The sequence below is a fragment of the Meriones unguiculatus genome, chromosome 11 (genome assembly GCF_030254825.1).
Source record: "Meriones unguiculatus strain TT.TT164.6M chromosome 11, Bangor_MerUng_6.1, whole genome shotgun sequence".
In the NCBI taxonomy this organism is placed as follows: domain Eukaryota; kingdom Metazoa; phylum Chordata; class Mammalia; order Rodentia; family Muridae; genus Meriones; species Meriones unguiculatus.
Genome location: NC_083359.1, coordinates 11179024 through 11321323, shown reverse-complemented (window position 1 = coordinate 11321323; position 142300 = coordinate 11179024). Strand labels below are relative to the sequence as shown.

Sequence of the window (142300 nt, the reverse complement as noted above, 5' to 3'; positions counted from 1 at the left end):
TTATCATTGCACAAACTGTTTTTCTTCTCAGAACATCCTTTCTCAAATTATTAGGACCTATGTCCCATTCTTCTCAATCTTCTTCACCCAACTTACTCAACTGAAAATAGTTTATTCTCCCCATATATCCCCAGCATCCATCCACTGGTCAGGGATGCTCTTGGCTATCGGTGATAGAACAATCTAAGCGTCCTTCTAACGTCTAGAGAGCTTTCCCACCTAGCACTGGGAGGCTGGCAGGCTGGTAAGTACAGGTGTTGGTTCAGCTCACCCAGAAGACAAATACCCAAGAATAGGAGGAGCACCCCACTTAAACTACCACAGCACCAGTAAAGACCAGGCGGTCTTCCAGCATTCTCAGCTTGCTCGTTGGTCTTTAAAATGGTTGCCTCCTAACTGCAAGAAGGTTGCTGTGGCTCTAGCCATTTGTATTTGTCACCTTTCTCGCTGCTATAACCAAATGCCTGACAAGAACTAACCCTGGGAAGGGTTTGTTTTGGTTCACAATTCAAAGGGATGCAGTCGGTCATGGCATCAAGAGGGTAAGATCGTCACGTGTACTCACGGTGAGAATGTTCAGAATGATGAATGCTGGCACTCAGGCTGTTTCTCCTTTTTATAAAGCCCTGGTCCCAGCCCACAGAACAGTGCTGCTTTCATCTGAGATGGGCTTTCCCACCTCATTTCACTTAGTCCAGAAATGTCCTTACAGATGTACCCAGAAGTTTTTTTTTCCTAGGTGATCCTAAAGCCTGCCAAGTTGACAGTCAATGTTAACATCACACTGCTATAGCGATGTGTCTTGTCTGGCAACAGAGATGCTCAATAGATGTTTGTTGAACTGTTCTGTGTAGTGGAGTAGTATGGCAGTTCCTCAAAATAAATTCAGCCTAGGGCTGGGAGGAGAGCTCAGTCAAGGGCCTGCTATGCAAGCATGAAGATCTGAGTTTAGTCCCTAGGACCTAAGTAAAAAATTAATTTCACACTGTCAGATATGGGTTCCATCTCATGAAGTGGTTTAACACCCGTAACAGCTGTGCCACCGTTGCTACAGTCTGGCTTGTAGGAAGTCCCTGTTTGAAGTCACAGGGTTTGTAGTGGAGAGATATTGATGATTACTTCTCTCCTGACTTGGTGTGCCACCACAGTGATGGGCAAGCAACAGTGGACAGAAACCTCTGACATCATGAGCTAAAATAGACTTTTCTTTCTTTCTTTCTTTCTTTCTTTCTTTCCCCTCCTCCTCTTCTTTTTCCTCCTCCTCCTCCTCTTCTTTGTTTTTAGAGACAGTGTCTCAGTATGTAGTCTCAGTTGTCCAGTTGTCCTGGAACTTGTTCTGCAGACTAGCCTTGAGCTCACAGAGATCCTCCTGCCTCTGCCTCTGAGTGCTGAGACTAAAAGCATACACCACCATACTCGGTTGACTTTTTTTTTTCTCTTAACTTGATTGTCTTCGTGGATTTTGTTTTTTGTCACAATGGCAACAGCTGATTGATACAGATATTTAAACAACGATGTTAATAGCAGTGTTATCCACACAAGTTAGAAGCTGGAAGCAAGCCTTGGATGAATGGATGTGCTCCATGCACACAGTGGGTGATCACCCCGACTTTAAAAATCAGGAGCTTCTGACATGAACTGCAACATGAACAAACCCTGAAGTCGCTGTGCTGAGCAGAATAAAACAGTCACAGGACACACACTGAGTGATGTCACTTCAGGGCAGTCCCATAAGGAGGAGTCAAATTCAGGGACAGTAATTACAGGTGGTGGTCAAGGGGTAAGGGTGGGGTGGTGATGAGGAGCTGGCGGCGAAGGGCACAGATCTTCCTTTGGAAAGCTCAGCAAGTTCTATAGATGGTGGAGACAGCTGTGAAGCATGTGACTGTTTTCAGTGTCAGAGGCCGTTGAGCATCAGAGAATTAAGATATGAATCTTACCACTATAGAGAAAAGAAATTAATTTAACAAACAAACAAACAAAAAAACTAGGTGAGTGGTACAAAGCATAGCAGAAGAATGGTCTTGCAGAAGTTTCCCTGGGCTGAGGGTGAGAGTCACTTTTTTTAACTTCATTGCAGGCCCTCGAGGGTTGCGAGCCTGTGGGATTCTGATCACAGACGGTGAGGATGCCGAGGCTTCATCAGGAAAACAGCTTTGATCCATGCAGGCAGATTCAGACAAACTTCTGTTTGAAAGCCGTGTGAGGAGTACAATGAAAAGGGGCTTTTAACAGAATTTTTGTTTCTTTGTCTTCTATACACGGTAACTTATAATTTCATTGGGTATTTTAAAACCCTAAGGTAGCATTCTAAAGGCGGCCTGGATATGGAGGAAGAGGGAGCTGTTTGGGGGATGTAGCAAGATTTCATGTAGGTTCTGGCAGAGACTAAACTACTTGGGTTTATTTCCTTATTTCTCCTTTAAGGTCTCTGGGAAGGCTTGCTAAAGGAGGAAGGGCTTGCAGGGGAGATGTGGAGAATTCAAGGATGAAGTTGAAGCTGCATAGCTATTTTCTGTTTCTCTTGCCCTTATCTCCCAGGGGCTCCCTGGGCGGTGCACAGCTGCTTCTCAGGAGCCCTGGGTACCAGCCTCAGCCTGCTGTCTCCTGAAGGCCAGTGTCCCTCCAGCCAGCAAGGCCAGGTGAAGGGCATCTTCACTTTGGTTGCACTCAGTCTCTTGCAGCAGGAATCAGATGAGCCAGGTTCACTCTGCTTCTGAAAAGACCAGAAACATCTGTTCTCTCCATCCCCTGGGAGCCACAGCTTCCTGGTGGCTTCTGTCTACAGAGACAAAGCAAACAGGAGCTGAGGGGAGGGACTGAAAAGGAGGCGGGGCTTCAGGGAGCCGGGTTCTCACCCGGCGGGAGCTCTGTTTGCACTTGCTTCACTCAACCCTAAAATCATACACAGACAGGCATTTGGCCCAGGTCCTAATGAGCCCTGGGGACTTCTGACCAGCACAGGCTGCCCTTCTGACACAGAAAACACAATTAGGCATACGCAAGTAGCCTGTGAAATGCCATGTGGTACCATCTCCTGCCCCAACCCCTCCTCCAGAGGCCATGAGTGAGTGGGCGGCCATGGGCGACAATGGTCAATCACTGCCCTTGGCTGGGCAGCAGAGAGGAAGAGAGAACGCAATTGGTGTGGTGACAGCGTGCCATCCGTCTTCATTTCTCCGCTGTAAAGAGCCTAAGTCCGCTGGAGTGCAGGCAATGTCACTGTGGGTGAAAAGACTGCGGTAAAGCCCAGAACTGTTAGATCAATGTCCCGTCGCAGCCAGTGACCTTGAGACAATTCCCGAGGCTCCTGAGGATAATAGACTGCCCTCGGTGGTGATCTAATGAGACATAGCCGCAGGCAAAGGCTTCTGGCCCATTTGCTGGAGAAGAGCAAAGATTCAACCTTCAATGCTGTTCAGAGAAAAACCTTTGTGCATTTCAATACATTTAGGGGCCATTTCCAAAGCCTGCACAGAAGCTGGCTGTGGAAACACTGCTGGGGGACAGCGGGGACAATGGGAACAATCTGTAGGTGAGGTCAGCTCTCTCTGCTCGTGGGAATGCTTGAATGGCAGCTGTGACTGCTGTGCGTTGCAGTCTGTTTGTTCTAGATTTTGTGGGTTCCTTTCCTGAGGTAGAGAAGGAGGGCTGTTTGGGAAGACCACAGGTGGCAGGGTCTGCAACATTGGCATCCCTGAAGTTTCAGCAAAAGAAGGAAATATTTTTGGATGTGACAGTGCTCACATCCAACATATTGGTGACGCCGACATTGGGAGGTCAAGATACAGAGGGTGGCTTGAGCCAGGATGTCCAGGATGTCATCGCTAGCCTGGGATGGGATCCCATCTCAAAAAAAATACAAGGGGGGTGGGAAGAAATGTAATCTTAAAGAGATAAAGGGCTAGCAAGGTGGTTCAGCCGCCACAAAGCTGATGATTAAACTTGAGCTTAATCCTGGGACCCACAAGGTGCTCACATTCACTCACACACATGCACACAGAATAAAGGCTAAAATTAGAAGATATAAATAAACAAATGACAAGAAACATGAAGTGTGCTCTTCATTTGCCTATTACTGTTCTTTCCCAAGGACAGATCACTAGAGAAGACAGTTTTTGGATGACAGAATTCCACCCAAGTTAACTTAAAAAAAATAAAAGCATAAAACCTCCCCAAACAGTATTTACTTTCTGGTTATTATTACTTGTTTTATTACTGTGACGAGAGATGTGATCAGTGTAACTTCCGGGAAGGAAGGGCTGATTTTGGCTCACAGTTCGGAGGGGTGTCATATATCATGACAGGCAAAGCCTGGCAGCAAGAGGCAGCTGGGCACGTTGTGGCCAGACTCAGCGAGCGGCCAGCAAGAGATGGGCACCCGTGCCCAGCAACCTTCCTCCTTTTGATTCAGTCTGGAACCCCCGTTCTCAGAATGGGATTGCCTGTATTTAAGGTGGTTCCTCCCACTCCAATTAATCCAGTCGATTTGTTTTCATCCCATCAAGGTTAACCTCAGACATTCTTTAGGATTGGAGACTGGGAGATGGGTGCTGTCCAGTTTCAGCCGGCTCTCAGCAGTCAAGTTCCCCTGCCTCATCTCCACGTCACGCTATTTCCAGCTCTGATTTCTTCAGCTTCGGGCTTATTATCAGCTGACCTTGACTGTCGCAGGCACAGTGGGCAGGGAGGGCCACGTGAGGCTTGGGAGAGAAAATTTCCAGAGGAAGCAGCACTGTTGGAGACTAACGTGGAAACCAGCGTCCGTCGCGTCTGTCAGACACGCCTGGTGGCGCTAACATGAAGACAGTCATCCATCACATCCGCCAGACACACCTGGTGGCACTCGCACTGTCGGGCTCCCTCCTCTCCACAGCGTACACAGACAGCTTCTGCCTGTAAGCGTCTGTGACTGGGTGTTTGTTATTTCGCAAACAATTCCTTTGGCACAACGGGCCTCTACCCCCCCCCCCCCATAGAGCCAACTCTGCTGGATGATAGAGGACACTGATTGCTGCTACCAGGTACCTACCTTCCATCCCTTTTCCCTCGTTTGCCTGGGAGCCATCAACAGATGGGCTGGCTAGATAGGCCAGTCTGTTCACTGTCTGAAGCAGCACCAACCAAGTGTGACGACAGCCTTATGGGAAATTCCTTCCACCCTTTCTGCCTTGCCTAAAATAGCCATTTCCTTCTAGGCTGTGTGAACAGGGGTGGGGTGGGGCAGGAAGAGAAGGGGCGCTATCGTCTGCGGGTGCCTGGTTTGGAAGCATTCTTGGAAAGGTCAGTGTGCGTATGGTGACCACTGAGCCTGGCACTTCCAGCTGGCTGCTCACCAGAGGACAGTCTGGAGCCCTTGAGCTTATAGCCATGAGTGAGCATGCGCTGCGTGCTGTCTTCCTTTTCAGGTTCCGTAGGACTCCGTGGCTGTTGACATGACATCCACGCCACAATCCCAAGGAGCTTCAATCTCAAGTCACAGCCACTAGGCTGCTGGGGTCACATCGAAAGGTGGGCCATGACTCCTAAGAAAATAACCGAGTCCTGGTTGTGAGTGCTCAAGACAGAAGTGCAAGGTACAATTCGGGGTGACAGCTAGACTTAGGAGTGTCTAAGCTAGCTTTCACTGGCCTGTCTCACTGGCTGTGATCGAGGAGAGGCTCTGACCAACGTGACAGTTGTACTCTGCAACATCTTTTTCCAACACACCTTTCTTGATCACCGCACAGAGCTGCTACAGCGGCAGAGGAGCCTTGTCTCTCCACGAGGTCTCTCTGTTGCTGTCTGCTGGGATGGACAGCTCCATTTGCCCTGCTGCTGGCTGTCACTCCTGAGGAAGTAGCCCGATGGTCTGGGAGTCACTTACTATAGCCCACAGGGTCTTCCCCATCCTCCATTGTCTCACTGTCTCGTGCTGGCTGTCCTGGAAGGAGGAGGGGTGTGGATGTTTAGCCGGTCTCCACCAAATGGTGAGGACAGCTGGGGACCATCCAGTGAGAGGCAGCTGGCATGCCCAGGGTGTGTCTGAGAGGTCAAGAGAGAGGGGGCTGGGGCAGGAGTGTAAGAAGGAAAATGGCAGAGAATACAGGTTTCCTAAAAGGTCCTTGACTCTCTAAATTCCTACTCCTTGGCTCCCAGGATGAAGAAGGAGCCATGGAACTGCCAGCATAGGTTTCAGAGTATCTCCAGAGGGCTTCCCATCTGCCTCGCCAGTCCAGAAAGGGGCTGCCCGCCTCCACTCTCCAGTCTACAGACGGGCTGCCCACCTCCACTCACCAGTCCAGAAGGCTGCCTTCTTCCATTTACCAGGCTAGACAGGGCTTCTGGACCCGGGTCCTGGATCCTGGGAGCCTGTCATTCACCTCATATACTGCTGTTTGTACTTTACATAGAGCTGGGTGGACAGGCAGAATTCCAAGCTCCACCTAGGCTGTTCGACCAGAATCTTCAGTCTTCGGAATCACTGAGAATGGAACACCTTAACTTCGGAGGGTCAGAGGCCCAGAGTCCAAGAACACCAATCCCGATGCAGTAGAGGGCAGCTCTGTAAAGGGCTGTTCACAAGGAGACATTTTTCCAAATCCGAAACTCAGAACTGGGCCAAAATGTACTGTTGGGTTGACAACCTTGAACCAGTCTGAGTTAAAAGCAATGAGTTGTATAGCTGGGTCTTGAGGTATGGCTATTCCCAGGTTTCTGAGAAAGATCCAGGTTGATTTCCAAAGTGGCTGTACAAGTTTGCACTTCCATCAGCAATGGAGGAGGGTTCCCATTTCTCCACATCCTCGCCAGCATGTGTTGGCACTTGAGTTTTTTATCTTAGCCGTTCTGACAGATGTGAGATGGAATCTCAGAGTCGATTTGATTTGCATTTCCCTGATGACTAAGGACTTTGAGCATCTCTTTAAGTGTTTTCCCCCCATTCGAGCTTCCTCTGTTAATTCTCTGTGCAGCTCTGTAGCCCATTTTTAATTGGATTAAAAATTAAGCATTGTTGGTGCTTAATTTCTTTAGTTATTTACATATTCTGGATATTATCCCTTTGTTAGATGTAGGATTGGTGAAGATCTTTTCCCAAGCTGTAGCCTGCCTTTTCATTCTATTGATAGTGTCCTTTGCTTTTCGGTTTCCATTTATTAACTGTTCATCTTAGAGCCTGAGCTGTTGGTGTTCTGTTCAGGAAGTTGTCTGCTGTGCCAATGAGTTCAAGTTTCCTACCCACTTTCTCCTCTAGCAGATTTAGTGTATCTGGTTTTATGTTGAGGCCTTTGATCTACTTGGATTTGAGTTTTGTGCAGGGCAATAAATATGGATCTGTTTGCATTTTCTATGTGTATACCACTCCTGGACATACACCCAAAAGATACTCCACCATACAACACAGACGTTCCTCCTGATGGACTTCCCTACCAGACCACAGGGGAGGAATAGATTGAATGAATGTGAATATGAAAAGGAATGTGAATAGAAGAGCTGGGGTGTCTGGGTAGGGGGGCTTACCTATTCTGAAGAATAGGGGAGAGGAGGGTGGGACTGGAAGGAGAAGAGGGAGGGGCCTATGAACGAGATGTAAATTAATTTTAAAAAGTCCCCAAGGAGGAGAGAGCAGCAAGTTGAGGCAGTGGCAGAATTGGCTAGCATGAGTACTTGTCTTCCCAGCCCTGGAATACAAACACCAGCAACAGGAACACTTTGGGCGAAGGGTGTGGGGAGCTGCACTGTGACAGTCGAAAAGATGTCCACATGTCAGAATGTGACGTTATTTGAAATGGGGTCGTTGCGGTTAAGGAACCTGAGATTGTGGATATCCTTGTGGGTCCTAAACCAAATGACAAGCATCCTTGTAGGAAATGGAAGCAGAAAGACAGACACGGAGGGAAGGTGCTGGGAAGGCAGAGGCAGAGGCTGATGGGAACACAGTCCTTAGGGATGAAGGGGTAGGAAGGTTCCTCCCAGAGGGCTTCCATAAGAGTGGCTCTGAAGACACCTGTCTCTGAACTTCTGGCTCCTAGAACTTGCTACAAGGTGCTTGGTGGTGATGAAGAGGTGGCCTTGCAGACTGCCAAGGAAGGAGCCGAGGAAAGCGGTGATCTGCCAGCCCCACTCATGGGTCTCAGTTCAGCTCCCAGAATAGCTGACTTTCTTTAGCCCATTTCCTTATTGCTTTTTATTTTTTTAATGTTCCATAAAAGTCAACGACAGTTGGGACCCAGGGCACCTGGTCTTGCATGATTACCAGACTGTCAAAGGCTCCTGAATGGTGCTTTCAAGTTCCCAGAAGTAATTTAGTTATTTATTTTAAACCAACCTTGTTTGGAAATTGTCTAAAGCTATTACAGTAAAGCAAAGCTAAATTGTATTTCAGCTGTGTAAGTGTCACTTAAAAACAGATGACAGAAAGACCTTTGGCAAATGACTTCTGAGCGGCCTTTTTTTATGAGTTTAGACAGCCACACAGTAGGTTAATTTGAAACTATTTTATTACATTTTATTTATTTTTGTGTGCAGTGTTTACATGTGGGCATGTGTGTGCCATAGCATTTGGGTGCCACAGTGGGCCCTGAGTTCAATACCCCAGACTTACATGATGGAAGGAGAGAACTTACTCTTGCAAGTTCTGTTTTCAACCTCCACGTGAACAGGATGGCACAGATGTGGTCACACACACACACACACACATACACGTAATAAAAATAAATTAGACACAGTAAGAGATTAACCGTAATAAGTAACCATAAGAGAGATCAATTACAACAATCTGCTGCCACACAGCAGCATTGCTCCTCTTGCACTGAGGAATCATTATTAAACAAACACCAGCCACTGCGGCAACAGTTTATTTAGTAACAGAGGTAGCGACTGCATGACTAAGAGTGGACAGGGATGGAGAAATGACTCACTTCCCAGGCAGTACAGAGGGATACAGGGACAGTCATGCTTCTCAGAATAGCATGCGGTCTGAACCTTATGGATTATTTATTTCTGCAATGTTCTATTTAAGACTTTCAGGGCTTCTTTGGGTTCAGGGAACATCTGATGACCAGGCTTCTAGCTTCCACAGAACCAGATAGCACTTTGTGACCAGGTCTCCAGACAAGTCGCCTCAGGGGTCATCAAGGGGCCAAGGTTTGGTTCCACTGTTCAGGGTCCCCTGAGAGTTGGGGCTTTGGTCCCATTGATCTCTGAGGTCAATATGGTGTGGCGTTATGATGTCTGAGATGCTAAAGAGCCCTGCAGGTCTCAGAGTCTATATTTCTGTAGTCTTGGGGGTTACTTTGGGCCTTTGGGTCTAAGCATAGCCCCTTGGTAGTAGACTGGGTTCACTGGGTCTGAAGTTTAGTATCCTGCCTTTGGCAGGTTCATAGAATCCAGGAGTGACCAAGGCTTAGACTTGCTTTCCTAAGTGCTTATGCAGCCCACTGTAGATATAATCTCTTGCATACTGAATGGATTCTTCACCTGTCAATAAACAATCTGAGGCAGAAAACAGGAGGGAGGAGTTCCAGTAGAGAGAATGAATGCTGGGATAGAGTGAAATATGTGGGGAATTTGCCCCAGGACACTGAGGAGGACAGACACATGAAACCTGGGCAGAGGTAACCAGCCACATGGAAGAAGTTAGAATAGAATAAATGGGATATTAGTTATAAGCAAGTCAGGAAACATGCCTAGCTATATTGACATTGGCTTTTGTAAATATATTTAAGTCTCACAGTCTTATTTCTGGGAACAAGAGTTGGAGGGAAAAGCAGAGGTTACATCAGACAGCCAAGACAGGATTGCTTCAGCAACTCATTCCATAATCAGTACTAAGTTCCTTAAGTTCTTGTAGATCAATTTCATGCAGACATTACTCTAAAAGACACAGAAACCAGAATATCCACATAGAAAGAGCAAGTCAAAACAATCCCACTCCAACAGATACTAAACTACAACAAAGTGATACAAGAAATATGGCACAACCATCCATGACCCACCACCAACTAACCAACTCCCCCATAACAGAACACCAAATTACACAGATGGCCAAATGCCTGAGACAGAAGTTCAGAGTCCATGATTGATCATCCCCCTGGGACTCTGCCTCTTGGTGCAGACCCAGCTTAGCTCTTTCCTGTGGCCCCTCCCTCTCACCTTTCCCTTCTAGCACATCTTCATTCCTTTGAGTCAGCTGCAAATAGCAGGAAACACTTTCTACCAGGGATCCCCAGTGGCCACACCAGGCTGGAACTCAGGTAGGCGACTTCCACTCTCCTTCCTGTCCTCCATCATGACCTCTCCTGTCTCACACTCAGCCATGTAGCATCACGCTTGAAGGTGACCCCTTTACCTACTCCAACTCCACTCACCACAGACTCCACCTCTTGGTACAGACCAGGGTTCCTTAGCCCTTTTGTCCCCGCCTCTCCAGACATACTCTTTGTCCTACTTCCGCTGACTCGAAGGTGTGACTCCCCACCCCCCACCTCCAGATCCCACGTCACCTCACCACTTCTCTGCAGGAGTAAGCAACCACTCTCTGACTGGATTTATGACCCACTCCAAGAGATGGAACCCATGCAGGACACTGCTCAGGTGGCCAAGAACCTGAGACTGGACAGGCCGCTGGCCTAGGGGAAAATAAAATACTGTTTTCTGCTGGGGGAACATAGCAACAAAATGACTCCTAATGGCATAGTGTTATTCCCATAGACTATTGCCTCACTACGTCTACATTAGAAAAGCTTCTCGAAGTTGATAGGAACCAACAGAGAGACCCACAGCTGCACAATGCGCAGGGAGTGAGATTTTGGAACACTCAGTCCTACATGGCGTGTCTTCATCCAACCCTCCCCTTCGGATCAGGGGCAGAAAGACTGAGAGAGCTACAGGTGGCAACTGATTCCAAGGCCACTGTCTTCCAGACACAACGTATTGATGCACGTGTGAATTCACAGAGACTGTGGCAGCACGCACAGAGCCTGCACAGGTTCAAGGCTGCTGGGGTCCCACGGATGAGATGGGGAAGTGGGCAGAAACTCTCATCTCTAAGAAGCTATCTGCAGCTGACACTGGCTTGCAAAGGGACCATTGACTTTCTCCAATGGCATTTCGCTGAGTACTAACCACACTTTAGGATGACTCCTATGTCCAGCCAAGACGGCCAACACATGATAAACTCAATAGTATTTTTGTGGACATTTTGTGTCTTATTGCTTTGTTTGGGCATCTTTTTTTTTTTTTTTTTTGTCTTATTGGTCTTTTGTTTATTTATGTGGTTTTCAATTTTGTGAATTGTTTTTTCTTTGTTTTGTGGTGTGTGTGTGTGTGTGTGTGTGTGTGTGTGTGTTGTGGAGTTTGAGACCACTGAGAAAGACCATCATACAAAACTTAAATTTAAAGGATAAAAAAATCCCACAAATTTATTTATAGCAATGATGTGACAACAGTCACTTTGACGATCTGATTGCTGTTGCAAAAAGGGAAGGCAGGAGCTGGAGTTTTTAAAGGTAAAAAGCACAATTGTCTCAACTCTTGGGATTTGTTGCTCTGTGGGGCATTATTATTGTTGTTTGTTTTCTGAGTGAGCAGTGGTTAAGTGAGATTGTAGAAGTAGAATGAGCATCTGGTTAATATTTTAGGATGAGAATTACACAACAATGAGAAGGGGAGACAATTTTTGGGGAATGAGCCTGGTAAATCTGAAATCAGTCTCCTCTTTAGATTGCTCTCAAGACTCAACTGCTGACAAAGCTTATGGTTCTCCTGTGAGGAACAATCCTCAGGCTGAGAACAAGGTCCTGCTGATGCTTAGGTTTTCCTTTTTTCTACACATAACTTAGTTTGAAACTCAGTTTTAAAGGGAACTAGAGTTTTTTTTGTTCTTGGTGGTGGTGGTGGGTTTTTTGTTTACTTGTTCGTTTGGTTGGTTTTTTTCAAGGCAGTATTTTGCTGTGTAGCCTTGGCTGTCCTAGAATTCACAGAGATGCCTCTGCCTCCCAAGTCCTGGGACTAAAGGTGTGCGCCACCACTGCCTGGCTGGAGCTAGTTTTAACCAATTTGTGTGTGTGTGTGTGTGTGTGTGTGTGTGTGTGTGTGTGTGTAAGAGAAAGATTGAGAGAGAGGCAAACAGACACAAAGACACAGAAACAAAGAGACAGAGAAAGGGCGAGACAGAGAGATTCTTGTGGGATTTCCCCTTTCTTTGGCTTTTTAAAGGTTTGTTTGTTTAAAGGTTTGTTGTTTGCCTGTTGTTTGTTTTATAATCAGCAACAGACAAAAAAGGTATGGAGTTGGGTGGGTGGAGAGGTGGGAAAGAGTTTTGAGAGGGAAAAACATAATCAGATCAGAATATAATCTATGAAAAAAATTTCAATAAAAAAGAATTGATGATCATATTTTTTAAAAAAATCAAACAAACAAGTGAACAAATTAAGGAAATCTATCTAAGACATCAACAGGGCAGTCTCCAAAGTGAACAAACATTTAATAAATTGTAGGCAAAATTTCAAAATTTATAGGAGTATTTAGCAAGCAGATTAAAACATTGAAAAACAACCAAACATAAATTCTTGAAATGAAGGAGGTATTCAATCAAATGAAAACAACAGCAGACATTATATTTGACAGAGAAGACTATGCACAGGAATGAATTTCAGAGAGAGAGGAACAAAGTTGTTATAATGCAAACATATATGTATATATGTAATATATACAAATATATATGGAAAAATTAACAGGCCAAACAATATCTCCAAGAAGCCCAGGACTCATCCAAGAGGCCAATCCTGAGAGTTCATGGTTTAGAAGAATGATTGAAAGTAAAATCAAATGGTGTTCCTTTCAGTTTTAGTGAAATGATAATAAAAAATGTCCCAAACTGACAGAAAGCAGTAGGCTCCCACACACATGATGTCAAAATAGACATGATCAGAGAAGCAATTTGACACAACATGTTACAATCAGGAGGTCAAAAGGACAAAGTAAAAAAAAATAATTGTAACACGAGAAAAACGACAGTTCACACACGAAGGCAGAAATACTGAATTAGCAAGACTGCTCATGAGCAACGAGAGAAGCCAGAAGAGTGGAACTCTCAAGCTCTGAGAGTGAACAACTGTGATCCAGGAATTTGATTTCCTGCAAAACTATCTTTCAAAATTGGTGCAGAAATAAAGGTATTCTAAGACAAACGCGAATTAAGGCAATTCATGGTGACAAACCAGCACTGCAGAAAGTCCTCCATGAGATACTTCACAGGAAGGAAGGTGAAAAGAAGCCTGACCACAGATAAACCAGACTCGGGAAATAAGCAACTATGTCTGACATGGCAGCTCAGTACAACCTCAGAACTGTTATGGGAGCAGGAAGAAATACCAATAACCCAGCCAAACAGAACATTCTATAACACATTTACAGAAACTAGCAAACCCCTTTCTACAATAATCTTAAATGCAAATGGCCTCTGCTCATCACTAAGAAGATACAGACTATTGGACTAGATTGAAAGACAAGAACTGACTATATGCTGTCCTCAAGAAACACACATTTATCCAGTAATGACACCCAAAAACTTAATGTCAAAGTATGGAAGATGGAAAATCTAAAACCAAAACTAATTTAGAAGGGATACAAAAAAGAGCAATACATTAGGAGTCTTTTGCTTTGTTTTGGTATGTTTTATTATGTTTCTTTAGCAGAATAATGGTTTTAGGCTTCCCCATAGGCTCATGGAATAGAACGGAGGATTTGGAAATAAAACAGCAAAGCTATGCCGCTCCAATTGGCAAAGGAGACAAAAACATACTTTAGAAAAAGAGCTAGCCTGGTCAACAAATCACGCTGCCAAGGCCAGATTCTACCTGTAAGGCAATTAAGTCAGATTTGTCTCTTTCACCTTGTACAAAACTCAATTCAAAATGCATCAAAAACCTCAATGTAAAATCTAAAATCCTGAACCTTTAGAAGAAAACACAGGGTATGTATACCCCTCAAGGTATTGGGGAAAGAAAGACTTTTAAACAAATAGGACACCAACAGCACAGGAACTCACTCCAGTATCAACAGATGGGCTACCGGAAATGAACCATTCTCTGTACAGTCAGCAGGGCTGACAGACAGTCCAGAGAAAGGGAGAAAATATGTGTGAGCTACACTGCCCGCAAGGGGCTGATGTACACAACTTATAACCAGAAATTAAATGCTAAGGGAATAAAACTGCCAATCAACAAATGGGCCAATGAGCCAAATAGACAGACAGACAGAGAGAGAGAGAGAGAGAGAGAGAGGCAGACAGACAAATAGCCAATTAACTTTTGTTTGTTTTTTGAGGCAGGGTTTGTAGAAGGAATATCTTGTGTATCATACAGATACAGGATCTGTCAATAATAAATCTGATGGCCTATAGCTTAGGCAGAAAATAGGACGTGGGACATCCAGTAGGCAGAGAGGATTCTGGGATGAAGCCATGCTTGGGAGAGTCAACTGGCAAGATATGAGAAGGACAGATGCATGGCACCTGAGCGGAGTTCACCAGCCACACGGAGAACTATAGATTAGTGAAATGTGTTCTTTTAAGTTGTGAGCTAGTCATGGAGGAGCCTAGCTATGACCTAGGTATTTGCTTTATCTAATGAGTCTCATAATCCATTATTCTGGAAGCTAGGGCTGGGAGGGAAAACCAGGCCGCAACAAAGATTTCTCTGTGTGACAAGCCCTGGCTGTCCTGGACTCAATTTAAAGACCAAACTCGCAGAGATCTGCCTCTCTCCACCTACCAAATGTTAGGATTAAAGGTGTGCACCACCACCGCCCGGGCTCAATTAACTGTTTTAAAAAGTATCCAGTGTCCAAGCCAGCAGGAAAATGCAAACTGAAACTACCGGGAGATGCCACCTCGTCCCAGTCAGAATGGCTACCATCCAATTTGACAACAAATGTTGGCAAGCGTGTGGAGGAGTGTCAACTTGGCATATATATATATATATATATATATATATATATATATTATATATACAAATATTATGTGTATCGCTCTGCGTACTTATACACATTACACAGTATACGGTGTGTGTGTGTGTGTGTGTGTAGTTTAAATAAACCTAAGCCACTTGGACGGACAGTACTTCCCCTTAGAGCCATGGACTGTCTGATGAGCACCCCAGTACCAGACATGAGAAGCCCCCTTTTCAAGCTGCTGTTTGGAGGCATCCAAGGGACTCCTAGAGCAATACAAACCCGAATGTGGTTGTCTCTCTGAGGTTAAAGGTAAAGTCCCTATTGCTGAAGACACGTTGTACCGAGGACGAGAGACTTGGAGGAGCTGAGCTGGATCTTATCTGTGAGACTTCTCCCAAAGGACCAGCTTCCACAGTCTTGGAAGGTCCTACGGAAGCTGCTGAGGAAATAGTCCTACCCGGCTGTAATGCCCATCAACCATCCAACGACTCCAGCCGGGACGAGGCCCCTGTCAGTTACCGCACACCAAGCGGCCAGCCCTGAAATCAAAGACACGTAAACAGCACTGCATGGACTCGGCAAGCCGAGTTTACATTTGTGCCTATGTCTGCAGCAATAAGAATTAAAGGAAAGGAGGCCAAGAATCTGAGGAGGACTGAGGTGGGGGATTTGGGAAGAGTTGGAGGAAGGAAAGGAGATGGAGAGAAACGATATAATTGTGTTTTAATTAATAAAAAAATATTGCTTAGAAAAAACCCTGAAGAAACCCCAGTTCTCACGCTGTCTCCTCCAGTCCTAGTAGCTTAGGGGTGCATTGACCCCTATAACTGATCCCTCCCCACATGCCGCATGGATGAACCCACTGGCTTAATCAATACTGACCTGATTAGAGAGGGAATTCTTTAATTAATATTGATTTGCACAGGGAAAAATTTGCTCACAAGGGTTAGCAATAAAGTAGAGAGAGTGACACTACAGCCAGGAAAACAAGCTTTAAGAACCAAGGAGTTAAATATTCTTGACTCTGGATGCTGAGCATGAAACTTGGATCTCAGCTTTCAGGTTCCTAATGCAAAAAAGAAAAAAAGAAATAATAAAAAATATCTGTAAATGTTAAAGACAAGATTAGGTACAGATGTGCAGAGCAGAACTTGCTCCCCCAAAGTACTAAGTAAAGTAGCTTATGTTTCCTCCATGGCCCAAAACAGCTGCTGGAGCTCCAGCCGACTCTGTATATTCTAAGCAGTGAAAAGGAAGAGAGGAAGAAGACACCTGCTCCTCTAAGGACACTTCCTAAAATTGTGTACATCTTAAGTTCAAGACTCACGAGCCACACTTTAGAGGGGGAGTGGCTAGGACGGTAGACTTTGTTCCGAGTAAACAAGTAAAATGGGGATTACTACTACATGGGAGAAGCTGGATGCCAGGGCACAGTGAGACAGTTCCAGGCTGCACCTGGAACTCAAACTTCCAGCCAGTAACTGAGCATCTGAAATCACTTCTTTCTTCACGTCCTTTCCTCCTCCTCCTAGGGGCCCCATCGAGATCATGTGTTTGTGGCTTTCCCTGCAGTGGGGTTTCGTCTGTCTGCAGCATGGCGGCTGCTGCTGATTTCCCACCGAAGCTCTGGCAGGCCAGCCACTCCTGCCTGCGGGACATCGGTGTTGTTTGGATTTGGATGATGTCCCAGCTTGGGCGCCTAGCGCAGAGCCCGATCTTGGGCTGCTGGGGAAGGGAGGCATCGCGGTGAGCGGTTGAGTTCCTCCTGCTTGTCGCTCTTGGTTCTGGTTCCCAGGGTTCCAGAGCAGAGGGGCCTGCTCTTAGTATCCACCGAGGCTCCTATTTTTTTCCCTCTCATTTGGCCTGGTTTTGCCAAACTGGGTCAGGCTGGATGGGGACAAGAGAGCCGCTCAAATTGGCTGCTTTGCTGGGCTAAGTGGTACACGCTGGCTTAGTCTCCAAAATACAATTTAACGTACATCTTGACATTTGGAGTAAGGTAAATGGGCTTTATTCAAAAGCAAACAGCCTGTGTGTGAAGCCCAGGAGCGGGTAGGGGCAGGCATTGTTCCAGAACAATTGTCCTAATTACAGAGAAACTCTAATTTTACAGTAGGGCAACGCAAACTTTCAGAAAGAATTGCCTCTGTCTTTTAAAAACGCAGAGGAGGTGGTGAGAGTTCATTTCATTTGCTGATAAAACAAACCAGATCAATTCCTGAATGTCATTAGTCTCACAGCTACAACGTCGCCACAACACCCCAGGAGCAAAAAAAAAAAAAGGGAAGAGTGGGGCTAGAGAGATGGTTGCGAGCCCTTACTCATCTCCCACAGTACCTGAGTTCAGTTCCTAACACCCACATGGGCGGCTCACAACTGCATATAATTACAGCTCCGGGGCCTCTCCACGGGCATCCGTGCCCACGTCTGCATAACCACGTGCACGCGCAAACACACATGCACATAATTTAAAATAATAAAAATAAATCCATAGAGGGGAGAAAGAAGAAGAAAATCAGGCGAGGTTTGGGGACGTCCTCAGAGGGGTGGCAAAATAATCCTTAAGAAAAAAACAAAAAACCTTCACAATAGAGAGGTGGTGGGGGGTGGGGCGGGGAGGGGAGTTTAGTATGTAAAGTACTTGCCCTATAAGCACCTGACTTTATTGCCCAAGACCCACATAAAACAGTTGTGCTGGTACCCACCTTCTTGGAATCCCAGCAGTGAGGAGGTGAAATGGGAGCCTCCCCGGGGCTCGGTGGCCAGCCAGGTGAGCTCAGTGAATTCTGGGTATCAGTGAGAGATCTAGTCTCCAAAAACATTGTGAAAGGCTCCTGCAGGATATCTGAGGTTGACTTCCACCTCCACAAACATGAACAAGCACACTTGTGCCTGCATGCAAAGCACAGGCGCGCGCGCACACACACACACACACACACACAGAGACACAATCACAAACTTAAAGTAGAACTCTGTGTTCCATATTCCATTCTCCCCAGCTTCCAGGTGGGGCATTATCCACTCCCCTGCTCTGCTTGCTGCTTGTCAATCAGGGCCTTCTCAACCTTCAGATGGAAGATGAAATGCCACTGTGTAGAGTGAAGACATGATCGCTCCAAGATACGGTTGAGAAAGTTTTTATTGTGGGTATGAGGGAGAGCACCGGAAGAGTCTAGAGAAGGGTGAGAAAGAAGTAGACTAAACATGACCAGCAAATTGAACTGGACCATGGGGGGAGGGGAGGAGAGGAGTCCCAAGAGGACCAAGAGAGCAAAGAAGTAGCTAAAATGGCAGGGTTATAGAGGAATGAAAAGCTGGGGGAAGGGAGGTCCATGAGCTGGAGAAGTTTAGGGGTGCTGTTGGTGAGAACCGCTGAGAGGAGCCACAGCTCCTGAGGGAGCCCGGAGGCCAGAATGCACTTTGGTATAGTAACAGGCACCATAGTTAGCCAAGTTTCTTTTGGACCTGACAGCCACGTCCTTCAGGAGGAGTGACAGTGCCCTCCCAGTGCTCCTTTAAGCTCCTGTCGGATCTGGCCCTGTGCGCCTCCCATCTAGTTCTTATTGCTGTTTGCAAGGTATGTCTGCACTGGGACCCTGCACTGTTTAGCGCTGCACGCTCGGGGAGGTGGGAACTGTCAAGAAGCGTGGTTGCTGAGTATAGCCGCAGAGAATCTGCATTCAAAGATGCTGGAGAGTGACTGGAAAAGGGACTGGCTAAAGCTTTCAGTATTACTGGAGCATGGAGAGCAGCGGCCAGAGTGCACTCCTAGATACGGGAGTATCTAGGTGTGTAGAGCAATGTTTGGGGTTCCTGATCCTTAAGGACCCAGATCAGGTGTGTGAACAGTGACTAGAGTCTCTGGTCCTTTGGTGTTGTTTGATACAGGGTCTCACTGTGTTGCCCTAGTTGGCTTGGGGCTTCCTGTGTAGACCAGGCTGGCCTTGAACTCAGTCTTTGCCTCTCCAGTACTGGGATTAAAGGCTCCATGATCTCTAGTCTTTAAGTGCTTAAAGCAGCTGTTTGGAGCTGTGCCTGGAGTCCTTGTGTCCCCAAGTACCTACAGCAGATATATGGGGCAGTGCCTGGAGTCCCTGGTCCCAAGGCACCGGTGCAAGAACGCATAGAGCCCCTGATCCCCAAGTACCTGGGTGGCTAAGGTCCTTAAGTGGCTTTACCTAGAGTCCAGGTTCTCTAATGCCTTGTAGCAGTTCTGTGCCACCTCCCTTTAAATAGCTGGGTTACTTTAGCTTTAAACTAAACTTTAGCTTTCATCATCACTGCTTCTAAAGCAGGTGTGATTAAAAGCTTTTTTTTTCTTTCTCTTAAAAAAGAGTTTTATTTGATGTGATTGATTTGCTTGTGTGAATGTAAGTATATTATGTGTAATCCTTCCCTAGATATTCCGGCCCCTGGGTCCTTCCCTGGACTTTGTTAGCCTCCACCCTCTGCCTGGGGAGATGGCCTAGTGTAGCTGTGGCTTGAGTGGAGGCAACTCTGTACTGCACAGACCCCACAGTGACCGGCGAGGCCCAGAGGAGAACCAGCACACTGTTCTCCACAAGGACCTTTCGGTGGGGCTGGCAGCACTGATGACAAGAGGGATGCAGAAATGGGGAGCCCCTCAGGATGCTGTCCTTTGTTGGGACTTTCCTCTCTCCTCAACAGCAGCCCCCCCCCCCCCGGGAATTGGTTCTACACACACCTGACCGGCTTATAGGCTCTGAATGTCCTCTTCCAGGGAACCTCGGTGATCATGTTTGAACAAGAACCCCAACCTTCTGCCCAGCTGAGCAGGTTATTAAAGTGTATTTGGATTGAGGCCTAGTGTTCATAGCTACGTTATAGAAAAAAGAGCCTGGTGTAGCTACTGTCTTGGAGTTCTTGCACTGGGATGGCTAATGGCTGTCTTGTTCTTTGGCCTTGCTCTGGCAGGCCACTTTTCTGCAAAAGGAGCTGTGTCAGTGTCTCTGGGTAGCCAAACAGGAAGGGAAGGGAAGGGTGCCAAAGGCAAGCAGATGTCTCTGTGCCATTAATCAGGCCTAGCCCATTCAGCACAAACGTCCCCCGTGCTCTCAGGGGAGGGCAAAGGGTGTGTTGCACAGTGTCTTCGCTAGTGAAGTGATGGCGTTGCTGACTTAAGACAGCACTGCCCTTAAGACCGGGGCCTCGCTGACATGCCGAAGGTCTCCGTCCTCAGCTCAGGGGCTCACCTGCTCCCAAGGCAGAATGTTCCTTTTCCTTCTCGAGAGGAGAGGCCAACTGAGAAGCCAGCAGTGGCTGCAGGGCCCCCGTTCCCAGCGGCATCCACAAGCAGGGCTCCATCTGGCTGTGCTGTCTCCTCCACCGGGAAAATCTGGAGTCATAGCTGCGGCTATGACACACAGAAATTGAGAGCTGGACATTTACATCATGGCAGGCATAAATGAACAGTTACATCCCTAGCACGTGCCCTGCCATTTATACGCTGTCCTGTGGACAACTCTGGGTCACTTTGTGTGTGTGTGTGTGTGTGTGTGTGTGTGTGTGTGATCCTCCAAATCCCAGGCTTCTACTGGAGAGCCAAGATCATCAGTCAAACATGTGTATGTATGTGTGCATACATGCAGACAGATAAGCACCCAGGCATACATGTGTGCACATGCATGCACACATACCTCAGCCCTGTAGCACTGGTGTGGGAATGGCGGGAGGATGTTCCTGTCTGGTGCAGAGGAGCAAGGACACTTGTAAAACTCGGTGATTGACACAGACAGGACCCTAGTCTTCTGAAGTCATCCTCCACAGCTGCCTGCCTCTCTCCCTGCCCGCCCCCGTATCAGCTCCCTCCATTGAGAAAATATGGCTGAGACCCTCACTTGTGGGGAAGTGGACTTAAACAAAAAGCCACCCCACTGTCTAATGCAGTGGGCGCCACGGCAAGGGAGGATGGATGCTAGTAACGGCCTTCCTCTCCAGGCAACTAGGAACGCCCTGGCGGAGGCGGGTCAGAAAAGAGCATTCTGAGAGGATGGACAGACGTGGCTGTGCCCTGTGGACAGCAGAGCTGCAGACACGACCCCATGTGTGACTGTCTGTAAAGCGGTACTTTCTGTTGCCTGCTCCAGAAGGCCCCAGACGGAATCAGCAAAGACTAGCTGTGTGCAGGACCGACCTCAACGCCTGTTCTACCTGCCTGGAGAGTTCCTTAGCTGCGTGCGCTGTGGCTCCCGCGTGCGGGCACTGAGACCGGCACAAAGGGGTTGGCTTGTCTCGCCCGCCACAAGCTGTGAGGCCTCACAGACCGCGGTGCTTGCTGCTACTCCTCCTCCAGGGCGTGTCTTCTAGGAGTCCTGGGAGCACTGCCCCTCGGAACCCTGACCCGGATGGTCGTGAGGTTCTCCGAGAGGTGACCCCTCATCCCCAGCTTCCAAGTTCTCGGAAGGAGGCTCCCAGAGAGCCAGGGAGAGGTTGCCTTGCTCTTTTTCATTCAGTTAGTCTGTGTCGCTCAGCGTTGTCATGATACAAATACCGGAGCCATCCGAGGGCTTACGATTCCAGAGGTTTCACCTGAGACCTACCGTGACCTACTGGTCCACTACTGTTAAGCCCGAGGCAAGGTAGCACATCCTAGCAGGCCAAAGCTGCTCAGCTCACGGCTGCGCTGCCACACGGAGGAAGAGGCCAGAGTCCCGCAGTCTGTGGGACTGGAGACGCGGCCTGCTAAACTTCCCACCGCCTCCTAGGAGGGCCGGATGGAGACTACACCTTCTGGGGTATAGGCTTTAGGTATAGGCTCCCAGAGTAGTCTGCCCACATCACCGTGAAATGCATCTTCAGGACTTCATCTTGCAGATCTGAACTCTGGACTCATTAGGCATTCCCCATCTCCCTTTGGGCCCTGGCAACCATTGCTCTGCTTTCTGACCCTATGAACTTTACTCCTTTAGATACCTCACAGGAGCAGATCGTTCATGTGTGTACTCCCTCAAGCACATGACAGGATTTCCTTCCTTTGTACAGCTAAACCCTCATACATACATACATACATACATACATACATACATATATTATTTATATATTTTGGGGGGTTCCCCCGCATCAATAGACATTCATTGGTGGACAACAGAGCACTCCAACCCTCATCTCTCTCCTTGGCTGGGAATTGAACCCATGCCAGAAGAGTACTCTGCTGCTGAGCTGTGTATCTTCCCCCATTTTTTTTTTTTTTTTTAAAGCTTTAAGACAAGGTCTCATGAACTTTTCTAGCCCTGCCACAGACAAGCCTTGAACTTCCAATCTTCCTGCCTAGGCCGCCCAAGTAGCTGGGTTTACAGACCCTTGCTTACCCTCCCCCTAGCTGACTGCTTTGAAGTTCCCTTTGAAGGCACGCTTCCCATCTCTGAGCATGCGCAGTCCTGCGTGCATAGAGGTCAGAGGACAACGTCTCTCCTTCCACCTTCTCCAGGGTTTGGAGATGGAGCACAAAGCATTTGAGCATTTGCAGTGAGTGCCCTACACACCGAGCCATCTCACAGCCCCGTTTACTGTTGTTGTCATTTTGTTTTTCAAGACAGGATTTCTCTGTGTAGCCCTGGCTGTCTTGGACCTTGCTGTGTAGACTCACAGAGATCCTGCTTCTGCCTCCTGAGTGCTGGGGTTAAAGGCGTGCGCCACCACCGCCCGGCCCACAACGGCTCCAATTTTTAACTCTGTGAAGGAGTCCCTCCTCACGGCGCAGAAGGTTCCTGATTTGCCACAGCTTCAGCAGTGTATGAGTACTGCGCTCTGGAGAGGCTGCAGCTTTGTTTGGGGTCTGCTTTGAAGTTAATGCGCTCCACCACCCGGGCTGTGTTGTTTTGTTTATTTACTTATTTATTTTAAACAGCAGCTGTGCTTCGGCTTGACCTGAGTGTCTCTGTAGCTGGTGACACTGAGCAGTATTCATTTGCAGGCCGTTTTTTTCGGAGCTCTCCAAGCCCTTTGCTGTTGTTTGTTTTTCTCTTCGTCACTGCTGGGGATGGAAAGCAGGGCCTCTCGTCCTGTCTGCGGGGTGAGCTCTCTGCTGCTGGGCTTTGTGCTTCCAGGCCCTGCCCGCTTTCACATCGGAATATTTGGTCTCTACTATCGTAGCTCTTTTGTCTATGGCTAATAGTCACTGTTCTCTGTTACACTTTTTACAAGTATTTCAACCATCCATAGACCGCCAGCAGGTGTATCTGACCACCGGTGAGCTCAGCACATGTCCTTGGTGCCAAGTGCTCTCTTCCCCACTCTCACTTTGGGATTGGCAAGCCAGCGCCCCACGGCAAACAGAACTGCCCTCTTCATCACCTCAGTGGTGGCTCTCTCTGCCAGATGGTTCCTTGCCATCAAAGCCAAAAAGCCAACGCTGGCAGCTGGATCTTCAAGCTGAGTGTAAGCCTCATGCCGTCTCCTTCCCACTTCTCTTCAGGAGCCAGAGCCTCTGCTTTAACAGGGCCACAGACCGTGGAGATGGAGTGCATGCACCTGTCCAGCCGGTCCACAGACACAGTGCTGAGAGGGGATGTTGCATTTCCATGTACTGGGTTTGGGGAGCTTGTGTTCCGACATTGGACAATAGGACTGTTAACCGTGGCCTCATATTATTATACCAGATGCCTCTGGGGAGTGAGAGAAAAATAGTGAGCTCTGGGGCCCTGGCTTGGCCTGTTTGCTGGATTTGCCTCTGAAATGTCCCCCAAAGGCTCACATGCTAAGGACTTAATCACCAGCCCGTGGCACTATTTGGGGGAAATGGAAGCTCCAGGAGGCATAACCCAGTGGGAGGAAGTTTGGTCTTTGGACATCTTCCCTTGTTGAACTTGACCCTCTGAGATTTGATGCAGAGATGAAACAGTTCCTCACAGTTTTGGCACAGCTGTGCACAGCCCTTCAAACAGCCCTGGCTGGGACACCACCAGAAGGGAAGCCATGACAAAGAACTTGTATGTTCCAAAGGGTGGTATCAGGGGCTGCAGAAATGGCTCAGTGATTAAGAGTGTACTGATTTGGTGTGGGCGAGAAAGAGAGACAGAAAGAGAAAGAGAGATCCCTTTCCCCCCTCACCATGTGTGGCAGGCAGGAGAGCTGGCCCCAGGGTCATGGGATCAGAAGAGCTGACCCTGCCCCTCACTAGCTGCAGCACTGGGGAGATTGGGCCCTACACCTTGCCTGGGCAGCACAATAAAGCTGCTGGTGTGGGCGTGGGTGAGCCAGCTCGAAGGCCATGAGAGTAGGAGAGCTGGCTCTGCCAGAATTGGATGAGCCAGCCAGCCAGTGCTGGAGAGCTCACCGTTGTCGTGTGGGTGCAGGAGAGATGACAGGCTGACCAGCTCACCTCCTGCCCAGGCCCAGATCCAGGGCTTTGAGGGGGCCCACCTCAACATCTATCTCCTCGATGAACTGCTGGAACTCAGGAGGGACCTGCAGATCCAGAGCTGCAGGATCTCCATGACACAGGGCAACAACAGGATATCCAAGAGGAGTCCCAGTGAGGATCCAGTACAGACAGATCCAGAGGCAGAAGCCAGAGGCCTCAAACCAGACCAGTTTCTCATTACAACGAACATTTGCAAGTAATGAAGTGTGGACAAGAGTGTGCACTGTGGGACACTCTGTGACACACTACAGCTTCCACAGTGAGATTTTTTTTCTTTTGAGGCAAGGGTGGGAAGGCGGGTATGCAGGAATGGGAAGATGAATGGGGTTGGGGTGCATGATGTGAAATTCACAAAGTATCAATAAAAAGTTAAAAAAAAATAAAAGAGTGTACTGCCCTTACAGAGGACCTGAGTTTGATTGCTAGTACTCACATCTGGTGGCTCACAACAGCCTATAGCTCCAGCCCAGGGGATCCAGGGCCCATCCTGACCTCCATGGACACTTGCACACATGTGACACACACTGACACACAAATAAAGACCCACAGAATGGCAGCATATTGGGCAACGGCATTAATACTGACACCGGCAAACTGGGAACTTGGCACTCTACCTGGACAGCCCCTTCACACCCATAACTCACCCAGGCATGGCCCGCTCAGCACAGCGCCATGTCTGTGTCCACAGATCTGTTGTTCTGTGGAGTTTAGGTGGGATTGGTGACTCGGGATATTTTTATGGAGGGCATCAGATCCCTTGGGACTGGAATTACAGATGGTTGTGAGCCTCCATATGGGTGCTGGGAATTGAACCCAGGTCCTCTAGAAGAGCAGCCAGTGCTCTTAACCACTAAGCCATCATCATTCCAGCCCCCCAAACACGGTTTTGATAGTATTTGTTGAGCCGAACAGCATGGGCCTCTGTCCCAGTGTATGTCCATGGGGACAAAAACTCCACAGCTGTTGTTGCATCACAGCATTGGGGACATTTAGGGACAATCTGTCAAAATCAGCGTTAAGAGCTGGGAATGTGGCTTGGGAGTAGTAAAATTTCTCTTTTTATATAAAACTTGCTTTTAACCAGTAGTGGGGTGTCATTCCCCAACACTGCCCTTCCCCGTCCTGTGTGTGTCTGACTACCTGCCTGCCTGTCTCTCTGTGTGTCTCTCTCCCCCACCTCCACTCCCACCTCCATTGGTCTGGACTTCATTTTCCCATTTTAAACTTTGATAATCCAAAAACTGCTTGAGAATGTTAAAGGCTTGATTTTTCTTAATTTAAAAACTTATTTTTTTCTTCTAAAACCTTGATTTTAATTCTAAGGCAAGAACACAAGCCATGCCCTTGAGCGTCATTTCTGACCTTCCTTCCCTTCCTCATGTTTGGTTATTTAAGCTGTTGGGAGGGGTGCTCAGATGTCTATCTGGAACAGTCTGTGAGGGTGTGAGGAGATGCCCTTGACAGCCCTCTTGGGCCCTCAGCCCTCCCTTGCTGCAGCGAGGGCTTGCCGTTTTCTGCCCACTTCAGGGTTTCACCAAGGATTCCAGAGAAGCAAACAAAGCTACAAGCATGACTAGGGAGGAGCCCAATGGGCTGGCCTGTGTTCAGACGGTGTTAAAGCCCAGCTAGAGTGGTGACGAGGTGTCTGTCACCTGTCCCAGCTAAACAGGAAGAGGCCAGGAGGCCATAGGCAAGGGTGGTCCTTTCTCTCGGCCTTCCACCAATCATCACACAGAGCATGCTCTCAGGTCTGGGCCCGATGTTCTTGCCGGCAGCAGCTCACCGAGAGAACGGGCACACGTGAGGGGGTTAATTTTCAAGGCTGAATTCCTTTTCCCTTCGGCAAAAAAGAGATCACCAATAATAAATAATTTAAATTTTTGTTTAGTGAACTGAAATGGGGTTGCAAAACAGCTTGCAAAATGAAAATCCCAACCGGCATGGTGGTATGCATGTTGTAACCTCATGGTCTCAATATGTACTCTAGTCGTTACGTATGCATTCCATCAAGAAAAAGGAGAAAAAGGATGTAGCAGCCCTAGTCATGTCTTTCTATCTTTTTTTTTTTCCTTAGAAAAATGAAAATTATCATGCAAATACCACTCAACTGATTCCTGCCACTAATGGTGAGTCCTCTGGCCACCTCTAGACTAGTCATGAGCCATGAGTGTGATGGTCACAGCTCACTCCCATGTTGTAATTGTGTTCCTCTGCCTGGGACCGGAGTGCCGGTTGGATAAACTGTGCCAGGCATGAATGATCTTTCATAAAACAAAAGCCAGAAATGCCTCCATTGTGCTCCAGAGCGTTTAAAGCATTCTCTGCCCTCTGCTTGGTTCCCTAAGTTCATCTGGCACCAGCAAACAAGAATATGGAAGTCTGTTCTGCCCAGCTCACGAACCCCAAAAGACCAGGAATAAACAGACTCCGCTGTAAATACATGAGGTTCTTTTTATTATAAATTACAAGCTGCAGCTTGGGCCCACACTCCCCACCACCAAAGCGGTGGGAACCAAGCACTGTGCTCAGGTTAGTTGGGTGATTTAAAGATTCTGGTCCCTCCCAGCATGCCCAAGGGCGATTCCTGCCTGGCAAGCATCTATTGGTCAAAATGCTACATTTTGAATTGATTGGCTATAGGAAGGTCCCCAGACCATAATGACCTGGTGTCCCTCTCTAGGGGGGATGGGCCAGTTTCCTAGCAACTGTATCTTTAGTGGGTGGGGAAAAATGCAGTAAGGCGGTCCTTCCCCTCAGGGCATTACTGGACTTCTCCACCCACCTAGTTCAGGCCTTAATAATAGCTGCTAATTTTTAATCTTCTGGTCTCTCAAGTCTTAATTTTGGAAAGTGCTCTCTGAGTGACAGTGTGAGGAGGCAGCCCTGCTGTCTTCCTCACTGGAGCCTGCGTGTCTGCAGAGGTTGGTGGGAAGAGGATGTAAGGTCCTGCCTTGGCTCTGGCTCCATGAGCCTCTGGATTCTGCAGTCACTGTCAGGTGCACCTTGCTTGAATGGGCTCCTCTGCTCCTGCAGTGGCATGCCCAGGGGTGTGGAGCAGGTTTGGATGTCAGCTTTAGATGTCATCCGTGGTGCTCTTAGGTCTTTCAGCTGAACTGTGTCAGCCTTAAAGTGGCGTGGCTGCCTCCTGCCACCTAGGGTGGCCTCCCTTTCAGCAGAAGATGCTTCTCCGCTGTCATTCTTGTCTCAATGAAGAAATCTGCTTTCCTGCCTTGGGAGCTTGTTCTTTTGATCTTCCTGCAGGAGCCCAACTGGACCTCGGGGCTGCTGGGTAAGGCCCTTACCCTTACACCCAACAGAGGAGCACGTTCCTGATCATGCACACAATGAGGGAGAGCAAACAGCTCCTAGAAAGGTAGAATCTTGGCTACCACCATCCACGCTTGCTACATCTCTCTGGTCAGACGCCACACACCTCGTGTGCCCCAGACTCACACCCCAACACAGGAAAACATGGCTTTGCACAGAGCAGCGACTGATGTCTTGACCTCTCATCCCTGAGGCTAGGGCTGGCTCACACACATGAAGTGAGTCTGGTGGTACATGATACCAAATGCTGATATGTGCAAGTGCAGGAGAAGAATTGTGAAGGGGGAGGGAAAAGAAGAGGGGAGGAGAGGAGAGAAGAACAGGAAAGGAGTGTGCTTGCTGTGCTGCAGTTTCTTCTGAAATCGAAACAGTCCATCTCCCAAGGAAGGTCATTAAGACAGAAAAAAGCTAAACAACTCGAAATAGCTTCAGGAAGTCTGTGAAAGTGACCAGATTCACTAGCCTCACCCCTCCCTTCCCAAGAGCATGCTGTAGACACTACAGAGAGTCACTCCCAGTCAAGCCAAGCTGCAAAGAAGACTCTGAGACCAGACCATGGAAGAAGCTCCATCCAACTGGGCTGCCTGGGGAGGACGCTAACTGTTGAGCTGTCTGCAGGCTGTGCCCTGAATTCCAGGTTGTGCTCCTGTAAGTAACCCCAATAAAACTCATCAGTTCACCTGGTTGGACTTGGGCGGCATCCATACTTTGTCTGTTATGGTCTGTTATCTTTGGTGAGTTGATGTGTGAAAAGTTTTGTCACACAACAAGGAACAGGAGAGGAAGAGGAAGGGATGGGGAGGGGAGGAAGAGAAAAGAAAAGAGGAAGGGGACAAAGGGGCAGAATGACAAAGGAAGAAGAGGAGAGGGAGGAGAAAGATGTTGGAAGAGGGAGGAGGATAAAAGGAGGAGGAAGGGGAGAAGGGAGGGGGAGGCTCACCCGATGAAAGCATGGTCCTCGGCCAGATGTGCAAATGGCGGCGAGGGAGGAAAGGTTAAGTCATCAATGCGTCCCTTTAAGGGGACACTGGGATGCCATTTCTTCCTCTCTGCTTCCCAGCTGCCATGAAGTGAGCAGGCTTTTCCATCCCATGCTCCTGCTTGGATGCCCTGTGCCACCACAAGCCTAGAGTGGCAGGGCCTGTGACCCCTGAAACTGGGAGCCAAAATAAATCTTCTCTACTTCCAGGAAGGACTTGTTACCCAGCTACTTGTTACACTGACCACAGATGCTTAGTACAGTTACCAGCTGTGTCTGGCAGGTGTGTATCTTGTGATCTCCCCTGATTTGTGCTTAGGGAGCCTGGCCTGGGCCTGTGCTCTCCACTAACGGAGACCAAGTGACAGACTTCCATGTGGCTTCCTCCTTCCTCTCTTTCCTTACCCAACTTTCCTCTGAATTACTCTTAATCTGTTTGGGCTGTTGTGGCAAGAAGGGGCATGGGCTGGACGCTTATGAGCAGAAACTATTTGTTGCTCACAACTCTGAAAGCTGATAGCCCAAGGTCAAGAATACGCAGGCAGATTGCCTGTCTAGCACACGGCCTGAGTATAGACGGCTCCCTCAAATTCAGAAAGGGGTAAAAGAGCTCCCTGGGGCCTCAAAAGACACTTTGTTTTGGTTCCTGCTGCTGTGACAAAGTATTCTGACAAAGAGACTTAAAGGAAAAGGAGTTTATTCCAGCATGAAGGAGCCGTCCTTGATGGTGAAAGAGCTGAGGGGATTGAGGCCAGCCATTCACGTTACAGTCACAATCAGGAAACAGCAACACGAGTGCTGCTGATATGAGCACGCTGATACTCATCTCTGTTTCTCCATCTATGCAGCCCAGGATCCCATTCAAGGATGACCACCACAGCGGGAAGGGCTTCTCACCTCAGCAAAGATGATCAAGATAATCCCTCACAGGTCTGCTCAGAGGACCTTTTCCTGGGGGGGGGTCTAGATCTCAGACAAGTTGACAGCACCCATGATCACTTGTGCTAATCCCAGTGTGAGGACCGTGCCACCTTGAACAAGTACCTCCCAGAGCCATAGCTTTGAGAGTTAGGGTTTCAGTATTCCGCCCTGGTGGTAGATGCATCAGACAATAACTACTCACTCGACCACAACACACAGCCCAGAGCCAACCTGGAGGAGCGGGTCCTGCAAGAGCGCCTAGCCGAGGCTAGCTTTTAGGGTGACAGCTACCGGAAGACTTGATAGTCACCAAGGGCCCTATGCTTGGCTGTGGTGAGTTTGCTAAGAAGAAAGCTACTCCGCTCCCTGCACCAAAGATGGCTCTTCATACACTTTCTCCTCCCTTTTCAGTTGCAGCTATCCTTGCCAGGTGGTTACATAAGAGGCCCCCTTGCCAACTGTCACCAAGGCCACTTAGAAAATGGAGACAGCCAGACACCAGTGCCAGCCGGCTGCAGGCTAGCTGAAGCGCCTCTTCTTTCTACTAGGTCTGAATTTTTTTCAAAGAAGGAAAACTAACTACATGCACTTCCTGCAGAATTAGGATGAGTTCAGAGGCCAGGGAGAAGCAGGAGGACAGTCAATGCCGGCCCTCGCTGCTATTGTCAGCTAACAGCTGCTGGGAGGAGCCAGTTTTCCTTTAGTGGTGTGACCATAATAGTACCACCGTGCTCCAGAGCAGGCACCACACCCAAGAGTATTTAGGCATCGCCAATTAGGCTTGATGGGTTTAAGAAAAAAACAAAACAAAACAGCTGGACGCAGTGGCACGTGCCTGAAATCCCAGCACTCAGGGAGGCGGAGACAAGCAACTCATTGTGAATTCAAGGTCAGCCTGGTCTATAAAGTGAGTCCAGGACAGCCAAGGCTACAACAGGGAAACTGAGTCGGGGGGGGGGGGAAGAGAGAGAGTGGGAAACATGAGATTCGGTTGGTAGGAAGGTGGGAGTGGAACTGGGAGGTGTTGGGGGAGGTGGGTGTATATGATCAAAATACATTGTATGAAATTCTTGAAGAATTAATAAAAATATCCCAAAAATGAAAAAGGAGCCGGGGAGGAAGCATCCAGTTTGGAAACACCACCAGTGCTGACACCATCTGTGTTGGGTTTCATCCAAGGACAGGATCATGTAGGGGCCCTGTTTCTGTGCCTGTCCTCTCTGTGTGGACTGTGTGACCTCAAGTGACCATTTGATCTTGGGGGGCTTTTGCTTCTTTGTCTACAGGGTGAGAGGAGGTCCCCAGACATGCCTTTCCCCACAGACACCTCAGAAACACCTCCTCTTGTCATTTCCTCCCTCCACCCCCTCCATTCCCTCCTTAAGCAAGGACTGGCCAAGCTTGAAACTGAGCGCCAAGGGGCCAGCAGACGGCATGTCCTTCCCCAGCCCCAGGAGCAACCACCTTGGCAAAAACACAGTGCTCCCTCTACCCCCAACCTTCACCATCCCACTCGCGCCATCAGTTTTTGCTTTGTTTTTATTTAATTCACTTTTGGAGGCGCTGGGGTTAAATCAGGGACTCCCCACACATAAAGTGTGTGCTCTGTCATTTCTTTACTGTCATTTCAAAACTGGAGTCAAGGGGAAATATTTACAGGGAGTCCAATGGGAAAAATAGTTTCTAGAAGGGGGGTGGTCACAAGTGAAGAGAGACAAAAAGACAGACTGGAGGACATGTTTATTTTAAGGGTTAGCCCAAGGGATGGAGGCTGAAGCTTTCGGGTGGCTGGTACAGAAGAAAGGCTTGGCTAACCAACAATTTGAATGAAAATGACTTGGTAAAAAGATCAGAGGGAATATGGCCTCAGAACAATAAAGAACTGCTTTAGACACAGTCAGTTCCCAGAAGGCTCTGCCTCGCTTGTGTTCTACCGAAAACTGCTTGGTGATTTACAGGGAAACTGGCAGGAAAGTAGAAAAAAGGAGAACAAGGAACAAAAAGAAAATTTTCTGAGTCCACAGGAAATAGAGTCTGATTGTTGGGTTGGAAGGCTCCGGGGTGAGGGTTTCTGGGAGAAGTCCAGGTGTGGGAGCTCTTTGGTAAGGAGAGATGACTGGGAGGAAGAGAAGGGAAGAAAATAAAACGGCCTTCAGAGGACCTCGTTAATGACTTTTAACGTCACTTTTTGTTGAAATGATAATAGTTTTCTACTGGCTTAAACAAAATATGCTATTAACCTCACTTGTGTTTGTTTTTGACTTGACTGCTGAAGCCCTGAAAGGACCCACGCTTTGCATCTGTGGTGCATGCTGTGTCTCTACAGGAAGGGGCTAATGGAGACCATTTTCTCTTGTTAAGATGAAATCCTAGTTGAATAATGAAGATGGATGTTTAGGAGCATTGACTCTGGGTGTGTTTTTCTTTTATTTAAAACTTATTTTGTTTTGCCTTTTAGATGTATAAGTGTTTTGCCTGCTTTGTGCCCATGCAGTCTTTCTATGCGCAGGCACCATGGATGCCAGAACAGGGCATCTTACCTCCCAGAAGTGGAGTTACACACAGTTGTGAGCTGCCTGAGTGGGTGCTGTGGCTCAAATCAATGTCATCTGGAAGAACCGCCAGTGCTCTTAACCGCTGAGCCCCTGAGAATATTTTAATCTGCTGTCTATCTAGGTTTTGTTAGCAGGAAAAGGAGGAGAGCCCCACAGCCAAGTGAGAATATATTTTATGTTATTTCACATGGATAATTATCCCAAGTATTTTTGTAGGCTTCTTAGTACATTCTGTATTTTAGCAGAAGACCACAGGCAGCATGACTGATAATGAGCAGAGATTTCATACATAGTTGCAGAGGCTGAGAAGGCCACAGTCAAGGGGCCAGGTTTGGCAAGGCTTATGGCTCTGCCATAATATGACAATAGGCATTGTGAAACTAGAAAGCAAGAGAGGGCAGAGCTTGCTTTTATAGCAAACCTGTTCCCTTCGTAAGAATTCACTCCCATCGGGCCTGGTGGCACGAGCTTCTAATCCCAGCAGAGGCAGGCAGATCTCCAGGCCAGCCTGGTCTACAAAGTGAGTCCAGGACAGCCAAGCTACACAGAGAAACCTTGTCTCAAAAAACAAACAAACAAAAACAAAAGAAAGAAAAAAATAATTAACTCACAAAGACACATGAATTTATCCATGTTACTCAACCTCATGACTTATAAAGGTGATACCTTGTGACCTGGGATTATTTCTCACACACTTTGAAGACGCATTTCCACTTTAGCAAAATGTAAAACAAACAAACACACTCACATTGCCACTGATGTTTCAGAGATATTCAAAGTGAAATTAATCAACAGTCCAAAGTCATACCACTCTTAAGAGGTGGAGCCCAGCTTGAAGGCAGGCAGGCTGACTCAGGCCTGGCCTTTCAGCCACAAACCTGGTGGGACTAGGAACCCTGAGAAACTGTGTAAGCCTGCTCAAGACAGTATGGCCGAAGCTTAACTGGACGAAGCCTCTGACATAGTTTCCCTATATCTCAGTAGCACCCTCCTTTTCTAACTTTGATTAGCCTGGCTGTACAGACACACTTATTTGCAGTGATTTCAGCTTTAATGAAGCCAGAATTGGGAGCATTTTTCTGACATCTGTTTGCCATGTTGTGAAGTCAGATCTATTCTTTGCCACTAATTATATTAACTATTTTTAGGGCAAACTGTCAATGCACCATACTTATTCATGCTTCCTACATTTCTAACTTGTTTTCTTTAGCCATATCTATTTATATCTTGAGCGCTTTTTAAAGAGTTGCCCTCATTCTGCCAATGATAAATTTGGGGCTTGTAATTAAGTCTAGGGGGAAAGATCTTTGGTTGTCATGAAGATATTATTGATGGCTACTAGATGCTTTTTGAATTTTGAATAAAACTCCCACTAAAATTTTGAATCAGAAACTTTCAGATCAGGGAGGGACCTAAGATCACCTACCTGTAGATCTTAGATGTAAATTTGGTGTCGGGGAAAGCTTTGTGACCTTGTGATACTGGGGCTGCTATTGTAGCCCTTGTAAGCCTCAGCTCCCTTCTCTATAAAATGGAAAACCAAGATGTACCTTCCAGAGTTTCTCAGTGATTAAATGGGAGTGTTAACGGTTTCTTGTCACTTTCATTCCACAGCAGTAGTGACTTAGTAACTCTGCCATTTCCCCAGATGTCTCCAAAGGTCTCTACTCTCTTTGGGCTTACCTGGTTCAATTTCAACAGGCCATTCTCTCTTCCACTCTTCCCCAAGATTCACGAGCTCTGTCCTTAGATGGAAAGGCCCTGGGTTAGAAGAAAACCCTGCAGTTTCCTGCAGTGAGAAACATATTTCTATCAAGGACACTTAGTCCCACGAGGGCCTATGTGTCCTGACTGTCCCCTTTCCCTTTGGGTGATTAGCCCATTGTGTCAGATTGTGAAACTATGTTCCCACCAATGGGGTGAAAGGCAGTCAGAAGTGAAAGGCAATGGGCATTTTGTTGAGTGTTTTTGCTATCTTGGTTTGGGTTCTAGTGAACTTTTTTTTTTTTTTTTAAAGAAATCATCTTGCCAAATTTCACTTTGTTTCTGTTCCTTTGCCTAACACTGCAATTATTTTTTTTTCCCTAGCACTGCCCCCACTTCTGTTTGGGGCAGTATCTGCAGCTCTGAAGAAAACTATTCTGAGACCTGTAACTAAAATCCTCCAACATACCCCCAACATTCCATTTCTGGAAAATCTGGATGCATATGCCCTTCCTAAAGCAGCTGAAATCAGCAATGTCCCTGCTTCACTTGGGATTGGCCATTCCTGTTCCTTTTACTTCCGGGATGTCAGCTCCTTGCCTGTCTTCACTGACATGGGGATTGACTGAGGCCAGATGAGCTTTCCTAGTTGACAGCTTTCCTAATTCTTGTTTTTTTTTTGTTAGTAAAGATCAGGATTTCAGCCAGACGCAATGGATGGCTCAGGGAATTCCAGAACTCTACGAGGCAAAGGCAGGGGGATCGCTGTGAGTTCTGAGGCAAGTCTGGTCTACAAAGTGAGTCAAGGACAGCCAGGACTACACAGAGAAACCCTGTCTCGGACCCCCACTCCTGCCCCACAACCACAAAAAAAAAAAAAAAAAAAAAATCAGTATTTCTGCTACCCTGTCCAGAAATTTATACTAGAGCTTCCATGTCATATTTGCCTAGAGAAGGATACAAACAAGGCTATTACAAGTTCCCGTTTTGGCCCAAGAGCTTAGTCTTAGATACATATGTGGTCTGACACATGCTAGATGCAGACTAATTGCTTGAAGGACGATTACTTTCTCCTCCGGCAGCCATGTGGAGAGACAATGTGTTTGTATGATGTGTTTTGCTGTCGCCAGTCACGGGCCCTCCTAGAGGCTGTCGTGACACAAAGAAGCGTAGGTCCCTGTCATGCGGATGCTCCCTGCCGCTGAGCCCCGGTTTCACAGGGCGCTCACCAGCGTCATCCGTTCTTCCTGCCAGTCCCGGGCGGGAGGAGGGGGGGTCCTCGTTGGTGTTTTGACCCCTCTCTGTCATGCGAACTGGAAAAAGATGACTGAAATAGGTCCCCTACTCCTGACTACTTAATTTAGCTGTCCTGACTCCCGTCGCCTAGCAACATTTCCCCCCGCCTACGCCCAGGGCGCAGGCTCAGAGCCTTTCCCGCCCGGCCTCCCGGGCGCGCAGCTGTGACGTAAGCATCCCTCGACTCTCGGCAGCCACTGGACGCCTGGTGCCATGGCTTCCTCGGGAGTGGCGGGTGGGAGACAGGCTGAAGATACGCTGCAGCCGCCGCCCGAGCTGCTGCCGGAGTCCAAGCCGCCGCCGCCTCCTCAGCCTCTGCAGGTCGCCGCCCTCCCGCCGCCGCCGGCCCAGCGGCCTCAGTCCCCCGCAGGCGCGAAGGAGGAGAATTACTCTTTTTTGCCGTTGGTTCACAATGTCATCAAATGGTAAGGGCCTAGGAGAGGTCTTGTCACCACCCTTCCTGGCCTCTGGTGTTCCTCGTTCGGAGCAGCCGAAGCCTGAGCGCTCTGGGTCACGCCCCCTTTCCCCGGAGTGGGCCTCACAGTCTTCTTGAGAGTTCAGCAACTTCCCAAGCCTTGAGTTACTCTGCTCCCAGGCGAAGCCCACAGACTGATCAAATGGATTGGTTCTGCGGTGCATTATTCTTGTTCGCATCCCAGATCCCCCAGCGGCTTGGGGATGGGTCTCAAGTCCTTACACACATAGCCCGAAGGCAATTTGATACAATAGTTTTAATTCACCTGCGCTTTGACTGTTCATATGAAGCCTAGTGTGGAATTTCCCACTTGGGACGTTATGTGAACCCGGTTGGGTTTCAGATGTTCAGACTCGAAATTCTCACCTTGCACACAGTTTAGTTCTCATTTCAATTCGAGGCAGAATCTTACCTATGTGACACTGTTAAGTACTATGGGTCTACACACAGGAAAATGGTTTACCCTCTTAGGGATTACCGGTTAGAAGATAAGAAAACACAATAAAACCAATTTTAGAACTGGAGAGGGGAATGGTGATGCTAGAAAACATTTGAAAGAAAGACACAGAAATTGCTCCAAATGAATGTGTCCTGTTATTAACTTTATTCTAACAGAATATCCAAGGATGTGAGTGTCATCTTTTAGGCCCAAAGTCTCCACGATGGCCTACATTTTTGTTGTTACTTCCATGGACACTTGTGTCACTTCCAAGAGGCACACTGTTGTGTGAAATCGTTCTCAAGTGTGCTTTGGTAAACTTTACATGGTACGGAACAGTCACTAGCAGGGACCTCTTGGTGAAGTCAGGGTTCTTGACAACAGTAAAAGAGAGTTGGATGGCTTGGTGAGTAAGCAGACAAGGAGCTGAATTTGAATCCCTGGCATCCACATAAAAAGCCAGTCATGGCTGCTCATGCCTGTAGCTCCAGCATTCCAGGGCAGAGACAAACAGATCTTGAGAGCTCTGGCCCACTGTTTCCTATTTAATATGCGACCCTGTCTCAAAGTAATAAGGTAAAGAGAAACAGAGAAAGACACTCAATCGCTGTATGCCCCCCTGTACACTCAGGCATTGGAAGACCTGTGTAAACACCCCCCCCCCCACACACACATACCTAATAAACACACCACACAAACATAACAACCAAAAAACGGGTCTTGGTAACACGGGATGTATGAAAGTTGCTGCTGGTGAGTTAGGACGTTCTGTCAGAAGGGAGAATTTTATTTATAGAGTTGTCTGTTTGAGACAGGGTTTTGCCTTTGAGCTTTTGATCCTCCTGTCAGCTTCCTGAGTGCTGGGGCTTACAGTGTGCACCTCTACACCTAGCAGCTGACACTCTTGCAGGAGGAAGGAATGTGCTTTAAAACCACAATACAACAAATGTTGAGTGTAGTGAACGCATAAACTAATGACGTCATTTATTATCACTCTGAAGCACTAAGCACCACCTGTAATTGTATGAGCTCTATTTTTATAGAACAGGCAGTATAAGTGGTTTTTTTCACACTGGTGTGAGTGGCGCATTCTGCTGCAGCATTACCACAGCTACTATGTCATTAGGCAAAGGAAGTTTTTGGTTACATTATAACCATTAAATTGTATGGTTATCACTGTATATATAACCAGGCATTGACCAGGTTATTTAGCACATGACCATCTAGCCACAGGATCCTAGACAGAGGCAGATCCCTGAACTTGTAACAACCAAGTAAACCAAAAGTAAAGCTAAACCAAAAGTAAATTAAGGTAGGATTACAATTCCAGTCCTGTTTATGAACATTGGTGTGCCCTTTCGTTGGAGTTGAGGCAGCCTAGTTCCCTTACTGTATGGTGGCTTGGTGCTTGTCTTATTTAGGGCTACTATTGCTGTGACGAAACACTATGACCAAAAACAAATTGTGGAGGAAAGGGTGTATTTGACTTACAATTCCATATCACTGTGTATCATTGGAGGACATCAGGGTAGGAACTGGAGTCAGGAGAAGGTAGGAGGCTGCTTAGTGGCTGGCTTCACATCCCTTGCTCAGCTCACTTTCTTTCCTCTTTCTTTTTGTTGGTATTTTTTGTTTGTTTGTTTGTTGGAGACAGGGTTTCTCCATGTTTTCCTTGCTGTTCTGGAATTATTTGTAGACCATGTTGGCCTCAGATTCAGAGATCTGCCTACCTCTTCCTCCCAAGTGCTGGGGTTAATGGCATGGGTCACCACCACCCAGCTTCAGTGTATTTTCTTATAGAACCCAGGACCACCAGCCCAGGGTGGCTCATCCACAACAGACTGGGCCCTCCTATATCAATCACTAATTAAGAAAATGCCCTACAGGCTTGCCTGCCACTCAATATTATAGAAGCATTTTCTCAGTTGAGGCTTCTCTCGGATGACTCTAGCTTGTGTTAATTTGACATAAAACTAGCCAGTGCTCATCTGCCACTTGTCAAATGACTGCAGAGCTTTGGTCTTCACGTTAGACTTTTGGCTTCAGAAACCATGAACATGCTGTAGGTAAGGTAGACTGTTCCCTTTGTGTTAGCTGTTGGCAAATACATTAGTGAGATGGAAGAGAGGACAGTGAAAACCTCACCATCTCAGGACAGTGCTGGAGTATTGGGGCTATCCAGAGTAACCCAGATATTCATGGAAAACTTAAAACACAAGTGGGTATACATTCACCCATACCTCAGAGAGAATGCTCCCAAGCCAGGGGAGCAGCTGGGTTGGGCCAGGCTTTGTGACAGGAAGTAAGATGAACCAAACTACCCTTCTTCTACCGTGGCTAACATCAATCTGCTCGAGGTTGGCCTTTTAGAGCACTGGTTCTTAACCTTCTCATGCTGTGACCCTTTGGTTCTGCTCCTTACGTTGTGGCTACCCCAACCATAAAGTCAACCAAAAAGTCAGCTGGTCTGAGTTCGAGTCCATGAGCTGAGGCTTGCCTTATCTAAATCTTGGTAAATGCTTAAGTTTCCCAGGGGAAAATTTTCTTGTCTCTATAGATCAGTAGTAGCTCTCAATGGTGGTGCACACCTTTAATCCCACCACTCAGAAGACTGAGGCAGATCTCTGAGTTTGAGGCCTACCTGGTCTACCTGTTTAGTTCCAGCCAGCCAGGACAGTAGGTTCAAACTGCAGCTCTGCAACTTATACCTAGTTTTGGGCAGGTAACTCCAGTCCTCACAGAACTGGGAGGTAATCTAAGGTGCATACCTGTAAAAGATGGTTGGTTGATCACATAGGCTTGTCTAAAGGGACACAAAAGGGATTTTGTTTTCTATTTAACATAAGAACAGGAAGGGCAAGCAGTGATTGCCAGAAAACAGCTGACTAGGGCTAATTGACCTACTGACCCTCAGCAGCTTGGCCCTGACCTTCTCCACACCTCAGGGGCTGGCAGTGATAGAAACCTCTGTAAGCAGTGTGAAAAAAGGCAGTCACAGTCCTGACTCCCCCGCCCTAAGCGTTCAGAAACTACCCTTCTTCTACCGTGGCTAACATCAATCTGCTCGAGGTTGGCCTTTTAGAGCACTGGTTCTTAACCTTCTCATGCTGTGACCCTTTGGTTCTGCTCCTTACATTGTGGCTACCCCAACCATAAAATTATTTAGTTGCTACTTCACGACTGTAATGTTGCCCCTGTTATGAATTGTAATGTAAATATCTGATATGCAGCCCCCAGAGGGGTCGCGACCCACAGGTTGACTAAGCCAAAGTCAGTGTGGGACATATATCAGACTTTGGAGCTGGGAAGGGAAGCCAGCTGAAAATAGGGGTTATGATCCCCTTGGGCATCCTTTGCTGTGTGCTTCTAGCTGGGCAGAGAGAATAAGGTGCCCTTCCTGGAGTGTCTGACCACCAGGGGAGAAAAAACTTTTCTCCAAGAAAAGCCAGCTCCATTTTTCTCTAAGAGTGAAGATGTGGCACACCTACGACAAGCCTTTAGCGGCTCACTTGTAAGTAGCAACACTGGCCACTAGGCATGTAAAAGAAACTGCAGTGAGCAAGACAGGACCCGAGAGAAAGCAGTATGCTCAGTAGGATACTGTCTGCATGAAAAAAGATAGGTCTAGTTTGAAAGCTCTGAGATGCTGTGTGGATTTATAGGCCAGTGAGGGAAAGAGATGGGGACTGTGGCATGGGCAGAGGAGGAAGGGACTTGGGAAGTGGAGTTGCAGTTTATGGCGCATGGTGCCACCTGTGAGTCTGAAATTATGAGAGGAAGGAGGGTAGAAAAGCCGGGTAGTGAAGAAAAGCTGTACAGTAGTTTTGACTTCTGCTCAGTGTGACGGCGTTCAGCACAAATTCAAGGAAGGAGAGAGATTGTAGAGGAGCCGGGAAATTGAGGCAACATCTTTTGCAGGGTAAGCCTTTATTTTTGGAGGACGAAGCTACCGGCAAATCTTATAGACTGGGGGTAGGGGGTCAGTGGGGCAGGCTTTCCTGGCTGGTGGCTCTGCCAGGCTCTGATGCCTTGGTCAGTGCTTCTCTCAGCAGTTTTTGAGCTGTGTGTCCTCCTTCCTGGGATGAGTGAGAAAGCAAAGCCTGAAATAGAGGACGTAATCTTGTTCTCCTCAAAAGCTTACCGTTAGTCACATCACAAGAGGTTTTTAATTAATCAAAGGAGCAGTTGCTGAGTACAACAAGTTGTGGCTGCTGGGAACACCGCCTTAAATCTCTGCTCTGTGTTTATGCGTCTTTTCAGAAAAGGAATGACATAGAAATGGGGACTAGGCTGTCATGTGCCATCTCCTGTCATAGCTTCACTCTGCACAGGTGAGTCTGTCTCATTTAGGGAGCTGTAGAGAGCCCTATCTGAGATGCAGCTGGTCTTCACTTGTAGGCATGTTGGCATTTCATTTTTGCAGTAGGCACCATGCTGGCATGAACAGTCCTTTGCTTGAGTGTATAGTGAGGTAAGTTCTCCGCCATGGAACCACTGAAGCAAAGGTGTGCTGTTTCTATCTTCACAGCTATTGCTCATTTCATCTTTCTAGCTGACTCTTCCAAACTGCAGATCAGCCTACTTCAGTTAACTTAAAAACTCTATTAACCTGAAATGGCCCATAAATCTGCCACCTAAGAAGTGCTAAGACAAATTAAAGATAGATTGCATAGATGGAAGGTAGGGCGTAATCTGTCTCCCACTCCTCCCCACTGTACATAATTCCACAGAGGAGCGAGTCATCAGTTGTTGAGACTTTCCACCCAGTTACTCTTCGTGCGTATGTGCTGTTCCTGTAGTTGGAGGTGAAATGAGTACCTGGGTCTGCGCTGTCTCTGAGTTTTCTATGGCATCTGGGAGAAATTTCTAGTGATGTGAATATAACACTGCAGTCACTATTAGCAAAGTTGGAAAGAACCCGTCAGTTTATGCTTGCATTACCAGTGTAGTTCTCTTTCCCCCACACCTCTGCTGCTGCCATTATACTTTTAACTGGCTAGTCTGACAGATGGGTTAGAAATGATAGTTGATTTGTGTCTTTCATTATTTTCAGTACATCCTCTTTTCACATGCAATTTTAATTTGTTTGTTTAGAGACAGGGTCTTACTATGAAGCTGGGCTGGCCTGGAACTTATTCTGTAGACCAGGCTGGCCTTGAATTCAGAGACCCATGTGCTGGATTAAAAGGTGTGTACCATCATGCCTGTCTTACAATTTTAAGTTTTTGTTTTATATACTCTGCTAGCTTCCTGTGCTTTTATTGAGCCATGCTTCTTGTCTCTGCCTTTCTGATGTAAGTTCCCAGGTTGTTGACTTTTCTTTCATCTTTGGAATGGTCATGGTAGTTTTTTGTTGTTGTTGTTGTTGTTTTTCCTACTTAAAATTGTGGTTTCATAGAGTCGGAATTGCTCAGCTTTTCCTTCACAGCTTCTGAGTGTGAGTCTGTGCTTGTTCCTTTTCTTGTCGTGTGATAAAAACACATGGTAGAAAAACCTGTGGAAGGATGTCTGTTTTTGGCTCACTGTTGGAGAGTGCTGGTACAGCATGATGGAGAACTTGGCAAAACACAGTCACATCTATGCATCATGGTGGACAGGAAGAAGGAAAGGAGGGGGTCAGGGACAAAATACTCCCCAAGGACATGCTCCCAGTGCCCTAATTCCTTCAGCCTTGTCTCCTGACGTTTCTAGAACTTCCCATTGATGGTGTTACCAAGTATTTACAGTATGAGTCTGTGCAAGACACTTTGTATCAAAGAGATTCTTGCTTAGCAAAGCCTTGAGACTAGGGTGTGGCTTAGTGTTGGAGCACTTGCCTGTGCTAGGCTGAAACAGTAAAACAAGGTATACATTTATTTTTGTTTTTAGAGACAAGGTTTCTGTATGTAGTGTTGGGCAGCTGTCTTGGAACTTGACTAGGCTGACCTTGAACTCATAGAGATCCTCCTGCCTCTGCCTCCAGAGTGCTGGAATTAAAGGTGTGGCACACCCAGCTTAAAAACAAAGTTTTCCTAGAACCTTTGTGCTTCCATATTTTTAATTTGTAGATGTTTCCAGGATAAATTTTTGTGGAGAGTAAATGGTGGGATGGACTATTTCCTCTGCCACAGCTTCCCACCACCAGTTATTAAATATTAACTGTTGCTCAGGTTTGAATTGCTGCTTTCCAAACCATATACTGGATTTCCAAATGCTTTCTGATTTTCTAGACATTCTAGTCTCTAGTCTTGAGCTCTTATGGTTTATTTATTTCCCTTCTTAAGCTCATTTTCCTTCCTGTTCTTGCTTTTCAGTACTTCCCATGGCATCGAACCTTTGATGCCCAGCTGCCTCCTGGTCAGGTGTTATGGCTAGTGGAGCATTTCCTTTTAACCTGTACTGTACTTGCAAGCTTGTAAATATCACTCATCCAGGTTATAACTTCATTTTTGGATCTTACAGTCCCCCCCCCCTTTTTTTTGAGACAGGGTTTCTCTGTGTAGCTTTGGCTGTCCTCGAATTCACTCTAGAGTTCAAGGCCAGAGATCCACCTGCCTCTGCCTCCTGAGAGCTGGGATTAAAAGCGTATACCACCACTGCCCAACTTACAGTCACTTCTTAAGTAGTTCTTTTGCCTTTAAAGTCTTGAGAATTCATTCTCTGGGTATTATCAGGTTCACTTTTCTCTGCTTAAAGTCCATAGAGGAGTATTGTACAGTCCAGTACCTTAGTACTGGCACTCAGGAGGCTGAGATAGGCGTATCTCATTTGAGGCTAGCCTGGGCTATGTGTTAAGACTCTCTCTTTAAGAACAAAATGAAACTCCTCTAGGGTTCCCTTTTCTTCCTAAATCGAGCCCAAATGTCTAGCCTTTTATTCATTTTAGTCTTTTATTCAAGGGTCACAGCAAACCACATCATATACTCTGTCTGGACAAACCACCACTGCAGAGCCCAGTAGTCACAAGTGTCTGACTGGGCAGAGCACTTATGGAACCTGTGTCTCATTAAGGGCTCACCTAGAGGCCACCTCCTACACTCAGGAGTGCTGGGAGCCAGAACGTTCTAGAACGTTCTAGTGCACTCTGTGGCCCCTCCTGGTATCTGGAGTCTGGCTGAAACAGCCCTGCTTAGATTTGGAGTCCAAACACTGGCTTCCTTCCCATCATAATTCCCATAGTTGAATGAATAATGTGTACTACATGTTTGCCACACCTGGTGGTGCAGCCTTGTAAGCCGGGCACAAACTATGACCGGGCAGGCATGGTCAGAGGTCTGTGAGTTCAAGGTCAGCCTGGGCAAGAGGGACTGAAAAGTGACTGGGCTATAACTTAATGGTTGAGTGCTTGCCTGTCAATCATGAAACTCTCGATCTAATTCCAGTACCAGAATTCATTCCTTTGTATATATGTATGTACAATTTTGAAATACGGGCTCTCTATGTAGCCCTGGCTGTCCTAGAACTACTGTGTAGGCTAGGCTGGCCTTGAACCCATCCATAGAGAAAGGTTGCCTCTGACTCAAAGTGCTGGGATTAAAGAAAGGTGTGTGTCACCACACCTGGCCTACTTTTTGAAGTTTGAAAGAATGAGGAGAGGAAATGCTTGCAAGAATTATAGTATAAATCCCACTCTCTGAGACCGTGCTTTGTATATAATACTGCAAGGGATGTAGACGAGAAAGGAGGACTAAAGCAAGACCCTTCAATTCAGCCTATCGCATTGGAGTTTGGAGCTAAGTGTTCCAGTCTACTGTTGCAGTGAGATGCCCCCGCCTGTCTGCTGCCTTTTGGCCTGCCCATTTGTAGTCTGTCAGTTTGGGTACTTAAAAAATGTAGTTTTAATTAAATGCCATACTTTTGCCAGATGTCTGAGGTTGCTGGTGGGTACAGGAGAGCCATCCTTGCTGACCTAGCACAGGGAGTTCAAGTGGTGAGCGCAGGCACCCCTCCCGCCTGCGCATGGCAGGTCAGCGAGACCTCTTCTATGGGAACAGGGTGTTGCTGACCTGCCTCTTCCCACACACGGGCTCCTTGCCAGCTGAGCCCTGCTGGGCTGTGCAGGAAGCGCCCCACAGGCCATGTCTGGGACCCTGCTGTCCTTTGTTTGCCCTGTGCCCACTGTCTCCCTCAGCTCTGTCCTGGAGCAGAAGGGGACCCTTTGGGCCTGTCTGGAGATGACCTGGAAGTGCTGCTTCCAGATCTCTGCTACTGTGTCAGTTCTGTCCAGACTCAGTAGAAGTGACCCAGGTCCTGATGGCGAGGAGGATGATGGTGAGGGCGGCCTCCATGCCATCAGAAAATACAGTAATAGAAAAGCTGCTAGTGAAGCTGTCTTGGGAAGTCTAAGTTAAGAGTACTTGAAATGGCCTCCATGGCCTCCTTCACAGTTGGATTTGCCCTGTGGGGTGGAGAGTTGACACAGTTCTTAAGCAGCACGGTGAATTGCTCAGACATGGCTTTCTGAAGGTGGATAAGATAGAGGGCCTAGGAGGAGCGTAAGACCCTGTATGTCTAAGAAGCAGTGGCAGTGGGTTGTCTGAAATAGTCTGGGGTAGGAGCATTGGCTGGATATATAGCTGGGAAAATCAGAGGACAGCCTCGGTGAGGGCTGCTGCCCCTTACGGGCATACATAGAGACGGGCAGTTGGCACTTCTACTGTGAGTGCTTGCAGGCTCCCCAGACTCCAGGGAGAAAATCTGGTGCTGGCTGAGAAGGCAGACTCAGGGAAAGGGGCTGTGGGAGTTGCTGGGAGCAAACAAGCTCACAGGCATGCTGGAGACCAGTTTTTTTCAGACTTCTCTAAGTAGCAGAACCTTCTGTAACTGCTCGCTGAAGAGAATGAAAACACAAGCAGTCCTGTGCTAATGAAAGCTAGTGTGGGAAGTCCAGAGCCACTGGTCCAGAGACCTGGTGGGAGCTGGCAGAACTACAGAGAAAACCAGATCGCTGCTAGGCTGCGAGTAGCCACTAAGACCCAGGTCAGACTGCCCACGGTCAGGGGAGAGACAGCTATGTGTTTTGCAGAGATGTATGTTTATGTTTGGGATGGAGTCTTACTGTGTTGCCTAGGCCTTAAACTTGGTCTTCTGGCCTTAGTCTCCCAAGAAACTGAGATTATAGGTGTCACTGTGTCTAGCTCAGAGGGCATTCTGGCAGCATGTGTCAAAAATAATATCAAGCTTTTCATCCAGAAGTCTCCTGGCACAATATTATCTTTCCAGAAAACTTGCACGGTTATGTAAAGATGCAGGGACCTGATGTCCAAGGTCATTGTGATGAATTGCAAACATTCCAGACAACTGTTTGTAAATATTTCACATTGTAATCAAATGCATATTGATATGGAAAGACAAGAATGAGAACCACATTTGATATGCTTCTGTCAGAATAACAAAGGTATAAACACGCTGTCTATTATTGCACATTTTAAAATGATCTACAGCAGTTTACATCATATGCTAACATAGGTGTCTCTGGGATTTGGGACAAAAAGGACTTCCCCTTTCCAGCATATCTATCTATCACTTTGAATTTCTTCCCCCCCCCAGCATCTTATAATATTTAAGAGAAAAATTCATCTGGGGAAAATGTAAGCCACTGGATCAGCACAGTGGGAGGTGAGGCCGGGAGCAGAGGACACTGAGGGGCACTAGTCTCAGGGTGGGTCGGCAGGGACAGGTAGAGGCATGCTTCTGAGGGCCTGGAAGTCTGCTGGAGAAAGATACAGGCCCCAAGTCACCAGGGGTGAGGAGAGGAACTGGCCCGCTGATCCCTGGCCTTCCCTTGCTTTGGCACTGCCGGAGACTACTGTTCACTTGTTGCCAGTTTACTTCTGCAAAACAGTTGAGGAAAACCAGGACATGTTCTTAGATGCACCCATCTGTCGTAGGCTCTCGTCTAAGAGCCTGGAGATAGGTCTAAATGCCTCTGTTTGCTGTCGGGAGGATGCTCTACTCTTCATACCCCACGGCTGTATTTCTGCCCCCTCTGTAACAAAGCACAGTAGATGGAACCGCGGTGCTCTAACTTTGTCCTTGTTTGTATGATTTCCATCTTTCCTGACCTAGTCTCTCTCTCTCTTTCCTTCTAAAGTTGGATGGTGACTAATGTTGAGCACAAAGGCAGGCCCATTTAGAGCTTTCGACTTTTATTCCCTCACTATCAAGCCTGACCCTTTTCTTTAGGCCTGGGGATTTCACTGTTTCACAGTCATTCTGGCATAACAGGTTCCCTCTTGGTTTGAGCAGGTTCCTGAATAGAGTGTTTTCCTCACCCCAGGACTTCTGTGCTATTTACCGCTACCAGCTAGGGCAGCTTAGTGCAGAGGCCTGTAGCCCAGCTCCCTCCGGCTGGCTTTCCCGAAGGCTAACCCCTTTCCCCAAATTTACCCCGTAAAGAATGGGTATCTGGAGTTTGGGGGTTTCAGAAGTGAGGATCTGAAACGAGGCCCACGCTTTGCTTTCTGAATCAGAATTTCTTTGGGGTTGAGTTGGGTTTGCTGTAGGAACTTTATTACTATAAACCTTCTTCCACATTTTAATTTTGTGGGGTTTTTTCCTTGTTTGTTTTTTACTGTATTCTTCTAGACTTGTGATGTAAACCAATTTTCTTTAAACTATGAATTTCTTTTCACTTTCTGGTTTTTTATTCAAGACATTTTCTCAAATCATGAAGACAAAACATCCTCAATAATCCCATCTAATTAAAAACAACTCCTTTGCCTTTGCACAGTTAAATCTTAAACACAGAGTCCACATAGAAACTTATTTTATGTAAACGGGATAGTTAATGTTGACAACTTGATGGGATTTAGACCCACTGTGGAAACAATATCAGGGCATGTTTATGAAAACAATTATCTAGGTTAGGTTAATTGATGTGGGAAGATCCAGCCTAAATGGGGGAGGGGGGGCCCTCCCGTAGTCTGAGGGTCTGGATGGAGTAAAAAGGTCTGCTTCCAGAGGCAGAATGACCAGCTGCCTCCTGTTCCTGCCAGACCCTTCCTGCCGCGGCAGGGTAAACTCTCTGGGACCATATGACAACAAACCCTTCTCTTTTTTTTTTTTATTATATATACGATGTTCTGTGTGCATGTACAGAAGAGGGCCCAGATCTCATTATAGATGGCTGTGAGCCACCATGTGGTTGCTGGGAGTTGAACTTAAGACTTCTGAAAGAGCAGCTAGTGTTTGCAACCTCTGAGCCACCTCTCCAGCCCTCCTTCCTTCTTTTAAAAAAAAATTAATTTACTTATTCACTTTACATCCCAATCATAGCCCCTTCCTTCCTCTCTTCTTTATCCCATGCTCTCCCCTTCTCCCCCACCCCTCCTCCCTTATTTCTCAGAAAAGGGAGCATCCCCCACCCCAACCCACTCCAGCTCATCAAGTCACATCAGGACTAAGCTCACTTCATCCCCTATGGTCTGTCAAGGCATCCCCACTAGGAAGACGTGAACGAACAGCAGGCAATAGAGTCCATGTTGGAGACAGCCTCTGCTCCCCTTACTAGGGAACCCATGTGAAGCCCCAGCTACCTATCAGCTACATCTGTGGAGGGGGCTACTTTAAATTCTGACACCAGCTCAACGGCAGTCCTCGGTGTCTGTGCACTGAACTGGTGCTGGTTCTGAAGCTCCTCTGTTTTCTGGCTTCAGGGAGACTCCTTTGTTCTTTAGGGTTTGGGTTCTTTTGCATTTAGTTTGATGACTGGCATGGGGATCTGTGCCATGGACCACGGCTGTGAAAGGACATGAATGATCTGTCTTCAAAATGAACTTGATCCAGAAGAAGGCATTTCAGAACTGTGGTAGAAGAGAGCCTGTATCTGCTGAGAACTCTCCAGTAGCTTGTAGCTGATTTAAAATTTATGACTTGCTTTATGGGAATTCATCTTTATGTCAACAGGCCTAAGTAAGCACCACGCCTCAGTGTGATGAAGGAAGGTCCTGCTGACAAAGCCTCTGGTTGGCCTAGAAATGGCTCAGGTCCAGTGAAATGGAGTATTTCAGCCAGTTTGGTTTTGTTCCTTGTTTTTGGTATTGGGAATGGCGTAGTCATTTAGCCTGGCTATGGCCTTGGTTTCCCGGCATTCATTCTTTTGACAGGTGGTGTTTTGAAAACTTAATTTGGTGTCTGTGTGGTATGTGCATGTGAGTGGTGGGGAGACCACAGGAGGACACTTCGGGGGCCAGCTTTGTCACACCTCCCTGCACCTGAGGTCTGCTGTGCCAGCTCTGCGCTCTGCCTGCTTCTGTACCCCCACCTTCCCCTGTGTGCCCCTGCTTTTCTGTGGGTGGTGGAGTTCCAAACTCAGGTTGTCGTGCTGGTGTAAGTGTTCTTTATCCACAGTTGTTTCTTGAGCATAGTGTCCTGTCTAGGGCCAGGCTGGTGAGACACCTGTGATGAAGCTCCATCTCTGTCCTCACAGGGCAGAGGGTTTACGAATTGCTAGTCAGGGAGTGTTTTTATGACCTAGCTTAAAGCTAAAAAAAAAAAAAAAAAAAAGACCAATCCCTGTCTTCTGGCTTGGGCCACCCAGTCAGGGGACAGACATGTCAAACAGAACAGTTTGAACGTTATCTGAGGGTATAGAACAAGAAAGCCATTGTGGAGATAAGCTGCACATGCTAATAATAACTGACTGCCTTCTACCCCCCCCCCCCCAGCATGGACAAGGACAGCCCCGATCTCCACCAGGACCTGAACGCCCTCAAAACAAAGTTCCAGGAGATGCGAAAGCTCATAGGCACCATGCCCGGCATCCACGTGAGCCCTGAGCAGCAGCAGCAGCAGCTACACAGCCTCCGAGAGCAAGTCAGGACCAAGAATGAGCTTCTGCAGAAGTACAAGAGCCTCTGCATGTTTGAGATCCCCAAGGAGTAGGGCCAGCTCCCAGGGCAGCTGCCAAGGGACTGAAAGCTTCATACCTGTGGCGGCCGGCTCCTCGGGAGCCTGGCTTTAAACTGTGAGGCCACATTCAGCTGGTGTGGGCCTGGGTGGCTGTGTTCAGCCTTGACTAGCTGGGCCAGGCCCCATCAGCAGGTCTAGAGGGCACAGAGGGAGAGGAGGAAGCTGTTCCTTTCTCTCCTTCGGCTCCTCCCACTCCTGATACCATCAGCATGGATCAGGTACATACTGTTCCTGTTAACAGCAGTTTCATGAAGCATTTGCATAGAATTCATGGGGTAAATTAGGCCTGCACTCAGATGGCATGGGTTTAATATAATTAAAGAAGGCTGTGAGAGCATGAACATTGTTTTGAAAGGCCAGAGGGTGGGTGGCTTCTCCCCCAAAACAGTTCACTTCCTTTTTTGTTTGTACTATTGAATGAAACTGTATTTCTGGGGGCGACAGCCCACAGGCCTGCCAGTCAGCCACCAACTCCAGCTTCCAGCCTCCTGCATGCTAGCCATAGGGTTCTTGCTCCCTTTATCTCCATCACTTCAGGCAGTGCTCAGAATAGCCAAATCACTGCTTGCCTGGGGCCCTTTGTCCTTCCCACACTGGCTCAGAGAGGCTGCTAAGCAAGTGGCTCTGCCTTGGTTCATATGCCCTGGCTTACCACGTCATCTCCCCTTTAGCCAAGGAGTCAGCCACATTTGCTACCCTGCACACTTTTGGTTTGGAGCATGGTGGCTGCAGAGGCAGGGTGGTTCCTCAGCCAGGGGTCTGTGGTTTCAGAGTCAGGGCAGGGGGAGCTGCTTGGAGGTTCCATAGCTGTGTTCTAGTTGCGGAGTGTGCCCAGCTAGTCCCAGGTAGGACACTGTGTTCTCTCCCTCCCAGGGGCTGTCACGCTGAGGGCACAGTGGCCCTTTCCCTCTCGCAAGAGTAAGGTGAGAAGTACCCAGTATTGTTTGGATCTTGAAATGGGCACAGCCTGGGCTGAGCAGTTTAGGACTTAGCAGGCATCTGCCAACTGGCCTTGCCGGCAGGAGTGCTGGCCAGGGATGTTTCTAACAAGGGTTCTGGTGGCATTGTCTGAGATGCCTCATAGTTGGGACCTGTGTGAAAAGAGGGGTTTGACTTCCAGTAGTTTGGGTAGAAAAGTGGCTCCGAGTTCGAGGGTGCAGTTACGCCACCTTTACCTTGGGATTATTTAACTGAATCAGTTCTGACCTGAGAAGCAAAAAGCGGAAGCAGCGGCTGAGCCGGTTTTAAGGCTCTGGCTAGTTCCTGTGAAGCATGGAGCACATGGAATGCAGGGGCTTCAGATCTTCCTGACAGGGTGAGAAAGGCTCCTCAAAAGGCTAGAGGGACGTGGAGTCTTATCTGTTCTGCTGTGTTGGCCTATCACATTTTCAAGTATGATTTAAAAGTATGCTCTCCTCTCAGGACACATGGTTTGCCTGTCCCCAACCCCTTCTTCCTTACAGTGTTAGGAGTCAAACCCTGGGACTCTAAGTTTTACAGTGACTTAGAGCGGTGGTTGAGTAGGTAATGTAGAGGCAAAATCCTCGCTGTGCTCTTTCTTCCACTTGGCACATGCATCCATGAAGCTAGCATAAAAGCCTACATGTCTCCTGCAGGGGACCCTGGGCAACCCGGACATCCATTGGCAGTTCCTTGGAAGGGGCCCTTCCCAAAGCAGGGTTGAAGCCCCACCCCCAAAACAACTTTGAACATCCCTTAAAGGCCAAGACTCTTGGAAAGCAAAACAAACCACAAATATTTGGCTCCGTGGGTTCAGCAGTTGTTCTGACGCTTTAGATACCATGTTGAACCCTGCAGAGTGCCTCTATCTTTCAGCTGCAGAATTGGAGGCTTAGAAGGCGACACTTGCCCCAAGTTGACAGAGTGGCAAGGAGATCTGGGGTCACAAGCCAGCAGCCCTTAGCCACAGAGGGAGAGAGCGAAGTGCAGAGGGGTGGCCCGCCTGGTTGAGCGCCTAAGGGAGCTCTTCTGCAGGCTATTGGACTTGCCCTGTTTGGGTCCTGGCCCCTGGGGCAGGGCTTAAGCATCCAGCACAGGCGTCTTCCCCAATACTCTGCAGCGCACTCTCTGGCCTCTTGTTTTTGGTAATCAGGTCAGTTTCAAGTTTGACTGCTTCCTGTAGCCTGCCATGATTAACAGATGGGTGGTGTGGAAGGGGAGTGTGACTGTTCTCCAAGACCAAGTCCCTCAGTGACAGGCCAGGAGAGGGTAGACGGAGCAAGCCCGAAAGATCTACAGCGTTTCCCACTTGGAGGCTGGGAAGCCATTTTCAGAAGGCAAGGTCCCTTTCCAGTTCTGTGTGGCCACTACCACTGAGGCAGGAACCCAGCCCCCTAAAAGCAAGAGCAACGAAAGCACCGTTTTTTGTTTTTTAATTATTTTATTTTAAATTAAAAAATTAATAAAGACCTCACACAATAGAAATGTAGAGATTTTGTTCATGTCATGTTGACACTAGAACTATTAAAGTGCAAGTTTTGTGTTTTGTTTTTCTTTGGGGCAATTACACACACATACACAGACACACACACATGTAAACAAGTACTTGGCGATTGAACCCCCCATCTCGCGCCAAAGTTTTCGGTTTGCATTGGTGGCTGACAGCTGTCATGGCAACACCAATTACAGACGATAATGCCCTGTTGGTCCCGGCCCTCCAGCAGGCAGGACAGCTACTTGAAGTCTCACAGGCCGATGAATTTCACACACTCATTCTCAAGTCTCTGAGAAAAATGCCAAGTCCCCCTGGCTGGGTCCTAGCAACCCAGAAGTGGGGCGGGCACCGCGGGCGGGCGGCATCGGTGGCCGGGAGTCCCAGGCTTAGTCCTTTCATTTCACAGCAGATGACAGTCCCTTACTGGTTTGCCAGTATCTCCCTGGCGCGCAGGGCTGGCTCGCAGGGAGGGAGGGAGGAGGCCAACTGGCGCCCTCGTGGTTCGGAGCACGCGGGCCAGCCCGGGAATCCGGCTTCTGAACAAAAGAGGTCCTCGGGTTGTGCGACTAACGCCGGGGGCTCCTAACTGATGACGCAGCGCTCCTTGTCTTTGGCCTGGCTGCCGACACTGGTCTTCTCGCGGATGTACATGAGGTCGCTGTGCACGCTGGGTCGGCGCGCAAAGGGCGCCAGGATGCCAAAGGCGTCGCCGGGGTCGCCGCCGCCGCCGCTGCCCGCGCGCAGAAGCTTCTTGTTCCTCAGGGCCTTTTTGTGCAGCACGTCGCAGTACTGCACCGACACCTTGCGGTGCAGGTCGGGGCTCATCTCGCTCGGCAGCTTGGCCATGGCGAAGAGCGCGCGGAACATCTGGTCCAGGCTGCTGTTCTTCTTGGCCGAGATCTCGAAGTAGGCGCAGCGCTGGGGGTCGTCGCCCACCAGCTGCTCGATCTCCCGCTGCTCCACCTCGCGGTAGAAGTCCCGGTCCCCCTTGTTACCGCAGATGACCAGGGGCACGTCCACGTTCTCTTTGGTTTTGTTCTTGAGACAGGACTTGGTGTCTAGGATCTGCTGTTTGAGCCTCTGCACCTCCTCGAATGAGTCGCGGTTGTCCAAGCTGAAGACCAGGATGAAAACGTCTCCTGCAGGGGAACGAGGGGACAGGGTGAGGACAGCTGCCGGGCGCGGAGCAGCGGACGGCGCGGGCCCCGCGCGCAGCACGCCAGCCCCTTCCAAACCCTCGCAAGACCCCGGCCCCAGAGTCCCCGCCGCTCCCCAACTCACCCGTGAGGATGGAGAGGCGCCGCATGGCGGGGAACGGATGGTTGCCGGACGTGTCCAGGATGTCCAGCTGGTAGACCTCCCCGCGGATGGAGTAAAACTTTCGGTGGAAGTCCTCGATGGTGGGGGTGTAGGTGTCCTCGAAGCGGCCCGTGAGGAAACGCGACACGATGGCCGTCTTGCCCACTTTGGATGAGCCGAGGATGACCATCCGGTAGCAGTTCTTGGCCGGGATACTGAGCTCAGAGTCGCTGGGGCACATCTTCTTGATCATCGCGGCCAGTTTCATTGCCCCGGGGGCGGCTGCGGGGCCGAGAGGCGGAGGGCTGCAGAGGGCTCGGGAGTGCGGGAAGAGCTGGGCTGGCTTCGGAACCAGCTGGGGTGGCTCTGGGGCACAGGCAGCGGGCTCTGGCTCTCCGCGCCCCACACCGCCCTTATATGCAGCCTGCCGAGGCGCCCGGGCTAGCGCCTCCCAGCCAAGGTGCGTCACGCCCCGCCCCCGGCGAGCCCGGCTCCTCCTAGACTCCGCGACCTCCGCCTTGCAGCCCGCGGCTCCGCTCCAGCCCTACGTGCGCTGGGAGGAGAACTAAGTACAGGTCACCACCACGGGAGCACCCGGCGCTTCACACCACGACGGCCGCGGGGGCTGTGCCACTGACTCTGTGACCTCTGGGATCCCCATTCTCTCAACACCAGTGCGGACGCTCACTTTCCTTGAGCCTCAGTTTCCCACAAAATATGATCTGGTGATAGCAACAGGTTTGCTAGGCATTGGCCCAGCTCCAGTCACTTAGGTCCCCGGGCCGCGCTGCTTTTTGGGGCGCAGGGTCCGGTGTTTGTGGGTTTCCTGAGCTACCGTCCGCGCTTCGAGCTTCTGCCACCAGAGGGAAGCAGGGAGCCCCACGGGCACACTGGGAAGCTGAAGTTGTGGCCAAGCTGGAGATGGGCAAGGGGCAGTAAGGGGATTTGGGAGCCGGGGAGCCAGATTGGGGCACTGCCCACCGACTCACATTCCTGTTTTCATTATCCCAACTAGAGATAATCTGGTCTGTGGGGACCTCAGCAAAGGACAGCTACCATCCTCTATCTCTAACTTGGAGACACGCCCTTTAAGAAATACAAAACAGGCCAGCAGCCCCTCTGGTCGCCCACCCCTCTCATGGGCAACTTTGCATTGAGAGAGCTGGGGTCAGGGGTGGGGATCGAAAGCTTCAGAGGAGGCCTGGGAGCAGGACCTTGTCTGTAGCTCGGTTTCCCTTTCTGGAAGACGACACTGGTCCCTCGATTGTGAAAGAGTAAGTGCAAACACTTTCTAAGACCAGCGCCTTGTCAAAACAACGAAATTGTAGCACCAGGAAGGCTGCCCAAGGAGGAAGCCAGTGGCAGGTTGATCAGTAACCAGGACTGAGTAATGCTTGGGGAGAAATAGGACGTCTACTGCTTGTAAGTGATGAAGTCAAGCTGTGTTCTCATTCTGCCTTGACCTCGTCTCTTTAGGAGAAGCCCAGAGACCCACCAACTGACAGATGCCACTCACCCATCCAGGCAGTCCTGGTGCCCCACAGGAAGGGTTAAGGTCATTCCCACCTGCTGAGATGTCTGCACAGTGCCCCCAAGGTTTCATCCCTTCCTTACGAAGCTCAGACTCCAGATCCTCAGCACCCAGCCATCCTGCCCGGGGCCCTCACGGCCCAGGTGGAGGGATCTGGTGGTCTCTGTGCTAGAGATAATGCCCTCTCTGGAGCTGGCACTAGGGCCTGAGGAGAAGAAGCACTTGGCAGACGAAGAACTAAAGCAGGGAAGCCAGCTGCCTGCCGAGTGAGTACGCCGCCTGGCTCCCAAGTGTCCTATCTTCACCTCTGCCGGTGCCCCCACAGCATCCAGAGGCGGTTGCAACAACTGTCTGGCCCTTTCAGGCTAGCAGGATATCCATATTCACTTCCCTCCTTCCCTCCCAGGCTGCTTCTACATCCCTATCAATCGAGTAACCTGGGGACTCGTCAGCTAGATCTAGGACAGGCTAGTTGGGGTGAAATCTTCACTTCTCTTGATTCTTGCCCCTACTGCTGCTTCCATCCCTTCTACGTATGGGGTGCCTGCCCTCACCTCTGAGGACCTGAGCCCGAGCCAAACACAGGACTGCTGTGTGCAATAAACAGCACAGAGTGTTCACTAAAGAGCCACTCAAGGGAAGGGTACAATCAAGGCTGCTTACTCCAGACGGAGGCCCTTTCCCTCTGCCTGCTGAAGGCATTGTGTGGAAGGCTGGGGCTCTGACTCAGGATGGCCGATGTCACCATTTCCCCTGGGTCTCCAGTCCCAGGAAGACCAAAGGGATAAAAATAGAGGGGTGGCAGGGTCAAAGACGTGGTCCAGCTCTACCTCCTGACATCTAGAGACTCAGGGCTCAGCTTGGATCCACGGCCTTCTCCCCTTCCACGGTCAATGTCAAGGCTGGGCCTGACATTACACCTCAGTCCCCTCTAGATGCAAGGTGACACCGGCCCCCGTGCTGTCACTCTCTAGTATCTATCACCCATACCTCTGCTACCAAAGCAGGAAGACCCCAGCCATCAAAGAGCAGTGGGGTCCACGGCATCCCTCTCCAACCCAACCCCCTGCCTTCCTCCCCGTGACCGAAGTCCTGCTAGCTGCCTGCTTCCCCAACCTATAGCCTCCACACCAGCCTGCGGGTGTGTTAGGCCCAGGGCCAGGCAGTAGGAAGAGGACTTCCTTTTCAACTTCCCACTGGACAAAGGAGATTCTGTCTTCAAGGCCAGTCCATTCGGGCTGGACTGGCAGCCTAGGGCTCACTGAAACAAGAGTGTCGCAGCCCAGAACCCTCCAAGTGGGAAGGTGCTCACGGTCACTACCGTGGAAGTCCATCCTTGAGAATCACCTCGGCGCCTTTGGCACACACCTTCCTGATGCCTGGAATAACTGCCCTTCAGCTTATGCTCTCAACTTCAATGTCATCCAGCCTGAAAAGCACCATTTGACCACACGGGGAAGAGCTGGGAATGTAACTCAGCGAAAGAGCAGGTACAAAGCCCTGGGCACAGGAGTGGAAAGTTTTGGTGTCTTTAAAAACTCAGTCTTGTTATTGTAAACATGTTTTTGTGTTAACCCCAGGTGTGGGATCTGGGGCTGATTCAGATTGCCCGTGGCCGCAAACTGTTTGCCTCCTGCGGGCTCTGGGAGGGGCTCTTTCCAGCTGCAGATAGTTTAAGTCTGAGGACTCTGGAGAGGGAATAAATGCCAAAGCCCAGAGAGAAAGGGGGGGGCTCCCAGAAAGAAGGCTGCCGATGCTTTCCCCTGGCTGCTCCTGGGTTGCTGCTGTTGCACTTTGACAAGAAGAAGAACTTGGAGATTTCCTGAAATGAAGATTGAACTTTCCCCAAGGAATCCAAAGAACCTCACTAGCAGAAAGTAGCCAACCTTCTCTCCACTAACCTTCTTTCTCTCTTACCTGGTGTTGGAAGGTATTAGGGTGGATAAGGGTTGGAAAGGAGGTACAGGTATAGGAGAGGCATTAAGAAACCCAAATAAAAGATTAAAAGTGTGCCTACACGCTACCGTGAGAAAGCAAAAATGTGTCTGACTACAAAGACTCCATTTCAGAAAAGATGATTGAAGAGGAACGTAAAGTGACGAAGACCATAGACAAACAACGGAGAGGTGACTCAAGCCTGTGTGGCTTGTGGCCTAGTGACTCCATCTCCAAGCGTGTTCCCCAAAGCAATGGAAACATCTGCCCGAGTAAACACAAGTGCTCACCATGGTGTGTCAGTCACGGTGCTGAAGTGAGAGCCCCCCAGCGTCCACCCGCTGAGGTTTATCTGCGGTGGAGTGTGTCCCCATCAAAGCCCCCCTGGAAGTGACCGTGGTTAAGAGAGGGCGTAGGGTAGGACAGCAGTCTCCCGAGACAGGGGTTTCATTAGAAGAGCAGCAGAGAGGGGGGCCAGGATGTGGTCCCATCATGCAGCGCCCTAGGTCTCCATCAACAAGGACCTCGCCGGATATGGCCACTTGCTAGAGTCTGAAGTTGAAAGGCTGGATCCTCAATGTGTGTTTTTGGGAGGGAGCAGAGCCTTTAAGAGGAAGGGCCTGGTGGGTAGTGTTTTTGTTTGTTTGCTTGTTTGTTTTTCAAAGCAGAGTTTCTCTGTGTTAACAGCCTGGCTATCCTGGAACTTGCTCTGTAAGCCAGTCTGGCCTTGAACTCAAGTACTTGGGATTAAAGGCGTGGCCTGGTGGGTAGTCTTCAGGTTATAGCGAGTCTTTGAATGTGGTTGTGGGGGCTCCAGCCTTTTCCTCATTTACCCTTTCCCTCTCGGCCATCAGGTGAGCAGTTTGTCCTGCCATGTTCCTCCACCATGACGCACTGTCTCGGCCTGGGCTCAAAGCAACAAGGTCACTAATCGGGAAGCAGCCCCGGCTCTCTGGCAAACGGCCCACCTCAGCCTGTTGAGCCTCCTGGCGGGCTCCACCTCGTCCCTGTCTCCTGTTGGACTTGAACTGACACACTGGGGTTCAGACACACGTGCCCAGTCCTGCTAAGTGTATGATGAGGACACCCACCGTGGCCCACGGTCCTCAGTGGGCATTCAGGTCTCTTCCTTTCCCCAGGATCCTCCTGCAGCCCCTTCTCACCTCTGAGATGGTGTCACCTCCATGTCTGCCTTGGCTGTTGCCTCCACCCAGCCTTCAGGGAGCTGGGCTGCCTCTTCCCTCTGCCCAGACCTACAACCTGGCAGCTGAGCTAGTTGAGCTAGTAGATGCAGGATTCCAGGGATCAGAGCTGAGCCTCCTTTGCAGAGGCCTGGATAAGGGGGCAGCATTGGTGGTGGTGGTTCTTTGCTCCATTTGGTGCCAAGGGTACCAGTGTTTCTCTAACTCAGCCTTGCCAGGACACCTGCCTGAGCTGCGGGGGCCGGACCTGCACAGGACTATTTTCAGTGAGGACACAAGTAATGACCGCTTGCTTCAGTGGTCTTGGCACCTACCTACCCAGGGGGGTATGAGAGAGGGACACAGCTCAAGATGACAATCCTAGACCCTGTCAAGGGCCCAGGGCAGCAAGGTTCTGAGGCCACACCAATAAAATGTATGATTCTTGTCTGCCCAACCTAGGACTCTAGCTGATGCTCCGGCCTGGGGTGGGCCTGGAAATGTGACCCAGGAGACCTGTGCGCAGTGAGATGGTAGGCCCTGGCCACTTGTAAAAGGCCATGCAAGCCTTGGCCAGGGGCCTGGGTGACAATAACAGGATGTCAGGATAGGGCAGCCCTTAGATGCTGTCCCATGAGCTAGCCTTGGGCTAGAACGGCTGTAGGCTGATTCTCTGGACCCCCAAATCTCACAAGGTTTTCTGGGCCAGTGATGAGCCCTGGCAAAGGAGTGCAGCTGAGACTAAGGGATGAGGGTCTTTGGTGAGTTGGGATGATCACCCCAAAGTCCAGCAAAGTTTATCCATCAGGAGCCTGGAGTCCTGAGGGTCAAGATGGGGCCTGCTGCTAATGGCCACACAGCGCCAGGAGGAGCAGAGGAAGGCTGTCCTTCACCCCCTCTGATGCCCCAGTATCCACTTGTGACCTCGCCTTCTTGATCACTTGTGCCCTGCCTACACATTCCATCTCTACAGCTGAATTTTACCCAACTCAGATGGACACAGTGGTGTCCACTGTGTCCTGCTCTTGGGTGGCAATCTTAGTGGAATGATAGTGCCACTTAATCTGATAGACCTCTGCCCTCAACATCCAACTTGGTGGATATTGAACCGTGTTCCTGGCAGCGAGGGCATGTCCTGGGAATGCTGGGGCATGGTGACCCAGGGTGTCCACTGCCTAGGAAAGGCCGTGGCTGCAGCCAGTTCTATTGCTGAGGTCTTCTGAGAGACAGTTCTCTCTGAATCCTGACAGCACCAGGAGGCTGCACTGAAAAGAAAGGGCCACACCAATCTGGCCCAGAAGCCCTCAAGGGATGTAGTCCCTTGCCCTGCCCAGCCCTCACACACCTTCCCTCCTGGGACCTGGACGGGAGGGGGACTGGGGAGCGGATCAGAGAGGTGCTGAGGTCGCAATGCCTTTATTAGTGTGTCGAGGCAGGGTGGGGATGGGGGTCCCAGTGGTCACGCTGCATAATGCCCGAGGCCCCCAGGACTGGTTTCCAAGGCACAGGTACAGTGGCCAGCGCTGCTCTCCCCAAGAAGGGTTGTTGCTTGGGGCAGCCTGGAGGCCAGATCGGCTTTCCACAGGTCCCTCATGGCCCTGTCAGCTCCTTTTGTGCAACCTGATGGCTTTCTGTCGGTAGATCTCAGCAGTGAAGGGCCTGTGGGCAGACAGAGGTTCCAGGGGCCACTCCAGGAGACCACCACATCCCAGCACCAGAACCTGCCCTGCTGGTGAGGCCCACATTCCCACTGTTGCCCAAGGCTTGCCTAGAGGCTTCAAAGGGCAAGAGGGGCCTGGAGGGACCAGGGCCACATGCTTGCCTGCCTAGGTCTCAGGGGCCAGGTGTACCCTCCCCTCCCCAGCCTTCCAAGCCAGGCCAGGTGAAGCTTGCCAGGCCACATGACACAGGTCTAGATGAGAGGATTGGTCTAACTCGGCCACCATCACATCCATCTCCCACCCCGCCACGATCTACTCACTCTTCATACAGGAGGGCCACCACGTAGACAAGTCCCACCAGCGCCGTCAGCAGCAGTCCCGTGGGACTGGCGTGCCTGCAGACAGAGGGACCGTCAGTTGGAAGGACTGAGTCACTCCCCCCCACCGGCTCAGGGCTGGTCTTTAGCTGGTGCTGGGATCCTTCTGGTGGATGAGCTAAGTCTGCTGGTGCCCTCTTCCTAAGTATGATTCTCTAGAGAGGCCCAGGGAGACGGGAGGGAGGAAGGACACCTTGTGAAGTACTCGCTGCCTCCTCCCTAAGGCCAAGGCTCGGGGACCGGGAACATTTCCACTGCCCACCACATAATATTCTTAGGAAATAAGCCTCCTGGAGCAGGGGGGAGCCAGCCCTGGGCTGCTATGAGCACACACATGGCCTCATGAGCAGGTTTTGCCATCTGATCTCTGGCCCATACACAAGTTCAGCCCGAAGCCACTGTCAGGGGTGGCGCTGGTTGGGGGAAGGATCTTCTTCCCACGGCAAGCTCTGATGTGCTCGCTCCCTAATGCCCCTCAGACCTCACGCCAGCCAGTCTGTTTATGAGTCTGTCTGGGAGGGGCAGGGGCACAGGGCTCCTCCACTGCACAGCACAGCACAGCACAGCACAGCACAGCACAGCACAGCACAGCACAGCACAGCACAGCACAGCACAGCACAGCACAGCACGCAATCCCACCTGCACCTGCACTTGCCACTGCCCCAGGCCCTGAGCTGGCCTTCTAGCATTCTAGCCCAAGGAGTCCCAAAGAGTCCTTGGCAGAATGTACACAGCCTATCTGTCATGGCTCTCTGCAGGTGACCAGTCTCTGACCTCACTCTGCCAATGAATGCAGAGAGCCTGTTAGTGACAGCAGGGAGGAGTCCCAGCGTGTCTGCTTCAGGTTTCCAGAAATAGCTGCCGCCGAGCTGCCCCCTAGTCCATTTCTATGGTTACTTCTGGCTCCTCTGGCTTCTGCAGGGCCTGGGCTGCCGCAGCCACCTCAGCAGGAAGGGAATGAACCAGAAGGGACAGGAAGAGGCCTCAGGTCACTGGGGGATCTGCTTGCCTTGAATAAACCCCATTACGTATGTAGCCACCCAAGGGCAGAGGGCACAAGAGGGTATGTCTCCCTAGGGCCCCTCTGCCTTGCTCACTCACTAATGCCCACTTGAACCTCACATTGGCCAGTTTGTCCATGCGTCTGTCTGGGAGGGGCAGGGACACTAGGCTCATCTGTCCTTAGAGTCTGGCCACCACCTCTGCCAATGCCCCAGCCCTTGAGCTGAACTTCCCCCCAACTCTTTAAGGTCATAACTTGTGCCTAAATTAGTACTTTGGGCTCTAAATTAGTACTCTGTCCTTGCTGTCACTTTCAACTTTGAACTTGGAACAGCTCCTGATGTCCGTGTCCTGGCCTGAGGGGGACGGTGGCCATGATGTTCTCACTTTCATTCTGGCCACAAAATAAGCACTTTGTCCCCAGCCAGGGTTCAGCCGTGTTTCTGGTGACATGGGGTTCTATGGGTCAGGAAAGGCCTTGGAAGATGGCTAGTTAATAAAACCTTGGGCTGGTGTGTTGGGCTTGATCCTTAGGGAGAGCCCGGACACCAAGCTGGCGGTGAACATGCCCCCACAGTTCACTACCTCACAAAATGGTGAGCAGAGCTGAAGGGATGTGCTTTGGGAGTCAGAGACCTGAGCAACAAGACCATCTCTGCCACAGATTTACTGAGGTGAGCTCAGTCTTTGACCTCAGTTTCCCCACCTGTCACGGGAAAGGGTGGACTCACTGACCTTGACCTGCTGTCAATATTCCTAAATGAAGCAAGTCTTCAATTGCCTACAACAGTCACTGATGTGGCCCCAGAGAAAGGCTTGTGGGAGGCCCTGAAAGAGCTTCCCCTGCCTTGATCCAAGATGATGGGGTAGGTGACAGTGCTCTCAGCTGCTCTGGGCAGCCAGCTCTCTGGCAGAGGTTAGGTGCTGTGGGCAAATACCCCCTTTTTCTGTCTCAGCTAGAAGCACCAGGCCCAGGATCAAGGCAAGTTCAAAGACCTGCTGGGAGGTGCTGATATGGGTATGAACAGTCCTGTCAGCTGGTTCCCTGACACTCCCCCTCATCTCCACGAAAACCTGGCCACTTACTGGCACCTTGGTGCAGCTTGACTTCCTAACAACCCAGGACAGATAAGACAGTCCTGCTGGTAGATGATCACAGCCCAGATCAAGGAGCCCAGAGGCCAGAGTACCCCTCTTCTTGCTGTCAGACTGGAGAGGCAGGAGACTGGAGAAAGGCTGACACAGGCCTTGGGCTCCTAGAAACCCCTTGCCCTGTCTGCTAAGGATTCATACCTGGGAGTGGGGCTTGAGAGGCAGAAGACAGACAGGCTGTGGGAGACTCTTGGGTCAGTGTCTACTGACAGGTAATGGTGTTAAGTCAACTCCACTAAGCCTCAGGTGACAGCCCCATCCCCAGCACACTGGGCCTCTGCATGTCCAAATCCTCCAGTGGCAGCTGGTAGGTGTCACGTGTTTCTGGGAGCCCTGACCTGGCCACTCCGAGCTTGGAGTGACCTTCACTCTTGGGCGCCAGGCACTACCAGTGACACAGACGGACATGTGTATCGGCTCTGTCATGAGAGAGGAGACAGGCCACTGATCACTGACCCCGGCCCAGGGCATGGGAAACCCGAGGAAGCAGGAGGAACTTTGTGGAGGAGGGGACACCACCAGATGGGTTTGCAAGAACGGGCTAGGGATCGATGCAGGCCTGTTCCCGTCAAAGGGACAATATGCATGGGGCACGGCAGGGATGCTAAGTGCGCTGAGAGATCAGGAGAAAGGAAAGGGTGGCACAGGGCTGTCTGGGTTTGGACACTGAGGGCTCCTGAGGGTAACGAGTACTCACATGAGTGCCCAGCCTAGGTAGTTGGCTGTGCTCCCCCAGTACATGGGGTTGTCCAGTACGCTGAAGGGAAACGTGGTCACTCTGGCCTCCTTGAGGATCCCAAAGTAGTCACCTGTGAGTGAGATGGGAGGATGTGAGGCCCACTTAGCCCTCTCTGATTTTGCTACACCATCACCGAAGGAAATCCCCGGTGACCTTGCAGGTGAGGCGGGGCCCTGTGCCCCAGGAGCCTCCCAGGCAGCAGTGGGAACAGAGCCCACAGAGCCAAGGACCGGAGCCTTCCCATAGGCTCCACAAGTGAGCCGGGCACCCAGGCCCCCAGCTTGGTTCTCCTCTCTGCTGGGCCCCAGCACACCGGTCTCCTTCTCCCGTCCGGGTGCCTCTGTCTGCCTGTCCCCATCCTGAGAAGCCTCACACTGCTTACACCCCTTCAGAGCCCCCACCTGCACCTTCAGCGTGTCTGCCCCCTATCTGCAGGCTCTGCCCTCCTCCCGCCCTGGCTGCCCCCCCCCCCTTTCTCCCTAGCCTTGTTCTTTCTCTCAGGCTGGCCAGATGCTCAGAGTGTGTGCTGATTCCTTCAGTTACCTCGACACAAACTGGAGTCACCTGGGAGGAGGGAACCTTAACTCAAAAAAAAAAAAAAAAAAAAAAAAAAAAAAGGCCTCCGTGAGGTTGGCTCGTGGGCATGTCTATGGGGCATTTTCTTGATTAATGATTTCTGTGGGGGAGTCAAGGCCCAGCTCACTGTGGGTGGTGCTGGCCCTGGGTAGGTGCTGGCCCTGGGTTGTATCAAAAAGGCAGCTGAGTTCCTCTGTAGTCCACTTCAGTTCCTGCCTCTAGGTTCCCGCCTCAGTTTCCATCCCCAGCTTCCGTCAGTGATGGACTGTGGCATGTAAGCCGAGTAGACCCTTCCTTCCCAGCTTGCTTTTGGTCATGCTCTTTATCACAGCCACAAACGAGAATGGGTTAGCTGAGGCTCTGGCCTGCTCACCGCATGCCTCCTGTCATTCTGCAGGTCAGCCCAGGGGAGCCGAGACAGGGAAGGACCACCAGATGACCACTCATCCACCCACCGTGACCAGGCCATGCCACAGAACACAGCATCTGGTCCAGGCCTCTACGTGAGCAGTGTCTCCACTGGGCAGGGCAGCCTTTCTCAGCAGGCCTCTCCTTTGTCCCCCCTTAGACCAGAAAAACAATGCGGCTTCATCCCAGGCAGAAAGTAGGGCAGCCAGCCCAACAAGGGGAGCCCCTGCAGGAGGGGCCTGGGGGAAACTGGCGCTGTCATTGTTGGCGACAAAAGGTACAAGACTCCAAAAGGCTGCCTGGAGACCACTGGAGGGAAGCAGGAAGCGGGGCAGTGGGGCCTGACGGTGGGTGGCACAGAAAGCTGCTTCAGGCTGAGTCACAGGAGAGGGACCATTCTGCTCTACTTCCAAAGCTTGCAGGGCTCTCTGCTTTCTAGGCCATGTCTACCAAAAGCCATGCCAGAGATGCTGCACCCCTCTGACTCACTTTTGCTAATTTTCCCCATCTGGCCCCAATCACCACGGTGGGCTCTCCAGTCTGTCTTCCGGTTCCCGGGTACCTGCATAAGCGCCTTCCCTGCCCCCACTCCTCAGCCCTGTCCACCCTGTCTTCCTGGACTTGACATTACCTCGTCTCTTCTTTAGGTGGCCACAGCCCTTTTCCACCCACAGGAGGGACCACCCTGCTGCTCCTTGGCTCCTATCTCCGTGAGGAGGATCTGTCTCTACGCGAAGCTCGCGCCTCTGGTCTTGGCTCACCATTCCCCACCCTCAATTCTTTTTTTGTTTAGGCAGGGTTTCTCTGTGTAGCCTTGGCTGTCCTGGCCTGCCTCTGCCTCTGTGAGTGCTGGGATTAGAGGCATGCCCTGCCACTGACAGGCTCATCCTCAACTCTTGATTGCTGAGATCCTTTCTGAAGCCCCTACCTCCTTGGGAAGGAAGCTTCAGGCCTTCAGGAGACCTTATCTGCTCCTAGCCCTGCCACCTCTCCAGCACCGCCAGTAGCCTCCCTCCCGCCTGACCTGCCCCTCTTCCTGCCTGCACTCTGCATCCCCTCACACCACGCTGGCCTCACTCTCTCCCAAGATGGCTCCCAGCAGCTCCTGCCTGAGCAGCAAGCACTGATCCACCAGCAACAGTACTAGGACGCCTGGCTCATGTGCTTCTTGGTTTCTCGTGGCATCGTCACTCCTAAGCACTCACCTCAGAGCTCCAAGTCTGCCACTGGGGCAGCCTGGCCCGGGCAGAGGACAGGCCCATGTTATGTCCTGAAGGCTAGGTGACAGCAGCGTTTTGAAGACCACCAGAAGTCCTGGTGGAGGTTAAGGCTCAGAGTCTGGCCTGGTCTTTGCATGACAATCAGGAGGGGTCAAATCTGGCAGCTCCTGTGCAGAGCTAGCTCTTCTGTAGCTGTGCTAGCCTCAGGGACATCCTGGGAGCTGGAACAGGCACCTCTGTGGAGGGGGCTCCCAGTTTCCTGGCATCCATGTTCTGAAGCCCCTTATCCTCAGCCTCCTCTGCACTCTCTCTCTTGAGATTGCCCTTTCTTGCTTTCAAGGTGACGGAAGTCACTGTTGTCACGAGTTGAGAAGGTGTCTGGCCAGACCGGATCACTTTGGGTTCCTAGGCCCAAAGCACTGGAGCCCCATGGAGTGGAGGCTGGAGAAGAGAGCATATCCCTCTACCCTGTGCAAGCTTTGCCTGTAACTACCATAGCCAAGATCCGACTGCCTGGTAGCCGAGTGTGCTAAGCAAACCCAAGAGTGGTTATGAGGTAGAGGGTCGAGTCCTGTCTGCCCCCATCCCAGTCCAGCTGCACTCTGCGTGCAGTCTGCCTGAGCAAACAACTAGCCCATCCCCGCATGCAGACGAGGTGCTGCGCCCAGGAGAGCACTCTGGGGCCCCTCATCCAGGACTAGGGTCTTTCCTTGTCTCACAGGAAGCAGCTGGGTGCCCTGGAGTCTGATGAGAGAGCAAAACTGAATCTGTCCTAACCTCACAGGCCGGGTCCCCCAGTGCTTCCCAAGACACATCGGAGGTGACAATACCTTGGCTCCGCTCTCCCTTGCACCCTGGTATACCTGCTCAAGGTCATCCCACTCCTCGGCGTCTTACCTAGAAAAGTCCCCGTGAACCCCAGCGCAAAGAAGCTGGACAGCACAAACACGAGGCCCCAACCCAGGAGTGCAAGGCCCAGGAAGTAGGTGGTGCTGTTATCCAGGCCCTCCATCTTGGGCTGGCTCATCATGGCCTGTGTGAAGCTGTGGAACAGGGACAAGGAGAGACAGCATGTCATGGCAGGTATGGCAGGTACCCTGCCTTTCTCGGAGTTGTCAGCCCCAGGGTCATATGCTCAATCGCCATACAGGTACTCCAGGTAGGGCCCAGGCTCCTGCATGAACTCTCTAGTCCTCAGGGTCATGAGGACTGGGCAAGACCAAAGGCCCAAGCTTGCCGGAGTTTTTAATCTTTTCAACGAGAAGTCACAAATTCTGATACATATACAAAATATCCTAAATCTTAGAAATGGGTCACTCATAAAAGCCATTTCTGGGCTTCATGCATGTTAGCAGGGCTCAGTCCACAGGCCGTCAGTTGGCACTTTCAGGCCCTGTCAACTTGCACTGTGAATGAGCTCATAGAGGAATGGGTGCACGTGAAGTGCAGCTCAGTGTACTCAGCAGGCCCAGCACTTAGAGACCTGAGCCTGGCATGTGCCATGTGTGGTGATGGGCACCATTCTCCCGAGGCTGGCTTGCCCCACACTGCTTACTTACTTGTCATGGACCCTGCAGAGGCCAAGCCACACCTGGGCAACTGGCCTAAGTTTTAAGTCCTATCAGAGGCCCTTTATGTCCTTCCCTCAACTAGGCTTTGTGGCCAAGTGTTTGCAGGCCCCACCGAAAGGTGGGCTCTGAGCACAGGGACTGTGAACAATGGCAGCATAAGTGGGCTTGGAGGGTCAGGTTCTCTGGCACCTGGCACAGGAGAGGGTGGAGGGTTCAGGGAAGCAGCTGGTAGTGGGTCTGGGCCTCAGCAGGAGGGAGTGGGCACTGACAAGAGGAAGGTCCTGAGTGCAGGGGACACAAAAGGAGGGTGTTGAAGGCAAGCACTTGTGTACAGGCACATGTCCACTCTGCCCGCAACCACAATGCCCAGAGGAGATGTGGAGACCTGCCGTCCACACACAGCAACTACACATACTTCTCTCTACAGCTTCCGCCAGCCCACTGACCAACCCACCCATCTGTCTGTCCACCCATCTGTCCATCCATCCATCCATCCATCCCTCCCTCCTTCAATCCATACACATACGTATCAACACATCCACCTATCCTTCTTCCATTCATTAACCCGTCACTAGGGACCCAGCTACCTACTTGTCCATCCACCATCACCCAGAAGCCTTTTCTCTTTCAGCAGAACACACCCATCCCCTCTCTTCACTCACTCACTGAGGAGGAGGTTGTAAGCCTATTCCTGGGCCACACTAAACCTTGCCTCCTTGGAATTCTTCCAACCAACCTGATGGTCAGCTCTTGGGGACAGCTACTTTGTCTTTCTCCATAGGCCAGGAGGTATATGAGAAGGAAGGGAGGTCCAAGGCCTGAAATAGACACCATGGCCGAGGCTGGCAGGTGACCTGCCACAAGCAGTGCAAGGTGGCAGGGCCAGCTCAGCCACCAGCGGTGCCCTGGCTCAGGGTTCTCCTACAACCCCAAGCCGAACTACTGAGACAGGCTTGGGACTGTGGCTGCCGCGGAGCTGGGTAGCAGAACTCACACCCGTGTTGTAGGAGGTGGCTGCATCTACAACCCACTCTCTGGATGGCGCAGCAACTCCTTCACCCTGCAGACCCTGCCGCTGAGGCCAGAAAATTAGACTCCCAGCCTCACGCTCTCCCTGCGATCCCTGCACAGGTGTGCAGTGGGAGAGGTGTATGGACCAGATCTTCAGGCTGAGCCATGCTAGCTACCTGCTTCCTGGCTACACTTCGTAAGGGCTCACAGCACAGAGAAGAGGGTTGATTCTTCAATAGTCTGGGTGACACCAACTGCTTAGTAGCCTCTGAGCCCCAGCTACCTGAATAGAGGACACAGAGAGCCTGTGGGGCTCTTTCTGGCCAGCCCTAGGCCACATGTCTTGAGTTCTCAGGGACATCACCAGCTCCTGGAAGAAAAGGGGAAGGATGCTTCTAACGGACCTTATATTGGTCCCTCCTTTAAGACATCATGGCAACCCCTCTCCCTTCCTTCTCACTACAACACTGAAGGGCTGCATACACTGAGTGGTCCAAAGCTCCAGACTGCAGAGAGGGGAAGGACAGGAGAGGCTGATCTTGTGACAAACTCTGGGAGGATGCAAAGCATGTGGGACACTGTGATAGCTGGGGCTGTAATATGGGCACTGAGTGGGGACCTCAGGCTTCAGCTGAGGTCTGAAGGAAGAACTGACATGGTGGGGGTGGAGTGGAAAGTTTTAGCATCTCTAAAAACTCAGTTGTGTTATGTAAACATGTTCTTGTTTTAATCCTAGGTGTGGGATATGGGGCTGATTCAGACTGTCCACAGCAGCAGATTATTTACCTCGTGTGGGTTCTGAGATGGGCTCTTTGCCAGCCACAGACAGTTTAATTCTGAGGACTTTGGAGAGGGAATAAATGCCAGGGCCCAGAGAGAGATAGGGGGGCTCCAAGAAAGAAGAATGCTGCTGCTCGCCCTGCTGCTCCCGGTTGCTGTTGATGGAGTTTGATGAGAAGAAGTTGACGATATCCTGACTACAGAGATGAGATTTGCCCCAAGGACGCTAACCAGCAGGAAGTAGCTAAAGAGAGCTGAAGCCCCACCAACCTTCTTTCTCTCCTGCCCAGTGCTGGGGCGTTGGAAGGGATCGGGGTGAAGGGAGGTAGAGGTGTAAGAAGCCCAAATTAAAGTGGATTTAAAAGTACGCCGACAGTGGGGGTGTTATGGAAAGACTATTCCAGAATGAGGAATGGCAAGGGATAGAAGCCTTAAAGAGGTGTTGAAGGTGATAGAAGCATTCAAGAGGTGTTTGGAAGGGACTGCACAACTGTGATGCCCGCACACTGGGTGGAGCAGGGGGCCAGGAGACAGAGGGGTTCTTTGGAGGAAGACACTGCTGGAAATGACCCTGGCCCAGCTGAGAAGAAAGGAGATTGCAGACAAGGTCTGGGGGCCAGAGCAGACATCTTAAAGATGGAGCCCTGCCCTGTGCCCAGAGATGGTCCACCCCTGGCTGTTTGTACCACTGCTGGACATTCCTCCACCGGCTCGGCTAGGAGTCGGCCAGAGAGGCAAAGTGTGTCATGGGTCATTTGCTCCAGCCTGCCAAAACGCACGCGCGAGTGTGTGTGTGTGTGTGTGTGTGTGTGTGTCGTGGGGAGTGTGTCTCATTCTAGCTTAGTGGCCCATACTCCATGTGGGTCACTAGAATTGGTGTCTAAGTTAGGTGGCTGGCTATATGCTTTCAAATGCAAGAAAGCATAGTCCATCCCACGGGGAGAATTAACTGGGACCAAGCAGCTCTGTGGCCACATTTCATAGCAGAGCGGGGCAGCAGGAACAATTTTCCTTCAGAGCTGTCTGCACTGGGGTTTCAGGGATGGAGATTCGCTCCTGGGCTTTCAGTTCTGTTTTTTTAATTTAAATTTTATCGTGTTTTATGTATATGTATGTTTTGCCTGTATGTTTGTCTGTACCCCGCTCCTGTCCCTGGTTCCTGTGGAAGCCAGAAGTCATATCCCTTTGAACTGGAGTTACAGATGGTCTGAGCCTCCATGTGGGAATTGAATCCAGGTCCTCTAGAAGAATAGCAAGTGGCCCTGACCACTGAGCAATGTCTCCAGCCCCCTGGGTTCTATTTTTTAAATTGGGTTGAACTTTCCATCAGCACTGAGACTGGGGGCTGCCTGCGCTCTACTCCTCACACCAGACCGTGGGCCACTTGAGGTGTGCGCAGCTCCCGAGAGGCTGTCTCCTATCCCTGGGCTTCTAGAGTGTCACCTATGGGCTGCATTTGCAGACAGCCATGCACGGGGTGGCCTGAAGTCTCTCCCTCAGGCTTCTTTTCACAGTCCAGACTGGTCAAATAAGATCAGGAAACGAGCACCTGGTGGGTGTATTTTCCTAACACAGAGCACAGGGACAGGATATAGAGGGCAACAAATCATTAGCTAAGTGACATTATCCCCTTAGCAAGGGCTGGAATGCATGGCTCCCGTGCTACACTAACTAAGCACTGTCTCGGAGTTTCCCTAAGCCCCAAAGCATCTTGTCTCCTATACCCTGGAGGAGGGCAGTAGTGTGCGTATAGGAGGCAGGCCACAGGCTGCTCCTTCCTCTCTGATCCTGTGAGCAAGCAGGTCCTCAGCCTCACCATGAGAAAGGCAACAGATACACAGCACTGTCACTCAGAACTCCAGGCTGTGTTGGGGCCTCCGCTGAGAAGGACAGACATAGCTCTACCTGGGCACCATTATGGCTGTCCTTTCTTCCTTCTTTCATTCCTGGGATCAGATCAAACCCAACTCAGATTCCCTCTCTGATTCTCCAGCCACACTCAGGGACCACTGCTAAGAGCCAGCAAAGGAAAAAGATTCAAGTGGTTCCCTGGTGCCTGGCAACCCCAGTCATCCACACTGTTCCCCGGGGGCCTTTCTTTAGCTTGTGGCCCATGAGAGGGCTGCAGCTCAGGCCTGCCGCAACCCTGCTGGGGAAGGAGTTTCAATGGATGCCTCTCCATCTAGCAGGCTCCCTCCTCACTCAAGGCACAGCTAGAAACAGCCAGAGCAAAGAGTTCTGTATGAATTGCTCTCTTGAGTCTAGACTTTGCCTTAACCTCCAAATACTGAGTTAACTTATCCCACCCGGTCTCCTCCTAGACCACCGGCTAGTGCAGGCCAGTGGTGCGTGGTGAGTCCTAGGGATTTGCCAGTCACTGTGGCCCAAGTATTCATGTGTTCTACCATGCTGACTCACTCACCATCCGGGGTCATAACATCCCCATGATGAGGACAAAGTCAGAGGAAGCTTCCAGAACAAAAGTTGGCATGTGGCTTGACAGTGCATAGGGCTGATGAGTCAGTTAGCATCGCCCGCCAGCCTCTGCAATGCCGACCTTTCCATGGGTCAGCCGGGTGCCTGTGTCTGTGCTAGAGACGGAGCCCAGGCTTCATACTGGTAGGCAGGGGCTGCACTGAAATGGAGAAAAAGTTCGAGAACAGACAAAAGAGGGGACTTCACAAGACTGGGAACCACCAAATGTCACCAAATTGTGTGCCAGGTCTTGGCCTGTGTGAACCTTAACACACACACAGAACTTACACCTAGATATTGGTGATAGTGAGATGCTAGGTAGAGACTAGAAGGGGTACAACCAGGGGACCAAGGGACAGGGTCTCTCCAGCTCTGCTGGACTCCAGTGCTCGAGAAGGTGTCTACTCCAGGCACAGAAGCACCCTCTGCCCGCTTTTCCTGGGGGTCTCTGCACCTGCTGGGAAATTTTTTCTATGTGGCCCAAGCAGGCTTTGAACTCCTGGGTTCAATCATTATGCCTTTCTCAGCCTCTCGGGTAGCTGGGGCCACAGCAAGTACCACCTTGCTCAGCTCACCGTTCCTTCCACTGACTCCTCTCCCCATGGTGGCCTACTTTGGCCCAAGCTGGGCTGTGATGCCATTTCCCTGGCCCCACCCTCCTGGCCCCAATAAGGTCCCCTTGAATGTAGGCATTCATAACAGTGAGCCCATCCTGGCTCCTGCTTTCCTAACACCCTCCTAAAAGAGACTACCAATCCATTTCAGAGGAGGAAGCCAAAGCTTGCAGAGGTAACCTGTTCAGGGTCACCAGGATTAAGGGTCAGGGCTGAGGCTGACCAGGGACCTTCCTCAGGCTGGCTTCGATTCACACTACGATCCAGAGAAGGCTCTTGGGCCAGGGATGCTTGGAAGACCTTCCTATCACAACCAAGGCAAGTTGCTACCCTTCTATTATGATGGCCACTGTCAAAAAGACAGGGAGCTCGGTGTTGTCGGGAGTGTGGAGAAAAGGGACCACTCACGAGCTGCTGGTGGGATGCAGAGAAGAGCAGCCACTGTAGAAAACAGTGTGGCAGTTCCTTAAAATATGAACCGAGTGACCCTGTGAGGCAAAAATTCACTTCTAAGAATACTCTTGAAGGAACTAAGAAGATACTTGGATACCGCACACCATGCCCACAGCCACACTTCCCAAGGGAGCTACTAGGGTCACAGGTAGATGGATGGGCAGAACCCACTCACACAGCAAGATGTTACTAAGTCTTGGCAAGGAGAAAGTTCTGACACGTGCACTCCCGCCAGGAGGTCATTATGCTGAGTACAGTAAACTGGTCACACCCCCTGTCTCCTCCCACACAAACCTTCTGGAGAAGGGATGTGAGAGGCAGAAGAGTGGGGAACCAGGGCCAGCACATGGGAGGGGGCTAATGCTTAAAAGCTGTAGAGTTTCAGCTTTGTAAAGTAAAAAGCTTCTACAGGATGGGAGCCTACTATCAAGGGTCCTCTGAAAGGCTTCACCCAAACAGGGGATCGAAGCAGATGCTGAGACTCACAGCCAAACTTTGAGCAGAGTGTAGGAAGTTTTATGGAAGAAGCAGGGGACAGAAGAACATAGAGGGGACAGGAGCCCCACAAGGAGACCAGCAAAGCTAAGAAATCTGAGCCTAGGTGGTCCTGCAGAAACTGATGTGCCAGCCAAGGACCATGCATGGAGAGGCCCTAGACCCCCTGCTCAGATGTAGCTGATTGGCAGCTCAGTCTCCATGTGCATTCCCAAGTAAGGGAAGCAGGGGCTGCCTCTGTCATGAACCCAGTTGCCTGCTCTTTGATCACTCGCCTCTGGCAATGAGGCCTTACCAGGCCACAGAGGGAGAGGATCCAGGCAGTCCTGATGAGACTTGATAAGCTATGGGAAGAAGGCACAGGAGGAGAACTTCCCCTTTCAGTGGACTAGGGGAAGGGGATGAGGGGAAGAGGGGGGGAAGAGGGAGAGAGAGTGGGGTTGGGAGGAGTTGAGGGAGGGTTTCAATCGGGATATACAATGAATAAATTATAATATATATATAAATTAAAAAAAAGGTTCTGGAGGTGGGTAGCGGCAACAGTTAGAAGATATCACAGAACTGTTTAGTGTCACTGAACTAAACCCTTGAACATGGGTAGAGGCCCAGTACTCCCCTGAACTGTCCTTATCTAGCAGGTTGCATTAAATCCTTGGCTGCTCTTTGGATAGGACACTGAGATTAAGCACATTCCAAAGCTGCTCTTGTGACCCAGCCCCAAGAAGGGGATCCCAGGAGCCTTGGGGTCTGCCCACTCTGCATTTCTAACCAGTGTCCATTCTACTTCTCCAAGGCCACTGCTCTGCAACTTTCTGGCAGGTGCTGGGGTGTTCCTCTGGGTCTACAACTGCAGAGGAAGCAGCAGAAAGAAAAGGCCTTGCTGAACCAAGGGTGAATGAGGCCTGCTGGAAGGGGTTCTGCTGGGCCCAGCTCTGCAGGACAGCAGCAGGCCTGCACCTCTGAGCCTGCACCCAGTAGCCTTGTCCTAGGGGGTCCTACACTATGAGAAGGAAATCAGAGCCCGCCCGAAGCCCTGGCCCCCAAGAGTCGTCAGAGTGAGGCAAGGAAGCTAGACATGATGCTCTCACTTGTAGTCCCAGGAGATAAAACTGCTACAGATGCAGGCCCAGCCTGGTCTTTAAAGGAAGGTCCAGATGGCTTGGGCTACAGAGTGAGACCCTGTCCCAAAACAAACAAACAAACAAAGAAACGGAACAAACCAGAATGAGGTTTGGGAAGCCAAGGAGAGCTCAGAGCAACTACAGCTGGGAGATTTTAGGGAGTGGGGAAGTCAGAACAGGGCCAGGCTTGAAGCTGGCGTGTCACAGACTCATTTATCTTGGTCTGTCAGGAGATCTCATCCTAACAAAGATACTTAAGTACAAAACCCACAAAAGGACGGAATAAGGACTAAGACCCTATAGGACCAAATGAGAGATGTACCCAGGAAGGACTTCTCACAGCTGAGGGGGAGACAGGGCCCATTCAGCAGGGCTCCTGTCCTGGGAATAGGCAGAGCTGGGTGGGACTTGTAAAAGATGGAGTAAGAACTCAAATGGCCCTTTGAGGTGGCCAGATTGGAAACACCTAGGCAGGGGAACAGCCACTGAGGTGACAGATCCCTTGAGGGTTAGCATCTTCACGGCTCTCTGGGTCGTCTGAGGAGCTTGAAGATGCCCTCCTGCCAGGTACCCAGTGGCACCCATTTCTAAAGGAGTCTAGGAAGGGAACAGCAGAGTGACCAAGCTCATAGAGGCAGCATTCCCAGACCAGACCGACTTCATCATGCTGGAGGACATTGAGCAGAATGGAGGGTCAGTCACATGGCATGGGGAAATCCAAGGGCCAAAAAGCCACACTTTTACCCCGTGATGGAGATGGACAAGGCCACCCCACAAAAGAGCCTGCATGTGCCAGCCAGCCCAGGATCGTTCTCTCGATGGATGACGACCTTCGTAGTACTTGTCCAGCCTGGAGATGTTGAGGAGCCTAAGCCTTCAAGACCAGGGGCATGAAAAAGCTTCTGGTAGACAGACAAGCTGAGGAGATCCTTGCCCCCCCCACACTATTGGCCCACAGGAGGGAAGAAAATTCAAGGGTCTTCAGTCTGATGTCCTGCCATGGGGAAGCTTGGCCAGATGCCTACAGAATTTGAGAATGAGGGACCTGGGCCCATCACTCAGATCCCTGCATGGTTTCCCAAACACCAGACACTGGGTGACTAGGTGGCCACCTCATGGTGCAGCCTGTACCCACAGAGCCAAGCCAGGATAAGTGGAGAGAACAGGTATGCATGCCCTGTCTAAGGGGTTCTCCTCAGTGACCAGTCCACACGGGGTCCCTTTTCAGCTTAAGCACTCTTAGCTTCTGACCTGCAACATGAAGTCAGGAAGGAGGATTCCCCACACCGCCTTCTCTGCTTCCTAAAGCAGGACACAGGCTTCCTTCAGCCTGTGTGTGCACAAGGCATGGGATGAAATCCATGGGTTAAGAAGTGGCCCCAAGGCTCAGAAGTAGACAAACTAGTCTTGAGCCACAGCTGAAAATCAGATCCCACTGCCCTCCTGTGCAGCCTGACACTCCATGATTTTCACATGGACGACAGCCTTGATGGTGGCCCAGGGCTTACCAGTGGGAGCGGAGGCCGTTCAGAAGCAGGATGACGCTGCCCAGGGAATAGCAGGCTAGGTAGGGGGACCCGAAGGCCCTGCTCAACTTGCGAGTTCTCTGCTCCCACCTTGCTACCTGCATGAAGGGCCAAGAATAAGAGCGAGAGGTGAGGCATTTGCTGGGGTACAGGGAAAGTGGAAGAAGCGGGTCTGAGCACCTGGGCCCAGTTCCAAGGAAGAGGAAGGCGGTGCTGCAACTGTGGCCAGCTGGGAGTCTGCTCTGTCTCAAGGCTGTTCGCAGGATTCCCACCTCTCCTTAGTGTATGCAGGACGGGGTGGCTAACAGGATGCAATCATGCCTAAATGTGGGGTGCCTAAGTTAGGCTCAGTTCTCAGGCCATCTTGGAAGCTGTGCATCCCATCTCATGCAGTTCCAAAGACCCCTATTATCCTAGAGAGAGTTGATACCACCAACAAAGAAGCCCTAGAAATGGCGGCCCAGGCTCCCTCCTGTCCACAGGAACTCCCACAAGATCGTTTCAAGGAGCAAGAGAAAGAAAAGGCAGTCCTTTGCCCTCCCCCCTGTGCTCAGCCTGGCCTCTCCCAAAGGTGCAGCTTGCACGGGTGTGATTTTTAGTCTGAGAATCCTTTTCTTTGTTTCCAAGCAGTCACAGCTCAAACCTCAGTGTTCAATAGCCAGCTAGAGGAAGCGAGCAGGCAGATTCCTCACCTCCCTGCATACCCCACCCCTGAGTTCCCTTCACACATCCACATCCAAGGGGCTAGTGTTGCCCCGCTGGGCTCCTGGAGCACTGGGCCTGACCCAGGTGTGCAGGTGAACTCTCTGCTGAGGCCCAGAAGGGAGGGAGAGGGCGGGAGGATGCCAAAGAGCAAACACACACTCTGGTGCTCTAACTATGGGAGCAAGTCAGCCCCACTCCGTGTCCTAAATACAAATATGTATGTTTGCACACATGCGCATCTCCACATATCCATGTGCATGTGTGCTCGTGTACAGACGATGTGTGTTCACTTGTTTGTGTGTGTCTCTGTGTGCGTATTTGCAGATGGCCCTCAACTCCATGTTTGCAGTGGAAACCACACTCTAAACCTGAATTCAGTTCTTCGCAGACTAAATCTTCTCACGGTGCTGAGCAGTGTAAAGGTCCAGCCCCATGAGCCTCAGGGTCGTGAGAGAACTGGATGCTCCTCTACATGGGGCTATGCAGGCAGCATTTGGGTGTGTGTGTGGGGGGGGGGGAACACACAGTCAATAAACGACTTCAACTAGTCAACAATTTGTCATAAAAACAGGATGAGCTTCTGCCCAGCTCGGCCTGATAAAGCAGGAGAGGCTGGCCTGGGATGTTTATTTGGTTAGATATGTTAAATGCATTCATTCAGCGGGTTTTTTGTTTGTTTTTACACTTACTTTTATGTTTGTGTATATCATGTAAACCTTTACACACACACACACACACACACACACACACACACACACACACACAGGCATGCATGTGGAAGTCAGAGGATAACGGTTCATTCTTTCTACCATCTGGGTTCTAGGGCTCAAACTTAGGTTATCTCATCAGGCAGCAAGTGCCTTAACTTGCTGAGCCAATTCACTAGCCCCCAAATAAAAACTGTATTTATGACATTTGATATGTTCAATTTACTATGGCTCTCCAAGACCAGACCCTCACCATAAGCAGGGTATGTCCACTGGGGTTCGAAAGCCCCCCACACTGCTGACACTGCCAGCAATTTTAATTTACGGAGGAGAAACTGAACTGTTTCTCATGGCAGCTGCAACTTGGGGAGGAAAGGGTTTATTTCCTTCACAGTTCCATATTAACAGTTCATCTCTAAAAGCATTGAGGGTATGGGAGAAACCTGGAGGCAGGAGCTGATGCAGAGACCATGGAGGGTGCTGCTTATAGGCTTGCTCATCAAGGCTTGCTAAACTTGCTTTTTCATAGAACCCAGGACTATCAGTCCTGGGTGGTCCCACCCACAATGGGCTGGGCCCTCCCATCAATTACTATTTAAGAAAATATCCTACAGCCAGATCTTAGGAAAGCACTTCCTCAATTGAGATTCCCTCCTCTAACAACTCTGGCTTGTGTCAAATGGACATAAAATTAGCCAGCACACTTGCGGTCACTGGGTTACCCAACTTTTGGTCCACTGATGTTATTGATAATATTCTCAGGACATGTGGGATCAAACAATAACATATCTCTATCCCTAAAGGACCCTCCCATAGCCTGCATAACACAGAGGCCCTGGACGGAGAGTTACAGTTGGGAGATTTCTTTTAGGGAGGGAAGGAGGGAGGGAAAGTAGCTGTTGAACGGAACCAGTGGACAAGGCATTGAGAGTGGCCTAGGAAAAGACCAAAGGGGTATGGGAATTTTCTAATGTTGCTGGGAACTGTGGTGACATCTGTCAGGCCTGAGAAAGCCTTAGAGCATGTATGCTTCATTGTATGGGCAATGTATGTATGTATTCTACTCTAAGAAGTTGTTAGAAGGGGCTGGAGAGATGGCTCAGTGGTTAAGAGCTTGGTCTGCTCTTCCAAAGGACCCAGGTTCAATTCCCAGCACCCACATGGCAGCTCACAACTGTCTGTAACCTCAATTCCAAGGGACCTGACACCTTCACACTAATGCACATAAAATAAAATAAAGTAAATAATAGAAATCACATCCTTGTTGGACCTGACCTCTAGGGTCAAATGAGAGAGGAGGCTGTCTGCTAATGGCATGGACTCTGCAGGCCCTCCCTCATCCCCTGAAGGCAGGTCTTTCTTTCCTCCTGACTTAATTAAGTCTTCTGTGTGCACCCCTAAACACCCAGGGGTCATGGCAAGCCACCTAAAGCCCACACTGAAAGGACACCTTCATTCATCAGGTGAAAGGCCACCCTGTAGCCAAGAAAACTAAGCCTGGAAAAGCCCAGGCAGGCCTTGGGTCCCTGACACCCAAGTTCTGCTCTGTTCCCAGCCTTTGGTGTTCTGGAGTCAAGAGGAGATACCTTTGATCACTGTGACACCTTGACCTCCCTCACATTGCCAGCCCCGATTGTCACTTAGCCTGTGACTGAGCAAGTGAGGACTGTACTTTTTGAACAAAATGACAGCCAAAGGCCATACAGGAAAAAAAAAATTAACCAGTAAGCACTTAGATTCAAAGGCTTTTGCTTTGAGCCAATCATACTGCAGCTCCTGAGACTCCTAGACCCCAGGGTGACCCTGCTCTGCTGTCTTTTTCCAGATGCTGAACTCCATCTAAGTGAGAGTAAAGAAAGGTCCCAGGACTGCAGATTGCTGTTAACACGGGAAATCCTTCAGACACGTTGGAAGCAACTCATTAGCACTCAGGGGATCACTCACCCAGGAGAGATGCCCAGGGATGCCATCCTATCAGTGGCTGATACCAGTTGGCTTTCACACTGAGTCAGCTACCTCTCTGTGTGGTGGTGGGGTCAGACCAGGTGATGGAAAGGAACTTTCTGGCACAAGTGTCTCTCTCAGGGTGTATGACTGCTATCTCTTCCCTGGGTCTGTGGCTCCCTGGGCAGGGACGGCGTTCTGTTTATTCCTGGTCCCACTCAGGTGGGAGAGGTGTCTTGGCCATGGTAATGGTGCCAGCCTGGTCATAGAGGTCATAGGGAGAAGCACATACCTGCTATTCTAGCCAGAAGTGGTGACACTCCCTGGAAGTTTCCAGGGCTCCGTTCTTGATCTCGCTGGGTACTAATCACTGGCCTCAGAAAGGGGTCTTAATTAGTAATTCATTATGAGTTGGTCAAACTCAAAGCACTAAAAATATATATTTAGGCGTGGAGCTGGGGTGCAGCTCAGTGGTAGAATGCCATGGGCAGGGTGCTGGGTCCCACCTTTAGCATTGCCAAGGAGAAAAAAGATGAACTATATTTTATCCAACAATTAAACTTTCTGAATTTTCATATTAACACTGTGGCTCCCAGTCTGTGATGAAACATGTCTTCAATGAGACCCCTGTGGCCAGCCACTCTATGTAGCCCCAGCAGCTCAGACCAGACCACCTTCCCTGTCGCTCATGTATGCTGGACGCTCACATAGGTCCAGCAGGCCTACAGTGACCTCACACTCACCAAACCCAAGTCTGTTGTCAGATCTCAGGCAATGTGTAGTCTTGGTCAGTGTCCACAGGAAAGAAAGCTGTCTTCATGAAGTTCCTACAGGGTACAAACTTGTGGTGTCCAAACCAAGAACTTTCAGGATCCCATTGTGACCTGTCCCAGCCACACCATCCCTGAGATTGCTAGAAGTAGGAAAAGGCTCCAGGAGGAACCAGTCAGTGTGAGCAAGCACACACCTGTTCATGGTGTTGCTGCATGCTCAGATCGTGGAGTCAGGTTTTCTTGGGGGTGGGGGTTGGTCTTTCTGAGTCAGGGTCTGACTGAAGCTCTGGCTGTCTTGGAGCTCACTCTGTACACCAGGCTGGTCTCCAACTCACAAAGATCCACCTGCCTCTGCTTCCCCAGTTCTGGGGTTAAAGGTGCGCCTGATTCGTAGAGTCAGTCTTTACAAACCAGGTGACCTTGGGCCATCTCCCCTGCTGAAATGACTGTATCTATCATAGTTACTGAGGGATTCCAGAGTTATCTATGTGCTTAGCTCAGAACAAGGTGCTTGGAAAAGGGAGATGTTACAGAGAATCGTGTCCTCCAGGGCCCTTTCCCAGGGATGCTGTCAGAGTTAAAAACCAAGGAAGGTCAGGGTCTGCAGGGAATCCTGTGGCTATACTCTTAGTGCTCAGAGCCCAAAGCACAAAGCCAGTCTCCAGCTCAGGAAGGCCATGACACATATACCCACACACCATCTCTAATCCCCACACTCACTTACTAATCTATTCATCTACTGATACAGATCCTGCCCATCCACCTCCCTATATATCCACACACCCACCCACCCATCCATCCACTCATCCATCCATCCATCCATTCATCCACCCACCCATCCATCCACTTCAATCCATCCATCCACCCATCCATCCACCCACCCATCCAATTCAATCCATCTATCCATCCATCCAATCCATCCATCCATCCATCCAACTGTGCATTTATGCCCCCCAAACATCCAGCTGTCCACCTACCTGTCTCCCTACCAATCCATCCATTCATACTCGTGCATCATTCCATCCCCACACCCCACATTTACTTGGGTTCTGTTCTAGGTGAGTGACCGTTAGAAAGTCAAGTGCTTTGAAAGGAAAACAAAAACGCAGCACATTAATGGCATCTTGTTTTTATGCCATGCATGTGATTGAAGCCAAATGCACCTCGTTTACTGAAAACACCAGCAAGAGCTCCTCCCCCAGGGAGCCACTGGGCACAGTGGAATTGACTAATGAGAGCAGGCAGAAGCCTTGGCTGCCTCTTTCTACTCAATGGGAGCTAGAAAGGTAGAAGAGCTGCTTGTGGGGACGAGACTCTTTTCTAGCAACATCCTCTTGCTTGCTTTTCACAGCTCTAAGAAATCCTGGAAGTGAAGGGTTGTAAGGGTAGATTTTTCTTATTTCAGATTAATTTTTAAATCTTCGTTTGTGGGTGTGATGTGTGTGGATGGCCAGAAGAGAGTGTTGAAGCCCCTGGGACTGGAATTCCAGGTGGTTGTGAACCTCCTGATGTGAGGGCTGGAGACTGAACTCGGGTCCTCTGGAAGAGCAGCAAGTACTCTTAACTTCTGAGCCATCTCTCCTGCTCCAGGGTGGATTCTTAAAGTGCCCCATTGGGAAGGAGACAGGCTCTCTGTGTTCACCGAAGAACTAGCTGCTTCGCATCTGCATGGTTCCTGGCAGAACACCAGGCTACGTGGAGTCCTAGCTTGGGCTCAAAGACCAGCTCTTCTGCACATTGCCTTAGCAGCTGATGGGTCGTCTCTCTGTTTAGTTTCCTTGTCTGTAAAGTGAGCTGCCATTGGTTTCATTTTGGTCTCTGGGACTAAGGGTGCAGTCTTGCCCACAAAGAGAAAGCTGACATGAAGATGACAACACATGAGAGAAGGAGTTCAGAGGTCACATGGCTCCTATCTCCCTCATCCCAAGGCAGGCTCCAGAGAAGCACAGACTCCCAGTAGGGGCCCTAATGCTCTACCACGCTCTTTCACCAGATACTCAAGGCTCTATAGCAGGGGTAGGATCTGGAACCCCTCTGGCCCAGAGGGGTCGAAGGCTCGGCCGAGGCTGCCAGAGCCAGCAGGTGTCCCTTGTTCCAACAGTCCCGGAGGGCCTGGGCCAGAAGCACAAGAGTTCACCCCAGGTGTGCATGCTTCCCAGCGCAGGACAGCGGCTGGAACACACCTGTGTGTTCAGCCAGCTGGCGTACACATCTCACACCCACTGGCGGGGCCTGGGCACACTCCTCACTCTGCCTGCGTGGTGTGGTGGTGTGGCCCGGGAGCTCAGCAGCACCCAGCGGGACCCATCACCACACTCACGAGGCAGGCAGCTTCTGGCCCGGGGAGCAAAAGCTCCCACCTAGACCTCCGTATCCAACACGCACCCCTGTGCTTTCACCTTGATGTGGCCTTGCTCTCAGCCACTACGCCCAATGCTTGTTACCTGTCATCCGGGCACTGACAGTCTAGCTCCCTCCTGACATGAGGTCTAGCTCTCTTCCTGACAGGAAGAGGCCTATCTTTGTCTTGCCGGGGGGCATCTTCCTCCTTGGAGCTATGAACCCTGGAAAAGCTACTGTCATGGAACGCAGCTGGTATCTCTGATGAAGTTACGCTCTGCTTCCACACTGAGGGGGTGTGGTGATTATTCTTAGTTGTCAGCCTGACTATATCTGGAGTGAACTACAATCCAGGAATGGAAGGCACACCTGGGACCCTGACCTTGAGGCAGGAAGACACAAGCTTTTGCTCCAGATCTTGAGGTGGCATGACACACAATCTTAACCTGGATCTACACACACCTTTCATTCAGATCTTGAGGCACACCTTTAATCCGGGCCGTACCTTCTGCTGAGACCTATATAAGGACAGTGGAAGAAGGAAGGGGTGTTCGTTCTTTGCCTGCTTATACTTTGCCAGCACATCCATTGGAGCCTACTTTTTTTGGGATTCCAGCTTATACAGAAGACCAGATGAAACATCCAGCCACCTGGGATTGAGCAACTAATAGAGTCTTGGGCTTTCCATTCACAGCTGGTGATTGTTGTGTTAGTTGGACTGAAGCCTGTAAGCCATCCCAATAGATTCCATACATATATGTTCTGTGACATATGTGTACCCTGAGTAATACAGGAAGCCAGCCCCCTCCTGCTGTGCAGATTCACATATGCACTGAACTGCCTGGAGAGGGTCCCAGTCACATTTGGCAACCAGGGCACAAAACCTTGTCTGATCTAGTCCTGGCTGACACTTCTAATCAGCCCAATGCATGAGCTTACTTTCTACCCAAAGGGCTGTGGCAGGAGGCAGGCCTCCTAGAGTCCTGTAATGCAGGGAGGCTCTCTCTCTCTCTCTCTCTCATACACACACAGAGTTAGACAGACAGACAGCGAAAGACAGACAGGCACATACACACAGAGACAGACACACAGAGACAGACACAGAGAGACACAGAGAGAGACAGACAGATACACACAAACACACAGAGACAGAGAGACAGACAGACAAATACACACACAACACAGCAGGAGGCAAAACACTAAGGAAGTCCAGCAAATTGCTAATCCAATCTGGATTCTAATTTTGGCTACAAAACAGCCTGCAGCAGCCTATGAAGATGGAACCTACTCCCAGAGTCCATCAAGAGAGGGTGAGCAACCTCACTCTTGAGAATGACTTTGCCAACAAGTGGAAAGGGGGTTATCTACACAGTCACTGTGGGCACTCCAGGGTATAGTGTTCAGTGGAAAAGCATCCACAGGAGGATCTCAGCTGGCTTCCTTGCAGAAATTAATAGGATAGTCCTTCCATTCATATGGATACCCAAGGGAACCCAAACAGTCACCACAACCTTGAGAAAGAGGACTTAGAGAACATATGCTTCCTGACTTCAAAGTTATTACACGAAACAGTAATCAGGACAGTGTGCTGCTGGCTCAAAAAAACGAACATACAGAACCCAGGAAGAAACCCCCATATGCTCAGCAACTGCTTTTCCACCAGGCACCACACCAAACAAGCCTGGAAAGAGTAGTCAGTTCAACAAAGTGCTGAGACAATGGACATACGAGGCAGGACAGAAAGTCAGTGACAAGTAAGGGGCCATGGGAAGAGGATGGAGCCCCTCATCCTATTTGATCTATAGGGATCTATTTGCGTTTCCTGCTGGCTGAGTCAAGAACCCTCAGCACAGCTAATGAAGCCAACGGGGACAGTGTTTTCCTAGACACCTCCAGCTAGGTTGCGAGAATAGTAAACTGTGCCGCGGCCTTGAGTCAGCTACGTCAGCACTCCTCTCCCACCCTGAGACTGAACAATGTGCTGCCAAAGCCGCTTCACAGCTGTACTTACAAGAGGAGATTCTGGAAGGTGAAAGAAACAGGTAAGTCAGCTCGTGTAAATTGACTTATATTTTGCTTACACTTTCAACCTTGTTGTAAATTACATCCTTTAACCATGTGACCTTAAAAGCCATAGAATCCTATAGCTATTTTTTCAACAAAATAACATACTATTTGTTTATTAATCAAATTTAAATTTCATCTAACATTTCAGTACATACTAAAGGTTTTATTTTTTTTAATTAATTTAGTTACTAATTTTACATCCTGGTTGAGCCCCACCTGCCCTCCCTCTCTCCCATGACCCTCTGCTATTCCTCAGCAAAGGAGAAACCTCCTTCCTATCCACCCCAGCTCTTCAAGTCATATCAGAGCTGAGCATGTCCCCTTCCCCTGTGGCCTGGCAAGGCAGGCCCTCCAGGGGAAAGCAATTTAAAAGCTGGCAAGAGAGTCCATGTCAGAGAGAACCCTCACTCCCCTAATTAAGGGATCCACATGAGACCTGAGGCCCAGTCCATGCAAGGTCCTTGGTTGCTTCAGTCTCAGCAGGCCCCTCTTGGCCCTGGTTAGTTGGTTCTGTTGGTCTTCTTGTGAAGTTTCTATCACCTCCAGGTCCTTTTCTCCTTCCCTTACTTTTCCGCAAGCCTCCCTATGCCAAACAGATAGATATGGTGGTGGAAGAAAGCAGGGTGGGAGCACAAAAGGCCTGTAGAGAAGAGAGAAACCGTGGGCAAGGACATCTCTCTGACAAACTTGAGACCTAAGTCAGAGTAGGCTTCTGGGAGGGTATGAGGCCATAGAGCAGAAGCCATAGAGGCTTAAGAGGACACTCTCTAACTAGACTGTCTCCTAGTAGAGAGAGGGGAACACAACCCAACCACAAAAACTTTGACTCAAAATCTGCCCTGCCTACAAGATATACAGGTATAAAGACAGAGCAGATATAACAGAGATGGAGGAAAGGTCCAATCAATGCATGCCACAAACCAAGACCTATCCCATGGGAAAAAACCAACCCAGATCCTATTAACGATAGTTCGCTATGCTTGCAGACAGGAGTCAAGCAGAGTTGTCCTCTGAGAGCCTCCACCCAGCAGCACATCCAAACAGAGGCTATAGAGTTATTTTTAAGGATAAAATGCTAACTCACTTCCTAAAAGATTTTTTTTATACTTCAATTTTTATGTGTCTGGATGTTTTGCCTGCATGTACTATGTACATACCATGGAGTCTAGAAGAGGGCATTGGATCACCAACAGTTACAGACTGCTGTGAGCTACGATGTGGGTGCTGGGAATCAAACCTAGGTCTTCTGGAAGAGTAGTCAGTGCTTTTAACCACTGAGCCATCTCTCCAGTCTCTCTATAGTCATTGTGAAGACACCTAAGTGCGCCCCTCTCCTGAAAACCTACATCCTTGTTTTGAATATATGTCGTTTTAACAAATAAACCTCTCCTCCAAGCCTCCTCTTTCCCTTCCCCTTCTCTCTACACAAGCCAGGCCTTAAATCTGGAAATGTAGTTTCTCTTATCTCTATTCAATAAACTCAGTACCTTTGCTTGTTCTAAAATTCCTTTCCGTGGTGTAGCCAAAAATCCTTCACCTGAGTGGAGGTCCCAGGGGAGAGGAAAACTCCTCAGGTTGGTGACGGCACATACCATCACTGACAAACCACACGACAAAGAATGAAGTGGGAAGCTTGCCTCACACCCTCTATACATTTAATTCAAAATAATGAGGTAGCTAAAGATTAGAGAAAAACCATAACACTCTTAAAGGAAAGCACTGCTATAAATAAACTCACAATTTTGAACTAAGGGGCAGATTTTCAGAATAACTCTAAAAGCACTAGCAACAAAACAACAAAAAACCAGTACAGAAATTGGATGGGCTGCATGTACAAGAATGCAAATAGATTCTTTTTTTTTTTTTTTCTTTTTAAATCAGCCTTCATAAAACAAAACTGCAAAGGAATCAAGGACCTCAACATAAGGCCAGATGTCCTGAATTTGACAGAAGAGAAAGCAGGGAACAGGCTTGAACTCAGGGCACAGGAAAAGACTTCCTGAACAGGATACTGATAACACAGGCACTAAGAGCAACAATTAATAAACAGGACCTCATGAAACTGAGAAGCTTCTGTATGGTAAAGGATACCATCACTTTGGCAAAGGGCAGCCTATAGAATGAGGAAAGATCTTTACCAATTACGCATCAGATAGTGTTAATATCTACATTTTATAAAGAACTAAAAGAGATGAACATAAAAAAACAAATAACCCTCTTAAAAATGTGGCACAGAGCTAAGCAGAGTTCTCAAAAGAGGAAACACAAATGTCTGAGAAGCCCTTTTTAAAAAATGTTTAACACCCTTAGTCATCAAGGAAATGCAAATTAAGACTACTTTGAGATTTCCTCTTACACCAGTCAGAAATGGCCAAGATTAAAAGAAATGACATTCAGGCTGGTGAGGATGTAGAGTAAGGGGAACATTCACCCTCTGATGATGAATGTGCAAACTCGTACAGCAACTGTGGAAATCAGTGTGGCAGTTCCTCAGGAAGCTGGGAATAGCTCTACCTCAAGATCCAGCTATACCAATCTTGGGCATAGACCCAAGCGACTCAACATCATATCACAGAGACACCTGCTCAACCATGCTCATTACTGCTCTATTCATAAGAGCCAGAGATCAGAAATAGCCTAGAAGTCCAAAAACAGATAAATGAATAAAGAAAATGTGGTAATTTACACAATAGAATATTACTCAGCTGTTAAAAAAATGAAAACTTCAAGTAAATGGATAGAGCTAGAAAAAAAATCATACTAAGGGAACCCAGGCCCCCAAAGACAAATATTGTGTCTATTCTCTTTCTATGTGGATGTTAGCTTCTAAGCCTTCAGGATGCGTGCTGCGATACAGATGACCACAGAGGTTAGGTACCCAGTAAAGACTAGGGGAGAGGAGAAAAATCCCTCAAGGAAGGGAAAAGAGGAAATACTGTTAGAAAAAGGAGAAAGTAGACTAGGAGGATAAGGAGTGAGGGGAGGAGGACGGGGTAAAGACTATGAGGAGGGACAGCGAACACCAATCCATGTGGAAACCTACTGTAAAAGCTTCCTAAAATAAACACACGTAGGAAAGGAATCTAATTGGTATCACCAAAATAACAGGGGTGACAGCACCCAACTAGACATCCTGTGCCATCATATGAAGCCTGCGGTGCCAGGAATGGGTTACATCTCGTTGAGTTGCTGGCCAAAGGGGCTCATGGAAACCTCCAAACATCGCAGCCAAGACTATTGGTTACTCTTCTCAACCTGATGGGAAGGAGCTACTGCTGAAGACGACACGTACGTTGAGCTGGCGCCCTGCTGACCAGTATTCATGGTACTGGAAGGTACTCTGCATGCTTCCAGAGGAGAAAGTAATCATCAGTATCTTCCAGCTACAAAGTCACCTGCCGGCAAGATATGCTGGTATAATAGTGGCACAAATGATAAGGGAGTAGCCAACCACTTTCTGATTAGATTTAAGGCCCAGTCCATGAGATGGAATCTGTACCTAACATTGTTAAAGCGCCCAGAGCCTGAGACTAGAAGAGCCATGGGCCTAGGGGAAACCTAATACTATTATTTTGGTAAAGGAACACAGCAGTAAAACTCCTAATGGCACACTGTCATGCCCACAGATCAGTGCCTTGCTCTGCCACAGCTGAGAGTGGGTGGGAATTAACACAGAGACCCACACCTGGGCAGAGTTACAGACTTTTAGGATGCAGTCCCAAATGGAACGTCCTCATCAAACCCCTCCTCAAGGCTCAGGAATCTAGACCCAGCGACAGCATGCAGTGTGCACACACATTGACAGTGCAATAGGAGCTAATTAGCATACAAAAAACGTCCATCTCACACTACCACAGAGTAAAGGAAACTGGGCCAAAACCATACTGGAGAATTCCACTTATAAAAAAGTTTCCCAAAATGTAAAGTGTTGTCTACTGACAGAAAGCAGATAAAGGGCAGCTGGATTCACACTCACAGCCCTAGCGGAAGACACAGCTCAGCATAGCGCTTGCCGTGCAACCATGGAGACCTGAGTTTGGATCTCCAGCGTCTACGTTAAAAAGGAAGAGAGAAAGTCAGCTGAGTGTGGCTGTGTGTACCTGTGATCGCAGGGCCGTGAAAGCGGGAGGCGTGAGAAGCCCTGGGGTTTGGTGGGCAGCTGGTATTGCCACAACAGTGGGCTCCAGCTTCGGTGAGAAACCCTTCCTCAAAACAATAAGGTAGAAAGGGATCTGGGTGGCAACCCAGTGTTGAACCCTGGCGAAGAGAAATGGTGATGACTCCCCCAGTCCTGCCACTCTGCCCCGTGTGACCGAAGCCCCCAGCAGTCTTTCTCTGTGGCAGGAGACCTGATGAGGGGGTAACAGCTTCTATGAAATGCCCACAGTGTTGTGACACATACTACAAAGTACACACACACTGTTACAGAGTTCATCCCCACAGAGGACAGCGGCACAGGACAGTGAGCAAATGCATCACGTCTGGCCCCAGTTACAGCCCCTTCTGAGGATTCTGACTCACTCGGCTCCTGCTGTGATAGGAGGTTCTGCACAGACCCTATCCTCGGGAGGGCTGTCCACCAGCTTTCAGCACCATCTTGGCCTCTTCACATAGGCATGCTCCTTCAGGAAGCCTAGGCAGATCTGAATTTGGGCATTACCCAGTATCCCCTAAATCTTTTTTTTTTATCCCAGCAAGATGGAGGTGGGGCAGAGCAAAAGCAATGAACCCCTATCACAGTATCACCCCCCCCCTTCTGACCCCAGGCTCTGTGCTTGGCTACCCAACAAACTCGGGCCTTGTATGGGGCCTACCCCTGTGTTTCGAAAGCCATCTAGGTGCTGCTGTGTCTTCCTTGTGGGGCTGGGGACGTGGGGACATTGCCACTTATACCAAGAGCTGCACTGGCAGCTCTTGTAGAACACACACGGCAAGAGAAGGTTCAGGAAACTGTGTTCTCTACCCCAGCAAACTCTCAATGGTTTCGACAGCCTGTGGCCCTGCATTGCTCCAGCCACACAGATCTTGTTCCTGAGAGCCCTTCAAGGCTGAAGGGTTTACTCTCTAGAGCTGTAGACCTCTTGATCTATCTGGCCCTCCCCAACTAGCCCTGTAGCTCCCAACACCAGCCTTGGGCAGGTGTCCACTCCTGCCCTGCCCTGCACTGTGGCTCTGTCTGTCTCCAGCTTTGGTGTTTGCCTTTTTTGAGCAGGGGGTATACTGGTTAGTTTCTAAACTTGACAAAACCTAAGCCACCTGAAAAAGGGGAACCTCAACTGAATAATTACCTTACCCAGATTGCCCTGTGGCCATGTCTTCAAAGAATTATGGTATTTAAAGACTGGTAGAGAAGCCACTGTTGGCATCACCATCCAAAGGCAGGTGGCTACATTAGAAAGCTAGCTAAGCATAGGCCAGTGAGGAAGACAGTAAGCCTCATTTCTCCACAGTTTCTGCTTGAGTTATCTTCCTGACTTCCCTCAGGGATGAACAGGAAGCCGAAATAAACCCTTTCTTCTCCAAGTTGTGTTTACCACAGCAACAGAAAGCAAACCAAAACAGGAGTGGGGGGGGCACAGAAGAAACGTAAGGCAGGGAAAGAGATGGAGGAGGAGAGTCTGGCACAGGTCTTAACCCCTGAGACTCTGGGGCCTACACCTCTACCTTGGAGCGGCGGCAAGGCAGACAAGCAGATGTTTACAGAGGTTTCCGTCAGCCCAGACACCTGCTCTACCTGTGGGAACTGTAGACAGCTGCCAGGCCTTTCTATCTTTCAGATTTCATTTATTTATTTATTTATTTATTATGTTTACGAGGTTCTATCTGCATGAACAGCTGCATGCCAGAAGAGGGTACCAGATCTCATTATAGATGATTGTGAGCCACTGTGTGGTTTCTGGGAAGTGAACTCAGGACCTTTGGAAGAGCAATCAGGGATCTTAACCTCTGAGCCATCCCTCTAGTCCTGCCAGACCTTTCTTGAGCCTCCTCCGGGAGGGGAATCTGAGGTATGGCTAGCCTGGCACAGGGTTAACGTGGGTACAAGAAAAGTAACCTTCCAGGTGGTTTGGGGAATGTCTGCTGACCTGAAAGGCAGTCACAGGGATGTACTGAGGTAGGACCTCATCTTTGTGTCCAAGCTGTCACTTCCAGGACAGATCCAGGCAGGAGGAGCCAGAGAGTTTTTTGAGACTGATTTTCAAGAAGTCCTTAGGGGACTAGAAAGATGACTCAGTGTTTGGAGGGCTGGCTGCTCTTCCAGAAGACCCAGTTCCAGAGGATCTGACATCCTCTTCTGGCTCCAAGGGCACCAGGCATTCATGTGGTACATAGATATGGAAGCAGGGAAAAAACATCCATTTGCACAAATTAAAAATTAACTTTAAAACTATTTTAAAGCCCTCTGAAGGAGACCAGATTGATTCTTGGGACCTATAACATGGCTCATCCTAACTCCCAGCCCATCCTCTCCTTCCTGCAGGAGGGCATCAGGCCAGAGCATGCACTGGCCTTGCGGTCCCTCAGGTCCCACGAAGCTTTGCTAGAAATGTTGCTGTCCCCACCTCAACAGGGGACTGCTGAGAGATTACACCACTCCATCAGTATTTCACGGTTCTTCCAAAGCCAGCTCCCCAAGAGCCTTGGGCCAGAACAGGGACTAGGGACCATGCAGGCCACAGGCCCCCTGAAACCAGCCAACCTTCTGTGCTTGTGTGTGTGTGGTGTGTGTGAGGGGGGGCGCACATGCACACATATATACATGCATTTGAAGATCCTCAGAAGCCTCTGTCTTGTGAGAAGTTCTCTAAGTGGCCCAGGGATCGCTGATCAGTGCAGGCTGGGTGGCCAGCGAGCCTGTCTCTGCTTTCCCAGAGCTAGGTTTGCAAGTGTACATCACTATTCCTAACTTCTCACATGGGAGCTGGGGATCCAACTCAGGTCCCTCATGCTTGTGTGGCAAGTACTTTTTGGACTAAGCCAGCTCTCCAGCACATATTCCTTTAAAGATACATGCTAAAGCTTCTGGGAAGGAAAACAAAGGCCGGAAGGTTTACGCTGAGATTCATCTGCCCCTGTGGCTTTTCTAGCACAGTGACCTTGAGTTCTGTAGAGCTCTTTCAGTTGTTCTCTTTATTTTAAATAAAACACAGCCCACCCGTGCCAAGCCACTGGAAAATAACCTAGAGATGACTCCTCAATGGTTAACCAAATATGGTGAAACCCGGTGGCCTCTACAGTCAATATTGACATGGACTTCAGCCTGCCGTTGGAAGGAAACTTGCAAGTATCTGGTGAACGGTGGAGTGGTTGTCCTGATAAGCAGCCAGGCCTTGCCCCAAGAAGCCTGTCACGGACTCACCGGGGGACGAGCAGCACAATGTCCATCACAGTGGTACCTACTGCCAACCCATCTGCAGGCTTCTTTGTTTCTTTAATTTCAGGCTTTTTTTTTTTTTTAAATGAAGAAAGATAGGTAGACTTTCCAAGAGGATTTTTGTCTGTTTGTTCTTTTTTTCTTTTCTTTTCTTTTTTTTTTTTAATGAAGAAAGATAGGTAGACTTTCCAAGAGGATTTTTGTCTGTTCTTTTTTTTTTTTTTTTTTTTTTAATTTAAGGTCAGATTTATTGAGACAAAATTGTAGCATTCATTTTCAAAACTCTACTTTATTTGGGGTGTTTAGGCCTCAACCTCACTTCCAACCTCCCAACCCTTAGGTGAGAGTGAGAAGGTTACTGGGGAGAGGGGGAGCCCAGACCCCTTTACTTCTCCCGGCTGTTTAGAGTCAAGGCGTTCTTTTAGGGCTCCATACCAATCTTTGTCAACCAAAGGCATGGCTAAGCAGTCTCCTCACGCCGCTGCACCCAGAAGCGTTTCTCCAATGCCACACCATCCCTGGTCTCTGGTCTTTGGTCTCTGGTCTCAACCTGCCACACGTCACACACCAAGACCAAATGCCACATCTTTTTTTTCTAGGCCCTCACATTTATACTCTCAGAGCCCTGGCCACGCCCCTCTCTGTGCTGCCCGTGGAAGGCCTTTACCAGGTGGCAAAAGCCTTGCCCACATGAGACAATAAACAGCTGTGGACAAACTATAGCCCAACTAAAATCCCACACTTGGGATTAAAACAAAAACATAATTACATAACATAGCTGAGTTTACAAGAAAACCAAGACTTCCGTTATACAAAATTGAGTTTTTTAAGATGGGGTCTTGCAAAAATATGGCCCAGGCTGGTCTTTAATTCTTGATCCTTTGTCTTCAGCCTCCCAAGTGATGTAACTACAGGAATGGGCCACCATGCCTGGCAAATGTATCTTTTACACATACAGTCTACAAATTCTGAGAAAGAAATGCAGTCATATTCACACTACCAAGACAGGGAACCGACTTGTGTGCTCCTTGGAAGCTCCCTGGACTAACCGGGTCATCCCCACTTCCCCCTGGCCTATGTGCTACCTGTTTTTTTGTTTTGTGTGCCCCCAAAATGTAGTCATGAGGTCTGCGGTTCCTTGCATCACATGATGTCCCTGTGATGTATGAATAGATTCGTTTCTTGGTCCCTGTATACGTGCAAAGGATTCCATGGTGTACATGCACTGGGGGCTGACCCAGAAGCTGGCTACCCAAACTGAATGTGGAATGGTGTTATGCCAAACACAGCTGCAGCAAACGTCTGCACACGCAAAGACTATGGAGTTTCAGCTGAGTGCGACTGGAACCTAAGCTGCTAACAGGAATGCTGAGCAGGGGAGGCAAGGACTTTCCTTCAGGTCAGGGAAACATACCATACCCGGGACTCTATGCCCGTCTCTCTGCCAGCGTTCCTGTGCCCCATTTACTCACAACTGTCCAATCCCCAGCCGGGTAGGCAGGAAGGTCCCAGACGGTTACACAGGAAAGGCTAAATCCTGACCTGGCAGGCAGGGCACACACCTCACCTTGAGAGACTCAAAGGAAAGCAGCAGATGCTTCCTCCAGGCCACAGGCTGCATGGGGACAATACTGCCACAGTATCCTGAGGAGAAAGTCTTCCCTCGTACCTGCCCTGAAGCTCTGGGGTAACACATGGGCTCAGGCACCAACTAGGTGAGGAGCTGAGGTCCCAGATGATCCGTTAATCGGGAAGGTTCAGGAAACACTGGCTGAGCCTCAATGGACCAGCCCTCCAGAACCAGTGGCTGGGGTCAGAGCTATCTGAGCACAGTGTGGCCCTCTCATACGAGGTACCCAGGTAAATCAGGGGCTAGGACCATCAGGGAACCAAACATTTAGTCAGGTGCTGGACAAAGATATGGTATCCCTACACTGTGCTTGTCCAGAACCTGCAGCAGCCCTGCCCTGGCACAGCCCTTTCCCTGGGGCAGGCTCAGGAGCCAGAAGGCCCAGTGACACTGCTTGTGAACCCTCCCTCCCACTCCCGGGGGCACCTGGCATGCATTCACACCCAGCAAATGGGAATCTCCAAGGGCTGGCCTCTGAGTTCCTCAAAACGTAAGGCAGGTATTCTGTAAGTATCTGCTGAATACAAAGACACAAGGAACAGGAAGTGAACCTACTACCTGGGGGATGGGAAGAGCAACTTTCTTCTCTTCCTTTGTCACCTGTGGCTCCTTTTTTCCATGCAGAGCACCAGGAGCTCAAAGCTTGGCTGAGTTGGTGATAAGAACAGCTGAGAGGTCTCTTGGGTTACAGGAGTTGCTGAATGGCTGTTCCTACCCAGAACAGCTGTGGATGTCAACAGCACTATGCACAGGCCTGCAGCTATGTGGAGCTCTATGGGAAGCAGGTGACAGGCACCAGGCTAGACGTTACCTCCAAGAACCCCACAGGAAAACCCCACCTGATACATCTACAGGTACAGCGGCTTCTCCAAAAAACCTCAAGTCAGCAAAAGACCCTAATCGAACTAGGTTCTTCTCATAATCCTTGTTCTGTATGGAGGATATCCCCGTAACATAGGCTTCTCACTGGTAATTTGAGGAGCAAGGAAGCTTCTATAAGGACGGGGCCAGGCCAGTAGCAAAGCAAAAGTTTTGGCGTAGCTCCCAAGCAAGGCCTAGCTCCCAAGAAATGCTAGGGTTGATAGCGGCCGCATAAATGGCCTCAGGTGCCGTGGCCTTCATTGGGTCTCAAGAGTCTTCTGAAACTAGGGATGCTGGGTAGCAATGAGGGGCCCCAAGAGGGAAATACCGTGATGACTGTTTCCTAGAGATGGATTCTGACCTTCATATGGAATAAAGAACTTGCCAAGGAATGAACAGCTCGAGACCCCAAGGGTTGTTACTCAGGTGCCTGAAAGCTATTTGATCCAGCTTTGTCCAGAGAAACCAGAGTCTCTGCCATACAGAAAGATTTCCCCAGACACCTGAGCTGCTGGGCCTGATTCTATGGTTAAGCAGCCTGGACATGGCCTCCCTAAGCACTGCCTGCTTGGTGCTGCTTCTGAGAAGGTCCTTCCAGGGCCAGTGAAGTTTCCTGAAAGCAAACACTTGGCACAGCTAATCCTCCTATTAAGGTGAAAGCAATGTGAATCAGTGGAACTCCTGCGGTTAATCTAGAAACAGGCAGGGCAGAGCAATGTCTCCGGGCTCCTATGTCACAGCCAGAGAGATGCTGGCCTCAGATAAAGAGGGCCAGCTCAGGTACGCTCAGGCATTTGCCTGGCACCCTTGGCCCACTGCAGTTTCCCGGAATTACCCCAGACCTCACCTGCTATAACCTCTCTGCACCTATCCGGCCCACACGCCTTGCTCTGAGCACCGGAAGCCAGAAGAGGCCTCAGCCTTCTAAGAAGAGCCAGCTGAGAGAGATGGACCACAGCAAGGACATGGGGCCACAGAACAGGGCTTCCTATGCATTCACAGAATCATCCTTCACTGAAGATAAGGAGAAGGTTTGGATAGTGCAGGAAGACTAAAGCCACAGTTCTGGCCCTTCTATGACCAATCAGGGCCCTACGGCTTTACCACATAGCCTGAGTCTGGTCCTTAGCTACCTCTGGCAGGTCGAAGCAGTGAGAGCACGCTCATCAGGAGCAGGGTAAGCTGGAGGCCACCTCCTGGACATCATTCCCACAGGCCACCCAGGCTGGAACATCCTGACAGAGAGAGAGCCTGGGGTCACAGCTCTGGTCTTTGCAGCTGCTTCTTCCCTTAGAGGCTGGCCTTCTCCCCTTCTCAAAACCTGCCACACCCAGTGTGATTCCCAGCTCAGCACCACCATAGAGCCTGTGAGAATGCAGGCTCTCAGGCCGCAGCAGAATGAGGCCTCAGAACTTGCATTTTGTTCGGCCCCCAAGGGGTTGATGGGGAGAGCTAACTCATTTCCACCACGCTCTAAGGGCCCTCACATACACACTCCATGACCCACTCAGTCCTGTAACCATTTCTATGGTCGGGAGTTCATCCCTCAAATGCCACCATCACTCTAAGCTGTGCTTCCCTCTTCTAGCTTCCTCTGTCCACAGACATGTGAGCACGTTGTTATACTGTATGCAAAGCTAAAATAGTGTCAGTGCAGAACCTTCCCTTCACCTCCACACCCTGACCCCCAGTTATTATGGGTAGACCCCCCCAAAATGGGTAGAATTGGATATAGTGCCTTCTCAGGGTCACGAAAGGAACAACACTGCTTAGGATCCAAGTCCCTACTCAGTATGCAGCTGCCAGAACCTTAAGGAGGGGTGTGGGGGCAAGAGGCACCTGAATGATCAAGCTATGTGCAGCAAAGGGCAAACCCAGCTCATGACTTCTCTGACCCAACACAGAACTTATGAGCCTGGCCATGAATGTAGTTTGTGACTTACAGGGACTAGTGACAACAGGAAGCCTTCTCACTGGAGGAGATGAGAATTTTTCAAGATGGAGCTCCTATCTTGAGGCACCTCAACAACGCAGCCTCCATATCAGTCCCATGGGGTGCCACGGGGCCAGGCACAGCTCCTGCAAGTCTATAAAGGTCCCTAACAGATGCAGACAGGTGGCTTGCAGAATCCTATGCCAAGTAGGAAAACTTATAAAAGAAGAGTCAGAGGAGACGGGGGCCTAAGTAACTTGCAGAAAGAAGCCATACAACTGGGTAGTAGGAAAGGGCAGCCTCCTCCTTCCATCTAAGCCCTCCTTCGATTGCACCTAGCTCTGCTGCAGTAGCAGAACAGATCATAGGACGGCCTCCTGTGAGGAGGGCAGAATGCATTTGATAGCTGATTTCACATCTGAACCAGCTCAGGAAAATCAGAGCTTTTCCCCACTTCCTTAACTCTCAGTGGGAGGTCCAAGACCATTTCCCTACAGGATGTGACACCTCAGACCATCCTCCACACACAAAACTGGTCCAGACACAAGCATTTGAGCCACCACACTCCAAGCTAACACCTAATCTGCGTGTTTCCGCCAAGTGAAACAAGGCTGTGCTTTGGAAGGGTTAGTTCCTGGGCTGCCTTTCTCCTGAGTGTGGCTGGCCTGGACCACAGGTCCTCATGCCCTGAGGTAAGGCATTTCCTAGTCCACAAAGCTACCCCGTGTCTTCCGTCTCCCCACAGGGGCAGCCATGTGTGGGACCTACGTCCCTGTAGTGTGATCCCTGCTGTGTTAGGTGGTTTCCCAACACTGCCACAAACACCAGAGATGACTAACTGTAGAGAGAATGGGGTTTGTTTCCCCTCAGTGTCCACCCATGATCAGCCGGGCCTGTTGCTTCGGGGCTACGGCGGTGCATTGTGGCAGAGGAGGGGCCAGAGTCCCACTTAAGGAACTGATTTCTCCTGCTGGGCCCACCACATCCAACAGTGACCCAGGCTGGGGGCCATGCCTTAGACACATGGGCCTTTGGGTAGCATTTATCTAAGCCTCTCTACTGGTTTAAAGGCAGACCGCCTTTTATCCTGTAGCCTCGTGGACAGGAAGACACCTGTGTCTCTCCTTTCGGCTATCAGACTGTGAACACAGCCCTCAGAGAGCTGGGGTCTCCAAGACTCTCATGCTGGAAGAAGGAGGAGGCTGAAGCCTTGTGCCAACCACAGGGAGAACTTGTCTCTGGAAAAAGAGATGTCACATGCTGATAGTTTTCAGGCTGGCTTACAGGAGAGGCTGGAACACAGACAATGAGGGACCACGTGCTGTGGCCAGGACTGCTGAGCTGTGCATTCCTCTGGCCCTCTACCTAAACCTCACCCTCATGTGAGGACCTTGACAATGGACTGGTCAGGAAAGGGGCCACTGGACCACTCTGTCCCTCCTCTCAGTGTGGCCACATTAAATAATTCTTCTCTGTACTTTTTACTATTACATATTTGTTAAATTGGTTACTAAGGGCAGGATGTTGAACCTGGTTTAATGGGGCTGTTGGGACCCAGGCTCTGACCCTGATAACAATCTTGACAACCCAGATGGGAGGTAAGATGCATTTTGGGTGTCTGCCACCTGCAACAAGCTGACCCTGGAGGGATGTAAAGACAGAACATTCCAAGCAGCTGCTGGAGCCACTTTACCCTGTGACCTATTTTTATCTCCCCACTTTAGCTGCCTTTGGCTGATTTTTAAACCTCTATTTAGTGAGGCAGAAAGATTAGGATTTGGAATTTGTTTTGGATTCTTTGGAAAGTCTGGCTGCTGTTGGGTTTCTTCCCCAACGATGTAACTCAGACCTCGTCTTCCTGTCTGTCTGGGGACTTGGCTGAGCTATTAGGGTTCTTTTGTGGAACCATTTGGCTATTCTGCCATTTGTAAGGCATTCCCTGCCAATTTGAAAGTTTTTTCCAAACAAAGTTGTAATTCTGCTGAGCTGTTTGGACATCTGCCATGTGACAAGGAGAGTTTTGAGCCTCTAAGTCCGAGCTGTTGAGTTCCGTAGACAGTTCATTTGAGACAGAGAAACAAGGACATTCGTGTGTAACGATCATTGCCTCTGTGACCATGACCCCTGGAGAATTGTACCTAACTAGTCTGTCACAGACTTAAGACGGCTTCCTAACGACAGCAACGGGGCAAAACCAATCTCTGCGACAGATCTCCTGAAAATAACTAAGTTTAAAAAAAAAATCCCTCTGGCCACTTTGAACTCATTGTGCACTGAACCTGGGATAACAATTACTGTCTCATTGGGTGGTGGGGTGGGGCTTTGTAATCAGTTGGTTAGACGACAGCCATGCTTTTCAAGAGCCGCTCAAATTCAGGCACCCAGGTTTAAGCATGTGAACATGTGACTCAGTGTGCACAGTTAAAGCTACTCATGACTTGCTGTGCCACCAACATTAAATTATACTTACTTCGGAGCCTAGGTCAAATGGTTTCCAGTAAGCTGGGAACATATCTGAGACTTCTTCCTGGGTTGTAGTGCAAATCGCTTCTCCGTGGACAGGTCTCTCCCTTTGATTTCTAAGTTACTTGACTTTGGAATTTGCTACTCAAGGGTTTTACTGTGGTCCAAAGAGAGGGGAGAAAGAGGTAGCAAGGACTGGTAAACGTGTGAGTGTGTATGTGTACAGAAGGAATGCATCCCTAGAAGTGCAAGCCCTTAAGAACAGCTTATGGTAACAGACTTCTTCAGGAAGGTTTCTTTTCTATGTATTTCGTAGTATGTCATCTTCAGGCAATAGCAAAGCCAATACAAGGCAGAGACATCACAACGAGTCCACTTCATACATAGACAGAATAGCGCAGCTCTACTGACTTTTTTCTGATTACCAGTTAAATAAAGAATTTTAATTTCATAGCTTAACAATGAAGAGACAATGAAGCCAACACCTAGCACCTCACTCTCACCTTTTCTTAATGCACAACCAAGTCAGTTACGGAGTGTAACTAACAGATGCTGGGAGCTTTTAAAGCCAGTTTACTGGTATTGGGCTTTCTCGTGTACACCGAATCAGCGTACATATGTGGCAAAGTCAGAGCATTTGAGTTTATTCTTCACCTAACTTTAAAACACTGCTACAGTTGAGTTGACACAGAACACCACCTCTGGGGTGATGTTCATAATCCTTATATGCTTCTCCATTATAATGGCACCGGCTTTGATTTGGATCAAAGTCCTGAAGTTCTACATAGACAATTTCATCGGTCTCTTCTACATCCTTCCTCTTCGAAAGGAGTTTTTCCAGAAAAGATATTTTTTCAAGACAGAGAAAGCCAATTTCAGTAAAGTTTGCCTTAAACTCAGTGATCAGCCACTCCTTTTTCACATGGTTGGCATCATACTGACAAGTGTTCATGTAGTATTTAATTTCTTGGTGCTTGGCAATGAGACCTGGATGGGAGATGATGCCTAAGGTTCACTTGTCAAGAATGGATACTGGCTTTTTGAAGCCACATAATGCTTCAACCAGCTATAAGTCCATATCTATGTCAAGTTCTTCTCTTCAAGCGAAAAATGGTCTCCTTCACCATGGAATGTTATCTTCTCGCTGTCTTTCATGCTTTGTCAATATAAACTTCTAAAATCCTCATCTTTCAAACTATCTTTCTTCCATTGCATTTTTTTACATATGTCTTCAAGACTGATCCTTTCTCCACCGCAAGTCTGAATTTGCTCAGCCATTCCTGGTCCTATCTGAGGAGCCCTCGATGCCAGTTCCTCTGCAGTTGGGATAGCACTCTCCTTCCTGTTCCTTTCCTACTGCCTCGACCTTCACATGCAGAACAAATCACATTCTCTCCTGGAGCCAGTTTTCTTGCTGCGCCACCACACGAGTCCTCTAAGGCCACTGGGAGCCCATGCACACCACTTTCACCTCTCTTCTTGGTTTGCACCCTTCCTCCTCCTCCAAAGAACATATGGAAGATGTCCATGTGTGCTAAAATTACCACCACTCCACTCTGTTGAAATCACCACTTCTCCTTGTTATATTCTTAACAAGGAACCAGAGAGAACCTCATTAGCTTCATAAACCTGTTGAGATTTGTATCCTTCATGTGGACTCTTCTCAGGGTGGTCCTTCAAGTCCAGGTTCTTCAAGGCCCTTTCCAATTCTGAATGCATTGGGTTTGACGCCCCACACACCCGCCCACCCAAACACCATAAGGAGTGGCTTCTTTAATTGTTTCCTACAGTTGGTGAGTGGGCTGGCTAGAGGAGAGCAGAACTCAGCTCGGCCAGCCTCTCAGCTCACGGGGGACAGCCACCCCGGAAGAAGGAGCATGGCCTGGTTTCTCCCAGAGTGTCCATCTGGTCTCTTAAAGCAGTAGGTCCCAGGTTGTTATGGTTGTTTTTAATGTCAGCTTCCCACAAATTAGAATCACCTGGTGTCTTAGTCAGTGTTCTATTGCTGTGAAGAGACACTGTGACCGATGCAACTCTTATAAAAAGCAGATGTCTGGGGATGGCTTACAGTTTCAGAGGTCCATTATCAGCATGGTAGAAAATACGGCACCACACAGGCAGGCATGGTGCAAAAGAAGGAGCTGAGAGTTCTATGTCCAGATCCATAGGCAGCAGGAAGAGACAGAGCCACTGGGCCTAGCTTGGGCTTCTGAAACCCCAAAGCCCACCCCCAGTGACACACTTTTTAAAAAAAGCCACACCCACTCCAACAAGGCCACACCTCCTAAACCCTCTCAAGTAGTGCCATTTCCTGATGACCAAGCATTCAAATATATGAGCCCACAGGGGCCATTCTTATTCAAAGCACCACGCCCGGGTAGGAAGCCTCACCAGAATTGTCCTGATTGCCTTGATTCCTGTGGGAGATCCATCCCAAGTGTGGGCGGCGCCTTCCATTATCAGTGGGGATAAAAAGGGCCATGGCAGATGGAAGATGACCTGCCTTTTGCTCACCTGACCTCCCTTTCTCCACCAAGCCGATTTGCTCCGTTGCTGCTGCTGCTGCTGGTTCCTTCACTGATGTCAGAGCCAAGGGTTTCCAGGCTTCCATCATTGACTACAGACCAAGAGCAGCTCTCCAGGAACCTGCCAGGTTTTCTGTGCTAGAGTAGAAGTGGCAAGGCTCTTAGCCTTGTGAGCTGAGCGGCTACCAGGTTGCTGGCCTCACACAACGTGAGAGTGCCACTGTGGGACTTCTCCTGGGCTGCCTGTCCTCAAGGACCCAGTGACTGCTAGGTTTTCAATCTCTAAGGTATGAGACAACTGCTACTATTTTCAGGTACGCTAGATTATTAAATAAACTCACTGCATCAGTTCTGTTTTCTAGAGAATTCACCGATACACAGATCTACGCCGTATTTGTAGAATGTATCTAGGACATACATATGAATATATATCGTGTATATCATATATACTATTTATATATATGAAATACACATATATTTTGCCAATGTTGAAATGAGTTAATTTTGCTAGTAGGATAATTACTAGTAAGTAACACATTTTGTTGTAAATAATGTAATAGGATTTTAAATTGGACATCATAATATGGAAATATAGTACCAGGAATCAGAGTTTCCCTTTGAAGGTTCTTAAGTTCAATGTCGGGAGATTTTTTTTTTCCTGGACATGGGCTCAGGAGGAAGCACAAAGATGTTTTGATGAAATTTGCAAGAAGGGCAACATCAGGCTTAACGGTGGGTACCTATGTGAAGCCCATGAAGAGAAACCTCATTATCAGTACCCAAGAGACAGAAAGGGGGAAGGGACAATTATGTTCTCTTTACCTAGAGCTCAAAACTAGAAAAGCAGGTGAAGCTGGAGATGAGGATCTGTGGGCACCTGCAGCAAAAAGGGCCAAGACTACTCCAGTGAGTGAAAAACAATGCTGGAAGGGAAACGGAGCTGTCACTGACGTCTCTCCTGGACTCAGAGCAGCGGTGAGAGGGATTGCTTTATGCTGTACACAGTACATACAAAGAGAAGGCTTTGCCATCCTGGTGCGCAGAGCTCCTTCCTCGTGTGTTTATCTTTTATTTCCTTGCTATAGTCCGCTGTTACAGAAAGGTTCATCCTCCAGCCTCCAAGCCTGTTAATGCTTCTCTCCTGTCTAGTTACCTAACGATTTGATTTGAATGTACATTGTAAAATATCAAGATAAAGCCAGCATTGCTCACAGGATGCCCAGGCTCTGTTTATTAGACTAATGGACATAATATTATTCATGTTGGTAAGAAGACTGTTCTTATGAGAGATGCAATACGTTATGTAACTGTTAGATCTCGGACCCTCTAACTGCCTCTCTCTCCCAGTAATCAGGCGCTGCCCCCACAGTCTGTCCCTTGGGACAGAGGACAGGGACTTGCTGTGACTCAGGAGAAGCAGGCCTGGCCTCCCTTCCACTGCCTAGGACCAAGGCAATGTTTAGCGATGGTCCGGCCTAAAGCTTGTCTCCATGCCAGGAAGCACACAGCTGGCCACGAGGTGTAAAGGTTGCCCACCCACTCTGGAAACCTGTAAGAGTCGGAAGCCCTCTTTACGCTCTAGTTTTGAAGGCTCCCAATTGCTGCCGATGCCCATGAGGCCTCATCTTTCTCAGCATTTGGGGATTTGGAGGCTCTCTCCCTTGGGACCCCTGTCATCTATACACAAACAAATTCAACTCCTCTGGGGATGTGGAAAGGAAGGCTCTCTCTCCCTTCACAGCCCCCTCATGCCACTGCTGGTGTGATTCTCTCCTAACGCTCTCCTCGTTAAGGCTCTCAGGCTGTGCACGTTCATGAGTCTTTCCCTCCCAACAAACCTCTCCTCAGGGTGACCCCATGTCCGCTGCTTCCCACAAAAGCTTCTGAACTTATGACTGACAGACACAATGCTAAAAATTCCATTTGAGTTTGGTTCACTCTGCTTTTCTGTATGTATTTACCGTGACCAAAAGCATATGACACTTTCAACACCCAAGATCTGTTTGGGGGCTTGCTTTCTCTTTTCGGCTCTTGACAATGGCGAGCCCATCTCCTCATGTAACACCGCCAGACGCCAGCACTTCTTTCTCCATCGCCGCCTGAACAACTCTTCCGCTTCCCCTTTGTTCTAATGGTTTTATTTCTGTGGCAGTCTGGAACTTGTCCACCTGAACACCTGGCCTTCTTCCCGTCTGTGCTGACAGTTGTGTTTGAAGCTGTGCTCTCTCTCCTGCTGCATTCTGTGCACTTGCTGGATACTGGATAGGCCATGTGTGGACTCTCCTGGAAGGGGGCTGCTATTTTTAAAGAACAAAAACATCTCAAAAAAGACTGTTCATCTTCATTATACCGTGTCTTTTATTTTGATTCTTTAAAAACCCTGCAGTTTAACTGTTTGTCAGTATCCCTTTTAGAAAAGGCAGCAGACCCTGATCCCTTTTGACCAGCATCAGTTAAAAGAAGTATCTGGGGTAACTAGGAAACATCTTAGAGGAAGAAAGCTGGAACTTCCCCCCAAAATCTAACTTCATACTGGCTATTTAAAGTCTTTAAAATCTATTGCTATTACTATTGTTGTTGTTGTTGTTGTGTGTGTGTGTGTGTGTGTGTGCATGTGAGTGTGCGTGTGTGCCCACAGACAACTTCTTAGAGTCATTTTCTCTCTCTACTGTGAGTTCCAAAGACCAAATTCAGGTCACCAAGCTTGCAAATGTCTTTTTCCTTGATAAAACATTTAGAGTTTTGACCTAATAAATGATTTAGAAATGCAACTGTGCCTTCACTTCTCATTTCAAAGTGTTTAGGATTTTTCAGATTTCAGTTCAGATTTCAAGGTAAATAATTAACCACTTTCTTAAGTTTCTAGTTTTGGTTGCCAAAATTATATTAATATTATTACTTAATTAAGAACATCTACTGAGTTTTTAAAATTTTTGGTCTTTATATAAACCATAAAATACTTGAGTTAAAAACTAAATGTGCCAGCCAATGGTGGCACACACCATTAATCCCAGCACTCTGTAGGCAGAGGCAGGCAGAAATCTGTGAGTTCAAGGCCATCCTGGTCTATAGAGTGAGTTCCGGGACATTCTGGGCTACACATAGAAACTTTGTCTTGAAGAAACAGAACAAAGCAAAATGAATGAAGCAAAACAACACCCCCCAAAAAAGGCTAAATTCAATTCAACCTTTGAAAAGTTCAAAATATAAATGAACCATGCTGAGAACACATTTAAAATGTTGGCTCATCTTCCTTAGTCATCACCATTTCATAAACACTAGAGAGGAGCAAGGATGCTGGGTAAGGAGGCTGCTCAGTTGCTTGGCTCTTAGAATGGACAGTGGGTACATACAGGCGGTTGCTTCAGAAGGGGCGTGTGTGCTTTGTCCACTTGTCCACTGGGGACTGGGAAACTGTGGGGCAGTCTATAGGTACCTGCCATCCTCTATACCTTAAAACTTAAACACCACTTATCTGATGCGGTTGAGTCTTTTTTGTATTTATTTGGATGATTTGGTCTGTTTTTACCTCAGGTATAAGACCAAGGCTAAGAAAAATACAAGAAAAATTAGCGTCCCTAATTAATACCCCCTAATTATAAAAATTTACAGTTTGGAAATTAATGAAGCAAGATTCGTCTGTTTTCAAAAGTTTTAATGTTCTAATTTAGAGATGCCAATATAAACTAGAATTTAACTATGTCTAAAACAAGACTTTCTTCTGGATATTTTCTACTCAGTGCCATTTTCACAACTGATCAAAACCACAAGATTTTTTGTTTTATTAAGATTATTCATGTTATCTGAAGCTTATGTTTCAGGCTTTCAGCTACTTATAAGATTGCTTTAACAAACTCAGCATTCATATAAACATCCCTATTAAAATGATGCCTGAGCTGGAGAGGCAGCTCAATGATGAAGGCGCTTGCCGCCAAGTCGGCCAATCTGCATCCAATCCCTGGGATTCATGTGGTGGAAGGAGAGAATCAACTCTTGACAGCTGTCCTCTAACCTTCACATACACTCTGTGCTGCATACATGCATGCACACACGCACGCATACATACACACGAATAAACAACCGGGACAAATCTTAGCAACCGCGGACAATCAGGACAGGCTGCCAGATGGCTCATCAACGGTGTCTTCAGGGACGTGGGGCAAGTTCTCAGAATGGAAGTGAAGTCATATCGGCATGGTAGCACCTGCCTGTGGTCCTAGCACTTGGGAACCTGGCCCCGGCTGAACTTACTTCTGAGAATCCAGAGGACAGCCCTGCTGCTTCTGGGTCTGCACCTGAAGAGGACCAGGATGTAGGAAGAGTGGACGTGGACACGCTGAGGTAGAGTGGGGTCCAACGGCCTCACCTTACCCTGGCAGCCCTCACTTCCTCTCCATAGAGGGGATTTCTTCTCACTGACGGACTTTTGAACACACATCAAAGTAGGAAGAATCAACTCCAGGCGCTGGCATCAAAGTCCTGGAACATTTTGTATTTGCTGACATCACAGACTCCGGGACATCCATCCACTCCTCCTTCATCACAGCATTTCTAAAACTAAGGGCATTTCCTACATCACCAAAAGTTCATTATCACAAAAGAGAACATTTTGAGCAAAAATGTTGTTCTGGAATGGAATGAAAGAATCAAGAATGCACCGGCCCACAGGAAGGACAAGAGGAGCCAAGAGGTGTGTTGTCAGCAGGTTAAGTCTAGTGGGTGGTTCTCAACCTGTGGGATGTAGGGGTCGAAAGACCCTTTCACAGGGGTCGCATGTCAGACGTTTACACCACGACTCATTACAGTAACAAAATTACAGTTATGAAGTAGCAACGGAATCATTTATGGTCGGGGGTCACCGATCATAAATTCCTCATGTTCACAGCATTAGGAAGGTTGAAAACCATTTGTCTAGGGGAAGAACTGAAACTGAAACCCAGAAGACAAGACAAAGACCCACATTGGGTGGCTCAGGATTTGCCTGCTCCCAGAAATGGCCCCATGGGAGCCACTGGGGTGGATGTCCAAGAGAAGACTCCTAAACCCATCCTGAAAGCACAGTGTGATCTAGGCAGGCAGAAGGCAGGGACTGCTTGCCTGTGGCCTGTCCAAGGGGCTGTGGGGAATGAGGAAATGGGCAGCCTGCAGTGCTCTGACCCAAGCTAAACCTGCCAGCACCCTGAAGAAGGAGAAGCATCCCAGAACTGTGAGCTACAAGAATCATTCAGAAGACTGGCCTGGTACCTTATTGCCCAACAGCCACAGCCAACACTCACCATTGCCAGATTGCCACCAACCTCAGGGCTGTATTGCTGGCCTGCTTCAACCTAGTCCCTGCTCTACGTGCTCTAAGCATATTCTCCTGTAGAAAAGCATGACCAAGGTGAATACAGTGACAGGATGGGTCCTTGGTGGCCCCCAGGCCTCATACTTTGGAAACAGGTCACAGATTCCCAACAAGCTCCTGGTTGTTGAATGACCATGATGATCAAAACTATCTCATTATCCTCACAGAGATGGTCTCAGAAATCCTGGCATTCTTTCTTTGGCCATGTGATAAGCCAGGCCCATTAGCTTAGCTTTCCTGTCTTTTTAAAGACTAGAAAGACATGGGTGTGTGCCCTATAACCAAATGGCTCCAGGACCATCCACACCAGCTAAGGACATGCCCTTCTGGGATGCCAAGCTCCCTCCTGCCCTGCACACTGTGTGTGCTCTCAACCCTAATACATCCTCGGTACCCAACGGTTCCCAGTAGCCATTCTGCTGTTAAGGCAATGGGAAATCACTGGGCATGAGCCCTAAGAGCTTGGCAGTCAAGCTCATGCCCGCTGGGTTAAAGGGAAGAATCCGAAAACTACTTATACCCACCAAAGCACAGGCCAGGCAGGCTCACATGCATGTACATACTCACACAGCTCAACACACAGCTGCTCTCAAGACAATTAGGAAGCCATGTGCCAGACACTGGGTGACTGTTGCCCTCAGGAAGCCTCCTCTCTGTGGGGCAGAGTCTACATTCTGATGGTAGAGATGCCATTGTCTAGGAACAGGCACTGAGAGAAAGTTGTGTGTGTGGTGGTGGTGGTGGGTTGAAAAGGATACTTCTTAAGTGACAGAAGGCCATTTGGGGCACAGAAAGATCGTGTGCAGAGGTCCTGGTACAGCCTGCCCATCTCCTGTGTCTCACAGCTCTAGCTCTAAGGCCATGAGCCAAGCTCCTTCTGGAAGGCCTGTCTAAGGGCCACAACCCCTCTTGCTGTACCTTCTCCCTCATGATCCTCAGTGCCTGGGGTATGTGAAAAGAGAGGGGAGTGAGGAAGGGCCATCCTAGAGCACATAGCTTCTCTCTTGAGCCAGCTCCACCCAGTGCCTTCAGCTCTCCTCTGCAGACATCTCCTCTCCGTGGCCTCCCCAACATCCTAGGGTCTCCACTGCAGGTTGGGCTTCACTGCAGGTTGGGCTTCTCTCGGGGCCCCTTGTAGGGACTCTGACCCTGTCACACATTGCCTCATCTCAGTGGCTCTCTGGAGCTGCGTGTGGCTCAAGATTCCATGACCTACTGCTTCCTTCATGCAGGTAAAGCCAGTACCCAGTGGATGATGCTGCCAAGTTCTGCTGCCAGCTGAGGATGGAGCCTGACCCCTACCCCAGCTCACTGTGGCAGTGGCCTTTGTGTGCTGACCCTGGGGAAATACTTTCCTAGGTGGTGGTGGTTTTCAGTGTTGGTCTCAGTTTAGGCTTTCACGAGTTAACAAGATGGAGCCTTCGTTCGGGTCCTTGCCCTCGGATGCTTTACTGCTGTCTTAGTTCTGAGCCCAGGTTTCTCTTGAACAATTACAGGTTCTCTGTAGTCAGCACTCCCCTTGTGCTATACTTCAAATTTGCCTTCCCTCACCAAACTTCACATTTTCTTACCTTTCTGCTCCACTTTTTCAGTCTCTCACAATGGATCTGAATGAGACCGCTGAGCAGTAACCATGGTAACCAGAATGCAGCCTGAATGCTAAACTTCATCTTGAAATTTATTTCCACCAAAAAAACCTGGTCCATTTCCTTCAACTTTGGCCTCACTTAAATTCTCAGCACATGGGCAGAACACTTGCAGATTCCTTACCTACCACACTAATAGCCTTCATTACGGTTCCTAATTCCTAATTCTTTGCTCTCCCTCTGTAACCTCGTGGGCATCTCTGAGCAATATTGTCTTGCAAGCTCCCATCAGAACGGCCCATTAAACTCTGCTTGTAGCTTTTCAAAGGGCATTATTACCCCAAAGCTCCAAACTCTTGCACAGTCTTCCCACAAGTTCCGAAGGCCTGAGAACCACACTGTCAGGTCTATTACAGCAACTGTCCCACTTCTCAGTACCAATTTTCTATATCAGTTACTTTCATCACTGCTAGGATAAAACACCTGACAATTGTAACAGGAGGAAAAAGATTTATTGTGGGCCTCAGTTGGAGGGCTCAGTCCACCATGATGATCAAGTCTTGATGGCCGGAGCTTAAGTCAGCTGGTCACGTAGCGTCCACAGCCAGGAAGCAGAGAGAGATGGATGCTTGTGTTCCCTTTCTCTCTCTGACTTAGCCCAGGATCCCAGCCCATGGAATGTTGCTGCCCAGGAGCAGGATGGATCTTCCCAACTCCATCAACCTAACCAAGAAACTCCCTCAGGCACCCTCACAGACACGCCCAAAGGTTTGTTTTCCTCTCCCCATCAAGTTGGCCATCAAGATCAATCATCACAGCGAGCACTGGAGTTGCTGTGGGTTTATAGAGACATGGACTGGCAGAGTGGTGGTCCTGCTTGGCAGGAGGCCGGGAGCCCTTGGACCATAAGGTGCTCAAGCCCTGTGTAAATGTCCAGAGGCGGGATAACCAGTTCTGGCCTTCTGCAGTGGACTGTGTCTAAGCCACAATTTCCACCATCTGCAGTGACAAGCACATTTTGAAAACAACCTCTTGGGTCAAGGACACCACAAGAAAACTGACAGAGTCAACTCCCAGGGGCTCACAGAGACTGAACTGACCATCAGGGAACCTGTGTGGGTCTAACCTAGGTCCTCTGCATAAATGTTATGGTTGTGTGGCTTGGTGTTCTTGCAGGTCTCCTAACAGTGGGAGTGGGAACTATCTCTGATTCTTTTGCCTGCTTTTGAGACTCTTCCCCCCCCACTGGGTTTCCTCACCCAACCTTAATATGGGGGGAGGTGCCTAGTCTTATGGCAACTTGATATGCCAAGTCTGATTGATATCCCTGGAAGGCCTGCCCTTTTCTTAAAGGAAAGGGAGGGTTGGATCTAGGGAGGGGAAACTATGGTTGGTATGTAATGTGTGAGAGAAAAACAACAACAACAACAACAAAAAAAAACCCCTCTTATTCTAGAATTCTTTGAGAGCTCTAAGAAATAAAAGAAACATCGAGGACTCCTCTCAAGCCTCTGCCTGGCTTCCTGCAACCACCACCTCACACAGACATAGGCCAGGGTAACTTCAGCAGTGACGTGCTATTAAGGCTTGGGCAAAAGCAGTACTCTTCTGCTGTACCTTAGCTTACAGCACATTGGAAAAGCCTCATAGCTATCATGTCCACATGCCCAACTGAAGCCTGTACATCCATGCCATGCTTGCATGCCCACTTGGTGCCCTGTATCCACGCCATGCCTGTGATCCTACCTCTGGAGCAGCGGTTCTCAACCTTCCTAACGTTGTGACCCTTGTGACCGTTGTGTAACGTTGTGTAACGTTGTGATACAGTTCTTCATGCTGTGGTGACCCCCCAACCATAAAATTATTTCCATTGCTACTTCATAATGTAATTTTGTTACTGCCATGGATCGTACTGTAAATATCTGTTTTCCCATGGTTGCAGGTGGCCCCCGTGAAAAGGTCATTTGACTCTCAGGGGGTCACAGCCCGCAGGTTGAAAACCACTGCTCCAGAGACTGTGCGCTTGTGGAGCGGGATGGAGCATGAGTGTGGGAGGTATGTACCCTGGCTCACAGCCATGAGGAACAGACAGTCAGCTGCTCACAGAAAGCCAATCTCCACACCATTTCACAGAGTGGTGTGACTGTCCCTGAAAGCAGTGTCTGACAGTGAGAGGCTAGCAGCGGCTGGCCACGGGGATGCTCTCTCCTCCCTGGGTACAGCCTAAATTCAAAATATCACGTTCTGTGCTAATCAGTACCCCTACTAACACCTCCCCCCGCACAGACACACCACAACATATCACACACACACACACACACCACACACACACACACACACCACATCACACTATACCACACACACACCACACACACACTCACCACATCATACTATACCACACATACACACACCACACACTACACATACACACCACACACACACCACACACACACACATCACACTATACCACACATACACACACACACACACCACATCACACACACCACACACCATACACCACACATACACACCATACACGCACACCACATCACACACCACACACACACACACACACACACACACACACTACACACACACTAGAGGACGAGGATGCTCAAGCATGTCACCCCGGGGACTGGGGGACACACAATGTGACAGAACAGCATGCTCGTGGCCTGTTCCCAGCCTGCCACAGCTCAGGCTCTCTGGGGGAGGTGATCTGACATAGGTCTTCTGTACCACTCATCAAGTCAGCTTTAAGCAGCCCCACAGTGCTTTACAAATACACAGCGGGGACAGAGTTTGGAGGCCCCTGTGACAGTTTACACAAGCCTCACAGAGGCAGCCTAATTTAGGACACAGGGCCTCCGTCCTTCATAGACACAGTCCCCTCCCTGCCGATGTCACTGTCCTACATCAGCTCCGTGTCCTCTGGAGACCCATCATGGGCCTGCCTGTGGGAAGCAGGTGGCAGGAGGCAGTTCACATCAGCACTGTTCACAACAGTGAACGCTGGAGCAAGCCAACCAGCCCCCAACCAGTGAGGGGATAATGCGACACGCAGAGGCCACCTTTGTGACAGAATATTGATTGGGTGGCAGCTGTGAAAAGGAACAAGAGGCAATATGGATGCCAAGTGAACAACCTCCAAAGTCCACCGAGAGCCATAAGGAGCCCGGGGAAGGCGCATCACAGCTCACCTAGCACTTCAGCACACTCAAGTGTGTGTGGAGGGAAAGACCCACAGCAACATAGACTCCGACACACCAAGAGGACAGTCTTAGCCGGGCGTCGGGGTGCACACCTTTAATCCCAGCACTGGGAGGCAGAGGCAGGCCGCTCTGAGTTTGAGGCCAGCCTGTTCTACAGGGTATGTTCCGGGACAGCCAGGGCTACACAGAGAAACTCTGTGTTAAAAAAAAAGTTATTTCTGTGCCTTGAGATACCTCATACACATGAAACCTAAGAAGGATCCCAGAAAATGGCAACAGAGTGCAGGGGAATGATTCAAAGAAGACACATTCAACTACGTCTTGTGGTATTGGGGGACGGGAGTATCCAACACACGCATTATTACTTTAAAATGTTAAATGAAGTTACTGTAAAAAAATTGTTTTAAAAAGTCAACAAACGATTCTTTAGGGCGTCTGGCAGGTGGCCAGATAAGGTGCCACGGTGGCTCTGAGGACTGCCAAGGTCTGTGTACTCTCAGTCCTTCCAGGGGTACCAGTGTGGGTGGGCACTGCTGTAGGGACAGCCAGCCCTATCCCAGGACGTGAGGTGAGGGCGGGGTCAGCAAGGCCCCAGGCTCTCCAGCACACAGCTGTGCCCAGCGGTACCTGACAGAAGTCGGGGCAGTAACTGGGAGCTTCTGGTGACCTTCCACCTCTGTGACGTGGCAGGACTGAGGAGGGTAGGAGCCTATGTTAATAGGCAAAGAGTGCCAGCAAAAACGGAGAGGACAAAATAGCCTGGGAGTTGACGAAAAGCCGGGCGCTCTCAGATGTGAAGCAGGCCCCTAGGCAGTAACCCTGGCTGATGAGTGACCTCATTTGCCTGTTCAGACTTCCTGTCCTTTTTGTCTCCTCACTACGAGGAACTTGCCCCCAAAGGGTTCCAGGAGTCACGTCTGACATCTCCACACTCTTCTGCTGTAGGAAATACCTTCTGGAACTCAAACATGCAGGGACCTTAGGCTAACCTTGGGGCCTACGGAGTCACCCTGGCCAGATGACCGAGATGCCCAGGTGCTGAGGAGGGCCCCATAGGTGACACTCAGTCATGACGGACCTGCTTCTCTTATGGAAATGTGTCTGACCCACAATTAACAAGGGATGAGGCCATGCCGTCATTCTTGCTTTCTAAATGTCCTGCTGCCATTTTGACATGGAGACCAAAGGTCTAAAATTAGCATCTCACACCTCACTTTCCAAGCTCCCAGGAGAAGAGGTGTAAATCCACCTGAGAACATTGTCTTCTGGACAGAGAACACGCCGCTCCCCCAGCCTCTCCACCCCCTTGGAGGCCTCTCCACCCCAGCAGGAGCCACAGGTGGAGAATTCTGCTTTGGTGGGCCTAGGGCAACACTGGAAGGCCCTGGCTGGAGCGGCCCAGCTTCTTCCTTACCTCCCAGAATCCCCTGCTACCCCCCCCCGCCCGAAACACTGCAGTGTCAACAGCAGCTGTGCAGCTGGGGATTCAGGCCTTTACACCCTGCATTCTTCACAGATGCAGTACCCCAAGCCAGCAAGGAGCTGGTGTTGCTGTCTCTCTGTCCAGGCAACAAAGTCAGAGTCAAGGGAGAAGAACAAGTGCAGGACAGGACCCTCACAGCCTGGAAGCTTGCAACCCCAGCCCAGGAAAGGAGCCCAAGCTATCCCTTTTACTTGTCACCAGACTAATAAGGAGGAATACAACCTTCCCTTAAGGTGGCCATCCTAGGCGAGGCTGTGGACACATAGATATGACTGAAGAAGGAAGGCGAACATATGGTCACCTAGCAACAGCCATGTGGGTCCCCTGCTAGGCTGCTGGTCCCTTTGTCTCAGAGAGATCCCTCAGAGGAAATTACAGGCCAGGTCCCCAATTCTGAAACACCTGTATCCTCTCAGAACACTGGAGGGCCTCACGTCCACCTGACCCAGGCACCCATGTCCCAGCCTCCCATGTGTGGCTCGCTTCCCTGGAGAGCCACTTACAGAGACTTCAGTTCATTCACACAATCGTGTGAGGCCCCAGGCTCCTTCAAAGGATGCCAGAGAGCCAGGCGATGTCTAGAAACTCCTATGGATAACTCTCCATGATTGCCCTGGCATCGGTTGCCGTCTTGGGAGAGCCAGCTCCTGGCCAGGACGGGTGAACACGCTGCATCTGGAGTAAGCAGCCATCCCTCCCTCCCATCTGGTGCACACCCAGGTGGCAGGTGGGCAACACCAGACTGAATGCCTAAAACTTTTCTGAGTGGGCTTTCTGTCTGTGGCCTGGCCAATGAGCAGGCGCTGGCCTGGAAGCCAGTCAGGATGCCAGATCAGGACCTGTAGAAAGCACCCTGAGTCTGTCAGGACCCAAGAGCCCTCGGCACAGCCTCAGTTCCTCCACATCCTCCCTGCCCCCCCCCCCATATCCACACTGCTGCTCTCCAAAATACCTCACACAGAAGAGGTTAGGTTCAAGAGGAAATAAGGTATGAGCATTGGGCCTGCCCTCTGGAGCCAGAGGCTATGAAGTCAGACCCTTTGCAAACAGTGTAAGGTTGTTGACAGTCCACAGAGGAGCAAAAAATGTCAACATACCACTGTTTATGAACTTTCCAACCATGTCCCGCTTCAGGGAAAGCCGTCAGCTCCAGGGGCATTAGTACCTTTTAAGCATACTCCAGCTCTCCTGGCAGGGGCGGGGCAGCTTGCTTCCCCTGGTTCTGGCTACATTCAAAGCTGTGAGTCTTGTGGGCCCTCTACCAAAGAGCCCTTGAACTGCAGAGTTTAACCAGTTAATAGCCAGAGAGGCTTTATTGGCTTTTTAAAAATACATAGTACACGGAGTGAGAGGGCAGAAAGGAAGGACACAGAGTTTCCATGTGTTCACGTGCGCATGCGTCCCCCTCAGTCACCAACCCTCTCTGAGAGCAGATGAGGCACATGCAGGAGCCATAGATGGCAAGCTAGGATCAACTCTAGGCACCAGGAAAAAGACCAAGGAATTCAGAGGCAAATAAGAAAACCCCGTCCAGACCACAGGCTTCCCAAAGCCTAGCCAGGCCCTGATCAGTTTTACTTCCTTAAAACTTAGTGCAACCATTGACACTCAGCATGGCCATTGAGACTGGACCAGGTGCCTATACGTCAGACACTCTGGCCACGCTGGAGCCACTGAGGGCCAATCCCACTCTGGGTGGGTTCCCATGGGCCTCTACACACTTGCAGGATAAAGCATACCCTCTCTTCTAACAGAGGCCAGAGGAGCTGCACAAAGCAGGAGAGTTGAGAAGGCGAGAGACACACTTTGGTTTGCTGGAAAGACTCCTACAGCAGGCACTTCGTTGCTAACGAGAGACTCGGATGCGCACACAGAGACGTCCAACAGCACTGTGGCAGTACCACAGGCTCTCATCTTCAACCAAACAGCAGGATGGGGAGAGAACAAGGTCATAGATACTGAAGACCCCAGGGCTCATGGGGGCATAATTCACCTCTGATGCTCCCAGCCCCCTGCCACGCACACACCTCCCCTGACAGCTGGCAATCACTGCAGCTCCTCCCTGGCCTCTAAGTAGCCTAGTGCTAACCCGGGCTACCTGCCCGACCATATTCCACTTGAGGCACAGCCAGCAAGAGCCATGCCACTTTCTCAGCTTCCCAAAGTGGGTCAGGCACAAGCCCAACCTTGCATGAGGCTCTGAAGCTTTTGTTTCTTAGTCCCACTGTTCATTATGAAAAGTGGGGAGCTTACAAAAGCACACACATTAAACAGGAGGGAAACGGAAATGAGACACAGAAGATGAAATGCTGGTGCCCACAGAGCTATGTAAGAGGCTGACCAGACAGCTGGCAGCCTCATGAGTCAAAAGGCTCATCTTGCTTTGAACTCAGTGACCATGGAGGCCAATCAGCAGACTCCCCGAACAGGCTAGCTTCCTGTCTACTTCTAATATCCACAACTCCTACCAGAACACTGTTTTCCATGGGGAAATGTCCAGGAAATGGGCACTGAATAAGAAAAACCATGAGCCAGAGTCAGGCTGCATCTACAGTTCCTGCTACACAGAACGCGGCGACCAGCCTAGGGACATAGCAAGACTGCCTGAAAAACGAAGCAAGAGAAACAACTGAGTGTCAGCAGGACAGCAAGGGATGGACACAGGTCTTCATAGAGAATAGTAGGGGACAGGGCAGAAATTGAGACAACCCTACTTCCTGGCAGAGGCTAGTATTTCCTGAGGCTGGGCCCTCGGAGAAAGCTTTGACTCCCAGAATGAGGGATTTGTCAAGGTGAGCTGAGAGTCAGCCCTCCTCCCCCCGAGGGTTTGCAAGGGAAATGGTGCTGCCAAAAGCCAGAGAAAGGCAAAAACCAGCCAAGGGGTCAGCCAGTCACCAGTCACCAGATGGAACAGTGCTTGGTGGGTTGGGCCAGGAGCCAGAGGCCCAAGTGATTGACACTGTGGTTGGCTTCCTGCTGGGGTGGGGATGGGAAATCAGAGCAATGGGAGGTGATGGCTAGAGCAGAGGAAAGAGTACAAAAATGAATTGGTACCCAGCTGGACAAAGGGCAGAAGTGACTTCCTACCCTCCTGGTCCTTGGATCCTTCACACAACAGCATAAGCCAACCCTCAAAGACAGCCACCTTTGGTGCTTGCCCTTGGTACAAATAATCTGACTTTTAATACCAAATAAATACCCAGGTAGAGGTCATCTGGGGGAGAAAATGAGGCCCTGAAAAGGCAAAAACAAAACAAAACAAATTCCTAAATATACACAGAAAACCAGCAACAGATGCTGTCCCAAAGCCCTGCACAGTCTATGGGAGCCCACGGCCCTTCATGCCACTCCACAGGGCCCAGAAGGCTGGGAGGAAGATCGGGAAAGAGGCCACAGAACCCATGGTGGAAGGAGTCCAGTCAACGCTGATGTCAGCACTGTCAACCAAGCAGGCCCACGAGGAGGAGCGCCCCAGAGCCAAGGGGCGCACAGTGACTGGCAAAGGGCTCTCACTGGGTCGACTCAGCCCACCCCATTCCCACCCCAATAACGTGTGCAGGGCATCGCCTGGCTCCCCGACCCACTGCAACCATGCAACTGCACCTTGCCCAGCTCTGACCTCCACACTGCCCACAACTACTCCCTCCCCCTAGCCTGGCACGTGTGATATGTGACGAGGGGATGCTCAGACCCCTCCAGGACCTTTCTGTCCACATTCTCTCCCACTTTCCTGCCCTTCCTCTGAACCCTGTAGTTAAAACTTATTTGCTCCCAGGGGACCCCACATGATCAACAGGACCCAAGTAACTCCTAGTTACCAGATCCTCCTGGACACCAGTGGGCCAGGACAAATGACACTCACAGCTGCCCCTGCCAGGCCGGGGCCTGCCCAGCACTGTGGTGGGTACTCGCCTCGGGGTACTTTATTAGCTTTCCCCACAGACTGGGCGAGGTGTTGTGCAGCAGTTTCCTCCAAGAATAAAGCCTTCTGTCTTGGAGGGACACTTCTTCACTCCTGAAGGCATGGGATGTTAAGGGGAAGGTGGAACAACGGGATATTTTAAGGCAGGGTGTTTACGGGGAGGTAAAACAGTAAGACGTTCTGGGTGGAGCATTCTTCCCCAAAAGGAAACTCTTTAAGCTCAGGAAGTCCCTCAGCTGAGCAGCTTTCCTAGGTAGCTCCCTCCCCACGTGTAAATAAGCTACAAGGATTGCTGAGCGACTCTCTCAGATGAGCAAGGGGCTTTGGGGAGGCTCTGACGGAGCTGACTGGAAGAGCCAGGACAAACTGAACAGCCTAGAAGGAACAGAGTGTATCCAGACTTCCTGAAAAACCATTCAGACCAACTGAGCTGCCTGGAAAAGATGCTCTTCAACCTGCTGAGCTACTGGCAGGCTATGCGGTGTGCTCCGGGCTTCCATGCTGTGGTGGGCTTTGGTGATGCAGCTGTCTTTGAGTCATTTCTGCCCCTGTAAGCACCCCCCCCACCCATATTCCAATAAGCAACCTCATCGGTTCACCAGGGTGGACTTTAGTGGTACCAGCACTTTGATCGGTCATCGGTTTCCTATCTAGTGATAGCTGTTCATGTCTCCCCAGGAATAACGTCACACAATACGAGGGCGGGCGGAGAGCATCCGCTGATGCTGTTTTACAGGGAAGGAAACCAAGGCACAGGCCTTGCCAGTAGCTACTCAGAGAACAACACCCAAGACCCATGAGTAGGCCCCCGGTGGTGCTCAGTGAGCACACACAGAAGCCCCAATAGGCCCCACAATCAAGGTGGTGGACCAGTTCTCTAAAAACCAGAGCTGCCAGCCTGAGACAGAGGCCAGAGGCAAGACGGCCCAGCACAGCAACTGCAGCGCAGGTCTGTCTGGTACCTTTCTCGCTAAGATCTAAGTGGCTAAGGCCGCCACTCCAATCCTCCACTTACAGAGAAGAAAACCACGCTGTGTGAAGCCAGGAATCCTGCCCAGGCCCGAGTACTGAGAGGCAGGAGGGGAATGACGGGTGTGCGTGTGCTCAGAGGCCAGTGCGGTGGGAAGACGTGACTGGGCCGAGCTCCTGAGGTTGGCCAGGAAAGGTGGCAGGCTGGCGGGCACGGAGCTGTCACTTCCACATGGCTGCCTCACACGGTGGCCCATGTGCAGCCCTGCCCGCAGGAAGGCCTGTGTGTACTCAAAACATTGACACAGGCAAGCACACAGTAACCCAGAAATAAAGCTGTGTAGGAATCCCTGCAGGGCTGTGGGGCTGCAGGGCTGTGGGGCTTGGGAGCTGTGGGGCTTCGGGGCTGCAGGGCCGCAGGGCGTGTGTGACCCCAGCCAGGCTCTAAGAGGCACTGGAGACAAGTGTGTGGAGGGTCTTTTCCGGCTGGCAGGGCCTCGTACGCAGCACATCGGGGCCAGGCCAGGCCATGCTGCCACTCCAGGCTATGTCACCATCCTTCCTCAATAGGACACACCACATCTGGGATTGTACAGGGGGGTGTGCCAAACTGTGGCTGTGAGTATAAATAAGGACAGGTGGAGGAGCCCCCACGAGCAGGCAGGTCCACCTCTGGGTTGTTGCTGTGTGGCTCAGGCCCGTCAAAGAACTCCTCTGACCCTGAGTGGTTATTTCTATAAAATCTAGTGGCGAGTGGAATGGGCTCAGGGGGCGGTGTGATGGCCGGTCTTGGTTGTCAAATTGGCTGCGCCTGGACTCAACTAGCATCAGCATAAGCTGCTGTCACTCCTGTGAGGGATCTTCCTGCTCAGATTACTGAAGCAGGAAGACACGCCCTGTACGTTATTTACACCTGGTGGCGGCAGTCCACGTGACTGGACATGGACGAGGGAAGCTTGCTTTTTGCCTGCTTGCCTCATTCCTGCTGGCAAGTCTGTTGCTCTGGCATTCCTTCACTAATATTAGAACTAACTTTTGGGGGCATTCCAGCATAGACTTAAGACCAGCAGCTCCCCCAGAGTCCCCCTGGACTCTAGCAGCATATTGGAACTGCTGAGACATGCGGCCTCATGGATGCTAGGTTCTCAGTCTCCCCAGTGTGAGACAGCTGCTGTTAGACTGCCTGATCCCATCCTGTAACCCAGTCTAACATCCATATATATATTTGTTCTATCAGTTTTGTTCTTTTAGACGACCTTGAGAGTAAGCCAGGGATACAGAAAGACCCGTTGTGGTGACTGTAATTATCATAACAGCACTGTGATTGTGGGGCACTGGGAAAGCCACCGACTCCATCCCTCATTTATCTGGTTATGTTTTGCCAACACAAACGAGAGTCACTCAAAAGAGGAAACCTCAACTGAGGAATTGCCTCCATCAGCTTGCCCTGTGGTAATGTCTGTGGGGCACTTTCTTGATTAATGGTTGATAGAGGAGCGCCCAGACTATTGTGGGGATGCTGCCCCTAGGCTGGTGGTCCTGGATGGGAAAAGAAAAGTACTTGAACAAACCTGAGGAGCAAGCCTGTAAGTACCTTCCTCTAAGGTCTCTATTTTCAGTTCCGGCCTTGAGCTCCTGCAATGGTTTCTCTCAAGGACTGAGTGTGACCTGTGAGCAAAATAAACCTTTTCCTCCCCAAATTGCTCTTTGGCCATTGTCTATCATAACAACAGTGAAACCTAACTAAGCTACCCCCTGCCTTCCAGGCTGAGACCCCTTGACCCTGCCCTTATTAAGGCTCTCAGAAAAGACACTTATGACAACAAAAGGCATCTCCTCAGGTCAGGCCACCACACACCTCTCATCCACCTACCTGGCTTTCAGCCCACGTCCACATCCCTGACAAGGATAAAAGCTGATGGATCTTCAGAGGGCAAACAAACATGGGACCCTGCCAGGGTCAAGGTCATACCCCTGTCTGCAGAGGTCATGGACTCTCCACACTCCACATGGGAGAGTTGTTTCCTTCCTTGAAGCCTGCACCTTGCCCACCCCAACAGGGCTTACAGAGGTGGCCACTCTTTGGGAAGTGGCAGGAGGAGACCCCACTGTATACCTTCCCCCACTGCCTGTGGGTAGAACCCAGCCTGCCTACTCACCCAGATGTCCTCTGGGTTCCTTTTAGACAGGCATGAATGGCAGGCACAGAAAGGTAGATAGAGCCCCTCCATGATGGGGGCTTGAGATAGATCCCTGGCCTATGTAGGTTGTTACTGGTGCCCTTGTGGAAAGACAGGATTTACAGAGCTGGAGCATGCCCTCTGGCCCTATGCACACTGATAACTATACCTGCAATAGAATTTCCTCGATTCTTCTCACAGGGATGTGCCTCCACTGAGCTACACTCCCCAAACATGCAGGGAAAGCCTGGAGGTTTGGAGGGCAAGGCAGCCTGTAGAACCAGGGCACAGAGAGAAGGTCAGCAAAGCAGCCAGAGACTCTCAAAAAGGGACCAGGCACAGCTCGTGGACTGAGCACACACACACCTACAATGCACAAAGGCCCAGGCTAGATCCCCAGCTTTCAAACAGCAACAAAAGCTTTCCAAACAATCCAGCCAGTGACTGTGGCAAAGGATCCTCCCAATACTGTGTGTTGGGAATTCCATAAGATCATCCCCCTGTGGCCTCTGTCACCCACAGTGCAGGTAAGGTGGAAGAAGGAACTGATGATGTCACTGGTTCACTATGTCCAGGGCCAGGCCTCCACTTTCTCACCTACTCTATCCCCCCCGCAACACACACACCACAGACCAACTTATCCCAGCTGCCACAGCTCCCCACCATGCTATATTCCAGGCTCAGTGAGAAACCCTGCCACAAAAACTAAAGTGGAGAATGATTTGGGTGACATTCAATGTCAACTTATAACCTCCACCTGTGTGCGCACACACACACAACACACACACACACACACACACACACACACACAACACATGATCCAGCAAACCCACTAGCATTCACACAGTCAAAGGTGATGGTGGCAGCATGGCTGAGAGATGCCTGCAGTTCTTGTTTATTTCTGTCCTGCTCACGTCAGCCGACGATGAATGAAAGGATAAGGAAATGAGGCACATAATACCATACACAAAAATACTACACAAAACAAGAATGAACTCCCAGGCTGAGCAGATAGCTTGGTTGAGGAATTGCTTAGCAAACAAGCATGAAGAATTGAATTGGATATCTGGAATCCATGTGAAACAAAACAAAAAAAAAATAGAGAGTCGGTGGTACACTGTGATCCCTGAGCTGGAGAGGCAGAAATAAGCGGATCCCTGAGGCTCCCTGGCCACTTAGCAGAGCCTACTCAGTGAACCCCGGGCCAGTGAGAGAACATGACTTACATAACACAGTGGCTGGCTCCTGGGGAATAATACCAAAGATATCACACACATGACACATGCATGTGCAGGGCAAGCGTTGGCTTCTTTGTATGTTGTGTAAACATGCTCTTGTTTTAATCCCAAGTGGGGGATTTTAGTTGGGCTATAGTTTGTCCACACCCACTATGGTCTCGTGTGGAGCGTGGCTTTTGCCAGCTGGAATGGCCTTCTATGTGCAGCGCGGAGAGAAACGTGGTCTAGGGCTCTGAGAGATAAATGTGAGGGCTGAGAAAGACAAGGTGTGGCGTGCAGTGGTGGCATGGGGCATATAGCAGTTTGGAAAGGCCAGAGACTAGATGGTGCGACAGTTTAGAGCACACAGACGAGGCGCAGAAGTGTGGAGGAGCCTGCTAGCTGTGTCTGCAGTTGATGGAGACTGGTATAGAACCTTAAAAGAACGCCTTGACCCTCCATAGCAGGGAGAAGTAGAGGGATCTGGGCCCCCTCTCCCCACTAACCTTTTCTCTCTCCTACTTAAGGTTGGGGGTTGGTGGAAGGGAGGTAGAGGCCTCAACACCCCAAATAAAGGAGAACTGTAAAAAAGAGCATTGCGGGTGGCTTTCTACTGCACGCATACATGGGTGCGTGCATGCGTGCACGCGCGCACACACACACACAAACAGAATCCTCTTATTGACAGGGTCGAGCTGGAGGAGACTAAGCTGGTGAAATAAGCATGTTTTTACCCAAATAGAAGCTAAAGCAGATACAGTCAGAAGACGAGGGAGGGAAGAGAGAGGAAGAAAACACAGCTGAAAGAGTAGAGTGGGGAAAGCCTGCCTAACGTAAAGAATTACCGTTTGCAACAGCATCCTACAAGCGTATAAAGAATAGAAGAGGGTTGCAAGGCCCTCAGCACAAAGCAGCGGTAAATGCTCAAGGAGATCGGGATGCTGCTTAAACCCGGAGTACAGAACACATGTAGACACACATGCAACTATCCCTCTACTCTACACATATGTTCAGTTCTGCTGTGCCAAGGACAAGACCCAAGGGACAACAACCAGGCTGCCTCTAGGCTTGCAAGGGCCATGGTTGTACCCCATGAAACCCAAAAAGAACTTCGTAGGGTCTGCTGAGGTCCTTGCAAGTTACTTTCACAGATGGAGAAAGACAGATGAGAGAAAACGGCCAGCGGAAGTCTGTGTGATCCCAGCACAGAAGGGACCCAACATTCCTCGATCCACTCCTCCCCAGAGCCACCACAGGAAGGAGGGAACCCTTGATCCATCTATCCTTCCCATTCCTAGGCTCCGGCTCCGCCCTGGGTATCTGTGGGTGGCTCCAACCCTTCCCTGAGAGTTCAGGAACTCAGCCTGGGAGAAAGCAGAACCCACATTTACCATTAACAGCTCCCAGGGCCAGGCCTCAGATCCACAGTGAGCAGGAAGACCTAAAGGAGGATGCTTGGCCATGTTTACTTAGGAACAGAACAGGGATGTCTGGCTGAAGAAGGGTAGCAAGCAAGGACATGGTGGAAATCTCCATAGGAAAAGTGACTAGAGCATGCAAAGGTGCAGAGGCACACAGATTATCTGTCTCTAGAATGGTGATAAGTCAAGCGGCCAGCGCTCCAGACAATGTCACAGGAAGAGCGCCCCCTTGGAACATCATCTCAGACCATTTGTTCTCAACTTGTGGGTCATGACTCCTTTGGGGGTCAAATGACCCTTTTTCACAGAGGTCACATGTCAGATATGCTGCATAACAGATATTTACATTATGATTCACAACAGTGGCACAATTACAGTTAAGAAGTAGCAATGGAAATAATTTTACGGTTGGGCGTCACCTCAACAGGAGGATCTGTATTAAAGGGCTGCGGCATTAGGAAGGTTGAGAGACGCTGCTCTCAGACCATGCTACAGAAGCCAGGATCTATAAAGGGCAGAAGCTAGAGCATGGCTCGGAGGAGGAACACCAGCACATCCAAGTCCCTGGCCTCAATCTTCAGAGAAGGAACAAGAGGAAGACAGAGGGAGGGAGGGAGGGGGAGGAGGAAGGGGGGAGGGCATTGCAGTAGAACAGCCTGGTCTGCCAGAGATACCGATGAAACATTAAAGCACTAAGATCTCACTTCCTGTGTCTATGAGCTCATCTATATGAAACCACACAGCCAAGCATCCTGTCCAGCACCTTTCAGGTACGTTGATGTCATCCACACTTTGATGTAGGATAGCCTTGAAACACCAAACTAATCATATACACCAAAATAGCCAGTACCAAAATAATCATGGAGGGAAGACGTCCTCAGCCCCACGGAGCGAACATGCTCTACGATAACTGAAACCAGCGCCTAGACCCATGGCGCCGTGCTACAGGGCCACCCTCCTTCCTTTCCTTCTTTGCTGTGTGTCTTGGGGCCATCCCGGCAGACTGTGAGCTGGCCCTGTGTGAGACACTGTTAGATCCCACATTGCTGGGATGCTGGGTTCTGAAGTAACCCTGCTGCTCAGATGCCATGGGTGGGTGGGGTCAGGGAGGAGGCCAGGCTGCTTCCAGCTAAACACACATCCACTGCACTTGAGCCAGCACTGAAGGGCTAACGGTGCAGCCGAGTTATGGTTTACAGAAGGGATCACCCTCAACCCAGTATGAGGCTGGGCCTGCATTGGTTCTAGAGGAGCGAAGCCACGGGAACAGCTGAGACAGAACCAGGGAGACAGGAGTGCCGTGGCGCATCAGGTGGCACCAGTCAGAAGTGGTTAGTGGCTGGCTGATGTGAGCCTGCTGTGCCCACAACCCAGGTCTCCTGCTCTGTGAACCAGCTGGCTCTGCTCAAAGAATGCCGTGAGCTGCCTCGAGCCAGCAACCAGCCAGGCTAGCCTCTGCAGCACAAGGCAAGAGAAGACGCACTCTGCTCCCCAGATCCAGCTCTGAGCCAGCTGGGTGCATGGTGCCACATGCCAGATTTCTAAGCCAGATGGAGCAAGAATCCCAAAGTGCCCATTGGTGCCCCTGTCCTGTCTCACTCACACATGCTTACCTACCTAGCCAACACTCCAGGTCTGGGTAGCTTCCTGCCACCTCCTCCTTCCTCACCACCAAACCTCCTCCCTGCCACCTCTCCTCCCTATCACCTCCTCCTCCCCACTGTCACCTCCTTTCTCACTGTCACCTCTCATCCCTCACTGTCACCTCTCATCCCTCACTGTCACCTCTCATCCCTCACAGTCACCTCCTCATCTCTCATTCTCACCTCTTCATCCTCACTGTCACCTCATCCCTTACCATCATCTCCTCAACCTTCACCATCACCTCCTCATCCCTCATTGTTATGTCCTCTTCCCTCACTGTCACTTCCTCTCCTTCATTGTCACCTCACACTCACTATTGCCTCACCCTTACTCACTGTCACCTCCCCTCCCTCACTATCATCACCCTTCTCATTGTTACCTCCTCTCCCCTCACTGTCACCTCCTCTCTCAATGTCATCACCTCTTCCCTGTCAAATCCTTCACTCTCATTATCTCCTTATCTTAGTTAGAGTTTCTATTGCAATGAAACACCATGACCAATAAGCTATTTGGGGAAGAAAAGGGTTTATTTGGCTTATACTTCCATATTGCTGTTCATCATCAATGGAAGTCAGGACAGGAACTCACACAGGGCAGGAACCTGGAGGCAGGAGCTGATGTGGAGGCCATGGAGGGTGCTACTTACTGGCTTGCTCCTCATGGTTTTCTCGGCCTGCTTTCTCACAGAATCCAGGATCACCAGCCCAGGGGTGGCCCCACCCACAGTGGGCAGGGCCCTTCCCCATCAATCACTAATTAAGAAAATGTCCTACAGACAGATATCATGGAGGCATTTCCTCAACTGAGGCTCCTTCCTCTCTGATGACTCTAGCTGTGTCAAGTTTTAAAAAACAAAGGTGTACACTCCCCCTTCCTGTTACCCCTTCCCAGTCAGCTCCCTCTCCTACATTATCACCTCCTCTTCTCTCAGTGTCTCCCTCACTGTTATGTCCTCCTTGTTTACTGTCACCTTCTCCTCCTTCACTGTCATTTCCTTTACACTACAATATCTCCTTTTCTCACTGTCACCTCTTCCTCACTGTCACCTCTTCCCTCATTGTAACTTCCTCTTTCCACTGCGTGTGTGGTGTCCCGTCCTCCCCCCACCCCCACCCAGCCTGTCCTCCCTTTCCCTTCAGTCCTTCCTTCTCAACTCTTCCTTGGGGAATCAGGGAAGCAGGCCTCCTCTAGCCCACAGTGCCACCTACTGTCCAGATGGCCTAAACTCCTTCAAGGCACCTGTGTGGCAGTCCACAGTCCCAGAATGCAAAACAAACACGCTGCTGCGAACGGCACAGCAAGTTCTAAGTCCTGTAAGTCTCTTTCTCAAACTAGCTCCGCAAACACAGTGACCATTGTCTAGGCCCTCCCTGGAGGCCTTCAGGACAGCCTCTGGATTACAGGTCAGCACCCTCCTGAGCTGACCCAGGGTTGCTTCGGCTGGTGTGTGCCTGCAGGTATGCTTATCCTGTGGCGGTTGTGAGGCCCAGGTTGCCTGTGGGTAACTGGTCCAGCCAGCACTTCCTCACTGTATGCCCCTCACCCTTTAGGGAAGGGCAGCTGCTCTCGGACCTGATAGAGTGGCTGGATCTACAGCACCAAGAGGGAACCTGTGAGGAGCTCTGCCCCTTCACACCAGCTGTCCTGACAAGAATCTCAACAGCAGCCTGTCCTGCCCACACCAGATATAGGGCCCAGGGATGGGCTGGCTCAGGGCCACGCCCTATGAGCCGTCACAGCTTGCCTTGGTGCCTCCATCGGCCACAGTTGTCAGCATCTGTTCCATCTCACTAAAGATAACAAAGCTTCAGTGACATTTTCTCCAGTAAACAGCCCAGGCTCAGGGCCACTGCCAGGGTCCAGGCCCTGCCCTTCCAGTCAAAGTGTGACCACTGGAGTGTCACAGAGCCATCTACCCCATCTCTCCTGGGATCATAGACGCTGCAATGCTTTACTGCAGGGTTCGCCAGAGTGAGGGAATGTCCACGTCTCACGGATATAGAATGTGTTCACTGGATGCAACACAGAAAGTGAGCGATAAGCCAGTGCATGTTCATGAGAGCAGCAGCACTTCCTGGGCACTGACTACACCAGGCACAAGGCCATGAGCACTGAAGGGACCACCCCTCAGATGCAGGCCAAGCAGCAGCTGCTACCCAGAATGCAATGTGTGGCAGGCTGTGGACAAGATGGAAAAGCAAGCACTTGGGAGCATGCTGAGACAGACAGGACCAGTGTTTGTAGTGGCTGTGCGAAGGGATGCATGAGATACAGAGTGGGAGTGCAGAACACTTGGGCCACTGCATCAGCGTCCAGAGACAGTGTCACTGACCTCTGCTGGGCAGAAGCTGGGGCTGCGGATCCTCCTACAGTTTATTGGGTAGCTGGCTCCAAATGTCTGCAGTCTAGAGCCAGAGAAGATAAGTAGAGAGGAAGAAAGACCTGGAAGGTGATCTGACAAAAGTCACAAAGACCACAGGGACAAGAGTCTTCTGGAAGCCCTGGAAAAGTAGAGGCCGTACTTCCAGCAAGGGGCTAAGACTCAGGGTAACTAGGAGTTAAGGCCCCTGACCGGGCTTAGAGCTATACTGCTACCTCCACTGACACTCCTAAGCCTGCAACAGCCACCACCTTGAGAGCTAGAGTAGTGCAGATGCCTGCTAAAGACACGGGGTCCGATACCATGTGATGGCTCCTACTGACAGCTGCAGTCTGTAAACACAGATCCCCAGGTGACAAAACAGAGGATAGAGGCCAGGCCTCCCTCTGGCATCTCCCCTATGGGGACAGGGAGAAGAGAGTACACTTGGCCCAGCTCCCTCAGGGCCTGGAGACACCCAGGTGAGCTGCAGACGTTGGACTTTCAGATATCTGAGCGGATTCTAGGCCACATATGTCAGAGTGAGAACCCCACATTGCCCTTTGATAGCATCCTGGACCTTTCCTCCCTGCCCCATCATAGTTTTTATGACCTTTACACTTCTTGCTGTGCCAAAACAGCCTCCTCACTGGTATAGAGGGACCTCAGTGCATATCTGCCAGCTTCAAGAATATTAGGTTTGGGAGAAACGCACCTGGGGCCAGAACACCAGGAAGGCTAACAGCTGGGAAAGGAAGGCCCTGGTGAGAAAGTTCCCAGAGACCCAGGCAGAGAAGGGCTAAGAAGCCTCCATCTGGGCTGACCAACAGAGAGCCCCTAGAGGCCTCAAGAACAGGGGTCCCAAGAGTACAGGACACCAATCAGCTGTGATGAAGTAAGGAGAAAGCAAAAGGAGACCAGACTCAGAGAAGGAGAGTAGAGGGCTGAGATAGAGCTGGACAAGGAAGGATGGCCCCAACTATCCAAATGCTGGTACCCAATGCTGCTAGCTAAAGCCCAGCAGACAGACGGTGTCCTGGCCAGGCTCGGCCCAGGGCAGCCACTCTACATCCCCAGGCACTGCCCAGACTGACCTCTGTGGTGGTCTGAACACTTGCTCCCCATTTGGCAGTGCTGTTTGGGAAGTCTAGGTGGCCCAGCCTTGCTGGGGGAAGTATGTCATCGGGGCTGGCTGGGCTTTGAGGATTTAATGTCTTGTGGCACTTCCGTGTGCTCTGTTTGCTTTGTGCCCGTGGTTACAGACGTGGGCTCCCAGCTTCCTGCCGCTGCCACTGCACTTGCCCCTTGTTGCCTCTCACCATGATGGGCTCTTAGTCCTCTGGAGCCATCAGTCAAACACTCTTCTAAAAGTTGCTTTTGCTCACGCTATTTTATCACAGCAGCAAGGAGGTGACTGATATGGCCTCCTCTCCTCCTGAAGCTCATGGCCATCACCGATCTTCCCTGAGACAAGCCAAGTTCATTCTTCACACCTCACCTTCCTACACTACCCAGCTCGGCCCAGAACCTGCCCTCCTGCTGGCCACATGACGTCCACAGCAGAACTGGCCACACTGCTGCTATTGTGATCCTGCCTGGCTTTTCCTTGCCATTTCTCCTACTTCTCCTACTTCTGCTGCACGCCACCATCTGGGCCTCTACAGTGGGCTGGCCTCCCCACTAGCCCACCCCGGCTGCCTCCCCCCTGTCCTCACTATACCACCTTAAAAAAAAAATCAACTCAGTCCCTACAAATTTCTCCTAAAACCCCAGGACTTATGCAAGTGTTAGGTTTAGGTCAAAGGCCACCCCTTCAGACAGGCTTTTCATAACTACCCTTCCTGTAGTGACAGTTTTAAGAATTCTGGAATTTTGGGTTCTTTTTTAAAAACACAGATATATTATAATAAAATATACTTTCGTTTTAATCCCAGGTGTAGGGATGTGGGGCTGCTTTGGACTGTCCACAGCAACTGACTATGATTTTTCTCATGTTCTACCAGAATGTGGTTTTTCCAGCTGCAGATAGTTTCTGCAACTGTGTGACATTTGGAATTCTGGGAACTTTTCAGAGGGAATATAAATGCTAGAGCCAGCCGAGCACGGTGTACATGCCTGTAATCCCAACACTCTGGGAGACAGAAGCAGGTACAGTTCTGTGAGTTTGAGGCCAGCCTGGTCTACAAAGCGAGTCCAGGACAACCAAGGATACACAGAGAAACCCTGTCTCAAAATAAATAAATGAGTGAGTGAGTGAGTGAATGAATGTGTGAATGAATGAATGAATGAATGAATGAATGAATGCCTAGAACCCTAAGTGGTGGGGCCAGAGGTTGGTTGTGGTTTGTCAGTAGCAGTGGTCAAAAAGAAATAAACAGTAAGAAATTAGATTCAGGGATTTTCCTAATTCCTCTCTCTCCTCTATCCTTGTTTCTCTCCTCTCTGGTGTTAGGGGATGAAACCAGAGGAATAAAGGGTGGGGAAAAAGAAGAACCCACAAACTAGCAGCTACACCTTCCTGTCTCTCCCTTTTACCTGCTTTGTCCCTAAGGAGTCGAACTATATGTTTATTCTATATGTCCTTCCTATGACGTCACTGCAACAGGGTCAGACCCGTGCACTCTTCCTGGCACCCTCAAAAAGCATCTGAAGAATAAATGAATAAATCTCTTTAACATGTTTTGGAGATGATTTCAGTGTGTCTACTAAAGCTGATGTGCTGAAGGCTTGGTTCCCAGCATGGCGGTGTTGCAACCCTTAAGAGGGGCAAATCTGAGGTGATTAGATCATGGTAGACCGCCCTGGGAAGGGAGCGGTGCTGGTCTGAGGACTGTCACTTCTCTTGAGGGCGGATTCTTATGAAGTGAAACTAGTCATGCATACTGGCTTCGTGTGTGTGTGGCCATTCTCCTTTCTGGCTCTCCATTATACTTTGACTTATCTGAGGAGCCCTTGCCAGGATGCTGGCACTACACTGGGATCTTTCAGAGATTATGAATTAAGCTTCCATCTCCCTTCTACACAGTTCTCAGCAACAATTCTTCTAGTAAAGCAGTGGTTCTCAACCTTCCTAATGCTGTGACCCTTTCATAAAGTTTCTCATGTTGTGGTGACCCCCAAACATACAATCATTTTTATTACTATCTCATAACTGTAATTTGCTGGTTATGAATCATAATGTAAGTATCTGATACACAGGATATGTTATACACGACCTCTGTGAAAGGGCTATTCGACCCCCACGGGGGTTGTGACACACAGATTGAGAACTGCTGCATTAAGGCAACCGAAAGGGGCTAAACCTTCCACTAATCCATTTCCTAGGGTGTGAATGACAGCCCCTTACAGTGTCACCTTGCTGACTTGCTCACAAAGCCTGAGCACAGCAAGCCATACCCAGTGCTGCAGTCAGTAAGAGACTGCGCTGCTCTCCCAACATGCCCCTGCTCACGGTGACATTTCCTGTCCCCACCAAGCGCAGAGCTAGGCTTCCAGCCTCCTGCCTCCAGATGCCATTTCAGCTCTTCTGCAGCTGCAGCTGTAACACTATGGTATTTTTCTATTCCAAACTGACTCTCCTCGTGCCTGTAATCCCAGCACTCAGAAAGGCAGAGGCAGGTGGATCTCTGTGAGTTCCAGGCTAGCCTGGTCTACAAAGTGAGTCCAGGACAGCCAAGGCTACACAGAGAAACCCTGTCTTGAAAAACAAACAAACAAACAAAAAGTTCACTTATTCCTCCACTAATGACTATACATTCTTCCAAGGAATAATGCTTTTCAAAATGAGGCAAACCAAAAACTTATGGCCAAAAAAAGGACCCACTTATGACAAATGCACAGACATGAGGCACTGGCCTCCAAATCAGGGCTATTTGGCTGTTTGGGCTCTTCCCATGGACCAAACTCAGCTTCAAAGGTAAGTGTGCAAAAGCACACTGGCTCACGGGTCAGTGGGAAGTGAACAAAGGGGACTTCGGCATGAATGAAAGCACTGCCAATACCTGCTATGCACTTGGCCAACCGTGCTCCCAGCGCTGGGAGCCCGGTCCACAATTGCTAATCACCCTAGGCTACCAGAAGAGAGACACAGGCTCCATCCAGACACAGAGGCCAGCAGCCTCCTGCAGGAGAGTCCTGTACATTCCACATCTAATGGAGAGTGAGTTAGGAATGAGGTTCCCTACCATGCCAGAAGCCTTGTTAATGCCCTGTACTAGTTTCCTTTAAAACATCAGAAACGTCCTCTTGTGGCTTAAGATCAGTATTTGTCCCCTACAGTGTCCTGGCGTGCTGGCTCCGAGGTGTGTGCGTTCTGCGTGCACAGGGAGGCCAGAGAAAGCCCAGGGGAAGAGAGAAGACTGAGTAGGGCAGGCGAAGGGCACACAGCACTGTGTGTCTGGCCTTGCCAGAAGGCCATCATGAAACCAGGGCCAGCACCAGCACAGTCTAGCAGCGCACTCCAAGGCTGTGGTTTCTCAGGAGCGAGAGATGGTCACAGTGGTCTTGGCTGAGCTCTGGACCCCTTCCAGCAGGCCCCTCCTAAGGCAGGCCCAGCATGTTCAGGACTTCAGGGACAAAACATTCAGAAGGTGGTGGCTCTGAGCCAAGCACCCCTGACTCCACCCACCCTGCTATCCTCTCCCCAGGTGAAAAGAAGACCCAAGCCATAAACCAGATGGAAAGAGTACAGTGTTCTACCCTGGCACAGCTGAACTGACAATCGTCTGGGAACAGTGTGCTGCTGATACCATCTGCAGCCTCCTACAGACTAGCTCCAGGGCAATCACAGGGTATCCCAGGCTCTGCCACAAGCAGCACTCTGGCCTCCACTATTCCTTGTCTCATAATGAGTTGGGGGCCACCGTCTTCAGGTTTCAGCCCCTGTCTTCCATCAGGCACACCCAGTATGGGGGCTGCTTTCAGGGACTTCCTGTAAGAAAAACACTGTTGCCATAGAGCAAGCCAGGGAGGAGCATGGCAAGGACCTGGACCGCCCAGGCCCTCCAGTGAGAAGGCCAGCTGCAGGTGGATGCCCTCCCCTGGGCTGTTGTCTGCTGCAGGCTCTTGGGATACCCTAGATCACCCTGGCCTTGGCCTGGGGCCTCCACAAAGGCAAGAGACTCCCCTCTACTTACATTCACTGGGTGCCACCTCTGGAGGGAAGAAGGGAAGAGGAGAGTGACAGGCATGGGAAGACAGAGAACACAGCCACTGTCTACCCCACTGTCTGTGTGTCTGGCTTGCTGGTAGCCGTGATCCCAGCACACCAGACTTGCCGGCAGGCCATTGTCAGGGCAAGGGTACTTACCACATTCCAGAAAAGCGGATTGAACACAATGGTGAGCACAGCCGCCACAAAGCTGGGCTCTGTGGGGTCCATGTAACCCAGCAGCCAGGTCATGACGAAGAGATCTGCCTGCAAGGACAGAGTGGCCATCAGCAGGAGGCCTGTCTAGTGACACCCAGAAACTGCCAGGACCTTATGAGGCCCCAGGATGCAAAGACATCTGGGAACATAAAGGAAGTGCTTAGGATGGCTAAGTCTAGACACAGTCGCTGCACTGACGTCTCATAAAACAGAAGATAAAAGGCCGAAACTAATCGGCCGTGTCAGCTGTCATGAGCGTGCTGGGCTAATGGTTGCGGAGGTGCTCATGGGTACTGTACGCAGAGCTCCATGGCTCTGAAGACAGGTTCCTAAAAAGGACACTCACCCTGGATGTGATTGAAAGCCCCTGAGATGAGGGTTCTCATGAGACCCAAGGAAAACTCAGGTGGCCAAAATACATGGGAAGAGAAACTCCGCCTCAGGAGATAGTTGGAAAAGCTAATGGCTGCACGTAATGGCCGCCTCTCCTAGGGCCTCAGGAGGGGCAGTGTGACTGCAGCTGAGGAAGGAAGTGATTCTGCTCAAAGCACGAAGAGAGCAGTAGCAGCACTCCCGCTGGTGTACACTCACAATGACCAGGAGTCATAAGAGACAACTTAGGGCTGTGGGTTAGGGTCTGGCAGCAGAGCACCTGCCTAGTGTGCAAAAAAACCTTGGATTCTATCTGCAACACCCCCACCAAAGCAAAACCACAAGGTCTGGGTACCCAACCTAGAGAATAATGGATGGCCCATGTGTGAGGCCCACAAATCCAAAAGGTAAACAGTGCCGTCTGCACGTAAAAGCCCTGCAGTGTTGACATTCCAGTGAGTTGTCAGTGCTGGGCTGTGCTCTGCGTTCTAGGACGCCTGGCAGCCCCTACCCTGGCTTCCACCCACTGGAGGATGGCAACTCTTCCCCACTGAGGCAACCAGAGGCATCTCCGGATGTCCGGTGGAAGAAAACTCCCTGCATGGGAGGGAGCCTCTGCCACAGGAGAAGAGAGGAACAGCCAGCTACTCTCTGCACCAATTTCTTTCTTCACAGTGAGTCCTGGCGCCGGGTGCTGAGACTGGCTGGGTCCTTGTGCTCTTCTCTAAACATCTCTAGTTTCCACTTTAGGAAGAATCCTAAAGGGCCAGAGCATTGATGGTGTTGTGCTGTCTCCCCACATACAACTGAAATAAAAGTCACACTAACAGGTAAATAGTGGCTTCACACCTATGGCTCTTCTCAGACTCTGCTCTCACGGCATGCTTCGCTGTTTCATTTCAGGATAGAATAATTTCTTTCAAAGAGTGCTTCCACCCCACCCCCCATTAGAGGGAGGAGGGGGAAAATGTGCTACTACACCACACACACACACAGACACACAGACACACACACACAGACACGCCCGGGGCTGCCCATCCCTGGAGAGAAAGCAGCAGCCTCTACCCAGGTTCTTACTTCACCCAGTCTCCTGGGGAAACTCAGCCTGCCATCCAGACCACATTGCCCAGTGTGACAGGGGACACTGGAAAGTCACTAGGCATGTAAAGTCTTCTACTGGGGCCTCGCTGCCCATTCGGACCACATTTCTCACCAGGATGTGGGACCAAAGGTGGGCTAAGCAGATGCTCAATGTTCAAACCCAGTGTTCAGCCACTCCTTTCCACAAGGGATACACCCAGACCAAAGATGCCTAAACTGTAGCTAGCACCAAAAACTACATATATTATACTGTTGCAGTTCTAATACACATGCACCTCCAAGAGAGATTATTTTGTAAGCTAGACACATCAAGACATTAACAGTAAGTACTCATTAACTTAGAGCCAGAGCTGGGCGTGGGAGCGCACACCTGGAATCGCAGTACTCAGAAGGCAGAGGCTGTCTGGTCTAAATAGTGAGTTCCAGGTCAGCCAAGGTTACAAAGCGAGATCCCGTCTCAAAAAAACAAAAACAAGAGAGGGAGGGGGTGGAGGTAAAACAGACTGAAGTAACTGCTGTAATTCTCCCTCTCTCTCTTCTGTGCTCAACTCACCATCCTGCTTCGGAGACCACAGGCACAGCCTACTGGTGCACGATCGTCCGGCTCAGCAGAAAATAAGCCAAAAGTAGGTGCACTAGTGTGGGAGCAAGTATGAACAACACCTCAGTGAGTACACCGGGGAGTGGATAAATGAACGACAGAGAACCTGCTCAGGAACCAGCAGGGAGAATGAGCCTGAGGGCACAGCCTTATCCCAGGCTGCTAACAGCTCAAGAACACACAGGCCATACAGCAGACAAGCCTGCGCCAACCTTCCAGAGCCCCTGGGCAAAGTCTCAGGAAACCCTGGATGAGATCAGGGCCTCTCAGCACAACCGTGGGCTGTGGAAGGTAGGGTTGAGTGCTCCTGGGGTACACACTGCTCGTGCAGGACAAGGCCATGGGATCAGACCTCACGATAGGAAAAGGAGGAGAGTAGAGCTGTGTAGCCCTAAACCTTCTAGAATCTGAGCCCAACAAGAGAGCCAGTCTTTCGTCTGTTTGATGACATGTGTTAGGCATCCCTGATCACAAGGCCCTGTGCACTGACAGGCTGGGGATGGGGTCGGAGGAGCAACAGAGAAAGGAGAGAGGAAGGGAAGCCTGGGCACGAGAGTCCTGACTCTGCCTGACCGTTCCCAGAGAACACTGGCGTGACCTCGTCGGCGTGACCTCGTCAGCTGGACCACATACCCCTACCCAGCAGGAAGTCCTTACACATCCCAACCTCTCCTTCCTATTCTGCATTTTAAGCATCCAGCCCAAAATCTCCCATTGCTTAGGCACCCACACCCCAGCACCTCACCAAGCCCCTGTCTCATTCTGTCTGGTCTGTTCTGACATTCCTTACATAATCACTCAACCCATTCCCCACTCTCACCACCCCTGTATGCATAGCTCCCCCAGGGCATAGCCAAGGCCCTTCCTGACCTCCTATCTTTTGGTTTCCTTATGAGCCTGCCTAAATGGCACCTCACATCCTGCTGGCCACCCTCACCCAAACCTCCTCACCTACCCTTGGCTCACCTATCATAGCACAGCAGCAGGTGGGCCCTATAACTGCCCGCAGAGTGGACCATCACAGCCTGGCAGCACCTCATGCTACCTATGGTTCCACAGCTCTGTGCATACTGGGAATGCCATCTGTCCCTCTACACACTCTGAACAAACTCCTGTCATCCCTCAAGACCCAGAGGGAGCAGTTCCCTACTTCTTACCAAGGCACTATTGTATTCCTGGGGTCCAGCCTGTGTGATTATCTGATTACCATCCCTGTCTCGCAACTGCTTCTCGGCCTAAGGACCACTTCTTTATTGATCTTTGTGTCTCCATTTCTGACTGCCAAGGCTGCCAGAGAGTAAATATTTGCTAAGTGAGCAGAAGTCCTTGTTTCATCATCAATAAAACTTGAAGGCAAATGGTCACCTCCAAGGGGCTCAATGGCTGAGCCACCCTGTGACCTCCACCAGTCTGGCTTTAGAACAAGACAAGAAATTGCCAAAGCAGCCCCTGGAGGGGGTTTTGCAAGCAGCCAGACAGCCGGGCAGCCAACATGATGAATACGTCCCTCTGGACGTAGAGGCATGGCTTCTCGTAAGACCACAAGAACTGGAATCACCAGCTACCCAGACACTTTGCTTCGTAAATACACCTTTCTGCAGGGCAGAAAGATGAAGCAATGCTTTACAAGAGTTGGCAGAGGTGAAATGTCAAGCCAGAGGGAGAAGAGGGACTACCCAAAGCCGCTTGAAGTCCCAGGTGGGGTCTGTTTGTTCCTGGGTATGTTAGGGGTGGAGGAGGGCTCGCAGTCCTGAAGCTCAGAGCCTGGCCTGAGTCCACCACTCACTTTCCCTCGCAAATTCTACTCTCCTACCGTGTCTTCCACTGGCTGGCCTCCCTGCAGCCCTTACGGAAGGACATTCTAGGCCGGTAGGAACTTAAGTGTGCTGTGTGTGAATGCACATCCACACATATGCAAATCAAATGAACAACAATGTGATTTTTAAGAAGTAAGCTCACCGTATTATGGAAGGAGGGGTACCTGGAGGAGACAGCATTTTGCCTTTGCAGTGGGAACTCTCCCCATGAGCCCCAGGGACAGAAATGCTCTCAAAATCTTTAAGGGATTGTTAAGAATTCAACTCAATGATATTCTCCCAGTGCTGAGCACCATGAAGGGAGCTTGTCCTAGTACAGGATGTTAAAAACCAAAAAGTAACCAGGCCTGAGAGCATTCCTAGAGCCCATCACCAAGGAACTGAGGTCTGAAAGAAGACTTATCATTGACCCCACCACAGATGAGACAAGCAGGAGCTTCGAGAAACATGCAGAGCACAGGCCATGAGGGCCAGCACCTGCGTTGACCAGCCTGGCCCTTCTGGATCCTAGGCAGGAAACCCCTCAAGATGTGGACTTCAACCACCAAGAGAGGCCCCACCCGCCACAGCAGACAAGAATTAAAGACAGCTTCTGGCTCCTGGATTCCCACCATGAGATGGGTAAAGTGGGCAGTGAAAAAAACGTTTCTTCCCCACTTTGTGAGCACTAAGACAAAAGAAGAAAACTGAGGCACTCAAAGACTAGCTAGTTAGCTTGGCTGAACCACACAGAAATTGGCATTCATCTGTCTCTCAGTTAAAGCCAGTGATCCAAACCAGAATACGTCCACACAGCCAGGTCCGAGTGCCCTGGTCAGCCTGCCTCAGCAGGTGGGGAGAGTTCATCTGGAAGCGAGGTCACCTTGAGGGTTGGTGTTGCCTGGAGAAGCAGCTGCTTCCTAAGAGAGAGTGACTAATGCTGAACAGAGACCAGAAGCAGAGGAACCTGCTCCCAGCTCTCCAACTCCAGACCTGGGGCCTACCTCCCAAAGCCCACTCAAAACTGGATTGGCCGAAATTAACCTCAGATGTAGCTGGCATGAACAGAGGAGCCACAGCTCTCTTGCCTGAGCTCTGCCTCCCAGCCTGTGTCAGAGGCCACCTCAGAGAAAGGAGTGGGTCCCCTCCCAGTTTCAACCTCCCTCAAACAGGAGGCCTGGCTCTAAGGAAGGACTTTTCCTCGAGGTCACAGGCTTACTGAAGACTAAAGAGAGAATCAACCTACCAGAACCAGAAGAAACTGGGAGCTGGACTCCAGGGGACGGCTCAGGTCACCTGTCCCTGGTGATGAAGTCAGCTGCAGAACCCCCACAGGCTGGTAGAAAGGAGGCACATAGCTGTTCCACTGCACTGGGGACCTGGACACACTTCAGAGCAATGTCCTGTAGTTAGGGAATGATTTGCAGGGGGTCAACAGCACCTAGGGTGCAAGCCACATTGTGACATCCAAACAAACAGCAAGAGCACATGACAATCAAAGTTGCATTGATCACCTGAAAGTAATGGGCCACTCTGCGGCATGTAAACAACAGAGTATAAAAGGGACTAAGTGGGGCTGTCCCAGAAAAGGGACAGGATCCTTCATCCCGTAGAGTGAGTCTCTGCAGTTGCATACCCTCCTCCCTCTTCCCAGCTGTTCCAGTGTCTGGGTATTGCCAGCAGATCCAGGGACATTTGCTGGGTAATTCCACAAGAGCCCTGTGTCCTGAAAGGAGAAACAAGGTGCCAGGACCTTCCCACCTAGCTCTACACTCCAAGAAGAGTGGGTACCACATTTACAATTAAGGCATCATCCCCTCCACCCCATTTTCTACACTGAGGCCTGCCTGGATCTGAGGAAGGACCCGCCTGGATCTGAGGAAGGACCCGGTAAAGGGCAAAGCTCTTCTACCCTCCTCCTGATGCCCATAGAGTCCACAGTAGCCACCAGAACCAATCTGCAGCCAGGTTCCCTCATTGAAGTGGGTTAACAATGGCCACCCAAGACTACCCATAGACAGAGTGAAAAGCAGGTGTGAAATACAAGTGTGAGGGCACAGGTGCATAGGACTGCTGTGGTCTCAAGCCACCTGGACTCCTTCTGCTACACCCTAATTAAGAAATTCAGATGTGTTTCCTCTCACCCTCTTGGAAAGCACAGAACCCGAAGACAGTGACCCAGACCTAGCCCTGGACGGTAGGGGTCATCCTGTGACTGAATGTGAACTCTGACAATTCCTTAAACCTAGTGCTGTCTAGGCCTCCCCCCTGAGTAGTAGTAATAACATGATATGGTCCAATATTACATTCAACAAAAAATAAATACAAGTTTCAGGCTATCAGGCATGGCTCAGTGGGAGAGCGCGCAACCTAATCCATATATGTGAGGGTCTTAGGTTCACCCCCAATAACAAGGAGAGGGAAGCTGCTGCTGTACCTTCCCTCTAACCCTTTCAGATAGGTGGACAATTCACTGATTAACTCTTCATTCAGCAAGCCGTGCTGGGCTGGTGCCAAGTGGCTTGCTGGCTCTTCCCTGATGGGGCACCCCCCACGCCCTCTGCTCAGTCCCTCAGGAGTAGCAGACCTGGTCTGCAATCTCCCAGCAAAGTGCTTTCTCACAGTTTTACCCGGCCATATCACAGCAGCTTAGAGGTGGAGGGAGGGGAACAGTAGGAGGGAGAGCAGGAGAAAGAATTCTAGTGGGAAGCAGGGAGAGGCCAGTGAAGCCTCAAGCCCAGTTGGTGCTTAAGAAGGGCGGGCCACTTTCTTTTGAAGACATGGCTACTGGTACCCCAGGGGATGGCCATACATCCATGTGCATGTAGACAGCATTAAGCATCAAGGTGTTATTAATAACAATATAAAAAGACATTCAGTGGGGAGGGAGGCACTACAGTGAGCTGGAGGGAAATAAGAATGAAAATACATTGTATAAATGTATGAAACTTTCAAAGAATTATTTACAAATTTTAAAAATAATTGAAAGGGGCTGGCGAGACGGTTCATTGATAAAAGCACTTGCCAGCTAAGCCTAGCACTCAGAATTCAAAACCTCCAAAAGTTGTCCTCTGACCCACACACACACACAACTTAGTTTTTCCTTCTAGCTCCAATTATTTTTATTAATTCATTCACTTTACGTCATGATTGTAACCCCTTCCCTCATCTCCTCTCGGTCCCTTCCTCCCTTTCTCTCTCCCCTATCCCTGTCCCCTAGTCCTCAGAAAGAGGGAGTCCTCCTCCCTTACCAACTGACCCCAGATGAAAGGCTTTTTTTTTTTTTTTTTTTTTTTTGAACCAGAATAGAATTAAATAAGAAAATAGTAACAAAGAAACCAGACCGGATATAAACAGGAAGTTTTGAAGGAGGTTTAACACATTTTGTGAATCAGAGCGAAAATACAATGTATCAGAAACTGTGAGCAGCGGCTAAGGCTGGACATAGAAAGAAACCGCTTGTAACAGTATGGAAAAGTCTCAAATCAGGGATGGAAATTTTACCCTTAAGAAACTAGAAAAAAAAAAGGGTGAGAGGGGTGATGGCTGGACCTGAAGCAGGACCACCTAGCCCTTAGTGCCTGACTCTACTGAGCGTTCCGGGGTGATCTACCAATCTGGGTACCCTAAGAAGACATCACCCTGAGACTTAGAAGTACAACCACATATGGACAGGCCACACGGCTGCCAGACAGAGGAACGTGAGGACCTCTGTCTGTGAGCTACGACAGGACCGCTTCTTGCCCCAACTTTTGAAACTAGACACAAAAATAAGACTGCAGTGACAACCAAGTGGGCTAGCTAAGGGCCTATTCCTCCACAGCTGGGCACAGCACAGCAACCTCCAGCCTCAGGAATCCATGAATGCTATAACACCACACGGTGAAATATTCTTATGTAAAAAAAAAAAAAAAAAAAAAGACATCCCGGCATCCCTGCAGAACACCCTGGGAAGCTGGAGTTCTTCACGTTCAATGGCACGGTGTCTGCATATAATCCATACAGCCTCACGTGTTGTAACTTATGTCCCAGCACAACAGAGAAGCTGTATGGTTACTGCTGTGTGTTTAGGGAATGGTATCATTAGGAAAAATATGTACATGAGTGCACACATTGTACACTTTTTTCCTTATGGTAACATGCAGATAAGGAAACTGCAGGTATGGAGGAAAATAGTATTTGGGGAAATTTATTTTTGATTATTTGTTTTGTCTGTTTAGGGTGGTGCGTGTGGAGGCCACGGGCTGACATTAAATGTCTCCCTCTGGCTTTCCATTTTAGATTTTGAGGCAGGCTCTCTCGCTGAACCTGGAGCTCAGCAGCTTGGCTACAATGGCTGGCCAGAGACCCAATGGCTTGTCACTCACTGCTTACATTTCCATCCCCTCCATCACACAGGCTCATCCTATGTCCCCTTCTCCAGGGCTGGGATTACAGGTGCTTTGGGTCTACCCCACTTTTATTTGGATGCTGAGGATCTGAACTCGGGTCCTCAAGTGTGCACAGTGAGTGAGTACTCTGCCGAATAAGCCATCTACTCTGCCCTCTTTCATATATCTCTTTAAATAATGTGATTACTGAAAAAAAAAAGTATTGCTTTTGTGTTGAGATGATGGGGATCAAATTTGGGGCCTTGAACATGTGCAAACGCTCTATCCCTGAGGCCCCACCCCGCCCCCAGCACAAAACTCTAAACCATATGTAGGACACACAACCCTTCCATTAGACAGCACTGAGCTGAACACTCAGCTCAGGTGTTCACAGGTGAAGAAAAACCTTGAAGTTCTCTTGGGCCAGGGACGAACATATTTGCCCCAGAGGTTTTGATAGGGGAAGATCTCCTGCCTAAGAGAAACCTTGATGCTGTGTGACTGCAATGGCTTGAATGAGAATGGCTTCCATGAGGCTCCCCTGCTTGAATGCTTATTCCACAGTTTGTGGAACTGTTTGTGAAGGATTCGGAGGTATAGCCTTGTTAGGGGAGGTGTGTCACTGGGGGCGAGCTTTGAGGCTTTGAGCCCAACCCATTCCCAGTTAATTTTCTCTGCCTTCTGCTTGTGAACTGAGATGTGAGCACTCAGCTACTGCCCCAGAGCCCTGCCTGCCTGTCCCTCCCCACCCTTCCCAATGCTGGTCATGGGTTCTAGCCCTCTGAAACTGCAAGGCCCCAATAAGCTCTTCTATAAACTGACTGGGCCTTCGTGTGTCTTATCACAGCCATAATAACATAACTAAGTCAGTGATGGTGTTGCTTTTATTTTACTTTATTATGAAAAAAAATCCCTCAGCGCCGGGTGTTGGCGGCACATTCCTACAATCCCAGCCCTCAGGGAGGCAGAAGGAGGCAAATACCTTGGAGTCTGAAGCCAGCCTGGTCTATAAAGCGAGTCCAGCACAGCCAAGGCTACACAGAGAAACCCTGTCTCGAAAAATCAAAATTAAAAAAAAAATCCCTTGGAAATAGGAAGCTTAACTGTGCTGACCAAGCTGTGGTTGGGGAAAAAAAACAATGTTAGTCAACAAGGGTCATCCTGACCTAACTGCTGACACATCCCTGCCTCTCCAGCTGTATGAGAACAGGAGCCTGCAGGTTGGGGAAACCCAGCAGATCTGAGAGGGGAAAGAGGACAGGAAGTTTTCACATCCAAGGGCTGATCCAGCCAGGAAGACTTCTCATCTCTTGGCTCTAGACACAGGCCTGTTTCCATCACTCTGAGATAAACCAGGAACCCTTGGGCAGTGCTAGAAATCCACAGTGTACCACTGACCCCTGCACTCTAGCCTGTTCCATCGCATCTCCCCCATTCCCAAGTTCAAGGTTACCCACCACTTCAGCCAGTATCCTTGCCATACGTGACACACTGGGTTAGAAAGAACTGAGGTTTGTGTAATGCTTATCTCACATGCCCAAGAAATAAGGGGGGGGGGATGGAGAGAGAATAGGGGAGAGGCAGGAGAGATCTGTCTTACCCAAGGGCTGGAGATGCCACTCACCTAAATGGATGGAGGATACGCTTCAGTAACAAATATTAAAACGGAGGAAACTAGTCTCCTACATCCACGGCCCACCCATCCATCTCACCTGCCCTTCATGCTCTTAACACCAGTGCCTAACTGTCTCTTGTTCCTTCCTGTGTGCCTGCTGTCCCTCCACCAGGAACTCCCAGCCCAATGGCTTGTCACTCACTGCTTCCATTTCCATCCCCTCCATCACACACAAGGCAAAGCTTCAAGGGCTACTCCAAAACACTGGTCAGTTTCCTCTCCTTTCAAGAACTGCTTCTGGGCCTGTAGTCTCCCTTCCATAAATGAAACCTCAGTGACCCTGTCTGTCCCAGGAACTGGACCTCAGCAGTCCCTTTGTGAATACTGTGAATTAATGAGTATGTGCACGCTGAGCGATTAAAACAGGGAATTAAATGAGACGGGTTCGAGGCTGCTTCTGGCAGAGATCTCAGGCTCTGCGAAGTTTGTCAGGTAGAAAGGAGGGAACACGCAGGAGAGGAGAATCAGAATCAGAAGCCTGTGAGTTTGCAATAGTCAGGGGTTCGAACCATTGGCACCAGGGGCCCAACCAGGCCTATCTCAGCTGCGAACTTGGGTTCTCTGCCCTTCTGATCAGGAGACAAGAGGCCAGAAGTGTGGAACCTGGGACAAAGACCGCTGCCACACAGCCACACAGCAGACACCCAAATGCAGTTAACCGCCTTCTCTTCACACTCTCAACTCCCCACACAACTCTGACTACACAACTTTAGGAACTCACATGCGAAACCCCAAACTCACACCTTCCAGGAGATTTACACAATTTCCCAACCCCACATAATCACAGACGCAGGGGAGACCCCACCCCACAACAAACTGAAATGACTCGATTCGCGCACAGCCCCGCAAACACCACCATCTCCACCAATCGTGCGCACCCCTTTCCTCCAGGCCCCGCCCCGCCCGTCGTTGCTTAGTAACAGAGCAGTCCCGCCCATCAAGCGTTGACGGCGCCTTCCAGCTCCGGTAGGTCTAGGACCTGTACCTGACTGAGGTCGAGATTGCTGAGGCCGCCACAGCAGTCGTGCCCGACCACCGAGAGGCTCATAAGTGCGGCTTCAGGGCTCGTATTTTCTTCCATCCCACAGCTCCCTCAGGAGGAGCCTCGTGGGGACTCTCACCGCGCCACTTGGCCGGAGAGCGGGCCCCTTGTCATTTAGAGAAGCGCGGCCGGCCAGGAGGCTTTCCTGATGGCCCCCAACGTCTCGTGGCCTTCTGGGAAATGTAGTTCTCAGATACTTCCTCGTGGGGCGCACTTCCAAGTCTCAAGAAGCGGCGGACTACAAGTCCCAGAGAGGCTGACTGGTGGTTACAGAGGGACTGGGGTAATGTTCCTCAGATTGAGGCTTTGGGCCCCGTGTCTGGACCCCACCCTCCAGCCCACTTCGCTTCCCACTGAGATAGGATAAAAAGACACGGACATTTATGGAAAGGAAAAAGGAGTCCCTCACTCCAGAGTCTGGTTATAACCCTTTTGCCAGCTGAGGACCAAGGATTCCAGCACAATTAACTTACTGTGAAAGTTGCCAACGTAGTGTTCCTCTTATATGGATATTTTCAAATAAGAACGTTAAAAGAGCAATGCACCTAAGAGTATATGGCTTTTCTCCTTTTCCAGTTATAAACCTACAATTTTCTAGGATTCCCACAAACCCCATGATGAGTAAAAGACAAATCTTAAACCACTTCTGCAACCCATGGTTTATTCTACCAGATTAAAATTGTAACCACATCTGGAGCCACTCCATGATCTTGTTTATCATTGGGGGGGGGGGGGGGTTTCTTATCAACCTTTAAGATGTAGCTTGAAGCTGGATGTGCCTTTTATCCCAGTATCCAGGAGACAAAGGCACCACACAGATCTCT

The 142300-nt window shown here is 49.9% G+C and overlaps 3 protein-coding genes, 1 long non-coding RNA gene and 1 pseudogene across 8 annotated transcripts; 2 read left to right on the top strand and 3 right to left on the bottom strand.

Moving 5' to 3' along the window:
- The first annotated feature begins 4979 nt into the window (after window positions 1–4979).
- Window positions 4980–7288, top strand: LOC132646465 (uncharacterized). Its single transcript, XR_009584755.1, has 3 exons — window positions 4980–5024; window positions 5409–5576; window positions 6139–7288. It is a non-coding gene; the product is annotated as an uncharacterized LOC132646465 (long non-coding RNA).
- Window positions 7289–35267: 27979 nt separating this feature from the next.
- On the top strand, window positions 35268–51351 carry Med9 (mediator complex subunit 9). The gene is made up of 2 exons (XM_021639566.2): window positions 35268–35526; window positions 48663–51351. The coding sequence occupies exons 1-2, from the start codon at window positions 35315–35317 to the stop codon at window positions 48877–48879; spliced, it is 429 nt and encodes a 142-aa protein (XP_021495241.1). The 5' UTR covers window positions 35268–35314; the 3' UTR covers window positions 48880–51351.
- Rasd1 (ras related dexamethasone induced 1) lies at window positions 51288–57356 on the bottom strand. Its single transcript, XM_021639501.2, has 2 exons — window positions 52643–57356; window positions 51288–52500 (listed from the first exon to the last, which is right to left on the bottom strand). The coding sequence occupies exons 1-2, from the start codon at window positions 52926–52928 to the stop codon at window positions 51944–51946; spliced, it is 843 nt and encodes a 280-aa protein (XP_021495176.1). The 5' UTR covers window positions 52929–57356; the 3' UTR covers window positions 51288–51943.
- Window positions 57357–58707: 1351 nt separating this feature from the next.
- Window positions 58708–141653, bottom strand: Pemt (phosphatidylethanolamine N-methyltransferase). Of its 5 annotated transcripts, none has more exons than XM_021639553.2 (7): window positions 141420–141653; window positions 130460–130567; window positions 74471–74586; window positions 65340–65485; window positions 62197–62308; window positions 59289–59363; window positions 58708–58966 (listed from the first exon to the last, which is right to left on the bottom strand). In XM_021639553.2, exons 1-7 carry the CDS (start codon window positions 141513–141515, stop codon window positions 58909–58911), a joined length of 711 nt encoding a protein of 236 aa, XP_021495228.1. In that variant the 5' UTR covers window positions 141516–141653; the 3' UTR covers window positions 58708–58908. The 5 variants fall into 5 exon arrangements, with proteins under 5 accessions (XP_021495228.1, XP_021495229.1, XP_060219604.1 ...); XM_021639554.2 differs by lacking the exon at window positions 141420–141653 and adding an exon at window positions 135636–135792; XM_060363621.1 differs by lacking the exon at window positions 141420–141653 and adding an exon at window positions 133751–133772.
- LOC110549982 (dnaJ homolog subfamily A member 1-like) lies at window positions 97350–99045 on the bottom strand (annotated as a pseudogene).
- Window positions 141654–142300: the final 647 nt, after the last annotated feature.

Excerpts from the sequence above, each read along its gene's own strand:
- Med9 (XM_021639566.2), top strand. The coding sequence starts at position 35,315 with ATGGCTTCCTCGGGAGTGGCGGGTGGGAGACAGGCTGAAGATACGCTG. Across the intron at positions 35,527-48,662 it reads GTTCACAATGTCATCAAATG|CATGGACAAGGACAGCCCCG; the intron begins GTAAGGGCCTAG and ends CCCCCCCCCCAG.
- Rasd1 (XM_021639501.2), bottom strand. The coding sequence starts at position 52,928 with ATGAAACTGGCCGCGATGATCAAGAAGATGTGCCCCAGCGACTCTGAG. Across the intron at positions 52,501-52,642 it reads GCGCCTCTCCATCCTCACGG|GAGACGTTTTCATCCTGGTC; the intron begins GTGAGTTGGGGA and ends GTTCCCCTGCAG.
- Pemt (XM_021639553.2), bottom strand. The coding sequence starts at position 141,515 with ATGGAAGAAAATACGAGCCCTGAAGCCGCACTTATGAGCCTCTCGGTG. Across the intron at positions 130,568-141,419 it reads GCAATCTCGACCTCAGTCAG|GCAGATCTCTTCGTCATGAC; the intron begins GTACAGGTCCTA and ends CTGTCCTTGCAG. Across the intron at positions 65,486-74,470 it reads AACGGCCTCCGCTCCCACTG|CTTCACACAGGCCATGATGA; the intron begins GTAAGCCCTGGG and ends CCTGTTCCACAG.